This window comes from Anopheles moucheti, chromosome 2 (assembly GCF_943734755.1).
Source record: "Anopheles moucheti chromosome 2, idAnoMoucSN_F20_07, whole genome shotgun sequence".
Lineage (NCBI taxonomy): Eukaryota > Metazoa > Arthropoda > Insecta > Diptera > Culicidae > Anopheles > Anopheles moucheti.
The window spans coordinates 27,143,392-27,264,471 of record NC_069140.1 but is presented as its reverse complement, the minus strand read 5'-3'; the positions used below and the strand labels follow the sequence as shown (position 1 = coordinate 27,264,471).

At 46.4% G+C, this 121,080-nt stretch overlaps 1 protein-coding gene across 1 annotated transcript; it reads right to left on the bottom strand.

The window, feature by feature from the left end:
• Positions 1–13,793: 13,793 nt before the first annotated feature.
• Positions 13,794–98,177, bottom strand: LOC128303614 (collagen alpha chain CG42342-like). Its single transcript, XM_053040623.1, has 16 exons — positions 97,523–98,177; positions 60,200–60,279; positions 54,630–54,665; positions 54,114–54,149; positions 41,995–42,030; positions 41,561–41,632; positions 38,187–38,255; positions 33,742–33,921; positions 33,557–33,662; positions 33,355–33,443; positions 25,300–25,647; positions 25,019–25,225; positions 24,890–24,952; positions 16,332–16,412; positions 15,029–15,229; positions 13,794–14,914 (listed from the first exon to the last, which is right to left on the bottom strand). The coding sequence occupies exons 1-16, from the start codon at positions 98,175–98,177 to the stop codon at positions 14,756–14,758; spliced, it is 2,418 nt and encodes an 805-aa protein (XP_052896583.1). The 3' UTR covers positions 13,794–14,755.
• Positions 98,178–121,080: the final 22,903 nt, after the last annotated feature.

Here is a 121,080-nt window from a genome sequence, read left to right as displayed (position 1 = left end):
ACATATTGCTATTGGAATTAGCATTTAAATTCCATTACGAACTTGCAAAGCGCATCTCTTCTTTGGTTCAAAGTTGCATGATATAAACAATTCTTATAATAGTTCTCAATATTGAGCAATTGTCAACCTTAATATTACTGAGAACTTTCAGATTGCTTTGTGAAACTATTATATCCTCAGAAGTTACTGCCTACGAATATAACATGAGGATTGAAATGACATGTATTAAGATCCAGCGATTTTTTGTTTAAAATGATAAATATTTATAACTCATTCGAGAATTCTGAGGACTTCCGATAGTTGGACAAGTCGTCCAAGTAATTAATAAATAATATAATCGATAGTATTGTGACTTTTATGTTGCAATTGTTTAAGGAACATAAAAAGAGTATTTCAATTCGAAATAAAATAAATAGATTCAACTTAACAGCGCAGGAATATAGAAACCGTTTGAGAAATCGCAAATGTCTTTGTACAATAATGGTCCCTTCCAATGGGTGAGAGCTTTGCGAGCTGTTCATCTATCGACGCCATTCTTCAACCCATCGCCGAGCGGGGCTGCGAAAACGCTCATGTGCTCGTTTTGTGCGAGCTTGATCGCATCTTGGGCAGTCAAATCTTAGATCTACACGGTCGATAAGCCAAAGACCTAGGGAGAAAACGGAACAAACCGGCCCAGTTACCGGCCTCACAGTAAACAACCAAACTGGAGGATATAAAGTTTGATCTCATCTGCTTGTAACTGCTCCGTCATAAAACTCACCCGAAAAAACATGTACCTCTGACGAAAAACGAAAAACATGGCCAACCGTTGGATGGATGCAGAGACCGGAGAGCAACCGATGCAATGCGGTTGAAGCTGGGACGTCGCTTTGGAGGGTAGGGTCGGGTCGGGCCGGGAGGGCAGAAAACGCTCCAAATTAGTCTATTCCGCCGTTTAGAATAGAGACGAATGTGTACACACGTTGGCCCTTTTACGTTGCCCAACCTGGCATAAAGGTATGCGCCTTTAGATGATGCTGCCGCTGTAGATTTGGGTTTGTTGTTTGGGTGGGAATTCCGTTCTCCGTTAGTTGTGTTCTCCAGGTAGTCGCTGTGGGAAGGGGTGGGCTGGAAGGGAGTTGGACAAAAATTGAAACATCATTCCCGTTCCTGCCCTCGATGTAGACAGCGTGGAGCGGTGTCCACGAGCTTGCGTCGATGCATTGCGGTAGGAATTATGGACACGGGATGGAACGGAACCGCAAGTTGCTCCACTCCTAAATGAAGTCGTTTGTAGTTTTAACAAATAATTAAACAGAACAACCGGCGGTCCACCGATCCATCGCACCGCACGGTTGCGATTGGGATCGGGGGGTTTGGAAAATTCGTTGGACCTTGTGAGACATCAGTCATGTCTCGCCCCGTACGCCGGGCTGTGCCAACAAACCTGTACGTCATCGAGGTGGTGAAAAAAGTTATTTACACAGAACGTTTAGTGCTCATTATTTCGACAACTGCTGAAAGCGGACCGGACAACCGCGTCAAGAGGCTACCGACTTGAAGAGGGCGGGCGTTCTAGTGTCTTCGAGCGCGTGTGTACGGTGGTCCCGCACCACAGCATCCGATTCGGCGCGAGTGATTATTAGCTGCTGCCAGTGCCGGAGAGGTGATCATCAGCGCGATCTCGTACCCGCGGCCGTATCGGTAGTGTCATGGGAAAGTCAAACAATCTTGCTGCCAACCTGAACTCCGGCTCGGTGCTCGGGAAGGAGGGGAACATTCGCGGGTGTCGGTGTTGATTGATTTAATCATCTGGTAGCGAGTGCTGCTATGCTGCTACCACCCGAAGCGGAAGTGACCTCTCCGCCAAGGCACTTCACTTCGCGAAGATCGCAAAATTGCGCAATGAGCGCGCATTTCAGCAGCGAACGCAACGGCCGCCCGATGATGATGTTTAATGATAAAATTGTTTGCCTCTTGCCTAGCGTTTTATAGCTTCTCCTGCGTCCCGGCCCTTCGCACATCCCGTTTCGTTCCTGACAAGTAACCGATTTCCTCCATCTGGACGGTACGGTGGGTCCGGCACCTTTTGGGGGAGCCTTAATTTCTGGGCTTTTAGATGGGAATATTACGTGCTCGCCGGGTTTTTGGCACGATTAGAAGCGCACAGGAAGCGCATGGACCACGGTTCTATTGCGGGAGCGCTTGCCAGCGCAACCAAATTCCGGCGGGAGCGCTTGCCAGCTTACGCCTCCGCGGAATCGTTTTCCCTATTCGCGCCCACGATGAAAAAGCCACGAAAAGAAGCTGACGTGTGTTTCATTCACGTTCGAGAGGAAACGAATAATTTTGTGTATTGTTAGATGGGTGCTCATGTGGTGCTTTGAGTGCAGCATTTTTCTTGATTTTCATTTCAAACCATCCGAAATTGGCCATTGCTTACCCACACCCACGCCACACTTCGCGCTATTCGATCAGATTGGCGATCAGTTCAAGCGGGCAATGCTGGAGCTGGAAAATGGAAGGTGTTTTTAATCGTGCAAGGAAGTGGCAGTTTCCTATCGGGCATTCCTTTAACGCGCGCTTTCCTGCGTACCGTCCAAAGTGGCTTCGACAGAGCGTGGCAAACCGTTTTCCCATCGCCGAGAGGGGCAGTTCCGTTTCTTGAATTGTTTGTAGAATTGAATCCATCCGGGGAATTCAGAACTATGGACATGCCATTTGGGTTCGTTTGTGCCTTTGCCAACGGTGGAATGTCTTGAGGTCAAATGTGCACGGAATGAGGGCTTTCGGTCCCCTAATTTCTACGCCCCTACAGCTACCCGGGCGAACAAATGGGAAAAAATAGACAGATCCTTTAAGAGTTGCGTGCTAGCTGATGAAAGGACAATGGCATTGTGGCATCGGAATAATGGTTGCTAATTATACTACAATTTTGGGGCCATGTTTCGGGCGTACGCTCAATGATCGATTGCTGCCGCGGATCCTCGGGTGCGGATCGTACCAGGGGTGTGTTGTTATTTGTTTAGCCGACTTTCGGCCTCGGTATTATTTCAGTTTTTCTGATTGTTTGCTAAACACTCGTGGTACACGGCGAAACAAGGGGTTAAATTTGAATGCGTGCTCCTGCGGTGAAGTGTACCGCCGTTGTGGGTTTCTACGTTTGCCGGGCGAATAAGTGTCCTCCTGCTGCTGGTACACAGCTGCGAAATTTGTTTTACCAAATGGAGTGTTGAGTTATTGTACGTGAATTTGAATGATGATTTTATTCCGTCGGCATCCATTCCCTTCGGTGTGGAACAAATGGAACGGGCTTTTCTTTTTCAATGAACTGTTGAACAAAACGTGTCGTTATGAGTTTTGACGTTAGCGGCACGTTATCGGAGTGAATGCGTTGACAGCTTTAATTCAAAAGCATTTAGAATGTTATGATTGCATTATGTTCCTACAAGAACAATCAACGTTTAGATGGAAACGATAGCTTAAACTTAATTCGGTATGATGTACAGTTTAAGGCTGTAGATCAAACTCCTGGGAATTTATTCTTGTTCGAGACACACATACCTATAAATATGGAATATACGCCAACGGATAACTTGGGAAAGCGTTTTGAATGTCATTTAAAGGTATAGATTAGAATATTTCTTGCTCATAAATCATCATCCCCAATTAACATCGTAAGAATATTTCTGTAAGAATATCTTTGGGTAACTATCTTCCATTTTTTTTACATTTGTTCGATAATGAAATGAAAAATATTTGAGTATCTCTGAAAGTTCTTTGTATTAGGAGGACAATTTCAGTCACTGATTTTTTCAATAAATTACCTAGTAATGTGTTAATGTTTTTATTTTGCGCATTATGTCGTCATATCAATAACATCTTCACGCATGTCATTCCTTGATCTCTGGATTACCTTATACGCAGAATCGACTGTGATGTTGTGCTTTTGCAACGCTCGATAAGTGCTGCTAACAATTCTGGGCTGCGCAATTTCAAAGAAGAAATAAATTTGAAGTATATTTGCTTTATGAGATTCTTTGCATAAAAGGCAGCATGTTTGCTAAATTGATCTCTTTTACGCATCTTGTCCTCTAGAGACCCTACCGGAATAATTATCTTCCTGAGTGCGCTTATAACTCACTCCTTTAATGAGCTTCTTGTGTCAATATTCTTGTCCACCATCCTTGCGGGAAATACCCAATTATCCATTGAGGAGTTCTCATCGTCTTGAAGAAATTGATTAGTAGTTATGTTTATTTTTAAATTTCTTAATGATAATTCCCTAGTAAGTTGAAATTGTGTCCAGAACATTTTTTGTTTTGAAGTATGTTAAGGACTTTTTCAATAATACTCTGTCTTATCGGCTGAAGCAGAAATCGAATAAATCTTCTTTAATTTACCAATTCCCCCCAATTGCTAAGCAAATGTGTCTCTAGTACATCTTTACAATGTTCTGAAATGTCTCAAAAGCTGTAGACTAAATTTCACATTTTTTAGTTACTATGGCGTGTACAAATACTCCTGTATCTATGCAAAAGATGTTTTTACTAATGGTCTGGACGTGACTTTGTTGTTTGGGAGTAATGTTAGTGGATCTTGTTGAATTCCAACTGTCAAAATCGCTATGAACATTCTACCGATTGTTCGGAACGGGTCAAATATCCCAACCAATAATCAAATGAATTGCTTAAATTGATGGAGAGAGTTTGTGACACCAACTGTCTGTAGTTGTTCAATCATACGTAAGATTAAAAATGTTGCAAAATGCAAATCAGTTTCTCTGAATGGTAATTTTGGGCAGCAGTGTTTTTCTATAACGATACCATGTACGACATAATTGGCCGATTGCGAACAACATGCACCATAAATAAATGGTACAAGAAATATTCATATCCAGCCCCGCGACCGGCTGTTCGACTGTCAGGCCCATCGTTCCGCGCTGAGCTTAGACTTGGTTCGCATGCATTAGCATAGTAATATTTTCGATTAATCTCTTCCCGCTGGCGGGATCTCCGCCGTTCGCCCCACCACCACCGATGTCGATCGGTCGAGAGCATAATTTGTGGTGCGAAAATAATTAACATTCAACCGCAACGGATGTTGTCGGACGGACGGCCGACAACGGGGAAGTAGAAACAAATCGGCGTTTAATCGTTCGATAGCCAGTATGCCCGCAGGGGCGCTCCATCTTGAGCACCACCGAAAGTGGCCCGAATCCGGCCACGGTGGAAGCGCTTGCCATAATTTCATTTCGCACTGTCTCGTCCCGTCTCGTCCACCGTTAATGAAGCAAAATCAATTCTGCATCTGGTTTCATCGTTCGAGCACGCCGTGGGTAAGTGCGGGTGCGCGCGGGTTAGAGCGAGGCGTCTTCATAATTGGGCCGGCGCAATGGTCAAAAACGCCACACTAAGTAAGGCAAAAGGAAAGGGAACGCAAAACAACCCCACCGTCCGTTTCGGGGGTCCGGTGAAAACGTGGGCAATCGAATGTTGCAATTCCAGCCCCGAAGTTTTCGGGCGAATTTGATTGAATATCCATCCGAACGGTGTACATGGTTCGCGGCGTGTAGAAAATGTAGAAACTTATTAAATCCGGCCCATCCCCATTGTCAAATTTTGCTCCTAATTTATGTGCAGCCCGACCAACCGAACACGGCCGGTGGATTTTTTGTTTTCGCTTTCGGTATAATGTGTTGTTGGCGATAGTTTGTGTTTCTGTTTCTGTTGCCTGCTTCGCGTCTTGTTTGCCCTCGCCAAACCGGGTGCATCGTTGGCTGATGCAAGCTTTGGTTTTATGTGGTTTGTTTCGGTATCCACCTCAAAATCGGTTCGGTTGCACTGGGTGTTGCAACACAAAACACTGAAACTCTTTCGCTTGTGAGCAAGTGGTACGATCATGTGGACTAGCTCATCATTTCGGATGCCGTTGCCTAACGAGGCTAAATAGCCAAGCGAATCCTGCTGGAGCACCGAAAGCAATTATGTGGAGATGAGGAGAACAACAAACAAAAAAGGATGCAATAAACCATCATAAAAAACACAACTTTGGAGGAGATATAAAACAAATCTCAACGTCTTGAGATGTTCAATGTTTGAAATAAACACCGCATCTAATCGCTGTTTGGCTAGTGATTTAGAGAGCAACATGGAACTGGTACGATTTGCAATCAACTACTTTGGAAGCGTTGTTTTGTGTGAGGTTACGACTGCGACTGCTTGGGATTTTTGGGATTTGGACCGAAATATTAAATGGATGACTTAATGTTCGTTGCATTTATTAAAATTCTTACCATGAAAGTTTAAGGAGAACGTTTTAATTCAAACAAATAGTACTTATACAATGAAACACCATGTTCATGTCTTCAAAACTCTACAACGTAGACTATTCTCAGACCAAAGCATACAGAGGCACAACTTTTGAATGACAGCCAAACATAAATCTTGCCCCGTACATCTCATTCCACCATCACAAACGCAGACCGATTGCTAGCGACAGGAATCCCATTCCTCGGCGGCAGACAATCGAAACACCAAAACGAGTCAAAATAGTGCATCGAATGATTGCAAACGAGCAAACAACAAACGACAAACAGAACAACAAAAAAACTGGCAAAGAGATGGACAGAAACAAAAAAAAAACACTTCAGGACCAACAAGAAAAAATGCCCAAATCCCAAACACTCTGGCGACGCGCTGCTCCCCAATGCTCAACCGGAATGGGTCTCGACGTGCCAAAACAAAGCCAAAGCCTCGTCAGTATCCTCCACGTCCAACATCCTGGCACGTCAAATGGGAACCGGTGCAACCACGAAGCTTTCTTCCTACCCTGCGCTAATTCGCAAATCTTCACGATCAGCACGGACGATTCCAGTCGGCGAACGCTTGGTGGAGGGTTCACTCGTCCTGTGTTTCATTTTCGTGTGTGCCGTTGTTTTGTCGTCAGCCGGTAGGCGAAGAATAACCCCACCGTGCACCGGATGGACGGCAGCACATTCTCACCGAATGGTCTGCCGCGGTTCTGCTGCGGATGGTCGGTATCGATGCTCTGGTTGTGGGGAGCATAAAAATCCACATTTTATATCCCGGCTTCAAACGAATCGATTATAATTGGATTTCTTTGCTTTTGTGCGGATGTCTCGGTCGCCCGCCGGTCGTTCGGGGCTTTCGCGTGTTCCCGCGATAATCACGCTGCCGGTGTTCTTGGTCACAAGCCCAAAACAACAACCGAAACATGGTGAGAACGGATGCGGGCCCCTCCGATACGAGCCGTTAAGTGGCCGTGTAAAGTATACACTTTGAAGCGAAGGGTAATGGATTTGTTAGATAATGATGTTGTTATCGGGAGCTTATAGGGTACTATTGCACGCTTGGGCGTAATGAAACCACAATCAATTTAGGGCACACTACGGCGCTGGTGTGCATTTTATTATTAGAACTTTTGCTTAAACAACGACAACTGACGGAAGATCTTAAGTTGTTGCTCGCGATATTCAAATTAAAATAAAAGCCACGAGTTTGTCTCGATGCACCTTCAACGCATCATTAGCATAGATTGAGTCGATACTTCCAGACAAAAACAACAGCACAGTAGACATACATGCACACAATTCGCGACAGAAACTCGCACATAAAAAAAAACGACGATCGGTTCAAATCTGAAGACTGACGGAACAAGAGCATTCAAACCCCCAACGCGAATCTCTCGGAGAATGTCGGAAACCCGGCGAAAACGAAAATAAACCAAACAAAACTGGCAGAAATCACCACCTGCCCACCCCCAGTTTCCCGTACGAGCGAGATGAAAATCGCGAGCATATGTTTATATTATGCCGGGAAGGCAGCCAACGAATACCGGATCGGTTCGGTCGCTCGTCAAGCGGAAGCTGTCTGGTTGCTCGATCGCGATACATCGCGCTTTTACAATCTTGCCTTTTGATTTCGTACGCCAGGATCGAATCGGTTGATTCGCGGTGGGATCGCGGCGAACGGAAGGAAAGAATGCGAAAATTGAAAGGCGCAACACACACACACACAGGAGGGAGGGAGGGAGGGAGGGTGGGAGGAATTGCATCAATCCAATTGGCTGCAGCTGCAAGTGGCGGTTCGACCGGAGCCTTCCAGTGCGAACGCGTCATCGTCGTCGCTGATGTCGTCTTTTCGTCATCGGCATGATTATGTGGAGTGGTACAGGTCCGCGGTACACCGTACGGAGCAGGCTGACGTTGAAGTTGATCCTTTGACGATTACGGTGCATTTGATCGGCATCGATGGCAAACGAGCCACCCCGGTACGGAGGGAAACATAATGAAATGGATCTGCAAATTCACCAATCTTTCGGAACAAGCGCGGAGACTCAATTGCTGACTGTAGCATAATTTCGCGTCCACATAATGTTGGTGGTGGTGGTGGTGGTGTGCCTTCGCATTTTTTTCTCCTGAACATGGCGAATAAAATTACATTTGATGCATTTAATAAGGGAAAAAAAAGTTAAACCGACTACTCCAACAAAACTGAATTCCATTCTAATCGAGCACACAAAATGGGATTGGGTTTATTTTTCGATGGTTCGAAATTGGTTTGGTTTACGATAGCTTCGTCTACCTTTATCCATCTTTGAGTAGACTGGTATTGATTTTCCTGAAAAGAAAAAAAACTTTTCTATCTGTGCTGTGTTTTATCATTAGAATGAAATCTTTGATATTTCTTTGCTAAAGCTCGAAGATTTAGAGCGTTTCTGTTTGCCTTTGCACTGTTTGGAAACACATTACGCTCGGGAAACGGGGTATAAGACGTATCTACTCACAACACGCTACAATGTTGCACAAAAAACATAAAACTCTACCACTCGAAAAGGCGCTAAATAATGTTTGAATGGCAAAAGGGAATTCGAACGGTTACTTGCTATTCGCTAACAGAAAAATAAAGTACAAGGAAGGAAGGCACTCGAACGAATAGTACGTGGTGTGCAGAGTAAAGCTAGCAACAACAAAAAATTGGAAAAGTTTTTCACTAAACTGTTGGGCCAAAGTGTGTATGTGGCGTTGCTATTCATTCGATGCATCATAGGAATGCATTCGTTAGCCCTTTGGCACTGTGCACCGGATGCGAAGTCAATCCAGGACAGTTGCAAGGAGTAGAAAACATCTGGCATACTGTTATAAGGGTTTTGCCGTTCCGAGTGGCGTTGGAGTTGGTAGCGAGGAGATGTGAGAGTAGGTGTTGCAGAACAGTGCAGAAGAAAACTCCCCAAAAAACCTATCCGAAGTGAACCACTCGTCGGTCGATTAAAATATTGTGCTCGCGGGCACGAAAACGGAACCCGGCGCTGGTTGTACTTGTTGTACCACGACGCCACGTCCGGGCGATCCCCCCGGTAGAGTGTCGGATGCAGCCAAATTAAACCCAAACACGTGGGTCAGACGAGAGCGAACAGTTCCGACCGGGAGTACGAAACAAAAAAAACAAAACCCTTCAGGAATTTGTGAGCAAAAAAAAAACAAAGACAAGAAAAAGCGAACTCCGCTGATCCTGGAACCCTTTTTCGGTGGAGTTGAGTCGAGTGGTTTGGAGCAGCTGGAACGGTGAACCCTTCATTGACTGATGCAACAGCAAAACCCACACAGGAGATGCAGTTGCCTGTCGTTTCGTTTCGGCGCTCAAGATGCAGACCAAACCCACGGCCCAAACGTCTTTTCCCTTTCTTCCTTTCCCCCACTAGAACTCCACCTTATCGTCCTGAATCTTCACGGAGGCAAAGTTTCATTATTTATTTTCTTTGATTTTACTGTTTCGCGTACTTCGATGTTTTACTGAGCGCGTAAAGGGCGAAAGGATGGAGTCCGGGCGAAGTACGTTGCATTCGGAAGGTATAATTTTCGAGGTACCCGTGTGAGTGTGCACGGTGTTCCACCGTTGGAATCTACCCCGGGGGGACCGAAGGCTTGATTAAAACACCCCAAACAAAACAAAAAAAAGCGTCGACCGCTGGATAGCGAAAACGAATGGCAATTGAATGTTTTGGGGTCGTCTTCGAACTCCGTTTGATGTCGTCTGGCTTTCGCGCGATGGCGCAGTGCAAAGGATCCCCTTCGCTCGGGAACTCCGGTAGAAATGGCGATCCGCAGCTAAACGATACATTGTCCATCCGGATGCACATTCATCAAGAAGCTGACAGGTAAGATCAGGGGGAAGAAACCGGGTTCGCATTATAGCAGCCCAATCTTCGCTGCCCAATAGCACGGACAGGACCAAAGGACCGTTGTCGATCGTTTTGGGTCCAGATCGAAGAGGGCTTCTGATCGGTTGGAATTTTTCGGCAGAATATATCAACGCCGTGTCATAGCACCCGGACACCGGACAAACGGTCGGACCGACGATCCGCGGCATCCGCGGTGATGGATCAACGGTGGTGATGGATTAATGCGAACCGTCCGATGACATTTGAAAGTCAAATACGGCAAGGACAGTGCAAAATTTGTGGACGCAAAATGGCTCCGCCAAAATGCGGGTCGGTTTCGGTCAAAGGAATTGCAAACGAAGGTGGAGTTTTTAATTGACAATATTTTTCCCCGCGAGCAACATGCATGCATTGTTTTGGGTTGGGTTTGTCGGTTCACGCGTAGTGTAGCGGATTTGGATGGATGTTTGATCGTTTGCCGTCTGCCAACTGCCGGATGTCAATCAGTGTGATAATCCGGCCCCGGGACAAACGGTCGGCAAATATGTTTATTTAACGAAACCTCTATTGAATGCGAACGGAAACAATTGGAAATGGATTCGGAATACATTAGTGGGATGCATTTTCCCAAGGATGCTATAATAAGGGTTTGCATTAAATGCATCTGATAGCACCTTGCATCCTGTTTGCAAAGGAGCAGAATTCATATCAATTGTTCGAAACGAATGTTTGCGAAAGGAATATCGTTGTTTTACTATAGAAAATATTTAAAAGTACTATTTTACTATCAATTTATATCCGTACTAGTAGAAATATATTTGATCAGCGAATTTGTAAGACTATATCGTTGTGCTAATACACTCCCCTTCACCAGTGAATTCCAGATCTTGAAAATCTTGATGAAGCAACGTATTCTACAAGTGTCTTGAGATGAGCTAATAGCCATCCGAAATACCATCCGAATACCTGACATATGTTCGCTCGATCTCTTAGTTAAGTATATGATCTTGACCGTATCCTGTAAATTCTTTTTACAATGTTGCATGCTGGAGGTTGTTCCAGAAGAACATTGTCAGTAATTTTCAATTTTAGGCTGTGTCTGATACGAGCACTTTCTCAGTGGAGTTGTTTCCCAGGAAGTTTCTTATAAGTCTTACCTTCGAATGAGGGACGAAGTTGATAATATTTATTACAAATGGAATAGGCTACTGTTACAGATGTCTAGTTTAAACTCAACAGCTTTCAAGACACAATTTCCATTGCTGGTCCTTGAAGAGTATGTGTCTTTGATGGATCAGTATTAATAATTTCATGTTTTGAAATTATCACTGTCACAGTAACCTGAATGCTGTTGCTTTGTATTCAATGAGCTAAGGAATACAAAACCGTTTAAACATGCTATAGGCTTTTAAGTACTCCTCTTGTACAATATCGTTCAGCTAATAAAAAAGCTGCTCAACAACATCTGCTCACTTAGCAACAGCACTGTAGAGAAACTTGTACGAAACTAACCGTTTCCGGGATGACATCATGCACCGGAAATGTCTTCAGCGTGCTACAAAATTCTCTGACGTGTAGAGTGTCAAACTCATTCATCGCGCAAATGTGCATCCGCTTGTTGTTTCTAGCTGCTACCAGTAACAGTGCCATTGTTCGGCAGCAGCTTTTTTGTAGGATTTTTAAAACAATTTCTTAGGTAATTGATACATGCTTATTACATGGTGCATTTCACCGTCTCGAAAGCGTGAAGTTCGTTAGTGTTCCCATTCTTAGAACACGGTTGCTCATTATTCGCACGATAAACCGTGCCGGAAATAGCCGGTGCAATCATTTCAATTTGCATCTCTCTGCATCACGCTGCCTGTGTCCCGGGTGTGTCGTCGTGTCGCGCAGCATTTTGCAGAGTTCTGAGTAGCACAGGAAAAAAATGTACCGAGTAATAAATCGACAAGGGCATGATGGCGATGGTTACGAGAGCCTGTTTCTGCAGCCTGTGTCTTCGTTGCGATGGCACGGATGGAAATTTTGGTGGTTCGTCAAATGCGCTCGATTGAACAGGAGTTGTCGTGGAACGTGGTGGATGTTGACCGGAAATTGGGCCGCTTCGTTTCATCACCGGCCCAGGCGTCCTGGCATAATTGGCAGGTTTCGAAACGACATTCCTTCTTCGCGTCTCCGGCATTCTCGGTTGTTTTACTTTCGCTTAGGTTTTTATCTGTGCTCACGAGAGCGCGAGCCTGCTCGCAAAATCGTTGATGAGTCGTGCAGCAGCTTCTGAGCTTCTCCTGTTTTGCAGTGTGTTTTTTTTTGTTTTCGCCGAGTGCAGCCAAGGACCATAATTATAAGAAGCGTTTGGTGTACTGCCCGGTGCATTCCACCATTTGCTGTGGACGATTTGTGTAAGCAGCAGGATGAACCACAAGCTAAAAACGCGAATGCTGTAACCGGTCATAATTGCACAGGGCCACCACCAGTATAACAGAGTGGTTTGGAGGGCAATCAATTGCTTCTGTGACAAGTGAGTGTAACTGCTATTGGTTGAAACAAAAAGGGGATTTCGGAGGTTAAATGTTGTTATTTCAATAGAGTAAGTATTACATTGAAATAATTCTATGATAGCTTTACTATACAAAATTCGACGTGCGATAATGTTATATGGATTTATGTTTTTGTGTGTAAATGTTTCAAGAATTCTAGCATCAAAATAATTTTCTCTCTATTATTTCTTAAGATTAAAAAGCCGTTAAAATAGATCATCAACCATAATTCATCGTGTGAAAAATGCGTCCAGTGCATCTTATTCACGGATCTTTCATTTATTTACACGCAAATTGATGATGAAAGTTATTCTTCTATTAAATCCCAGCTTTATTTTAGTAGTTAAAACTTATTATATTTGTATTTAAAAAATCCAGGGTAGATCTAATAGATAGGAGCTTCTTATACATGGTAATTTACGATAGCAAAGTATGTATACGTACAGGTAAAGGTTTTTTAATTTTAGATACGTGTTCGGGAATAATTATGGTTGGTACATACACATTTATTGCTTCCACTAAAGGTACGAAAGTATTTTGGTGGACTGTAAAAAGTTTGAAACAAAAATGGACAAAATGAATGTGAAGCGATGATTGAACGATAGTTTCGAATCGATGTTTTTCGTATACGCCTAAGATGTATGCAATGCGCACTACAAATTCATGGAAAGTTGATCCCAAAAGTGAATAAAAAGAAAAATAATACAAAGAAAACGTTAAGATATCTATCTGGTACGTTCTAATTTTACGTTCACTTTTATCAACAGTGAAAATAGGATGATATTCATGTTTGCTATCACTAAATGGATTGAACGAAATTACTGTATTGAAATTGCATACCTCGCAGGCGTTTAAATAGGGTTTGGAAAAATTTCATCCCTTGGAAATAAATCGCTTTTCCATTTCCACGAAAGATTTCATAATTCGTGTTGCTGTGTTTAAAAAAGAATGCAAAAACCGTTTACATCGTTACATGTGATTGTTGATTTACATGTAAATTGATTAAGATAATAACGTTAACAATATAAATTTCAAGCTATAAAGAGAAACAATTCCAACTCATGCCACTAAAAAACGGTGTGAATATTGTAGCAATAGCATTAACCTGTTTTTTATTTTTATTTTTACATAATGTGTCTTCATAATTACATTACATTACTAGGAAAATCGCTTCTCACAACACAACCTTAACGTTTCGATTTGCTCGAACGCCAAATTGTGGATACGGACCGGCATCAACCGTTGCGTTTGCCGACGACTTAAGCGATAATCGAAATTGTACTGAGCAATACACGCAAATAAAACAAGCTTCGACAATTACCTTCCCAATCGCAGGGAAAGTGAAAAGCTGATTAAACTACCTCGTTCACTATTTATCACTGATGGGCGAATGTCAACCGTTGGCACGTTGCAATAATGTAGCGCACGTACGCAAATGAATCATACGCGCGAGCAATCACGGTACGCACCGGGGGAATGCACGGGCTCACGCTGTGTGCACATAAATTATGCCGTGAAAATAAAAATCTGATACGGATTGTTGTAGCTTAAATTAATTTACATCTATCATTTCGTGCACACGTTTCGCTCATGTTCGCGTTGGAGTGAAATAAGGTGATGGAATTCCATTACCATCCTTCTCATCGCTCATCGTTTTGCCGGTTTCATTTACATACATTGGCCTTTAGCAACATCGGTATCGGTTTTGTGCCTGAGCTCAGGCCACGCTTTGTGGAATGCTCGATCCCAAAACGGTCACACAGGGCAATGGGAATAAATTAATTACCGCAGTTCAAATAATGGCATTAAAGAGGAACCACATTAATTTGCGTGGAAAAAAGTGAACATTGGCAAATAAAACGACATGAAGCCATGGAAAGGACAATTGACAGAGAAATTTCGATTGTTTGTTGGTAAAATTAAACATTTTCAACACACTGGGATTCTTACGTCTACAGCAGCTGTCCTCATTTGAGTGATGCTTAAGGCACGTTTTAAACCGGGTTTGCTCTATTTTTCACCACGATTGGAAAAGTCACCCCATCTCCGTTAAATCAGTTTCCGTTTTCATTCTCAACGTACTCCTCCTCGTAGTCCTCAGCTTCCGGCGCGCCATCGTCCTCCTCCTCTACGTATTCACTTTCGTTCTCGGTGCCGGTCACATCCGGCAGATAGTCCTTGTGCGGTGGTGATGGTAAGATCGGTTCCTGGTACTATAGAGAGAGACATAGAATGAGCAAAATTATTAGAATGGAGAATTGTTTTACGCCCCAAAAAGGTGGACATTGTTTTGGTTACGGGCGCAGCAACCCCATCCCAACGCTTACCACTTTCGGTGCACGCCAACCACATCCTGGCAGTGGTAATCCATCGATCCCTAAGGGACACGGTGCATCCAGTCCCGGTACGCCCTGATCGCCCTTATCACCCCGATCTCCTTTGCGGCCACGCTTCCCAATCGGACCGGGATCTCCTTTGCCACCCTTCTCGCCGCGAGGACCCTCCTGCCCCGGAATGCCATCCGTACCCTGAGGAAAGAACAGGGTCACCAACGATCCTGCCTCGTTCGTGCAGTGTCGTGCCCGTTTGCATTACGCGATGCTCCCCACCGGATGATGTAGATGTATGTATGGTTTTAATAGAAGTCATCACGAATAAATGAAATTATTTCGCTCCATTCCTGATATCGCTCTTATGAGGATTGCGCAAAGACCAGGGGAATGATTCCTTCACTCTTCATGCTTGAAAATTAATCGAAATGCAGCAGGATGTTTGTAAACCGTACACAGAAATAAAAGGAATGCTTGAATGTTTGAACCAACCAAAACGTTACATTGCGTTGGAGTTGACAGTGTATCATAAAAACAACCTCGACATTCCATTCCCTCGCTCAAGACACAAGCAGTACATTAAGACATTAAATTCCAAACGAACTTTCAGGGAGACACATGACGACTTATCCGGGGACTGGCGGGATGGAATGTGATGGAGTGTGATTCCTTGTTTTGATGTTTCGTTTGTTGTTATTTTTGTGTTTATTCGCTCGGTATGTTGGTTGTTTTATGCGCGTTTATTTACAAAACTTTTATAATGAAACCTCCTTACAGGCACATACCCAAAAGGGTCGTAAAGAAACTCCGAACCAAAGAACGGCGACAGCAAGCCGGGAACCGTTTCGGTAAGGATGTGATCGGGAGCTTTAGCTTTCGGGAGGGGCTTTAGCATCGCCACCGGGGGGTACATGCAACAAGATGGCACAATTTCGGGATGGCTGCCAGCTGTTTTTCATTCCACTTGCCCATTCACTTTGGCTGATTTTGATGGACGAGTGGCAGAGCGAGCGAGATGAGCGCTGAATGTGTAATTATGCGTCCGGATGGCACTGATGAGATGGAGGTGAATTTATTTAATTTAAATTACTTTCCCCGTGCTGTGGTGCTAACGTGCCGAAAGAGAGATAGGTAAAATTCATGATGCATGATGCATGAAGCCTCCGGGTTGCAACTGTTGGATGCGGAACGACCGACTAAGTCGCACTACCAACAGTGCATGTGCAGATTATGACCGGTCGTGCTCGGTGGCGGGTATCATCCGTTCGCAAACGTCACTGAGACAGTTGAGCATATTTACGGGTAGTCCCGGGTCGCCTCGTTCACCCTTGTTGCCGGTTTCGCCCTGTGCGCCCTTCATACCGTCCAGCCCCGGCGGTCCCTAGAGTGGCGTGAGATGGCATGTAAATCAAAGGAAAAAAGGGGAAGAAAGTGTCGGAAAATAGAACAAAAAATAGTAATGAAGTATATTATAACTCAACCGGGCAGGTAGGTGAATGGTTAAAGTTAGTGAATTCTTCCTTATCACACACACACTGAACCAGTCGCACACACACACACATACATACTAGCGTACACACTACTCCACCACCTATATCCTGCGGAAGCTTGCAATCATTTAGTGTTTGACGGTCGTAAAGCTTTAGGTACGGTTTGTCTGATGAAGTCCTTGCGTACGGATGGAAGCGTCCAAACAGGGTGTGTCCTATTGTGTGTGAAACGTCTTGCACGTTTTGTTGAATGATTTCCTTTAATTATTTTCCATGATGAGTTTGATGATTGCAGTCGAATGGAAAGGATCTTCTAGATGCTGCCTGGAGTTCCATTTTCCTATGTAAACCTATCCCATCCACTTGCAGCACTCATGCAGCATCCCTTTTCCGTTCATTGTGTAACTATGCCACAGGGTGTCGAATAATCGAACCCGTAGATAAATACGATCCATTCAATCAAGCACCCGATTCGAAACAAACAGCCAACGAGAAGGAAGCTTCCAGGAAGCACAGGTAAAGATGAAGATGAGCTCGGGAGAAAAGTTTACACTTTTAATTACAACGTTTTTCCGCTGGTGTTGGCGTAGTTTCGGCAGGCAACAGGGGTAGTACATTCACACTTTACAAAGAAAAGGATATCCTCCGTGCTCGTCGGCAGTATTCACCAGAGCGTGTTCGTTTCCGTTCGGTTGATTAAACACAAAAACCTCGAATCGCCAACCGAACTTTGCGGGTGCGGAACTCGGGAAAAGCGGAAATGGAGATGAAATGTGAGGCAACAAAAAAAAAAATACCAAAAGGATCCAAACACACGAACACGAACGACTGAACTGGACCATTTCCAAAAGCCTAAAATCGAACGATATGCTTTCCGGCACGGGAACCACCCGGAGATGAAAGTGGATGGTGTTTCGGTATGTGTTTGGGGAAGCCATTTTTAGCATTGGCAACATTTTGTGTATAGGGTTGGATACTCGTGCCGTTGGCCGGGATGGGGTGGGGTGGCGCTGTGTGCTTTAAAATTCCATTTCATTTCATTAATTATATAATTTCAATTAAATGAGTTAGCAAAAAGCGAGCTTTTCGGTGAGCGTGAGTGGGATGGGGAAAATTAGTGGAATGAGCTCGGCACGCCACGAATGCACGCCGTGGGCATGGCGGGATGCAGGAACGATGAAGCCCAGAAGCCCGGAAAACCGTACTGCCTTGAATCGATTGCCTGCAGTCAGCAGGTCCCTCGACCAGTAGACAAGAGGATGCTACAGGTCCGCGTGCGATTCTAATTAAACGCGCTTTTCCGGGCACAACCAGACCACGTACTCGAGTACGTACAAATGGATGGAAATCGTTTCGGTTTCGTGTGTTTGGAGGGGGCAGGGGTGGATACTCGGAGTGCGGGTTGTAGTTGAACGGAACGGGTTTTTTCATTACACTGGTGTTGCCATTGTAGTATTTTTCACCATTTTAATGCACGATTTGGCGTTAGTCGCTGGGAGCACCTTGCTCACCTTACGGTGAGTTGAACTTTAAATGATTTTAAAAGCAGCATTCGGGATGCCACCAATCGATTTGTGGTTGTGAGTGTTTTTTTGTTTTGTGAAAAACTTTTAAACGGTTCTGTAACAGTGTTTTAATAAAACATCGTGAATTGAAATTTTCTATTGGGTCATGTTTTCATTTTCTATCCACGCTCTAGTTCATTACGGAGACCTTTTTTGGAAGCCAATGTATTACACGACGATGGCAAGCAGCCGAATAGCAGCCAGATAATAACGTTTCCGCGAAGTATTGGATTTTCATCTCAGCTTCCGTGTAAGATGGTACCAAAAAATGGAGGATTTACAAGGGATAATCACGGTACGGCACGCGGGACTGGAACCGGATGATTACCCAAAATAATTTCCATCCTTCTGAAAAACATCTAGCCACCACAGGGAAAAAAATGAAATGTTTCGATTGCTTGCGAGATTCTAAGCGCCTTTCAGCTGCTCTTACGGTACACGAGCATTTGATTAAATGTACAAAATGGATAAAGCTTTTTCTCCCAGCATTACGTCGATTTTACACGAACTCCACGAATGGGCCATAAAATGACGGGCTCATTGCGCTTCCGTTCCTTGATAGTAAAATGCATTCGATGGGAAATGAATCAAACGCACGCGAAGATCTGTGAAGTAGAGCGCAATATTGATGCAAATATTGTCAGGCATCCAGCGGAGAAAACTGTCTCCGTTTGATTTCAGCCATTATTCCCTTGCTTTCATTCCGCACTGGGAGCTTAACGCAGTGAGGGGTTTCCAATTTTCCTCAACAGCCGTTTGAGGACAGTGACTTCTTTAAAGTGAGTCGGTAAAGAACTCACATTAGGCGGTACACTTCAGGCCAAGGGTGGTGAAGAAGACAGCCAACCCAAAGATTTTCCAATCGTAAACGCAATCGAAGGACTATTGTGGTTGGTCTTGGTGTGTATTGGAGGATCGAAGTTGGGTGGTTGGCAGCTAGGAAAGGGTGAGGTACATTTAATTTGATTTTCAATTGATCTCTTACAAGTGATGATGGTTAGTGTTGGAGAAGGAACAAATAAAAAAGGATTCCATTGACAAAAGGATAACCCTTAAGGGGTAAAGAGAATTTCGTTACATTTGAAGTTGATTGGTAATTCGCTTTGCATCAAAGTTTGCACAGCACAGGGCGAAGCACCGTTTGACGCTGCCATGGGGTAACATGGTTGTAGAGGATGCACTTGTTTCATAGCACAATATCGTTTAGAACAACCGGTATGGGTGCAGGTGAGCATGTCGTTAAATATTTATAGTCTGTCGGAATTGGTTTCAAATGCATTATGCATGGGATGGAACGCTTTGGGATGGTTGTGTTGAATTAGAGGAAAGATGGATGATGCGGCACATGTTGGAGTGGACCACAGGTTAGGTAGAGGTCTTGTACCGTTGCCGTACTACATAATTTTCATGTCAAATTCGATGAATTTTCCCACACAGAAACTTGAAGCGTTTTTCGTGAAATGTAACATTGTCAGCAAAGGGTAATGTATGAGTGAGGAGTAATGTTGAGATATGCAGCAACACTCTGTTGTATAAGCGAACAAAACATCGATCGTAATAGGCTAAACTAAACGTAACGAAGAATGAACCGCGAGGAAAATTCGTAGTACTCGATGTTACAAGCAAGGTTTTCGTCGAAAAGTTTCATAACCCACGTGCACTTTATTCGTTTGCTTTAGTACAAAATACAGACGAAGGAAAACAAGTAGCCAACACACCAACATGCATGCATGGATGTTACATTTGCGTCCTCCCAGACCTGCTATCCATTGTTTATTTATTGTTTGTTAATTAACTTAATGTATAACCATGGTTTTGCTTCGTTTGTTTCCTTAAATTTTGCTCACCTATTTACTTGCGCGTTTCACTTAACTCGTTTGGCATCGGTTTGGACTTGTGGGTTTTTGTTATTGTTTTCACCACCTTTTGCATGCTGCACTTTGCACCTCTCCTTTTGTTGCACCTAAAGTAACTTGATTTTTGGAGTACCTTCCTATCTCTCTTATTAGCGCTCCTTCATACTTTCAGCTATTTACAGTGGGTTTTGTATACTATAAAAATTATTTCCATTTGCTCTTGACAGTTGAGTGTTTTGGGTTGCTTCCCCCATTCGTTAGCTACCTGTGTGGAAAACAGTGTGTCGTGTGTGTGTAAGTGTGTATGGAGTTGATGAAGTTCCTTTCTGACGGGGTTTTCTATTTTTACTGCCCTTTACAAACAAATACACCCGCCAAACCTGGTGTCGGTGGAGCAGCATTTCCAGGCGGGTTTTCCGACAGTCGCGGTGCATTTTTGTCGATCGATCTTATCGGCATCAGCAACACTATTTGCCCAACCCGATAAACTATCCACAGCTTAATTACTATTTTATACAATTCCACAATGACCGTACATTTTCCCGTTTACAACTGACCCATCGATACATATATGGTAGTGCTTTAGCAACACACAAAACTAGCTGTCCGGGGATGTGATTGGTTTCCGGGCTATGTTTCTTGCTGGGTGATTTTTATCCTTTCCATGCTCACGTTGGGCCACTCGAAAAATCAAACTCTTTCCAGCACCAATCTGCACGAAGGCTAGACTCCAGCGTCCCACAAACATGGCGTCCAATCCATGGTGGTGCCTAGGCTCGTCGGCACGCACCCAACCCACAGTACGGGCGCTTAGAATGAGCCATCGAATGCCCTGTCCCTGGGTAGCCAATTATTTACGACTGACCGGGATCGAAGCCAATTATTACCAACATATGTTTGCCAACTTTTCAACCGAAACCCCGCACGTTGGGGGTCGAACGTTCGGGAGTGTCATGGCGCGGGCCAAGGGCGTATCACCTTGCGACCGAACCGATTCAATCTGACATTTTCCCGGCCGCTCCCGTTATTGGAGTCTGGAATTGGCGATGAACCGGTTTTTTTGATGAGAAAAGGAAAAAAAAAATGCTATATAAAAAAGGGAAACTCCATGCTCCATTTAACGGAAGCGATGCTTTCGAGGAGAGGTTTGCAAGAATGCGGTAATCGAAGGAGAAAATTCGGTCACGGTATTATTGCAACCATCATCGAGCAATCTGTACGCTTGCACGGTATTGAAGATTAAGAGAATATATTCCATACAGACCATAAAACTCCCGAGACCTACGAGTTTTAGATGGATTGACAAATGAACTAAGAAATACATGACGCAGATTATGCAAGGAGCTGTTTTTTTTGCCTTCTTCAGCATGTCATTAGAAATTTTCCACTTCAAATCGCTAAGCACTCTGCCAGTCGATGACGGGCCAGAGAATGACCAGCGTATCCGCGGAAAGCATGCCGCTTTGCACCAACCGATGGCAGCGTTCGTTAAATATTAAACCTTCGCTCGTTTTGGTGCTTAGCAACTTCGCAACTAAAACCGTCCAAGTTCGTGCTTCACGGGCTCGCTCGCAGCACGTGAAACCTGGCAAAACGTTGCTTCAAATATTTATTAGTTTTCAACAAGATGCTTCCGCTTCCGAGAGACTCATCCTCCGTGTTCGGTTCCGTTCGCAGACTTTCTGCGCGCAGGATGAACCAGCCCGGGTGATGTCGACCATCAAATTCAGTTCACTGGCTCTAGGAGCCCTGATAGCAATTCCCGAAACACGGTGTGTGTGTGTGTGTGCCTGTTTTTCCGGAAGGGAGCGGAAATCGAAGCGATACCGGAGCCAGGAACGGATGGCGGAAAATTCAATGAAATCTGGCTGGGAAAGCTTTGGCATTCTGCATTGGCCCTTGATCGAAAAGTGGTTGGCCGCTTCTGGTGTATGTTTTTGTTTGTCGTTAAGAGACACACACACACACACTCAGATATTGAACGTATGTGTGGCGATTTTCCAATAAGAAACTTTAGCCGACTGCAGCTCGTTCCTTGGGAGTGCCTTCTTCCGGTCACCGGCGGGACGAAAAGCACGGTAGCCGTGCAGTAACGAACGAGTGCAGTAGCAGAAGCCCTTTAAACTTTAATCAAATGGTTTGCTGCAGACTTGCATAGAGCCCACACCCGGACACGGTTCGAGAGATCGGATCTTCCTTGGAGCGATGCGATGGTATTCTTTTACTATCCTTTCATCCGTTGGAAACACATCTTCCTGGGTTTCCAGTGCTTGGGCGATTGAGAGAAAGTGAATTTGAGGATGTTAGTCCCACCCTTCAGCTCAGATTCCTGCTGAAAGCCGAAATCTTACCACCGACTCACTGGTAGTGATAATAACACATCCACCACACATGTGCCATGGGGTGGCTGGGATGGAAGAAGGGTCACGGATAAGGGCACCGGATACGGATACTACCATTTGAACCGTGGCACAGGTGTAGCAAATGATCATGAGTCGAAGATGAAAATCAAATGCCAATCGATAACGAAATCGTGTCGGTTCGTTGATGACTGCTGTAACGTCTACCGCGTTCTTCGCTCGTCCTCGTTGGTGATGTGTGGAAAATAGGGAAAGACACACGCAAGGCGGCTCCATCTTAGCAGGTTAAAGCGAAGCACGACCCGGCACCATTCGATTGCTTCTGTTGGGGCTTTTTTTTCTTGAAAGGTACGATTTTTGACAGCTTTCAAAGCCTTAAGCTTTAAGCGCCAGTATTTCGTACGGGATGTCACTTTGTTAGCTGATTTCGGAACAGATTGATTGACGTAATGCCTCCCTTTCGAAAACGGAAGGTAACGGAACGAAGGGTCCCATAGGGTTGGTGGGAGACGTGAATGTGACACGGTCTAGCGTAGACGTCATTGGCAACGTCGTCCGGATGTCACACGGTACATTGATTATGTGCTGGATGAGTTTTTTTGTATTTCCAGTTTCTTACTTCTCAAATTCCTGCGCTTTTGATGGATGTCTGCCCTTTTCGGTACTACAATTTGATCCTATCTACTGAATTTCTACCCTTTTTTCTCACCCTCCAGACGGTTGTTTACTCAGCTGCCCCGAAAATGCGGCCGTACTATCGTATTTAAATGCAAATTAAAATAAAAACACACATATGGTGAGCTTTCTCAACATGCCGGACATGCCATGCCATTGCTGCAGGTCTCGCTATCTCTTTGTCTAAATTTGTTTCTTAGATCTTCCGCACACGCTTTTGCAATGTAATATTTAACAACGTTCTTGTTGCAGCTGTCCCATCCAAGAGGATATGCAATGATAAAGCGGGGATGTCACGCAGACACCGGCACCCGGGAGGGACCGTTTTGGGGGTGCCGGTGCCGGGGAATATGTTTTCGGAGGAGGTATTTCAGTGTTTGGATGGAATCTTGTGCACGAAATGTGAGGAAGTGTGTACGTGTGTGAGAGATAGAGTTGTGCTAGTTATGTTGCATTCGTAGGTTTTTAGAACATTAGTAAAGGTAAGTGTGAGAGTAAAAAGACAGACTAGTTGCTATGTATATCGTATAGTGTTAATTTTTTCTTCTTCGTTCGTTTCCGTTTTTCCGCTAAACTTTGAATGGGAGATATGTATGTTTTAAGTTCTGTTTCGCTCATGTGTGTTACGTGTGTGTATGTGGGTATGTCAAGAGAGGGACGAATTTGGTTGCTTCGCTTCAGAGGTGCGTGCACGTGCAGTTTGGTTTTGGAAGGCAATTTTTCAATTTAAACTGACATTTTCGGCAAACACGCCACGCCAGAAGTACGAGAGCACGGTTTTTTGAGAGCAACGGAAGATAGTACAAATCGTAAGCAAGAGGCTCGTTATTCACACACGGGATACGATACGGACGAAGCTTGGACAACTTAAATTTCATTTGCAATATACTACCAACAACATCGGCAACAATTCGTGTAGTAACTGGATCGGAGCAGCGCGAAAGGTGTATACGTAAACTAAATGCCTCTAAATGCTTCCGGTCCGTTCCGCCGGTGTGGACTTGATTCGTTGCCCTCCACGAGTCCACGCCATTTTGTTACCACATCCGACGTGTAGTGCTTCAACTTACACTGCAGTTCTTATGTAAACATTTATAAAAAATACTACAATGATTTTCTTAACCTTGACCACGTAACAGCCACGCGATGCAGTGCGTGCTGGTGCTTTCTTTTTTCTCCCTTGTGTTGTGGCTTTATGGCTTAACTTTGAGAGTTTTGTTTGTTAGAATTTTTTTTGGAGCATAGAGATGAATATCGCCTGACACAGGAGATGGTTCGAGAACTGAATAAAATGTACCTGCCTGAATTGAGACGGTGTTGCATTTAGGCGTTATAAGTTATATGAAGCTAATTGATATCCAACGATATGTATTTCGTTCGTTAGACAAGTATTGTTCTCAAAGCAATTAAACGGGAAGCTTTGCTAGAAATTATAGCGCTTAAAAAAGTTTCTGCTGCACTCATCCTCAATCTCATCGTTATGTACGTCAGCATTTGTCGTGTACGGTTAAATAATCCTGTTTAAGGGTATGATTAACACGGGAACATATTGTTTTTGCATTGTTAAACCAAGCTTCAAATGTAACATGTCAAACCGATTCCATTTTATGATAAGTCAGCGTATTAGAAAGCCTTATTAATACTCCCAGACCTGCAGGAAGAGACAGAGAAGTGAAAAAGGACCATGAAGGGATGTTCGAATTTGTGGCATGTATGGAACGGCTGTTATTAGTAGCGGACTCGGAAGAATGAAGAATTGTTCAAGAGATAATGAAGGAACAGAAAGAAATACAACTTAAGCTACGGTTAAACTCACACTTATTTGTAAATAAAAGCATTTACAAATGTGCTGCCTGCTATGTTAATATTGGATTACTGATATTTTTGTAGCTTAAAATTAAGAATCACTTACCGGATGTCCTGGTTTACCCACGGGACCCACTGGACCGGAATCACCTCGCATACCCATTGGACCCTGAGTGGAAAGAAGGCAAATCATTAGTTTGTTGGATGTTATCCCTCGAATCTGGATGTCACATACCGGTAAACCCATCGGTCCATATTCGCCCTTCTGTCCCTTCTCGCCCCGGTCACCCTTCTTGCCATCGTAACCACGCGGTCCTGGGGGTCCCGTATGACCGAGTGGGCCTGGAGGTCCCGGTGGTCCCGGCGGTCCATACACCACATCCCGGTAGGGTTCGTCGGCCATACCCTCGTGATCCTGTCGCCGCCGCATCTTCCGGAACTTCTGGGAAACATCGAGCTCGATTACAGCCTTGCCCCAGGCAATGGTTGGTTGGTACGGTTGGGATCGTTACTTACGGAATCTCCTCGATCACCTTTATCGCCCTTTACACCGGGATAGCCGGGTGGGCCCGGTAATCCAGGCGGACCCATAAGGCCCGGTGGTCCAATATCTCCAGGATCTCCCTTTTCGCCAGGAGGTCCCTGATAGCCGGGTAGTCCGGGTGGACCCTCAATGCCTGGCTCCCCGGGCATGCCGTCTAATCCGCGCGGTCCCAACGAACCCGGCGCTCCCACCTCGCCGGAATCACCTTTCAGGCCGGGCGTTCCATCGCGGCCCGGTGGTCCTGGTGGGCCCGGAGGTCCAACCGGACCACGGAACTGTGTCAGTGTCGCATCGTCGTAATCATCATCCTTTCCGGGGCCCTTCAGCGTAAGGCAAGTGGCAAGTGGTAGAGAAAGAATAGGGAAAGTAGGCGAAATTACTACGGGTGAATGACTTCGGGACAAGTTATTGCGCCACTGCTGGAGAAGCTCATTATGAATCGTTAAAACGCTACCGTCGGTGTGGATCGGTTGTCGGTGCTGAAAGCAAATATTAAAACCATCACCACACACCACACACCAAAGTCAAAAGTGCCACGCAACCTACACCGCTTCATCAAGTCAGCCTACGCCAACCGTCGTGTGAGCGATCTGTCACCACATTCGCAAAAATCAACAACACTACAAGCCAGGTTACAAAAAGGCGCACGCGAACAAAAACGGCAAACAACGGGGGTGACACCGAATCGTACACGAAACCACATCAGATGGTTCTACTAAAAGGCTTTTAGTACTGCACATTAAGGTAAACACTAATAACCATAAATAAAGCGTGGAAGGAAGTGAAAGATTAATTTAATCGCTTGTCAACCGACGGTTGGGCGAATGGGGTGCTGGGGAAAGGATGCGTGTGCTAAAGGATTTATACGTTTGCCACTTTTGTTCGGGACTGATTTGAAAACTTTGAGAGGGGATTGCTACATTTAAATTATATTTTTTATTCGTTTGCGCCAACATCAATTTTACGGTAATATTACACAACTCTACTTTAGATGGAAAAGAGATCTAAACGTTACTATTTATAAATAACAAACCATGTTGAGTTAAACTCCATTAAACAAAACAGCAACCAACAATTAAGACATAGAGCGTGTTGTTCATAAAGCAGGACAAAAACAAGCAATATAAGTTGATTGGAAATTAATCTACGCACGCACACAATCGCGCTTACTTTCGAATCGTACCAAAAAATCGCACGACTCACAACAGACTCGAACAGACCCAGAGGAGCGCGACCGGGAATCGGGATTTCGGGGCGAAAATAACTTTCAACAACATGCGCGACAACAGCCAAACAGCGCTGACATGGCGCTGACAAAATCGTGTATCGCGTACAGCTGCATGGAACATTGGAATGATTTCATGGCCTCCACCGCGTCGGCCCCCCTCGTCACGTCCCAGCGATGCTGTCAGCCGTTAATCGAATGTGTCTTTTTCCCGGCTGCAACCCGTGCGCGACTGGCGGGAGAATCATTCTGCGAAGACATCTCACCCGTCCGGTGCTAAAGTGCTGTTTGTTCTTTGGGTGACGTGAAATTGCTACCATCAACATTTATCTCTCTGTGGGGCGCGAGCTGGGCGAGTCATGTGCGTCGTGTCGGGTACACAAGGAAGGTGCCAGCGGAACACGAAATCATGTTCCTCTACGGTGGTGCTACACTTACCTTTTTTGCTGTTGTTTGGGAGGGGACGTACAAGACGAACGACTCTCGTGTGTCCCACGTGCGCGTCCCATGTTCATGTGCGATCCCGAACAGGGACATTCGGGTTGCTGTGTGCTGCTCGGTGTGTTAGAACAGGTGCGTGTAAGCGACGGTAAGGTGACGGGGGGAGGGGAAGCTAGTGGGATTGGGACTACACTACGGAGGTGCTACGGAAAGGAGTGTCCTAAAATAGGAAAACATTACACTACAAGCTACTAGCGATTAAAACACAATACAAGAAACACCCAACATCAGAAAAAGGAAGCAAAATCCCGAATTTAATCATTTTAGCTCAGTTGTGGGCAAGCTGAAAGCAAAGCTGTTATTAAGTCAATCGAAATGGCAATCAATAAAGTGTACACTTTCCTGCCCGTATCGCCATCGGCCGATTATATTGCACTGAAACCGGACAGATAATTCACGCTCGTTAGAGTCAATATTTGAACGTGAAAGGAAAGTGGATAACGCGTTCGTATGGCCAAAAATAAAATTGATTTCTGGTAAAGTTTAATGTTGATTTTTCAGTTTAATGAAGGGGGTTGTACACTCTGCACGATCGAATAAATTTGTCATTTAGGTTTACTTTATTTTATAGTGTTTTCTTGTTCTTCTTAAGTGGCACTTCTATTCGATCTTTAATTGAGAGTTGTTGAGTTGCAAAATAATGTTTTTAATTTCGGTTTTACGTTAATTATGCGACTTCTATTATGACCGTCTTTTATCACATTACAGTCAGATAAAACGACCAAAGAAATTGCCTAATGTAGTAAAATTATGAATAAGTATATTAAAAACATTTTTGTAATGTTATAGTTACCCTTATCCTAAGTTTATCGTTATTTATAGTGAACACCACAAATTTGTTCTAAAATTTCTTCCATCGGTCAGAGTGTACTACCCCCTTAAGGTGCAATTTTGCATTGAATTTTATTCCTGCAATTCAACATTGGAAAAGTATTGTTTTTCCTCTGAAGGGATAATGTAGGGGTTGAAAAAAAAATACCCCACACACAAATAAATTTCGACCATTTGCATAGTTGCATGTGCAATCACTCTTTTCGCTGCAAATCCGGATAAAATACGAGCGAAATTACACCGTGTATTCCTTGCTCGGGTGTAAGCGGATGGAGCCGCATCGATTTCGATTGCCGCTCGTTTTAATTATGATTGACTGATTCATGCAAAACGGATCGCATAAATTGCACAACTGTGCATGCACACAAACACACCCAGTTCGCGCGAAATGAAATGATATAAGTGACGATTTTCGGAAAATTTTGATCGATCGATCGCTCCGGCACGTACGCGAACGTAACGTCACGTGGGTACGCACTGAGGTAGCAATTGAATGCTTCACAACTTCACAAATTACGTGATTTCACGCCTAATGAGCGTTGTTTCGATGGTGGGAATCCTGGGCCACCGGAGTCGGAGGAGGAGGATGAGTTAAATTAAACCATCGTTTCTGTCCTACGCACGTAAAAACCACCATCACCGTCAACACTTTCACCCGGTTTTCGGAGAGTTCGTTCGGTTGCGCCGATGGATTGTTGTTGAAAATGTGGAGTGTTGTTATTCTATACCGTTCGCCAACCGACAGCAACCACCACGGCATACAGTAACAAATGGATAAATGCCTGTTTTTTTGCCAACAACCCATCGATGCTTCCGCGGCATATGGGATGTACACAGCGTTCTTCCCCGTGCTTGTCGGATGGGATGAATGGGAAAAATTGAATAAATCATAGCCGCAGGAAATTTATCGATGGCGTGCGAGCGAATCGATGACCGGTGCGTAAAAGTGCCTCGGGTCGGTGCGAACATGCTACTCCGCGCGGGTCGGACAATGCACCACACCCGACCATATTGTGCCAGTAATTTATGCTTTTGTATTTTGGGCCAAACTCGCATTCACTTAGCTTCGGCATCGAAGCGCCGCAGCGAAAATTGGTAAAACACTATTGATAACATAAATCCTCCAAATGGTGCGACATACGTGCCGTATGAATGTGTGGCAGCGGTGGCTCGCATGATGTTCCAGTAATAGATAGTATTTGGCGGTGCGGATTGAAGCACCGGGTTGTGACGCATCGAAAAGTGAGCCTGTCACTACGGCTATGGCCGATGCGGTTACCAATCGTTAGTGGTTTTGCGGATTTGTTCCGGCAGTATACTCTAGTGGGGGTGTGTATGTGGCCTTTTTGTGTTACTCTTTCACCATTCGGTGTGCGCCGTTATCTCCGGTGACATTCATTCGCGTACGCATCCATTCCTCACCCATCGGGTCGCCATTACAAAGCGCAACGGGTCATTTTATTAAATCCACATTGAAATAATGGCATCACTATCGTTAAGCCCCCACTACACGGCGAAACATCACACCCATAAGCCAATTCGTGCAGGTACTACTCTTTTGTGGTGTGATGAGCACAAAAAAAAGGCGCAACGAATCCATACAGCATGATGAATGCTGAATGCGCGACGTGTAACGTATTGTAGCCGCAAAATTAATAATGTTAAACAAACCAATAACTACTCGTCAATAAATAACCATAATCTCACACCTGTTTCCTTTTCCGTGTTCGATTGAATTGATTGGTGTGCAATTTTGATGGCAACAATACCATTGCGCGAAACAATGTGATTGCATAGAAATGTTTCCGAAGATATGTTTAAACAATTGTCTTGCAAACGCGCATAGTTTTACAATAGATTCCCACGGCCATTTTGGTTGATTGTTAAGCGTATGTGGATTTTTAATCATTACTTTGAAACAAGCCAGGCACAATACATTTTACCGTTCATAAACTCACCCAAGCGAACCTCCGTTTTCGACGTTCATTTGAATGGCAAATCCATCGAGCAGCATAATTGCACTCATTGCAGTGGCCGCACGATGCACTTTGTGCTTCATCAGGCGCATTGTTGCATGGGTGGTTAAATGTTGCACCCGATACGAACGGAGATTAAACGGTTGTGCATTATTCGATTGCTGGCATTGGTCGGGGCAGGGTGGCAAATGGGGAAGTACTAATTTCCCAAAACCAAAAAAAAAAAACACACACACACACACACACACCGCTGGCGGGAAATTGCAAGTGAAAACTTTCATACTATTGGTGTTTGACGCCCACAGCACGGGCCACGTACGAGCATGAAATTTGTTTTAACGAAACAAAACCGAAACTTTTCCACTTTCCCGGCAGTCAGACCACACCGCCGTTTAGGTAGTGCTAGGCACATTCCATTTCCGACACACAGCAAAACCGGTGTCGCGAACGAGTTTAATGGCTTTTGTTTTCCGATTCCGGCATTTGGTCTACTCGGTCAAGCCTGCATTTATGGTTCATCGAGCATAGTGAGCCGTGTGAACAGCTCGCCTGCCTGCCGTGGGTTGGATTTAGCGGTAGGACGAGAGATGTTTTGCGTTAGGAAGGAGCGGATTATGTGTAATATAGTGTAGAGAAATTTGACCGTTGTTATACATTCTGTTAAATTATAATCGTTAACAGCGATAATGAATCGAATGGAAATTGTTTGCTAATCGATTTCTTAGTGTAGCGGTTTAATTTAAATACTTATTTATGTTTAATTACATCACTGGTTGGTAATGGTAACGGTGTCCTTTAAAAAATATTACTTCGCCCACAAACAACAGACTACTGGTAGGATTGAATACTTTGAGTGAAATTAAAACATTAATAACAATAACAATTTCATCGACAATATTTTTGCAAACTAATCTATTAGAAAAAAAAAATCAATCGATGACTTTGAGTTTGATACAATATCCTATTACGAGGAGATACCCCCTAAGAAAAGGTTGTTTTGGTGATGTAGAGGACAACCATGTGAGTTATTTATTGAGCAAAATCTTCTTGAGAAATGAAGAATACAAAGAACACCATGTGAATGACACAAGCTTATACTTCAGGCCTTCTTCGAAATTTAACTCAAAATTCAAAAATAAAGTTTTCTTTTTACAAGAATTTGATTTTGAGAATTGTTTTGGGAATTTTATTGGGAATTGAATTTAACTGGAAATTGGAGTTATTTGTTTATAATTAACTGGTAGACAGCTAAAAACTCTTGACTGAAATTTTAAAGTCAAGTATCGAGTATCTGAGTATCGAGTCGGAGAACATTATTTTGGTGAAATACGTTCAGCCATTAAATGTATGCAGGGTTAGCAGGGAGATGAGTATTTCCCTTAATTGCCGGAATATTGTCTAGAAATTCACCAGATGTTCTTGAATTTTCGAATTCCGACGAAGTGCAACATCAAGATGTTAGAATTGTTTAAACATGCTGACTGGATATCCTTATTCATTGGCCTTTGCTTTAACGGTAGTAAAAAAAATTATATACATAAAAAAAAACTATATTCTTAATAGGTTCTACCATTGAAACATTTCGCATTTGCTACAGAAAAAGGATCCATTCTATAACGCTGGTTGTTCACCGTGGAACGACCACATCATTGATTACGATCGTTTACACGCGTTTCGTTGCGCTGATTTGGATGCATGAGCTTTTCTAATCTATCGAGCAAAACATCGGATAATGACATGTGGAAGACGGACACCATACATTCGCAATCAGACCGTCACCCATCGAAAGGAGCTAGCGCATTGATTAAACGCACAACCATCGATCGAGCGTGTGATGGTTATGCATTAATGATGTACCGTGCACTCCGATGTAATTTATGGTCGCGCCCCGGACGAAAGAAAATGGACAGTGGGTGGCAAGCATGTCGACGATGCTGTCGACGATGGATGGTGTTGATTGAAAGGTCCTTTGATGTTGTTACCAGGCGCGCAACAGGGAAAATCCGTTCGATTTCATTTTGATGAGCTGAGATTCTAATAAACATGGTAAAAAGAAGCACACACTCACGCACTCTCGCACAACGAAAGGAATGGAAAGGGTTTGATGAACGTTGAACCGCACAAGAGCGTATGTGAGACGATAGTGAATGAGGGTGATTTGTGGAATCTCGTTATTAGTGGATGCGCATAGAAACGACGAGGAACTCATGGATCAAAGCAAGGTGTCGGGTATCAGATGCTAGAGATGGAGCCCCGATAAACTCCAAAACATTTCAACTCCACGCAATGGTCCACCGAAAAACGCCAGAAGATGATATCTGTCACTCAAATCATTGGAGAAACAAGAAACGCACAAAACAAATGCGTGTTTGTGTTGAAAAATAAAATCGAAGATGTATATTGCTCCACCCATTTCAAACTCATCTGTACCAAGGAGGAAAAATAAAAACCCCATCAGCTACAAACATCCCCAAACAAAAGGCCCGAAACCATTGCTCGTCCGCACGGTTGATGGCGGAAGGAATCCAATTAAATTAAATACAATTTTTATTGCCCAACCTTACCACCACCGGACAAGGCAATATTTGTCAGCACGGGATGGTTCCACGGCACCGACCGGCCAACAATCTCGTGTGAAATCGCACCAACGACGTTCCACGGCACAGCCGCCCTGTTTGTTCTGCTGCCCGTGGCCGATCTCCGGGCCTCGTGATTATTTCGGCAGCGTTTGCGTTCGTTTCGCTTCATTTTTATTTTGCAACAAGCTTTTATGCTAGAGCATGCACCAAAAATCGTTCCGCATACGATTGCACGTGTTCGTGCTGGAGTCAGAAGCGTTCCATGCGATACATTTGTGGTCGGCTTATTTTTTCTTGTTTTCGTGCTCCAGGGGGGGTTTTTTATTCTGGGTTCCATTTTTTTGTTCACCACAAATGAGAACGGTTCAAAAACAAAAATTCTTTGCACCAAGCGAGCAAACCCTTTTTCGGGCGAAATTTATCTCTTTCATCGTGTTTTATGTGCGATTTGGAAAGATTTGGCGATAGCGCTGCGCTGGCGTGTGTTTCACTTTTCCGTTGTTTGTTTTCCCTGGGTGATGCGTTACGAATGATAGCTTTGACGCACGTCCGGAGCGTTCAGATTGGAAAGTTGGTTTTTATTTTGTTAGCCAAAGATATCGAATCGAATTATAAACGAGAGAGAAAGTAAAATTATGCAACAAACAAGCAAAAACTGACACAAACAAATGCGTTATTTTAACTATCAATCAATCTACTGTTAGTACCACGTGCTCAGGCTGTTTTACGCAAGCGATACATTGAAAGAATGCATATTAATTGTTTTTTAAAGAAAGCGGCATTAAAGTGACACATTGTGCTGTAGTGATCGCTATTTACATTCTTTCGGAGGTTTTTATGTTGTTTGGTCATTGTCAACGTCTTGATTGTGAAAGGATAGTTCAACTTATTGCATAAAACACGCTCGTTACTCACTCGTTTGCCTCGTTTGCCTCGTGGTCCTTTTTCGCCCTGCGGTCCTGGAGGTCCTTCCGGTCCCGGATCACCCTTATCGCCCGGTGGTCCTGATAATCAAATGTTTAAGTTTAAGTTTAAGTATGTTTGAAGATATTGTTGGTTAAAAATTCCATTAATAGATAGGAGATCGTTTTTCGTTTCTGCATGTACATTTACTTACCAGGAGGTCCTGGAGGTCCCGGTGGACCTTCAATGATGCCGGCTGGGAATTGATCACCCTTGAAGTGTGTCGTTAGGCCTCGATCACCCTTATCGCCCCGATCGCCCTGCCGAGATCACGTTAATGACGGAAAATTAATAAACATGCATCAAAAAAGTACCCGTATTATGCTAAGCGGCCATTACCTTTGCACCAGGCAGACCCGCTGTTCCAGGATTACCGACAGGACCCTTTTCGCCCGGTGGACCAGGATCTCCCTTCAGTCCCGGATCACCCGGCGGCCCTTGACGTCCGTCCAACCCAATCGTTCCGGACGTACCGGGGGGACCGGGAGGTCCCGGTGGTCCCGGCTCACCAGGTTCACCCTGGAACGAATCACGGAATCAAATTAGCGAACCAAAGCGAACCGTTTGGTAGCAGGGACAACGCCAACGTGTTGGCACTCGAGCTCATAAGCCCTCTTGACTGGTTCTAGTGGCGTGAGAGTACCATCCGTACGAGAAGATCTCAATGGCAACCACAAACCATCATCGCAACCGTACCGGTGGCTCACCGGTGGACGGGTTGATGGGTTTTGGATGGTAGGAGGGCGCATCTTTCATCACAGCGGCAGTGCAGGGTTGTGGCATGCCGGGCGTTCGTGCCGAGCAGAGCACACTTGGCACAGGACGGATGTACAATTTGTTCAAGATGACAAAATGTCAACGCAGTTACAACCTGGCCAAGTGGTAGCAGCAATGGGCAGTAGTGGCCTTCTACCCTTCTGAGAAGAGCGTCACCTGTCATTCGTCCACTCGACGGTGGATAGCGTGCGGGCACGTGTGCTTCAACCAAAAACCCATTTCTTGACTGTTCCCTTAGACGTTTCTTCTTTTTTTTTTGAGAGCCTGTGTGTGTGTTACTGGCACACTTGGGTTACGTTACCTTTTACCCGGTAGCTTATCCGTGTTTCTTCTGTTGCTCTCTCAAAATACGTCTCGCTGTCACCGTACGCTCGGTTTCGGTTCCGTACGCTTGCCCTTATCATGCATCGCGCTGGAAGTGATGCAAACCATCCATCTAACCCGTCCAACCATTCATCTCGGATGTCGCCGAGATTGGGTACGGCGCATGGCCTCCGGTACCACGCGCACCCCTTCACACCGGAGTAGTCGAGGACGAGCGACTCGAGTGCCATCGAGGTTGCGTGTCCACTTGAGCATGCAAGAACAACGCTACACTACTATCACACGGTTGCACTACTACTTATGTAAGATCGGTTCTACGAAGCAACATGCAGCATGCATGGAGTAGGTGTATTTTATTTTTCGCGATGGAGAATAGATGCAAAAAACCACCCTGATCACTAGCGGGCGAAAGGATACGGAGATTGGCGAGCACACCAGTACGGGCGGGATTAGAAAGCTGGTCAAATTTAACCCATCCCGGGCCCATCGGAGGTGGTACGATGCGAAGCTTTTGGTTCAACTTACTACACACATGCGAGAACGGAATCTTCTCCACGTATCTATTACACGCGACCATACTATGGCACCAGATGAAGGGTGGATGAAAAATGAATGTCGTTTGTAACAGTGGGTAGGATGCGCGGAGAACGCGGCATGGCAGCAGTGGACTATGTTTCATCTTGGGAGATATAATTTATGAAATTGAAAAGACAAATAACCCCCAACATACCGACACCCTACCACAATGGTCCCAGACGAAATGAAATTGAAAAGCAAATGATGGTGGAATGTTTAGATGTGATTGCCGGCGAAGTAACGCATTTAAGGCACATGGATGCACGGTCCAAAAGCAGCGGACAAATCGATGAGTTAGAGATGCATCTATGGGATGGATGGAAACCAAAAGAGATTTTTTTTTCTATCCCCCTTTGCATACCAATACATTGAGCTATGAATTCTGGCAGTCCCTTGCAAAGATGCCAGAAGTCCCGATGAAGGAAGGCCAAGCCGTACCGTAGCGTAAGTGTGCGGGAATGGCAAACCCTGATGAAGCACACATCTCGCCAGCAATATATGAACCCAAAACACCGAGCGCTGCAGGGCTGGAAGCGCCTAACTTACCTTCAGCTGGATGATGTTTGCCGCGGACACATTATGCCCGGCCGCTTGCAGATCCTGCCACACAGGTGCACGGGTAAGGTAGGAAGGGTAACGGGTTGTGCAAAAGTTGTGCCGAAGGATTTGGATTTGCAGGTGCACAGTGGCGCAGCACACGAATCATACACAGATATGCAAATAAAACAAAAATAGGAACGTAATGACCGAAAAGTGGATGGTAAATATTTCGCCACACTGTCGACTTTGTAACCTTGCGCGGGAAATTCGTTTAACGTGTAAGCCACCAATAAATGTCAACTAATTTCCAGCTGTTTAGCACAAATTGCATTCGAACCAACGGTCAACCCGTGTTACGAATGTCAAATTCAATACTTGTCAAATAATGCTTACGTTGTGGTTGAACAGAAAAGTGGGAACAAGTTCCCTAGCCCCATCCTAGGGCTGGCGCGTCAACGTCAGCACCGAAAGCAGAAAAATCCTGGGTAATGGCAGCTCAGCGCAAGTTCCTTGCATTCACCAAGTAAACTATTTTTACCCAAAAGACAAACATAACATTTTTGCCCAGGCAGTGATACAAAAAGTGTCCAGGACCTTTGGGAGAAAAACATATTTTCCACACAAACACACACACACACACAAAAGGGAAAACAAAGTGATGGAATGTGACCGGAGTGTAGAACATAAAGCGAAACCAGATGGAAGGACATGATGCTATGGATCGGTTCCAATAAATGTCCCCGAACCGGACCAGAACAGGACGAAGAACTTTGTGCCGCATCGGTACGGAGGTATGGGAGTGAAAGAAAAACTTAATAAAATATTGCTTTTAATTAAAAACGTACAATAAAACAACAGCACCACAGAGGCGCTCGCCATCCCGCAGACGGTGAACGCTGCGATATGCCTTGGGAAAATGGATGTAGTGTGTTTTCTTAGCCCTCGGGCCACTTCCATTCGGTCAGCGAATCTGTTACCGGACGTTTTGGTCGAAACTCGAGTGAACATGTGAACGCAAACATGTATTACGGTTATGGTACGAGAAGTTTATGCTACACGTGTGCGTCGTTCTGCGACATTCCGAGATTGGACCAGTGCTCCACCGTTGGCCGGTTGGTTCAAAATTTATCGATTCACCGCTTTACAGTCCGAGCCCGGAATGATTTTCACGTTATACCCAGCTGGGAAAGTTACACCCAAATGGGATGTTTTCCGCATTGGCCAGCGCCGATTTGCCGTGGTTTTGTATCATAAAGGAAAAATCCTAGATGCACCTTGAGTGGAAGTTACGATGTTTGGGCGAGAGCATCGGCGCTGTTTAACGAGCGTTACTTGTGGATGGAGCCCCAGAGATCGGTCGGACTGCTGCTTAATATTAAATCCGTACTTTATGCACTCTTTAATGTGGTGAGCTTTACGGCGTCCGTGAACAGTGGACAACAGGGCGCAGCTCTGGCGAAAACGCGAAAACCGTCGGAAGAAAGAGCTTTTGAAGATTGTGAAGAAATAATTTCTAACGAAGAATATTGCTACTCTGGCTGAGAACAAGAAATATACTTATAAGTCCTTTTATCTTTCATAATGTACTAAGCCCATCTGGAGCTACTTTTTTCGTCCAGCGTTGGCGTTTGATCCAATACACTGTGCAGGCCCCGCAGCATGGAAACATTGTTGACTTTTTGTACTGACTTTCTGGTTAACTTTGGCGCCGGATGTAGCCGGGGGAAGGCTCTCCTCTAAAGTTTCCACTCCCGGCTCGCAGATTTCCTCGCGTGCTATAGGCGAGGCAGGGGATTTTAATAATAGCAAACGACGACCAACATCCCAGATGAAAGCATGGCTCCAGCAAAGATAACGACTAGATAGAGCTTGTTGGGGTTGGGTCGCTTTTTTCTTTCTCAGTTTTTTTTTTTATTTTTACCGTCAGACCACGGGCAGGAAAACAGGAACTCACACCATGATGATGAAGCAGCGCAGAGGATAAAGCCACAGGAAGGCAAGTCGTTAAAGCTACCGCTAGTACTAACTAAGTTCCAACAGGAAAATACAGATCAACAGCTACCTCCCCCCACCACGCTCTGGAACAGTGGGCGAATTTCAATTCGCATCCTATTCTAAGTTGCGCCCGGAGGTGAACGGGAGGCATCGCAGGAGTGGTGTATATTTTTGATGGTTGGCCGATGGTCGCTACTCCGCTGCTAATCCGCTTTCGAACCCGATCAACCACCGTTCCGGGACCAACGGAACGTGCACTCGGACCGATCATCGACATTTAGTCGGGTGCGGGACATTCCACGAAAGTGTGTGTTCGTAACATGCAAATAAAAACCAACACCCCAGGCACTAGACTAAAACTACAGCAGCAGGAAAAAAAACCGGAACCAAAACAGCGAACTACGATGGATTAGCAGTGCTATAGGAAAAGGGTGACTCTGGGGCGGGAAAGTGCAATTCTGCGTGTATCGGTGTTGGGAAACAGGTGAGACACAAACGGCAAACTACACATCAACTAACAACACTACCAGCAACGCGGGAAGTAAGCAACAAAAACACCCAAAGCAATATACCTTCACGGCTACGATTTCTGCGTAGCCTAACGAGCCACCGCGCAGTGTCGTTACGGATCGCTTTAATCCCTGTTACCGGGTCCGGATGATGCGAAGGTCCAAGCGTCCAGCGCCACCGGTGATGTGGTGGATTGTTGCACATGTTCGCCACCATTCGATAAACAGTGCGTTCCGGGTGAAGCGAAACCGGTCGATTGTTAGCATAGAAGTATGGGATATGGGAAATGTTAGATACAGTAGAAGCAATGGATGTTCGCGGAAAATGTGAAATGCGTGAAAATAAAATATTAATCAAACAAAAAAACACGAATCACATGATCAACCACCGGTAGAATTCAAAGTAGAAGATGGGAGAGATGTACAAATGCGATGCCGAGCGTTTCAGGATTGTTGGCCAAATGCCCAACGAATAGTGCGTCGCCGTGGGAAACAATGGTGCAACATTGGTTCCGGCGAAAAAAAAAACACCCCGACAGTCAGAGGAAGGAAACAATTTTCAAATTAATTTTACACAAATGACCACACTCATGCATTCATGGGGTATGGTCCACAAGCTGCTCTTAACCTGCTGTTGGTTTGATGGTCGCGGTCATTCTTTCTCTGCAGTACCAACCCTAAAACGTTTTCAGGGTAGCAAATATTACGAGAGAGATGGAGTGAACAACACTCATGTACGATCACGTACGTGCTAGTGATGTGCGTTTTGGGCCGAAACAATGGCTTCGGAGTTATAATGGAACCAATGGCTCCGGAGACAGCTCCGAGTGCGAAGCCGGTTCCGATTCACCGACGGAACCAATGACTTCAAAGTCACGGCCTCGAACCTATGGTTCCGAAACCTATTCTAACCCGACGACTCTGGTTCGAAGAAAAGGTTCTAACTGCTCCGGAGCCGGTTGAAACCGACGGAATCGGAGCCGTTTTTCAGGGTCGCTAGTTTGAAGCTTTTAGCTAGAATCCATCTATGGAGCAGTAGGTTCGAATTCATGAGTTCGGAACCGGTTCCGGAACCATTGGTTTAAAGCTGTTGTTTTGGAGCCGTTGATTCGGACCTGTTGCCTTGAAGCTATGGTTTCAGAACCTGCTCCGAACCTGTTAGTTCGGAACCGGGTCCAGAGGCTACTCCAAAATTGTTTTGAATCCTGATTCTGGAACACGTTTTACCCATCTCTAGTACGTGCGGATGTGTTCATCCCCACCCCCCACTTGTTATCACACTAATCAGACAGGCGACTATTGCGCGCGTGAGGAAAGTGACCGTTTCACATTGGGATGAGAACGGTGTGCAGAGAAAGAGACCATACCACCGAGTGAAACACATGTTGGGCGGACCAAATGTCGCCGGACGATATGAAATTTAATTTGTTCCTTTTCGGACCATTTACCGACCATTGACTTTGCTCCGTCCGATTTGTAACCTCTGGTCAATTTATTTGACCCACTGCGGCTGCCAGGAGGAGGAATCACCGCAGGGGTGAACTGTACCGAGCGGAACAAACAAACCCTGCGTGTAGATCACACGCGAAAGATTCCACCGGGTGCCGGGTGCCGGGTGAACGAGTTTTCATCAGCATCTCCCCGCTGGGGATGTTTGAAAAATTAAATTACATTTTTCCTACGCTTGTGTATGGCGTTGGAGGTTTGGGACTTGTGGAAATCTTATAACGGTCCGCTCGTAGCATTATCCACCAGGCAAGGATGTCCGTGGTCAGAGTATCTGTTTAATGTAGTTCGAGCCGTCTGTTGTTGTGTGGGACGCTTCGCGTGCAAAGTGTACATTCGCCTAGGACTTAATTAATAAATTGATTCAGTGTTTCGCGATTCCTTGTTTACTTCAACCCGCTGAAAACAATGGTGCAGACCCGGGGATGGATTATATTATAGTGGCACGGATTTCCACTTAAGATGACTTTGAATCGCGTAACAGCAACAACAACACCAGCGACCTTTTCCTAAACCGGGGGGGAAACGTCTCACGAAGAATGCTCGGGTGAGTGAGTGCTTCATTTGTGTAAGTGGATCGCCCCAAACCGCCTGGCAGCCATTTTCCTATCGAATTAGTGCCGGTACCGAGCGCAGGACTCCGTTCGACGTTTATCTTTAAATTTGATCGTCCATTGTGTTGTGCACAAACTAGCACGCTAGTCTAACCGCAGACTGGAGCCAATAAAAAGCAACTGGGCGATCGATTAGCCAGCTCATAAGTCGTTTTCGACTGGCGAAAGAATTCAATGGGGTGCGCTTGGGTGTGCAGCACTGCGGTGTTGGGACTTGGAGGACTTCGGGAGGCTTTTAGCGTGCTCCAAGTTTCGGAAACCCCCGGCTAGAAAAGGGCTTTGAAGTGAGCTATCGAAGCGGGAGTTTGAAAATGCTGGGAATTGGCTAATTAATTAATCATAATTACATCGTCATCTGCGTACGCTTGCTTCACCGAGTTGGAAAGCCCCGTCCAACGATGAACTAAATCGCTCGTCTATTGTATCGTCACCGCAAGAAGGTGTGTATCAAATCACGGCACTCCATTCCCACTTAACATTCCAACGTGCCTGCCTCCGGTCCAGCTCCACACCATCGGATGGTTTGCCCGGAGACTATTATCGCTCGGTTATAATAAGTCATCGGATCGTGCCGTTCTGCCGTTCTCGAATGCAGCCGGCCAAGACATAGCCCGATTGCATCGCCAAAGACAGGTCATGACACTGGGCGGTAGACCCGACCGGTGCAAGAGACATTTCTCAAATTAACCCCAACTGTCTGCGTGCCGTACGCTTACGGGTACGGCTTGATCCGGCTCTCCGTAGGGCGCAGTACAGTGTTGACCACGGTAAAGGCCTTCCGGGGACGGAGCAATCAAACAGACGATTTGTCAAACGTTTCCCATTGAAGGATGCTTGAATAGGAATTGCATTCTGTCCGATCCACACTGTTGGATCTGTCCCGAGGCGAGGCAGTTTCCATGAGCTGTTCCGGAGCTCGTTACGTTTCATTACGGGGTTGCGTTATGCTGTGGCGATTCATGCATACCAAATGGTGTTCGCTCTAGGACGCGCCGTAACTGTGTGACTCTCGGCCAGACCAGGGCGCGTGGAGACGATAGGCAAAAATTTAAATCAAATTATTATCAGTAACATCTCGAGTGATGGATGCTTCGCTCGGGTTGTTCTGCTGCTTCACGTGACGTAGCATGCCTGGAAGATCGAACTGCTGGACTGCATCGGCGGAGTGCGGATGGGCAGTGAACCCAACGATCGAGGCGGAACGAGTAAAAAAAAAGAAGGGGAGAGAGAGAGGCTGCTGGAAGGAAATAAAAAAAACACACACCAATCCAGCATCCCAAAATGCTGGAATGAGCAATTGGTGCTTAGATAAATTACCTTCACCGTCTGGAACACGTCTATCGGGGGTGCGCCAACTTCACCTTTCGAGCCCTTGTCGCCCGGTCGTCCCTGGCAGGGTGGGTTTGTTTGTGCAGGAGAAATATGGGGAGAAAAAAGGAAGGAAAACCAACATTTTAATTGAATCGTCCTGTTCCCTGCACAGCGAATGGCTGTGTATGTATCTTTCGAAGTATGTTGAACGTGTGTACTCGGATGTCCCACCACACCGTATTGCGTTTCAGGCGAGTATCCGTGTACACGATAGTCCCGACTAGATTAGACAGAGCATAAATTGAGCGGAAAAATAACGAAATGCAAACAAATGAGTTTGTGGCCGTGTGGGAAGCTCGGTCGGTAAGGCAAATGCTGCTGCTGCAGAGCCAACACGCAACACGAGTGGTGGGTTCCGCTCGGACACACGAGATACTTACCGGTTCGCCTTTCGCTCCGTCTAATCCTATCGGACCCTGTTGTGGGGAATGTGTGTTTTTGCCACGTGCGCAGCGGTGTCGCATCCGGATAGAGTTGTTGTCAAAGGTGAGATGTAAAGAAAGGAAGAGAAGAAGAACAATTCGATTAGCCGGATAGTCATCTTCCCGTTAAGGAACTCCACATTCTCCCCCGCTATTTCTTGGAGTCTGATGTCTTATCGTAGGAAAGATAAACTTCCAAGTAATAAATAACGAAACGAGATCATGCTGGAAGATAGTTGCATTCGATGTGAGGGGTTGCATACTGTTCTTAAGCTCAGCATGGTAAATACGTACAGTTGACGAGACAGCCAATTTCCAGAACCGTTTAGCATTGCTCTACTCACTGCCTCTGCTGACAAGCTCTGGTGAAAGTTAATTTAAACACTTTTCAGGGTCCACACTCGTTTTATTGCGAGTTCCGGTAAGGATCATCATCCACATGGTGGGATTCCACCGATATCGAAGGCTATAAACCACGCAGACAGGGAGGAAGAGATAATATCAGGGACAGTAACTCTATAATAGAGTTATGTTTGTGATGGAACCGAGAGATTACTATCCTGAATGAACACCAACTGACATGCTAGTTAGTGGTAGTTGTATACAAAACACTCCATCCACTGACAGGTGCCATACCATTCTTGGCCATCGGTGTTGCAACCATCGGATGGGTTCGATAAATCGTAAACGTAATGTCCGCCCATCATGAGGTGCAAATTGACGTTCCATTTATTCGATTCGCTTTTCAAGTGGCAATGGGCAGTACCCGTGGCAAGAGGCAGTCCACGAGAGCGGACTTTGAATATAGAATTATTATAATGATAACCATAAAATGGAAATTTCGTGCCGTTTTCAACATCCTATGCAAAGCAGTCAGCTTATCGAAATGCACTGGTGTTTATAGCACCTGTTTCTCGACTCGGGAGTGTTACGGTTATGGGCTCGGAACTGGTGGCTAAACTCTAAGCACAGGGTGCGTTTGCTGTTTTGTGCCTTATTTACGAGCCGAACGAAAAAAAAACATAACATGGCACAGTGATCAAGTTTTATGGGAAACCATTCGCTGCTTCCAATAATGTTGATCCTTGGTATGGACTGTTTTACGATAAACATTCTCCAAAGATAGAGATGGCATGAAACTTACGCGATTGGCACGTGTTACCCACGAATAACAACGCAATATTCAAAAATTGTTCTTTATAGCACGGAGTACAGGCAGCGAGGACTCGCCGTTTCTGCAAACTCCACAGGGTGACGTGCATTACAAGCTTTACAAAAACGAAAGCGGACCGAAACAACCCAAAAGTAAATAGATCAGTCAAATTTAGCAAGTACACACGGTGTCGGATGCGGAATGCGTATCGTTTTATTATGGTACGCTCGACGGTTCCGCTAGGCTTGATGCCAGTGCAAACAGTAAACCATCAACGCCAGCTCGGCCCTGTGTAGACTTGATTGAGTAAAGCACCGTGCTGACCCGCTTCCAAGCCCGGGAGTCTGTTGGTGGTTTTGCGCTAGAACCCGACGGAAGCAGTCTTCGGTCCATCCCGCGGGGGTTTGAAAAGTACGCCGAAAGGAAACGTATTTATCTTCCCGGCTCGGTTCGGTAAATGAATTAACATGTGTTGAAATGTACAAGGAGCCATGTTTGTTTGCCGCAGCAGCAGATGTGGCTTAGCAGTTGGAGGGTGGAAAAATGAGGCACAAAGTTGCCCGATCGATGCGAGCTACCAAAAACACATGGTTTAAAGCCAGCCCTTCTGTATACAGCTCCCGGTGTCGTACGCCGAAGCTCCATCCATCCGTTTGGTCCATATTGACAGAAGCAATAGATCGGTGGCGTGGTTTGAGGTTGTGCTGATGCTCTAAAGCACCCGAAGGTAGCGAATTGTTGAGGGATTTCCAACCCAATAACTTCAGTTCGATGGAGTTTAATTTAACCGAACAAGCATACCGCATCCGGGTCCGGATCCCCACTCTTACCTGGGGCTTGGCTGATTCGGATAAAGTTTATCGGTAAAGTTACCGCCATCAATGATCTTACCGGCTGGCCCCGGGTTGCTCTGGGTGGAAAAGTTACCCTACCGGGGAAGTATTTTTTTTTTGTTCCTCAATGACTGTAGATAAACGTTATTCAAATAGCTTCGTCTAATTTATATTAATTTAATTCAATTTGTTCAACTCCTTCCACCTGTTCCGTTTGTTTTGCTTTGGATGAGCTTCCGGTAAGATGGCGTTGAGTCTTGGTTTGGAACAATGGGAGGATATTGGGAGTGTATATGTTTACATACTGCTGGAAGTTAATTTAGTGTCTACGTCAACATTTTTTAAATAGCAGTCATTTATTTAAACCCCATGCATCGAAGAACAATTAAATTTGCAGTAGCTTTTTAATACAAATCTCTTCTGTTAAAGCTTCAGCAATGTCTATTCGAACTTGATATGCTGTCTCCTTACCTAAACATTCTCAATATGGTAAATACCTTCTTGTTAGCATCTGTTAAATATCAAAATTCAAGATTTATTTTCATCCTTTGCACTGTTATCAGAAATATGAAACCCTTATAAAAACATGCTAAGACCACCCCCTAAAAGCTTTGCACAGCATGGATTAAACATTGATGAAAGGTCATATTTGGAGGAATTTCGTTGCCATACCGGTATGAGTTTCTGGAAGGAACCATTTTTGTTGGCTTCTTGTACTAGTTCGTATCATGGTTCCAAAGGGGCAACTGTTACTGGAGATCCTTAACAATCTCAGCTTTCATCCGTGCATAATAGCTATTGATAACGCTGCTGTTTACCTCCACTACTGTTGGTACCCGTGACGGTGATAGTCATCTATTGACATAGAAAAACTGGGACGTCAAAGTATCTACTGAGCTAATAGCTTATTGAAAAGTTTTCCCTTTGATAGCGTCCCACTTAACCTTGATAGTTAGGGGTGAGTCTCTACTCCGACAGGTATTCATTGAGGTTCGCCCTTCAAATGACTATTGCCCGGTTAATATACCATGTTTTTTTGTTGAGGAGGCAAGTTAAGAGTTGTTTTTTTGTTGTCTAAAAGGTATATCAGAAGGTTTTTCCAAAACTATCGTTGCCATTTATCCCCAAAACTTCCTCCCAGCTCTGTAGTGTTGGTTTTCCGGACCATAAGCTGTGCCAACCGTCTAAAGATAATGGTTGCCGGGTAGAGCTGTGTGCAGTGCAAGTCGGGTTCAAATGCATTTGGGCGATCTTACGGAATGGGCCCAACACAGGACGGTCTAAGGAAAACGAAGGTTATAATGTTTGCAGTTTTGGGTTAGTACCACAAAACGTACCTACGGCATCTCATAGACCCGGCGCATAGTTTTACACCCAACTGGGTAATTATGAAATGATATACTTCTTCATGAGTTTCTCGAGGCCCTTGGCTTTTTCTCGAGCTTACGGTGCCAGAGGTCGTACGAAACGTAGCAAAACAGCCATCCAGCATTATGTTGTTGTTGACTTCGGGGGAATACATAAATTTGGTCTTCTAGCCCAAGGTGTTTTCGCCCACCAGACAAATGCAGCTTATCCGTTGTTTTACCGCCATGCCAGCTAACCGTAACGCAAGGTAATGTGGCACGGTGGCATACGGTTTTTGCTAATTCCTGTCTCTTTGTCCTTGCGTTATGTTTTGAGGAATGTTGGTTTTTTTCCTTCGGTCGTATACTTTCTGCTGCCACCGTAGATGTTTATTCATAGTTTATCCGCTGGGCGTCATCACCATCGCACCAGCACACTCTGTACTGATAATCCACAATTTTATGTCCCCGGTTTCCGCCCGGTTCCGGCTCGCGGTACATTATGCGAAACAGTTTGCACCATGTCCTGCACATGCCTGAGGCGTTGTCTGTGTGCTTGGGTGTGGAAATTAAAACTCAACGCCAGGGCGAATGTACCGACGGTCCCCTCCCCGGGGGCCACCGGATGCTAGAAGTCACAGATCCGCGGGATGGTACAAGAATTTTGCACTTAATGCAGACAAACGGTTTCCACATATTTCGCACATTTAGCTATTCACTCCATCCTTTTACGTGGGTGTTTATGGAGGGATGGGGTCTTTTTTCTATGTTCGTCCATTTCTTAACTGCGGTCGGTTGTGTCTAGCGCAGCAGACACAGAGTAGCAAAAACGTTTACCAGCATTTCAACCTCCCGATGCAGCAAAAGTCCGGAAGGCATCGTTTGTGGACGCAGAATTGTGTACTTTGTGTACAAAAAAAAGTAAGGTCCTTTTTCCCCGGGTTATTCCGGGGAGGGTCCGTGTTTGGGTGTGCATACTTGTTGTACACATTTGTACTTATGGACGGAAGCGCTAGACAAGAAGTTAGAGGCAAGGATCAACGATGAATGCATGTAAATGGTACAGACAGCACAGATCCCTTCTGGGAGGAGTCTCAGGCACACGACCCGACACTCGTTACTGGTGGTACTTGTTTTCATTGTTGAAATTAAATTGTTGCATATGTTCACCTAACCGAATTTGCAGCGTGCACGTGTGTACTGTACCGGGTCTAGGCACATAGTGCGCCCAACGGGCGAGAATAATTTATCAGCAATTAAGTACAATGTCGGAAGCAGCACTCGTGACATGGTAATGCATGTGCAATCCGACCGAAGAGTGTCGCCGTAAGGATGGTAGACTCGCTTTTTTTGTTGTTGAAGGATTACAGCTTGAGCCGAAGGTGCCATCATCTTCTGGATCGCGACACGTTACGGCTCGTACCATCGTGACCGGAGAACGCTGTTTGTGTAGTTGCGCCCCGAGTTCGTCACAGTGACGGCAGCGAGTTCGCTGGATTCCGGAAAGGAGAAACCGTTTCGGATGGTAAGCTGTCAAGAGTGATCCTTCCCTTCCTTGCTGTAACGTGGATGGGCCTTGGGTGAGTGTACTTTAGGAAGAAAGTTTTCCAACGTCGAGTGATGCTTGTCGAGCTGCAACACAAGGAAAGCGAGAGCAACAACAAAAAAAAACGCATACATATACAAGCCCGCTCACGGTTAATGGACGTTTGAAGACGGGTCGCATTTATGCAATCTGACTTTTCATGCTTACGAGAATGCCTATTTGCCTCGTGGCATTCATCGAGGGCAATCCCACCACCCGAAAGGAGCTTTTCCTGTCCAGGGTACGGATGAAGTGTTGCCGTATGCCAAAAGCACTGTGGCCATGGTGCAGGTCAAGTGGTACGTCGCGGTAGAAATAATACCACACGGCACATGAAGGATGTCGGCTTTTAAGTGAGCGTATATGGAGTGACTGGATCCATTCACGTCCTTTTGCATTCCGGCACGGACCGGCACACAGCCGTCCTAGAAGAGAGCCACTGAGTAGGCGAGTCGACGAGGAAGGAGAAGGAAAAAAATGCGAGCACTTGTACTGTATCACACAGAAACAGGATCCATTCACTTCCATGTGGGCTGAAAGGCTTTTGAATTGGCCGATAGGGAAAACACCCACGGTAAAGGGCTAATTAGGATCAGTGGCAACACAGGGTAGCGCCGGTGTGATGTTTTGCTGCGCGCGTCACAACAAAACTCTTAATTGGGTCTCTCATGGGGGACGATTAAGTGAAAATAAGGATACATGTAACGTGTCGCTCTATACGCAATCTGCAAGGTGGGTGATTGTATGCTTGATTTTATTGTGTGTTCAACTTGACTGTTATACCTTTCGACAGTAAAATTGTGTTAGAACTTTTTTTAGATCTCATTATGCAATACATGCAATAAAGCTGGCATTGAGCAGGTGCCCACTTCACATCAAATAGCAAAGCGTGCGTTTTGTGAACATTACCATTGCAACGTGTTTTGTTCTTCAGCTGTTGCTGTTTGAAAACTATGTTTTCCTTCATGCAATCCTGGTTACAATACAACCTGCACCGACAAACAAATGCACCAGCGTTTGGAGCCGTGTAATTTGATTACAAAAAGGACCGATAAGCGACAAACGGTTGCAGGGTTTCGGGTGTGACGAATGAAAAACTATTATTTTATGTTGGAAAGTTTTTCTTTTCACCACTCGACATTTCGTTTCAGCCCGTCCTCAGACCGTCATAATTACACAAACGAAGCCACTCGGGAGGGGAATGCCCCCCGGGACCAAACAACCCGGTACTGTGGGTGGTAAGTTTTCCGTTTCTATTTTACCCGTGCAAACATTTCCTGCAAGTGCTAACGTTTGCTTAGCTGATGTATGTTTCATGTTGCCCTCTGGTTTCCTCGACGATCCGCCATTGCAGTCTGACCGATTTGTCTGAAAACACAGTCTGCCGGTGTCGTGTATTAATAATTTCTGTTTCAACTTTCTGCTGAGCGATGTGGGAGTCGTTCTGCTCGCTGGGTTGGTTGCCGGCGGAAGCAGGCGAAACATTCGTAGAACAAATTTTCTCCTTCCGCAAGCGTGCCCAACCAAAGAGCACCCGGTGTCTTCCTTGTTGGGGGAGTCTCCATATATCCTGCAAGAACGTGGTACGATCCGGCGAGCACCCTACTGTCGGATATCTATCGCAATCGTGCAGCATAAGCTGACGCCCAACTCCTAGAACTTTGATAATGGAGAACAAACGATGCAGCGACTGGAAAAGTGCCTCGTTGGAAAAACCCCGTACGCAAAAGTAAGTGTGTGACGATACATTACCAATGCACTTGCTGCAAAAACCCGAAACGTCCTCACGTACGATGAAAAACACCCACAAGCCGCAAAACAGAGCTCTACGCTCTATCTGCTAGTCGCTTCCTAATAAATTCCACCATGGCTATCGGACGGTCGGAAAGGAACCGAACCACCGGAAAAACCGTTCCTTTTCCTTCCGACAAACTGAGTTTTGGTCGAAGCGGGAAGGGAACTGTGGGGTTGAGAACGAGGAAAACTTTTCTTCCCCAAAAACATGGACACCTCCATTACCACAAAAACGGACACACACATACACATACACGCCTCTCATTCGATTGCATTTCGCTACGCCTTTCTACTGCATAATTGGCTATTAGAGATTAAGCGGAAACTATTTTTCTTCGCCTTTCCGTGAGCCTTTTGGACGATTTCTTTTCCCTTTCTTTTTTTTTTGGTTTGATCCATTCCCTCGTAGTCTATTCTGTCGGATGAATGCCGAGCAATGCATTCTTATCATTGCCTGTGGTTTGGCAGTCTGGAATTATCGCTTTGCCCGACACTGTCCGGACACTTGGCCACAGAAAGTCACACTTTACCGATTCCGGAAAACCCCAAGCTGGTGGATGCTGATCATTTTCTTCGCTTCTTGCCGTTCCCGGTTGGCAGCAAGATTCGACTGTGATGATAAATTATCGAGGCCGAAGAAAACTTACGCCTCAACGCTACTAAGCCGCTGTCGGAGTAGGATCATCATCTATCACACTGCGCGTCCGGGCTGGGGTGGCAAGACGCTAAAACCGATTACACCTTTTTCTTTTCTCTTGTTCCCCTTGCTCGCCAAATCGAGAGACAACAGTGGAGGATGATTTGCCGTGCGCTAAGTGAAGCGGGGGGAAAAAAAAGGGAATTAACATACCCCATTGTCAGCGCCTGTCAGCGGATCGTATTGTAGGCAATAATTTAGGCACAGTTAGGCGTGAATGCTGAGATGCGGTACCTTGGGTGTAAAATACCGGTGGGAAGAAATTTATGTCAACAGTGGCGGTGGCGACAACAAACACCCAAACACGACCAACACGCTAGGAAGCTAGTGCGTTCTGTGCCGGAGGCTGGAAAACGCGCCTTTTGCTACCGGGCGGGAGTGGAAAATTCGAAACGACACGATCTATTCCGAATCCTTCCTACAGATTAATCATCCGTCCGTTCCATCCAGCCGTCCGCGCTCTTGCTGTTTGTCCGGCTACACCCCGGCATCGGCTGTCACCACCGTAATCCCTGTCGTAAGCCGGGGTGACAAACCATTTCGTACCGGGTCGGCGGACACCTTCGACCAGCGCGGAGAGTCAAGATTTGCCGAACAGATTAACACCGACCGACCGAGGTTCAGTTAATTTATAGAGCTTGGCTTTGTTTGGAATACACTTTCACTCGCACACGCATCCATCCACTGCCATGTCTGCCGGAGGTGGGACTCAGCTGTGCACTCTGGAGGTAGTGTGCAAACAAATCAGCACTCCTCAGACAGCCAGACAGCGCACCCCGGAAACGTTGCCAGATCATTAGTATTCTTGGTGGCGTTGCAGCCGAATGTGCATGCGGCACAACATTCACGCACGGAACGCGGAACAAACGAAAAAGAAAAAACGTTTTGTAAAAGGACATCGCTTTTCCTATGCTTCGCAGGCGTCGTAACGTGTGGCAACTTGTTCTCTTGCTGCTGCTGCTGCTGCTGCCGCCAGTAACTCTGCGCTATTCGTTGTCGCCTTTGGCGCTATCGCGTGAATATTCTGGGCACACGTTCTCGGAAGATGTGAAGCAGCAACCGAACCACTAGAGAAAAATCTATTAAGCTGATACCGATCAAATGCGCGTGTCGTGCGAGACAGCATACCCGGGAGAACAATGTCTTTTTTTCGGCACCACCAGGCTGGATATGTATGAAAGGAAGGAAAGAAATTAAATCAGAATTTTCAACATGCTCCAAGCTGTCCGCTGATCATGCTACACGTCCAACAGACGCAAGTGTCTACGCTTTTGGCGCAGTCTTCGGTCCAATGACGTAGCGAAAAGAATGAAGCGCTAGAAAAGCGCCCGGTGTCTGGATGTTAGATTATTCCTGGAGCAGCAAAGTGGAATGAACAGTGTAACACGCGCTCGCAAGTGATTCATTCGTGGAATGCATTACAGGGCAAAGATGGTAGTGCAATTGATTTCCCTAATGCTTGGAAGCGTCATGGAAATTTCAAGAAAATACACGCTAAATCTTTACCTACGCTCGAAGCGGAAAAGTGTGTCATTAAAATGCCTGAAAAAAGTATTTTTTTGAAGATTCCTCATCTATGAAGGTGTTCTTCATCACACATAATTGAATAATTTCAGGCACGCGTAACGATGGCGGAAATGAGAAAGAGTAGTCATTTCTTCTTATCCTCACTTAACTTCATTAAATTCATTTCTCGCCCTCCCCGACGGTGGCAACCTTGAACGCTGTTCCAAAACAGAAACGAAAGAAAGGATTTTTGGAGCGGCCGTATCCTTCCCCACGAAAAGGAAAAACACTGTGGTGTGAGTAACACTGGGGCAGAAAATTAGTATTCATACCCTTACCGAAGGGTTTGTCGTTGGTTGCCACTACATCACGGCGTGGGACAGAATTAGGAAATCTGTAAAACTGATGGTAAACACAAGTGAATGTACAAGGAATGTTTAATGGTTGGTGCAGTACAACACAGCAACACAAAGGCTCAGTAAAAGGACACGCAAATTGTGGACGGATTTTGGAGCATCTTTCTTCAACCCGAGCAGTAATCCTTGAGCTTACAATATTGGATAAAATAATATTGCTTTGATGAAAACGGTAGCAAACTGATCAAAACTGAGGACAAGAAGGCTATTTTGATTAGATATTATCACCCAAATAGTATAAACAATCCACACGATTCTTGGGAAAATCTGTCTAGCTTATCGTATTTTTCTTGCCCATTAAATAAACCTCAATGGGATTTTGTTACAATGGAGATATGCATCAAGGTACATTGAGTTACTGGAAGGGAATCTTGGAGATCTTTCTTCTTTATTGGCACAACAACCTCAAGAGGCTTGCCATTTTTGGCTTTTTTGTCTTTATTTCCCCGTAGCTGGATAATCAGTCCTGCGTACGGACGATTGGTTCGTATGAGATTCTGAACCGGTCTCTGTCGTGTGAAGACCGGCGTCTCTAACAATACACCACCGGGCTCCTCCGTTTGAAGTTAAAAACACTGTTTGTGGATGAAAAATATTTACTTCCGGACGGAAATAACGATTTTGAAACCAAACGCACTGTGGTCTCGAGGTAGATTCAACAGCTAAACCCATGTTAACTTAACACAACCCTAGAAGGTGGATGATATCCAGCGTTTACGATAAATAACAGGTAACAAATAGCTGATGAGAAACCATTTCGGATGCAATATTTCATCAAATTCAGCATCCCAAAAAACGTATCAAATGACTTGAAATGGGTTTCGAGAAAGGGAAACTACGACTAATAGCCTTTGGGCTCCCAAAATGACCGCAAAACTAGCCGGTGCTAGTTTCGGGACGGAAATTTGCATCAAACTTGCCCCGGCTGCCCACCGAGGGCGCACCGTGCATCATAGCTCCTCTTTGCACCGTGCAAGAAACGACCGAAATAAATCTCGCTCGGGCACAGATTCAATTACTTGGATTCAGCTGCCACCGAGACATGGACTCAGGCTCAACGCTGTATGTATAGGGCTTCAGCGAGGCTAGGGGAAAAAGAAACCTGCATCAACCCACATGCAACTGACCATCCGTCAGGATCGCTTTTGAACCTTTGGCCCAGTGCGTGCATAGGTCGTCCGTCACTAGGTTCGTTGCAGAATGTACGATGAAGTTCAGGGCTCCAGCTGTGGCTTTTCACGCTACTGGTGCCGTTGGCGTTAGCCAAAACCGTACGGTTTCAGGCGCAGTGTGTTGCACCTAGCCAGTGAGCGGGTGATTGAAATTGAGACTGATTGCCCGATTCGATTGACTTCGTGGTGAGCGATTGATTGGGATGGTTTCGTCCTGGAAGGACATCGTTCACCTGCTCCAGCAAGTGCATCGTCCCAGTTGCAGTGCTTTGCCATCCACCAGCAGATATTGGAAGCGGGACGGAAAGAAGATTGCGCATTTGGTTTGTAACATGCCGGGTTTGTTTGACTTTTTCTCGCACCGTGCATATAATGGAGAGCGCCATCCCGGGTACTTTTGCGCGTGGGATCACCATCCCAGGATGCAAGTAATTTATGATTGCAGTAGCTGTAATTTTCCCGTTAGGCATGGGTTTCGTAATCTTGACCATAAAAAGCCGCGCACGTCTGCAAACTGGGAGCTTCCGAAGGCCGACCGTCAAATGGCCGCCAGCGATTGGACCGATATTGTAATAAATTGCTCTCCAACTGCCCTGCTCATGCATATCTTACGCAGCCGCGCGCCTGCCAGCCGCACGCTATAACAATTATTCCTTGTTTACGTATGCGTCGTTGAGGATCCGATCGATGCACTGTTGACTTTCGTGCGAGGGCAATCGAAACCGAGAGCAGTCAGTTCGGCGGCGGACATTGAAGCGATAGCGTCTCCGAGTTCAGGTTTGATGGCTCGTGGTATGTTTGAAAACCATCCATCCCGCATTTCTCCGCACAATGTCTGCTCTAGTTCCATACGCATTTAGTTACCACCACAACGCACCCCGGTTTTCGTACAGCTTTCCGAATTTTTCAAACACGATTCACACAGAGTTTTGTTGTTTTAAGCATTAGTTTCAACAAACGAAACCGAAGAATTGCGTTTGGTGCGATCGACCACGGCTGAGCGGCACGGACCGTCAAATCGGTGCGTGTGTACCGTCGTTGATCGATCGTTCGATCGATCGAGCGCGATCGGGATGGAGTGTGATTGTTTTGAAATCATTCACCATAACAATAAATAAACCATTCGAACCGCGGGCGCGTGAATCCGCTGCGAGGTAAACACCGTGTCGTGGGAACGCGGAACTAGAGCTCTGGCAAATTTAGGGCATACCTAGCTGGAGGCAACGATGTATCCGCACGTGTCAATCCAGAGCAATCCCAGTTTCGTTTTCTGTTTTCAAGTTTGAAAATGAACATTCACCAAACTAAAGCAGATGTATTGCGGCCAGCTTAGATTAGTTCTTTTGTGCTGAGTTCATGTATATAAATAAGCATGAATAACATAAACGTGGCAGTATCGTAGAATGGAAAAAAGTAGAACTCATTGCAATAATTCACCAAATAACATAAATATTAAAAATGACGTGAAAAGCAAATTTGCAACCTTAATCAACTAAATATTTACAGTATTCGAGCTTACGAGCAACGGAATGAAAAATTACTTCAATCAGTTAAATCAAATAATGAATGTCTTACCATAAGTCCTCGATCTCCTTTCGGTCCACGGATGCCCTGCAGTGCAGATGAAGGGGATGCATCGATATTGACGTGCATGCAATATGTTGGCCAATGGTGGAAAATTGCGTGCAAAGGATGGAAAAATAGAGTGGCAAAGATGAACAAAAATGAAATCATTTATAACTTTCCTTGTTGTGCATGAGCGGCTTTAGTATCTCCTAGTAGCAATGTTTTGCAAGATATGGAACTAATAATAGGGGAAAATTTAATAAAGTATCGTCGAAGACTAGCAAAATATAAAATCGTTGTTCGTGCTTTAGCTCACCGAATGTGAAGTACCGATTGAAGCTTAAGCGCTATCCTACATTTACCAGTAGTGCAAACAAAGGATAAATCATAATTTCGAAGCGCAGTGCTGCCTCGTGGAAGCTAAAAGGCGTTCAAGCAATTATAATATGCGAATCCGGTGAAATTAATTTGCCTGCATTTTCCTTTTACCCAAGGTTCCTGCATCAAATGTACGCGTGCACTTACCGGTAGTCCGTTTTTACCGGGAGGACCGGTGGGTCCCTGCAAAAGAAAGGGAAACAGTGGAGAGTGGAATTGATTAATTTGCTTGTTTAACATACAGCATTAAAGTGTTGCGCTTGTTATATGTAGACTTTCGGTAATAAAACACACACACACACAAAAAGGATACCACATGGGGCCAACATTGCTCACACGCGCAGCGGATGTTAATCGTTAAAGCGACGACCCACACTCAACACGTTACAGCGCTCTGACACTAATAAAGGTGATCAAACCGGACAATCCATCAGTGCAAGGAACGTCTAGCCGAAGGTGAAATAATTGGCTATAAAACAATAAATAACCGGGCAGCTTTTCGATGCTCTCTGGACGGTGCTCACGGGATTGATAGTTTAAACAATAACAAAGTGAAACGAGATATTTTTTGTTATGTTTGGTGAATGGCATGAATGTTTTTGATTTAAAATTGTTGTTTTATTTATTTACGAATGGCAGCTCGGTTGAATTGATATTGAAATGATTTTTATTGCAGTTTCTATTTTTTTGCGTTGCAAGGTTTTAAATATTTAACAATGACTAGCTACATCGGTCCGGTTCTTCATTATCGGCATATCAATGTTTCCTATTACTTCAACGTATTCATGTATTCGAATACTTCAAAAGGGTTTTTGACTTCAAGCTTTTGATATTTTTGTATATTTTTGTAAACTATCCTAGCTCTAGATGCAGCGGCGGATCAAACGGTAGGCGGAGTAGGCGGTCGCCTAGGGCCTCGCCGTGTTGGGGGCCCCAATAAATTTGTGCCTATTGTTTGATTTTTGAAAATTTTAAAACAAAGTAAAATTATAGCATAAAAACTACTTTACAAAGTAGAAAATTGATCAAAAATATCTTCCTTGGTTTTATAAAACATTTTTTTCTATGTGATAAATTAAATTCAGAGAAGAATATCGACTTTGTGACTTTAAAGTATAAACGAAATTGCACCAGGACCAGGACACTAATTTTCCCGTTGGACGAGAAAAATTTCTTCTAAAACTACCTGTTTCCGAATGTATAATACCAGGAGAGCATCCACGGAAGAGGTAGCACCTAGTACAGCAATTTTGGTCGAAAACCGCCGAAAGGTATGCAATGTTTAAACACTAACTTTCCCGTTGGTCGAGTAAAATTTTGCAGCAATTTTGCTCAAAAACCGCCGAAAGGTATGCAATTTTTAAACACTAACTTTCCCGTTGGTCGTGAAAAATTTCTTCGAAAACTACCAGTTTCCGAATGTATAATACCAGGAGAGCATGCACGGAAGAGGTAGCTCCTGGTACTGCGCCGTAAGGTATGCAATGTTTATACACTAACTTTGCAACCAACTTGCAACGCAATGCGCCGTAAGGTATGCAATGTTTATACACTAACCTTGCAACCAACTTGCAATGCAAGTTTGGTGCATGCAAGAAACTTGAAGCAAGATGGCGCCCAACTTCGTACTTGCATGCAACAAACTTGCATGCAACAAACTTGCATGCAAGTTCTTGCAAGTAAATTCTTGCATGCAAGTTTGTATGCAAGTTTGTTGCATGCAAGTTTGTTGCATGCAAGTTTGTTGCATGCAAGTTTGTTGCATGCAAGTTTCTTGCATGCAAGTACGAAGTTGGGCGCCATCTTGCGCGCCATCTTGCTGCAAGTTTCTTGCTTGCACCAAACTTGCATTGCAAGTTGGTTGCAAGGTTAGTGTATAAACATTGCATACCTTACGGCGCATTGCGTTGCAAGTTGGTTGCAAAGTTAGTGTATAAACATTGCATACCTTACGGCGCAGTACCAGGAGCTACCTCTTCCGTGCATGCTCTCCTGGTACTTTAAATTCGGAAACTGGTAGTTTTCGAAGAAATTTTTCACGACCAACGGGAAAGTTAGTGTTTAAACATTGCATACCTTTCGGCGGTTTTCGACCAAAATTGCTGTACTAGGTGCTACCTCTTCCGTGGATGCTTTCCTGGTATCGGCAATCTGAAAACAGCTGGTTTTGTATGGAATTTCGTACCAGCTATCGATCCAAGTAGTGGCGTTATCGTTCTCCTCAGCGCATACAAACGTTTTTAAATAGAGACTAGCTTACTAGGCCCGTTTACAGGGCAACGCAACAGAACTCTGAGATGTACGCAAGGGAGCTTTCTTTCCGAGACTTTGCTGGTGTTGTTAAATCATGTTTGAAGTACATCTCCCTAACACCGATAATGTCGTAACAAAATTATAGGCCCCCCTTTAAAAATTCCGCCCTGGGCCTCCAAGGGGATTGATCCTCCACTGTCTAGATGCTAGATGTTAGTATAGAATTTAGGCTTGTTTTCACTTCCGTAATATTCGCCAGCTATTGACATTGAGATACTCGTCGTTTGGTATGGTTTTCTCTCACCGATTGAACAGACTGAAATTGGTTTAAAATCCAAACGATTTAAAGAGATCGTCCCCGCGAATGCTCGAAAACCGCCGAAAGTCGTTTTGGGCAGCTGTCAGTTAAATTGACCGTTGGTTTATCAACAGTATGCAATGTTTTAACACTAATTTTCCCGTTGGTCGAGAAAAATTTCTTCGAAAACTACCAGTTTTCGCATGTATAGTACTAGGAGAGCATCCACGGAAGAGGTAGCACCTGGTACTGCGCCTAAAGGTATGGAATGCTTTAATACTTACTTTGCAACCAACTTGTACAACCCACGGGAAAGTTAGTGTTTAAACATTGCATACCTTTAGGCGGTTTTCGAGCAAAATTGCTTTACTAGGTGCTACCTCTTCCGTGGATGCTCTCCTGGTATCGAAAATCTGAAAACAACTGGTTTGTATGAAGCGCAGCTGAGCTGAGCGATTGAGGTCGCTGTTTCGTTCACAACCCAACACTATTTATAGAATTTTGCTATGTTTTGGTTGTTTTGAACTAGGGTTTGGTCAACTAGAGATGAAATATGAATAGCTTAAAAAAAATTAATGGTTCGATAACAATGGATAATGAAGAGCTTTCCTCTAGATATCAACAGGATGTCCTTGTACGAATTTCCAGGAAATCGTTTCCACCAAACAATAGAACCATCTATCAAAGTGCAAAGTAGTCGATACAATCCAATCTATCTTCCAACAATGCACAGCTCATACAAATGCAAATTGTATCTTTAGCACGAATTGTCGAATTGTCATTCCAGTGAGGTACGATGAGTTAGCCTCACTTCCTTCACCATTGAAGCTGTTTCGGGTTGACGTTGCGTTTTTCGTATCATCTACGTCGAACCGCAATTCAAACAAGCTGAGCTCAGGATTATTGCACGGCAGGCTGTTGCATGTTGCCGTTGCACTACACTCGCTCCATGCCAATGGCTGTTGCTTCTGTCGAGCAATTCAATCCCTAATCCCACTGACACCTTTCGACACACCAACTGGAAGAAAAGAATACGCCTCTACCCATTTCCCAAAATGCAATCATTTAGCTTTATGATTCATGCACACTGGCACCGGGACCGGCACCGGGATAATCGAGCTGGCTCAGCGGCACACTGCATGTTCAGATTCATGCCGACTTAGTGACGCACGGTTCACTGGCTGCCAGTAAATAGCTCCATGATGATGTGCCCACCCTCGCATACACGTGATTGTACCGCCAGCGGACGGCGAACGAGTGTGGTCACCGCCGCAAGGGAAGGTTCAGGTTGGGCAGGCGAGATCTGAATTTCCTCAGGCGCATCCCCGGATCGGGTTACGGTTGAGCTGGCTAATAAAAGTTTCAACATCCGCTTCCGGTTCTCCATCCTTCAACACTTCTTGTGCGCCGTTGCGGTTTGCGCTACGCTCAGCAGAAAGATGCTGCCCGGCCATAACCTTTTCATGAAGTTGAAATGTCTTGCCGGGTTCGTTGGTTCCAACGCCGCCATGGTTGCAGGAGCGAGCTGCCAGGACCGTCCAGGGCGGTACGATATGGTCAGAGCTCTCAACTATGACTAGAGTTTTCCATCGATGGCCAATGGATTTGCGGTGGGGCGAGTGGAGATAAAGAAGCCACAGTGCGCTGCTCAACACTCTTTTTCTCGCTCTATCTCTTACCCTGTATCAGCAAGATGGAACAATCCGGGCGGTGAAAGGTGCCTCTCAACGACAGTAGCTAGGATTGGAATAGCTTCCAAACACATTCAACCGATGCATATTACTTGTGAAGCAAAGTGCTCATCGCAACACTTTTGTGGCACCGAGCAACACCGCAAGACAGTACGGAATCTACCCTTTACGCCACTGGAACTGGTGATTTGATGAGTTTTTCCAGAGTGCATAATAAAAGCATCCCGCAAAACGAACACCTACCCAGCCGGTTGGTAACCGGGCAAACATCTTAAGCTCGGTGCAGTCGCTTATTCTAAGCTATCTTACTTGCGGGGGTTCCGTCCCGGCCAACTTGCTGGCCGCAGTCAGCAACACCAAAACACCGTCAGCGTGGTGCGTCACCAGCAGCAGGTACGGGAATGCAGAAAAGTTTTGCAACTTGTTTAACAGATGATAGAATTACAAAAGTTTTGTTTGGTTTTTGGGCGTAGGGTGTTGGGCGGTCAGAACAGGTGGAACGTATCCTTTTCGGGCAGACTGGAAGCATCTCAGCTTTTTGATTGTAATATTCACTATCGCCTCGAGCGTGTATGGGATGATGCAAAGAAAACACGAACGGATGCAAGTTTGCATAAATACCATTGCGCTGGAAATGTGCATCCACACCGATGCACGGAGTAGGAGGAGAAGTTTAATCAAATTCTGCAACGGATTATTTGTTGTAAGTTGATTTTAACAATAGTGCACAACAACTTTGGAGACATTTACACGAGTTTAAATCGAAAATTGGAAAGCTTCTCGAATATTTGGAAGTGGCACTTTATTCATTATATTCCAGTTTATCAACAAAAAAAGTCAACGAAATATGTGATAATATAACATTTGACTCCACGAGAGTTCCACAATAAATAATCAAACATAATGCCTGCTCCATTGTATCTTTCTGACATCTTGTGCGTAGGAAGCGATAGAAAGATATTTTTTATTGACTTTCCTTCGCCACGGTAACGTGCCCGCGAGGTCACTCTAATCGTGGCCGCACCACCAGTCGGTCACCAAGTTTGGAAAGTGTCCCGGGTGGAGGTTAAAATAACAAACGACCGTGTAATTTACTATAATTAATTACTCGAGGCGGTTCACATGCGCACCCGCAGGCGTAAAGAGATAAGACCAAGGCTGCTGCTGTTTCAGCTGCACCACAAAAAGACAAATTGTTCTTCGCTTCTTGCGTGATGTGCGGCGGGTTTGTGGAGCGAAACGTTCTGTCCCGCCGTGATCAGCCGCATCCGTCAGTCAACCTTCAGGGCTACTGGAAAATCTCGTTCCCCACCCCCCCAATCCAGCTGGACATGCTGTGAAAAGTGGTTTTTTGATCTTGACGAATGTCTGGACGACGGTCTACGGGTAATACGCCGAGGGCGAACAAAGCGAAGGATGTGGAGTTTGGGTAGGAGACATATGCCACCGGTGAGAGGAAACAAACGAGAACTTACCTCAACGCCCGAATCTCCGGGATCTCCCTTTTTGCCGCGCTTCCCTCTTTTGCCGGGCGGTCCTGGTGGTCCAGCAGGTCCTGAAATGAGACAACAGGGAAATGATCAGATGAATGAATGAAAGTGTAGTTTATATTTTTTCCCCCGCCCCTGTAACTTAGCTTAAGAAGCGATCATTTTATTCGGTGCGATAACTTTGAATTGATAGAGCACTCGAACCGAGGTTGCGTGCAAGGTTGACCCGAATCCGAAAGTTCCTGGGCGAACTTTTTCCGCGACTGTGCAAGATGAGAGCGAAGAAAAGTGCCTTAATTTGATTAAATTACCATCAACATCATCGTCGCCGGCGGTGTGCAAAGCTCTAGCTGACGTGGTGCGTTTTGCGCCTGGGTAGCAGGATAAAAGGGATAGGGGCCTTATTAAAAGCAGCAACTTGCCATTCCATCCACGCCCGCGAACACACACACACACACAACCATTTTGGGGGGTGGGGGTTGGTGGGCCTGCGTCGTCGAGTCGTGCGTCAATGAGGACGGAAGAAGATTTTAATTTAATTTCGCTAAATCACTAGAGACGGTTTCCGAAACAACACAGCTTGGGGCCGTAAATGCCTGCAGGAGTTTGGAGTTCCGAAGTGAAGAAGCGTTTTGGAGTTTCTGGGGCGGCCCTTTTTTGTGTGTTGGTTCACTAGCTCGCTGACTCTTTCTTTCTTGCTGTCTTAGCCATCCTTGGTTTACTGCTTATCCTTATCCTCTCGGATGTTTTAAATAAGAGTGGAGTTTATAAAGTGCGTTAGCTAAAGTTTAATTCCCGGCGCGGGAGTGTTGGAATCCTTGCAGGAAAGCGAACTTAGGACTCGCACCAAATGGTGCAATTTTTACCATCAAACTCATAACGTTGATGGAGTGTTACAACTGTTGATAGCCACTAGACACCATCGTCGTCTATGATTCGGCCCTTCAGCTGCAGTACACATTACAGCGCTATAGCGGTGCAGTATGCTTATTTACTTTCTTTGCTTCCATAGCGAGCGATCAGGAAAAAAAAGCCATCCGATTGCCTTTATTTCCCGACCGGTCCATATCGCGCATCTGCAGCACTGTGACTACACCCCCCCCCCAACAGCAGGGCGCGGCAAATTCGCTTGTTTTTGTTTGTGCAACCGTAAAAACTTTAACTCTCTTCCTTTTCTTTCCGTCGATTCTGCGCCTCCACCTTCCAAACCGGGGGGGTGCCCGGTAAGGGACACAAATAATGCCGCCCGTTGACGGGGTGGAAAAAAAGTTTTACCGTACACAATTTTTGTTTCGACGTGAACAAAGTACGGACCCCACACCCTGGATGCGGTTTGAGGATGAATTCATGGGTGATTGGAGCAAAAAACACGAAGAAACGCAAGAAGCAACTTTTCCTTCCAACACCTTTTGCACGGTACCTGTGCGCAGAACGGGAACGCACCACAGTGTCTGTGATGGAGCAGTAACACGCGCACACCGAAAGGGCCAAAACTTTCCCCACAGATGGCGACCGAATTTGTTGATTGTGCACCATTAGTGGAACGGTTTTTGCGATAAGCATTTTTCATCTGCCCGCATACCGGTACCGGTTTTGTGCGGGGTGCTGGGATGCCGATGTGGGATGTCAAACTGCAGCGGATGGATAAATTACGGCTAAGCGAACCCCAGCGCGACGATGACGACACCAAGGAATTGCGTGAGCCGGAACGCAACTTTTCACAAGTGGAGTGGCGCACAAACTTTACCACATTTGGACGCATTTGGTGCCGAAAATCGACATACTTTGGGTGGTGGTATTTAATCTGGCAGGCATTACAATCGCGCAGCAACCATAAAATCAGCGTGATGTGTTTGGTGGTTAACACATTTCTGTCATGATATTGCTAGCTCGGGACATCAATTCCCAACAATTCGCCAACATTCCGACGAAATGTAGATTGTATCTCAATCTAGATGGAAATTTATTGCACTGCTGTTGACCTTTGATCCTTGGAAAATTACATTTGCCTCCAGAAATACCATTTAGTCCGAACGAATTTTATCGGATCGTTAAAAATCAACTGACAGTCGCTAGAATTGCAAAGTACAAAATCCGCTCAAAATATCGTTTCCCCCTTATTTTCCATTCCCGTTCGGGTTGGTGCAAAAGGTGGGCATTTTCCGGCAGCTTAACAAGTTCCCTTTGCCCTTTTCCTGACCATTCCATTAGGCTCATAAATAATTTTGTAATAATTCTAGCAATTGCCCAACGAAAATCGACCAAAGGCCGAAACATCATTTACTGCGTGCGGTAAACGGTGAGCGCTGGCATTGCGAAGGAAAGAAAACACATTTTGCGTAACATCATTATTTCACCGACACACACAATGGCGCATTCCACCCGGTTCGCATCTGATCCGTTGCTGAGAATCTGTAGCTCGCCACGCCACGTTTTTGTTTCGCCTTTTTGCGCGGTAGCTTGATGTTGATGTTGTTGCCCGACCGAGCCTTCCGGGATTGGATAAGCGTAACAGCAGTTTTCGTACGACCATAAATTATCGTAAGGTTGGAATCGGGGCAGCCAAACACGCCGAAAAACTGTCGATAAAAATTCGCCCTATAAAGTATCGCCTCACGCGTCCTTGGCATCTTCTGCCCGGGAAGCGACGATGAATCTTGCTCTATATGGTGATGCCTTATACGAAGGTTGGGCGACGAAGTGAAAAAAAAACACACACAGCCTAAAGTTTGACCCCATCCGCACTAAACACGGAAGCTGCAGAAAAACGGGGAAAAAAGTTGGAGGAGAAAAAGAACATCCACATCCACGCGTACCATTTGCATTTGGGGGACAAAATCGTAAAGATTCCAATGGGAGACACAATCGCACGACCGGCAGAAAGATCTTTCTCGCGTCCATTGGTACGGAAATTGGTTCTCGCTTTTTTAGCATCCGATCGATAGCAGCGCTCCTGGATCCCGGCGTCCAGCAATATGATGCCTGAACGGGGCGTGCAATAAACGAACGGCTTTTTTTGCGATTTCTTTCCCCCCACAAATGGAAATGATGAAAAATCGTCCCACATCAATCTGCGCTCAGTTTTACGCCCAATTCTGGGTGGCCATCACGCCAAAGCAATATTTGGGTCTTTTGCTATTAGTTTTGTGTGCTTTTTTCTCTCTGCTGAATCACTCTGTTCGAGATAGGAAAAGCCCATGGACAGGTGAATGATTGGCGCACCGTTTGGTTGGGCTTACGGCGACGAGCACCATTTTCTGCTGGAAGTTCATAAACACTGAAAAATGAACCATCGTAGCACAACGATTGTACAGGGCTTTACGCAAGGATCACAAGGACGAACGATGTTAATGCCTACGCAACAAATGTCTTGTTTTGAGGTGAGCTTTTAAGAGCTTAAAAATAGACGGTTCGTCCACAGTGCGCCAAAGGTCCCGTTGAGGAAAAACATCAAAACCTCCGCTTTCCGCTTAGCTTGTACGACTAAAACACTTGCTCGTCCTAAGCAAACAGTGGCATGAGGCATGTGGCGATGTGTGTCAATGTTTGCGAAATCGTAAATCAAATACACATTTTTAAAGGAGGTAACAGGGATATTGTGCAAGCGACAGGAAGCAGACAGATGCATGCCAACATTCATTCAACATTTTATATTACTTCCTCAACTGTGCAGTTCACTTCCTTGGGGTCTGTGTAAATGCCGCCTTATGATCATAATTTAAATAAAAAGGCAATCATATTACGCTTCGGCTTTACCTTCTTTCTAACCGGAAGAAAACGTATCGCTAGATCCTGTTTTTTTCTGGTTGCCATTTTGCTGCTCGCTTACCGTGTCTTACACCCGTAAAAATAGCAATCTTATGTAGGCTACCATATTTCGCCGTGCACCTTGAAAGAATCTTCAAGATTCAATCAACCGCCTTCCAGCAACATCCTGAGGCTTTTTAGCTTGGCTTTTCATTTCCTTTTTTTTCAAATCCGTCCCCTGCTGGAAACAGTTTCACGGCGCAGTAAACAACCTTCACATACCGGACCGCTTAACAATACGAATTGCGTCAAATACGACCGCCGAGTGAGGTTCATCGGGTTTCGAAACGAAGTGTATTAAGTAAATCATTCCGCACAACGGATTCCATTCCTGCACGACGTCGGCTGGGAAATGAGGCGCAAAACAATCACACCCTCAGCAAGGCAACCAGAGGGCAGAAAAGGGCAGCAGAACGAAGCTCGCTACTCCACACATTGCCAGACGACAGTCGAAATGTAGATTTATTTGATTGAGATTATGCAGATGTCGAAAGATATATCCTACTCGAATGGTTTCACCATCGGCACACTCATATCGAGCGATCGCTCCTTGCCCGGTAGAAGCCATCGAGAATCAGAACCGAGGACAGAAAATTGGTTCCCATTCGGTACGCTCCATTGCCCGGTTTAAGTTATGCGGAGGCCAAGCGAAAAACACCAAAACCAAAGAAGTAGCTGGATGAACGAGGAACCACAGCATAACGAATGTCAGCGTTTGTGTTGTGTTGCGTTGTACTCACACCCTTGCGGATACTTAATCCCGGCCCATTGATCGTTACGATTTGATCAATCGGAAGCGTGTAATAACAGTTCACCGGAACGAAAGCGCACCCACTTTGTTTTGGTGGAATCGAAAGCTCATAAATATTGTGCTGTAATAATGATCAGACTTCCTTCCCGTTTGTGCACTGCAGATTCGGCGACGTGGGTTGGCTGATTCCATCTCCAGAAGGGCGAGTACTAAGTGTGCCCTGGCAACGACGACGACGGTGCTTGTGGTGTGCAATTGACACTTGAAACCAAACCACCACCACGGCGAACACTCCCGTGACCGTGACAGTTCACTTCCGCCCGACTGGCGTTCTGTTATAATTTCTAATGAGTCTCTTGTGCTGGCGGTTTTACGACCCGACCCATCAGTCAGCATGGCTTCAGCCAAAAAGGGCAGCGCAAATAAACAAGCGGTGCCGGGTGGAAAACCGACCGTAAAAACTGAAGCACTCCGACAGACAGACACTCCCCGTGCCAACCGTGGGCTGGCGTGCCGCTGCGTGGGATCGGTGGCAGTGCGGGGGGAGGGTGGCAGTTATATCTTCACCGAAAGCTGTTTTATTTTCTTTTGCCTCATTTCGGAGCGATTCGAAGGGTGCCTCGTCGTTAGCGGGAAAATGAGTGGGAAAATGGGAACACACTTGCGTGTCGGTAAGATAATCATTCAAAGGGTCCTTCCTTCCTGCAAGGATCGCTAAAGGACAATAGTGTGTATTGAAATGCGCCCTTCAGGGGTGTATGTGTGTTTGTGTGTGTGTGTGGGAAAACATTCCACCGTAAAGGCACAGTTAAGATAACTCAAGGACTAATGATGGTGCGCTATTGTTTTGCGGGTGTAAGGATGCTGTCGCAGGAGAAATGTGAGTATGAGCTCTTGAGCTCCCGTGAGTTCAAGAGGGCGTCCCATTTAAAGCTCATAAATCTGCCCCCTCGGTAGCACCACGATAATGGGTTTATATTTATCTTGAGAGCACACTTGTGATATGATAAGGTGGCTCCAGCTATTGGCCCCCATTTCGCCATCAACGGCAATCTCCGTGCGCGCCATAAAAGACAACTTCCCCAAAACTTCCGCCTACTACACACGCGAATTACGCGCGATAAAAGCCCTTACTATGTGTCCCAACTGTTAGAATCTTTCGGATAAAAATAAACTGTCGCTTTCGCAAAAAGACTCAGCAGCGACTCATATTCTCAAAAAAAAAAAAACCACCCCACCCAACGGTTGGGAAGTGGTGCTGTAGGGAAAGTTTTCACACTAAAACTCAGATGCCCGAATTGCCGGTTGCGGAATTGCCAGCAGAGCGTCCGCTATATTCGCGCACCGTTCTGGGGGTCTTTCGGGAGCGTTAGCCCTTTGGCATTATGGAATCCGAAGCATGTTTGTAATTATCTGCTAAGTAATAAAATATTTTTTCATTCAGCAGTTGTTCGGGCAGCGGCACGGGGGGAGGGGGGGGGGGGGGGTGGAGTGACAGTATCGACCGTAAGTAAGCAGACATCGGGCGACTGTTTGTCGCGACCGACCGATGTTGTCGCCGCTGTAATCGTTTGTCGTCACCGGTTGCGGCCGTTAAGATACACCGGTCTCCCGGCCAGCAGCAGCACGGGACGCGTCTTGCGCTCCACGGTGTACACACCCGGTACACGCGGTATTAATAAACACCAGACAGATCGGTATGCTTCGCACAGTTCGGCAAGTGTTGTCTCGATGTGTGCGCCGTTTTTGCAGCCGAACCAGCACCATTGCTGGTACACATCCTTTCACTGCTCCAAACAACCCGAAACACAGGGCATAAGGAATAATGCTCCGCTGCGTAATCTCTCCGGGGATCAATTAACGATTATCAGGACAATTAGATTTACAGCACATTTTGCTACGTTTTGCGCGTGGTCGGGGCTCGGGGTCAGGGCGACCAGCAACCGTTCAAACGTGCAGCAACGAGAACGCTCAAGGGCGATGATGGGCGGACGGGCGTGGAAAACTCTACCAAACACAGCAAAACCGCAACACTATAACAGTGCTCCATTCTGCTGTGGCCAAGGCGGGCGCTATTGCACAACACGGCCAAACACGGCGAAACTCGCAAAAGAGCGAACTAATTTAACCGCTTTATCCTCATCAGCGAAATATTGTTTGTTACTTTCGGTCTTGAAAGTTTCTTTTGCTTGCTGCTGCTGCTGCTGCTGCTGCTGCTATCGTTCCCCGGGGGCTTCAGACGCACTGTACACACGGCGATGAAGGGGAAAGTTGGACAAAAAATTACAACGAATTTAGAATTTTGATTAAAAGTTATGTAGTACGGAGCGTTACGAACTTTTTAAAATTTTGAACAATTACTTGCCCGGGATGTGAATAAATTTTTATCAAACATTGGTAATTGTGATAAAGAACAAGTTCTAACTATTTTGTCCCAAGCACAACCGACCCCACTGTGTGCACCGCTGAAGGAACTCAAGAACGGTAAAGAAAATTGCACAAACGCTTACCATTTCCCTTTTTACACTGAGGCTCAAGGGATCGGTCTTTTGCTGTAAATGGATCTTTCGAGAAGCAAAACCCAAAAAAAGAACAACGAACAAAAGTAAGTGAAATCCGTTGATCTGAATTGGTTAATTCAGTCGTTTTGCGCTGGTGGGTAAAACTTTTTCGCTCAACGAAATTTTTTGGGGGAGGGATGCGCATTGGAACGGGTGGGGCCACCGCCCATCATCGGATTACAGCTTGCGCGTTATACTTTTGTGCGAATCGTTTCGAAGGATTGTCTGATGGGGATTCGTAACCCATCCCTGCCCAACGCTGGGAATACAGGTTTGGGGGGGAAAAATTGCTGAAGTTCACTAGCAACTTTCCGGGGTCGGCGGGATTCCGCCCGATGGAAGGAAACGGCACGGAAAATACCGGGATGCCTACCACCGGCGAAGCAGGATCGAAAAAAAAACACATAAATCTCTTTCCAACCACAAAATTGAACCGAAGTTCTGACGGTGGTGAAGTGTTTGTCTTCAGCAACGGACGAACCACTCGAATTATATTCCGGCAGGCAGGCAAGAACTTCACCCTCGGCAAAGAAATGGCAACGACTTGTGCCACTGCAAGGGACTAGGAACGGGGGGCCTTTGCCTTTTCCCTCGTGGTGGTTTGACGCTGAAATAGCAGCAGCCCGGCAGCAGTGGGAATCGGGAATGTTTTTCCAATACAGTTTGATTTTATTATCGGAACCATGGTTCGAAGTTGACTTCCTGCCGATCATCTTCCCACCGTCCAAACCCCGGTGGGAGGTTTTATCCATCCTCTTCCTTGCGTTGCGAGTTTGGGAAAGGATATCGAAAAGGGAAAAAAGGGACACGGTACGCTTCTTGGTCACGACTTGAATGACACTGATTGGGGAGAGTTGGGGTTTGCCCTTTTGTCGAGGCACTGTCCCACCGGGGGAGTGGGTTGGAAGGAAATAATAAATTCCGAAATATTGTCACGTTCCGGCGAGTAGTTGTCAACGAGTGTTGTCGTGTCAAACTGGGTGACTGCCTTTTTTTTTGTTGTCGTTTCTTTTTCCACCAAATCTTGGGAATGTTAGAATTTGCTCCCTCAATATTGATTCCCCATGTTCGTCCGGGGAAGGTGACAAAGAATAACACGCTTGTCCCTGGTGAGATCACACAGATTAATCGTTATTGAATTCGCCTTCAAGGTGGATGCTGCTTTCCGGGGGGTTCGACCGATACACTAAAGGCACACAGGGAAGAAAAGTCGGTGCCTGTCGGTGGGATCGTAGCGTAGCAACATCAGCAACATTCCGATTCGTACCACGTACCACGCGTTTGGAGTATTAGACTAATAATTCTTTTTACGCGCTCTCGTGCGCTATTTGGAATTCATCCCGGCGTCGGCCCATTCACGCCGAAGATGTGTTAAATAGGCGCTGAAATCTCTCCATCGCTCGCAGCACGCAATAACTCCGGAACTCGCACCAGCCAGGGGGGGTGGCCCATGATGTTCTGGGCACTATTTTGGCAGCACCAATGGGTGCGCTACCCAGTACAATGTACGTGGAAGTAAATGGAAGCCTATGCCATTGCGGCAGTTCGGCCATTGCTGGAGCAGAACTCCCGCTGCATGGGAAAATGGAAGGAATTTCCCGATTTGCTCACACCCATTTGCAGAAGTTCAGCTCCCACTGGTGCACTGGCACCTCATCAACCTGCCCTACACGTCATGAATTGGTAATAAGTGTGACGAATCCAGCTACGTTGGTGCCACCTGCCTCTCCGTTACCTGCGGTGTAATATGGCGGCATAATTTATGCTTCAAGCGCATGAGTCATTAAACTTTTCCCTGACCCCATCACCTGTCGGGCCTGGCATAAGGGTAAATGGGAGCGAATGGGGGTGATCTAAACTTCCCCTTCCCCGCTGTGTCGGTGTCGTACAAATGAACCATTTCGACCCACACTGATAAGCCGCTATAGTTGTTGCCGGGCAGCAAACCCGCGATAGGACGCGGAACCCGGGTGAGTACGTGAATGAACTGTACAAAAATGGTTTTTACTATCCTTCCATTGAACCGACCCGTACGGTTCACGGGTTGTGTTTGTAAGTGGAGAAATTAGTTTTTCAAACCCCAAACGAAACTTTGCCGCTTCTGTTACCGGCAGCGCTACGAATGAGCCATTCGTTTGGTTTTATGCGGTGCGGTGCGATGGAAAAAGTTTCCGTATGCCAGTGCCATACGTAATAAGTGTGTCACCGGTAGCGTAACAGAACGTATGACGGAACGATCAATGTAATTTAATACATTCCAGCCGTTGGTTTGGGTGGAAATAGATCTGGAAACCGTCACCGGTTCAAAAACGGATCGCTCATTCTCACTTCGAGAGTTCTGAAAAGTGTTCTTGGTTACGACGCTCGTCTACATTCTCCAATATGCATACGATGCGGTGAACGGGTGATTCTTTATGATTCTGTTTCCCTGTCATAAGAATGGTTTATTTTGTATTCCATCTCACCCGTTGCATTGCTCTCGCTTTCGTAACGATTATCTGCCCGCTTGATCTCGAGCGAACCTCATCACCGGGATGAAGATATTCACCGTCGCGCACTAGCGGCACGGGACGAGATTGAAATTGGATACTTTCTCGCTGGAATTGGTGTCGATACCGCAAACCATGGTAAACGTATCCACGAAACCCACGGTGACCGCAAACGGGATACCTTGCCGCGGGACAAAATCTACTCCGAAAAATTGCCACAAGGTTGCGCCAGCAAGCATGCATAGACACCCACCCGTACCGAAACTCCGGATGGTGGTGCATCTGTTTCATATTCAACAACAAGAATTTCCCAACCATCCCCTCAACGCACGGTGACACTTACCAACATTCTTCACATTTTTCAACCCGTTCGGGGTGAGGGGTGAGTGAAGAAAACCAAAAAAAAAAAACAATGGTTTGGTGCGCAATAAAAACACGCTTCCAATCCTTTTTTTTTTCGGCTCGGAGAAGATAAGAGTTCGGAAGAAAGTTTGGGGATGGGTAGGGTGCGGAAATATGAATTAAGAATAACAGCGTTATTTACGAGGCAGATGCGATCACACCGACCGTTGGGTAATGGTGGAATGTGTGGATCTGTCCTACCGTGCCACCATCCGTAAAGTGTCTCAATCGAGGGGGCCGGGTATCAAAGGGCATTCCCAATAACCATAAAACATACCGAAAAACCATTCGCCCGGCTGAGTGCTGTTTTTATTAGTGTCTGTTATTTTTTTCTTTCCCCTTTTCTAGCGTAGTGTGTGTGTTTTTTTGGTCATATCGTCATCGTTTAACAACAGGCCATAGGCGGAACTGTGCACCAAACGGCGGGAACCGACCCAGTGCAGGCCGGGTCGTCGTGTGGAATCGGGGAAGCGAAAAATGAGCTTCACTTCCCTAAGGGCGACAGTGGCTCGGTTCCGTGCTGGAACCAAACGGGGACGGCTTGGTACGGGTTTCGTCCTTCGTTCGGTGCAGATATTTTTAGCTAGACGCAGATCACTTCTCACTCCATGCATACGATTTTCGCTGTTTTATTATTTATGGGCTGTCTTGTTGCTTGCACCCAACTCCCCAGCACCGGCAAAGAAGGTGAGCGAATGGATGTGTGTTTGTTTTTTTTAATGCTTCACCGTTGTAGCGCAATCTGGCAAGAACGGGGTATCAGCAGCTGTCTCTCACGCAGGACACCACCCGGTGGGGGGGAAGACAGGAACTCTCGCTGGTTTCAATCACGTTCCAGATGCAACCCGGATTGCACAGTGCATCTCGCCGGGGAGGCAACGTGGCAACTGGCAGCAGACATCCCATTAACGGGCCTAGATGTCGAGGATGCCCTCGGATTAGGTTTGCACCCCTGGATCTGGGTCTGGTTGGCGATATAAGGGGGGTATTGTATTTTTTTATTGCGTTCTTTACTTTGCAGAAATATTGATAAATTGCTGGCACTTAAATAGAGCGCCATGTGTGTGTATGTTTCCCAGCTCTGGTTTTTGTAGAACCGGGCGAGTGAAGCGTGTGGGCAGCAGAGGCAGCATATTAACATGATCTTGCGGCTAAACAAACTTCAAATCGGGCTTTGCGTGGCAAAAACCGGTACCCATTTTGAGTAAACAAGCTGACAGAAGATCAATTTCAAGGTGAAGCGAATAAAGCATTTTAGCGCGATCGGTTCCCTGGAAGGCTTGTGCATGTAGACACGGGTTAAAAACGGGTTCGAGGATTTAAGTTCTCCATTTCGAAGAAGAGTTATTTTATTTTTATGATTCATAGAACAGCCAGAGCAGATGCCTTCAAAAGCCTCTGGAGGTACATTATGCCTGTAGGCCAAACATAAAGATCATTTTAAGTACTTTGTGATAAGTATTCCCATTTCAATTAAGAATAAGGTTTTTGGTACACTAAAGTTTATTGCTGTTGAGTTTCTGATACTTGTATAGTATATTGCAGAGCTAGAACCCTTGCAGAATTTCATCCACGTGTGACTTTCACGGGCTGCAACAACGTTAAAACGCAAGCCAGTGACAGTGACCGAAGCGAATGCAAACAAAAACCGTAGCACCAGGAATCAGGTTATGTACCTACGCCGTCCCGGACATTCACAGCCAAGTGTACAGCTGATGGCCCCGGTGCACGAGAACTGACAGCAGAAAAGACAACGGGCAATGCGTTGCCTGAGTTGAGTTGTAAATAAACATGTTCGAACATTGCGAACACTGTATCGTCCAGCCGCGGTGCATCTTCCCGTGTGATTGCTTGTGTGCACGAGATACGATCGTTTCGCTTATTCAGCCCGGCATCGCTTTGATGTTCTGCGCTGTGTGTTTAAATATCGGTGAAACACTTTCCCAATGCGAAAGCAGGCGAATGGCAACCATGCGTGTGTGTGTGTGTGCGCGCCATCGAACATCAATCTTGAAACCCTCAGCGGCGGCTCACGTACCGAGACGGATACCCGGCAGCCTTTAATCCTGCTGCACACACCGGATTCCGCCAGGCTCGCACCGGGCGTAAGTGTGTCTTGAGCGTCGCGCTACTTGTCCTACAGCACGCGATGGGAGCAATGTTCCGGAACGCACACACACAAAGACCACCAGCGAAATGCCAACCGTTGAACCGTTTCGGGGAAGCTGGGTTTTGGACTGCGGCACTCGTGCCGGGTGGAACTCCGTCAAGGATATCATGAACCCCTGCCACTAAAAAGCCACCATCAGTCGACTGGGATGTGGTTTCTGCCGCCTGTAAAGCGTCCGTTTCCGATCGCAAGTCTACGACCACACTGCAGTCGGTGCAGTTCGCCCTGTTCTGTATCTCGCCCTTTCGGGATGTAAAGTTTTACACAAATATTGTGGCCGTCTGTGGTGTGCTGCAAGGGGCGAGACAAAAGCCCCCGGAAAGCCGTCGGACCACAACAGAGCTGCATTTGCAACGTTGCCTGAGCATCCCTACGGCAGTTGCTGGGGAGGTAAATGCGAAACTTTTATTGCTCAATCACATACCAACACCCAACGACCGCCACTTCGGCCCTTTTCTCTGGTAGTTTGACCGATCATGGACCGTGCCTTTTACAGTCCTTCTTTTTTAATTTTATTTCTCACTACAAATACAATGATAGCACCAACACACCCATCAGCATCCGAACGGGGCTTTTTGTACAATTACCGCCAGCATTACGAAACGCCTGTGTTTATGCAAGCGGAAAATGTTGCAAACCATGCGGAACAGTGGCGCACGGTCGTAGCGTGAAACGCTCATTAACGGGCAAAGGAATTAAAATTATTCTATAATCACAAGCTCACACACTCGAAACCTCCGCATCCGCGACACATGGTAATGCCTTACACGGTAAAGATGCCACCCCAGTGCTTGGGATGGTGTAAATGCCGTGGAATATCTCAACTGCTGTGCGTCTCGCTGAGCGTTGCTGAAATATTAAAAGCCGAACACATGTGGCAGGATGAAGTGTCGTATATACACTTACACATTACCTCCCAAAAAAAGATACAGCGCGAACGTTTGCCTGCAGCTGTGCGGAACTTGTGGAAGGATTAACTTTCCACTTCCACTAAGTGATAAAATGCCGATACGCGCGCATCAGCAATTCGCATTTCGCCCTACGCGGATGGTGGATGATGTTGCCCCTTCTTCTGCAGTTGGTTCGGACGGATCCGAAGACCAGCTGTGCATAGATTTAATAATAAACAAATTTTAAACCACCTCCGTACCGTACCGTGCCCCATCAGTTTCCGCTCAGGACGGCGTGGTAGATTTATGCTCCCGACGGGTTGGCATTCACACGCGCGATTTATTTATGCGACCGAGGCACACCAGATTCGCCGGGTTCGCCGAAGGATTTCCCCATTGGCCATGAATATTTAACGCTTCCAGCTGGGAAACCGACCGACCACACACACATATGTGCATATTCGCCGTAGTGTTGCCGTGCAGCTGTACCAGCCACAAAAACTGCTGCACAAAAGCAACCATCTTCGAGCCATTTACACGACATTCGATACCGAAAGTGAGCACATTGGACATTAGACGAGGAAACGAGCGTCATCTTCACAGCGCGAGCTCATTAATTGATGCCATCAATTACGCTTCGCAGCGAATTCGAAGCCTTGCGAGATCGAACGTAAAAACGCACCTTCCTGGAAGTGGAAGTTCCTCCTTGTCGCCTTCTACCGTGGGTAAGGAATGGGTGGGCATTTTATGGGTGCCCATTTTCCAAGCCCCTAAAATGCGATCAAATCAATCAAGCGACGTGCGTGTTGAAGGATGTTGCGGGATGCAGAAACCGAAGCCCCAGTACAAACAAGCACCACCCGTGGAGTTTTGATGAGTTTGGGGCCACAGGATAAGGAAAGGCGAGTCCAAGGGCTGGTAGTATTTATTGCAACCCGCTCGTTGTTTCAACACACTGTAAGTCGTGGGAGGTCCCGGACGCGTTAAAGGGGTTTGATTGGAAACTTTGAGCTCGTTTCATCTCGTTTTGGGTGGAAGAGTTTGTTTTGTTCCTTTTACTTTTTTAAATTGCTGCGTTAACTTTGTTCTCCCGCACAGCTTGTTCCATGAATGCCTCCAACTGGACGGATGTTTGCATTACGAATAGCGCTGATCAGCACGAGAGCACTCCAGCATTTTTTTTTTTTTTCGTACCGAAACGCGGTGCGTTGTAGCCAGCAGCAACTCGGGCAAACTCGCAATCCCCAAATATTTATGTGATTATTAGCCATGCCATGCCCGAATATCTGCGTGCTGCTGGGTGGCGTGTGGTGTGATTGGATGGATTTGTTTAGCGCATCAAAAGCATCTAGCACGAATCGTGTTTTTTTGCCGCTGATGTTGCATGATGAACGAGATTTCATCCACTGAGTAGATGGGTGAATTTTGGAAAATGATCTTGTGCGTTGTGTGATGAGCGTTCCATGAGGAGGGTTAATTTAGTTTTCCTTCTTTATTCTGTTTGCGGTGTGAGATGAATTCGTCAGTTTGAACGAAGATGTAAATAAAATCCTCGATCGTATCTCATTGCTCTATCGTTCATCAAAGAAATGTATTACCTACATTGAAGAAGATATGTGTAATTTATTAAAGTTATTTAAGAGATTTCACAGCTGTTTTAATCTTTTTAGACAAGAAGTTAAGCTTTCAAACATCAATTGTGATTTAATTTCTAGCATCCTCTAGCGTTAAAAAACTAAAACAAATGTAAACGGATCGTCTACTGGTAGTCGACTTCAGCTCGCTCGAATAACAAAAAATATTATAAAAGAAGCACAATTTCTTTTGTTTAGTTAGAAGATTTTGGCAGTTCTGCTGGATTCCTGGGCATTCAAAAATCGGCGGACACAAAAAAATAAACGGACTAAGCATCCAAGATAGATCACGACCTCCAGAATCCGATGATCCCATAGTACGCCACGACTTCATCCAATCCATCCGACCAAAACACAATAACGCAAAATGGAACATCACCTGGACAAACATCAATACCTTAAAACTCCGCCTCATCAAACACACCAGAACAGCATGGAATAACCGTAACCAAAGAATCCTTTAACGACTCCGCGTTGTCCACACCCGACCTACATACTCCTACAACTGCAACAACTCCAAAATACCACTTTGAAGCTTCTGTGGTGTCGATATCACCGTACTGCCCATCCTAACCGACTGCCACGGCTTCACCAACTACTATCCCGACTATCCTGCCTACTATTCACACACATCACAGCCATCCTCTTCGCAAACTAATCAAACTTCTCCGCATTAGTAACCTGTACAATGAACTATAACCATACAGACTACCATCATCTACAGTAAAGAGGCGAAAGAAGCTGACCACCTCAAAGTCTCTATAAAAATAACAAACAGCAACGGACATTTTGGATAATCAAACTGAAAGAAGTAACCCCCACTTCACATTTTTGCGTATTTGCTTAATACAAAATGGAGATTATTGAGTTAAAATCATTTAGAAAAGGCACTTTCCACAAGCGTAACGTTGAGTCCAGACTTGGATTTCCAAAATCCGCCCCAAAGTGTTATTGGAATTTATTTCTGGCGTTACTTGAATGTCATTTTCTCGTAACGCTAATAACGTAAACCGAACAGCATAAAAATGCTCCCACAAAATGGTTCCATCGCACCATTAAACAAACCGAAACATTAAACCAAGTGTTCCAACCTCTCCTAACTCAGGGCAATACACAAAAAAAAAACGCTTCAAACTCAATGCCACATGAATTCTAATGGGTTTCCATTGAAATCAACGACCCGATAGAGTCTTTGTGGCGACTTGGTAAGACGACAGCGCCAGCGTGTAGTAGTAGTATGCAATTTTTGTTTTGTAATGGTGGACCTGCACGCATTTCAATAAAATTCATAGAATGTATTGCAGATTTTACATTTCCAGCGTTACATTTTCATTGCCAGTAACGGCAAAGCGAACGCATTAAGCACGAGAATGTGTATCCTTTCCATTTCTGGCGCCCTAGGGGAGGGGATTCTTGGCGAGACAGAACCCACCATCATGCAACCAACTTTTCATTACACTGTACGAACACACAAAAAGCGAGTTCGCGCATGTACCTTAACGAGAAAATTATTTATTCAATTTCGTCGTCCCTCTGGGAGCTTCCACCGTAGCCAACTTATATGGTGAATAAGGTGAATTTCGAACGCATCGGTGCAACCACTCCGTGCAGTCTCGTGACATCTTCCCGAGTGCCCCATAGCGAGAAGGAACCGCTCTGTTGCATACTAGAGCACAATATAAGAAGTGGGGAAATTGTATATTTGCATAAATGAAAAACGAATGCTGCTGTGCCAGTGCGCGTATGCTCCGAGGGGTTGTTCATCTGTGTAACTGCAGCGGGATCGGAATAATTTTTCTTCCGTCGCTTACACGCTGTAAGGTGTGCACAATGTTGCGTTTGTTTAATGCAAACATCAGCAGTCCCGATTTGTTAAGATAGCAGCAGTTACAGCGCGTGTAAGCAGCGACGTCAAGAAAGCAAGGGTGCTAATTTGAATAAAAACAGTCGACCAGCGCCATTGAAGAACCATTTCCACAATCGGCGTTGATGGTAAACGCGCCGTTCCAATGCAATGCACCAAACATCCGGACCAGATGTTTTAATTAAAAATTTAAATTTTCTTACCGTTTCTTCCATTCTCAACCTGCCCGCTTCGTTTTGGGGGTGTAGAATTCTTAAAGTGCGTGACAGTTTCCAGCATCTCCTGCCCGGCAAACATAAATTACAAATAACGCAAAGAGTTGAGCGCGTTTGCATGTGCATTTATCCGACTGTTTCGCTTGCTTGTTTGCCGTTGCTGCTCGGCACGAAACGTTTAGCTAATGAGATCGAACATTTCATGTTCAATTGCCGTCCGGAAGGCGCGCAGCGAGGTAACAAAAAAAAAAAAAGGCGCTTTATTGTTAGGACATTGCCAGAGTATTTATTGCAGTATGAAATGGGTGGTATGCAACCATCACACCGTAGTGCTCCGTTTTCCCCACAACAGTATTATTATTTACGATGCTTTTAATACTGCTTGATGTTTACGATCAGTTTAACCGTAAAGAATGAATCATCAAGACGCTAAAGTTCTTCGAAACTTGCCCGCTGGTGCTTTGTGTTGTAAAATTCTTGGTACGAAAACAAAAAATAGTTGATATCCCCGCATTGCTTTCAACATTCGTAACGATCGTAAAAAGGTTGTAGCATAAAATAAATCACTAAAACTAAACAAATTAAAGAGGGCATACAAAAAAAAAAAACATGGAGAAACATTTCAGCTCACATAAAGAATATCCTCGGTAAGAAAATGCACAGAATCCCCATTTCCATTATGAACGAAATATGTCCCCATCATATCGTCGGTTGAAACGAACCCGAACGTTCGTCTCAGATGTGTGAAAACTGCCAAACGGTGGGAGGGCAAAAACGGAACATCGTCACCGAAACACTATGCGCGAGCGTGTCACGTTCGCGACCATAAAACTACGACACCCGCGAGACGAGGAAATGATAAATGTGCGCCCATGGACACAAAGTTTACGGCCCGTGGAAATGGAAAACCACGTTCTGGGTACGGTAGCAACGCTCTACAGTGTGCCAAAACACCTCACCACTAACAGAACCGCAGAACATCTTGGTGTTTTCGGTCGGTTTTTCTTCACCCACTAGTCGCCGTGTAGCAGAAAGATTTATTTATTAATTTGTAGCAAATCGACAAAACTCATTTGTCACCTTGCGTTCGGGAGGTGACATTTGGGCGATGTCAGCGCCAACCACAACTCAGGATTCCTTGGCTGGTTGGCCAAGTAAAAAGTAAAACTCCCCACCGCGTGCGAACACTGGATCGATCGTGCCAATGGAAGAATGGAACAAAAATCTTTGGTCCGGAAATTGAATCACGCCCAAAAGACGTGAAAAGGGTACACACGTCCCATGCACCGAGCGACCAATTTTATACAACCCCATTTTTATGGGCACATCAGTCCAAGCGTGAATGAACGAAGGGGGTGGAAGGATTGGGTGGCGTCCTGAAGCAACATCAGACTTAGAGAGCAACTCAACTGATCCACTCAACTGTCCGCAGATCGGAAAAGCATGACAGAGTGGTTGAGAAAACTGGTGAAGCAAACCCGGGGGGAGGGAAACAAAAAACACCTTTTGATAGTCAAACCTGCCATTTGCAGCATTGCGCTTGTGGAATATCCTGTTCCATTTCGGACCCGGATTCTTCCCCATTCTCGAAAGGCATCCGATTTTCCATCTCACACCCCGGATTTTCCACCGCTCACCGGGATGAGATTCTAGAAAGTGGTCTTCCGTGATGGAGTGCATGTATTTGCATTTTCATCGAAATTCGATTGCATTCAAGTGCTTCAAGCGATGGAGTGGGAATGCTTTCGACACTGAATGGTTTCCATTCCTAGAGCGCACACCCTGTTTATCCTCTACCCAGGCCGGTGATCCGGTGATGGTGTCCAACCCAGCACGACAATCTCAATCAAAATTCAAAAAACCAGAAAATTATCACCACCATCATCTCTGCCAACCCCGGGAAAGGATTGACTCCCTGGTTGCTGTGGAGCGAATCCCGACGATAGCGGATGACCGTGAGGATGACAGTGGACCCTTTGTGCACTTATACGGTGGTTTTATTACACTCTCTTCACACTGCATGACGCGATGCGCTCGGCGACCCGGATCGTGTAAGGATCGTTGCCGGAAGCAGCTAAAAATCCCCTCCCTATGGACCGTTCCCTGTGGGGGTTGTCCTGTGGCCGTGTGTGGTGGTTTTGTGTCGCCCATCAAGCGTGCAGAGCGTGCACGTTCCCGAGCAGAGTGGAGCGAAATGAGCGTAATAAATTGCAGGACACACGATATTTATAACCTTTACCGGAGCGACAAACGAAGGACAATCAACGTCAGCGCCACAATCTCGCGGCCCGGAACCCGGAACCGGGCGGAAATGTGAGCGCGCCAGATAAGCGCTACCCGAATCGAATCAAGAATTATGCCAAAGTTGGTCCCTTGTTAGCAATGGATGGAAAGCCAGAGATTCTGATAAAGTTTGTATTACCATCAAACCCACATTTGTCTTCGGGTTATAGTTCCGCACAAGATCGCACCACCGTCGCGTCGGTTCACTTCCCGCGTCGGGCTGCGACTGTCACTCATATCACACAACAGCACACACCCGCACACTGATCTGATTATGTGCATAGATATTTCATCATTACCATCCCATTAGGAATGCATTATTATCATAAATGTTTGTAATTCCCGCCTCTCGGGAAGCGAACCGTCCCGGCGTCCCTTATCCAACTCTATTCCCTGTTCTGTCAATTATGGGGTGGTTTGTTTGGGGGTAGAAGTGTGTTTTTCTCTCTCTGCAGAATGGAAAAGTGGCACAAAAGTTCGGGAAATCGAATTTCACACTGCATTTAATGAAGGGCATCTGGACGTCAGGAATAACTTCCCGGTGCTCGATGGCGGGTGGAATATTTGATCGCATGTCTGCACATCAGTGTCTATTTTGCAACAATAAGTATGCTGATTATTACTGGGAACTTCATTAAGCTGCCTATTTTTGTGCTGCATCCGTAGTGGTTGGAACCGCTAAATTTAATATTAAATTTGTAGCACTGTATGACGTTTGAAGCAATAACTAATGGCAAATTCAATTCGATACGTTCCTGTGAAAGTATCCAATTTGGTCATCAAATTGCGTTCAATTAGTCTCTCATTTCACAAAAAGCCACCCGAAGCAAAAGATCGCTCTGGTGTCTGGGCCACTGTTACGACGCATCCGTCCGGTCCGGTCGGGGTCCTCCCTAGTTCGCAATCATAATTACAGTATCGATGCAATTATTAGTTATCTATTCGCTTCTCGTACGCTGCGGCTAAAACCTTAGCAGGAAAATCTATTCGCCCTTCAACGTCCACCGGCAGCTAAATGCACGGATGTGTATTCCCCTTTTTAGCTACTAATGTGATGTGAAATTTGGCTCCACTTTCGTGTCATATTAACCTCCAAACGTGGGTTAGCGGTTAGCGAGAGTGAAATTGAAATTCGAATCCTCCAGATGTGTTTGAGCACGGTTTTGTGGCTCATGCTTATGAAACATACAGAGCTGTCAGGCGAACAGACATCCCACCGTGTGCTTTGCTTTAAGATGCAGATGTAGACACGAACGATCGTAATGGGGACCGGAGCGACGCTGATAATGATGATGACGTCGTTCGGGGCAGATTTTCGTGGGTGGACAATGCTAAACCGAACACGACCGATGGTCAAAACTGTCTAGCACGAGGACATTGATTTTCACAAAATTCAATTTTCCCGCACTCACAGAAGGGATGGTTTTTCTTTGCGTTTGGCACCTTCCGTAGCGGAGTTAGATCATTTCCCGGGCTGTACGTCACATGAGATGGACGGGGTTTTTATGTCTCTTTCTAATTTTTTGCCGATGCCTTTTGCCAACGCGATGATACCACATGCAACATGTTGCTCGAGGAAATCGTTTTTGTACATGAAAAATGACACCGCACACCGCACAGCGTCCGTTCGATCCCAGCACAGACGAACGATCGGCCCGCCTGTCTGGCTGTGTCTGGATCCGTCGTGTCACATTTAGCTTCTACACGGGTTTAAATGGGCCAGCTTAATACAATTAACAACGCCATGTGCAATACTAACAATTTCCATGCCAACCTCATTAGAAAGCAATTTTCTCTTCCTATTCTCGATGGAAATCTCCTCCCAAACACGGACCATGCAGCTTGACTGATCGATCGATCGATCGTTCGTACGTATTAGCCAAGCGAGTGACGTGAAGGAAAATTTATCCATTCGATTCGCAAGACGGACAAAAATCAGCCGACAAAAACAAACAAAACCCACCAACCGGCCAACCTTGCTCAAGGTTCAGGGAAGTATCAAGGCTCAACGACCGGACGGGAAAGGAATGGCTGATGGAAACGGTGAACACACAAATGTGATGCTGATTTCGAAAATAGAACACCGGACGGGAAAATTGAAATGTCGGTCCGATGTTTAATATGCTTCGTGATGGATTGTGCCGTGAACGGGGCGTTTGTGTTTGAGTGTAGATAGTTTTTTTTTGGGTGTGTGAAATAATCAGAGCAGAATGATAACATTCCGGTTAGCACAAAGATGCCGCTCACACTGGTTTAGATAGTTTACAGCTGGACAGACACAGAGAAAGAGTAGGGCGAATTGCATGCAGATTCATGAATCTGAATCAAGCTTTATTGCGAATGAATGACTCTAAATCTGTACGTCTCATTTTCATATGCAGATATTAAAGGGTGCAAGGATTCTATTTTTATGAAGTTTTGAGGTTTCTGTATATGTATAATGTTTACAGAATACAAAACATCCATGGTGATTTTTTTACAGGAATTTTGCTGAACTAATGCCTTGCACGATCATCGTTTGCCTCGCATCATTTCATCGAGTTTATTGTACAACTCATACGAAACTATACAAAATCACATTTGTATACAATTTCTTGTACTTCTTGATGACCGCAAAACATCATAAATCCTTACCGTGCAAATAGACATGCGGCGATTTTTCTCAGTGCGAAATTTCGCAAAGTAGCTCAATCTTGCAAAAATCCCATTTCTCATTGGAGACCATTCAGCGCCTACTGAGGCTGTCAAATAATTACATCGACAAGCCGTTTTTTATATATGAACTTATCATCGCATTTCATCGAATAGCATTGCGAAATGTCTCACTGAGAAAAATCGCTGCATGTCTATTTGCACGGTTAGAGGTTAAAAAATCTCCAAATAGTCATGAATCACTAAAGGGTCAGAAAATCATTTTTTTATTCAATAAGGACTGCTAGGCCGAATTGCTTACTTTTAAAAGTAACTTAATGTGAGATACAATTCATATTCGTTTCAAGACATTTCCTTCTGCAAATCGTGAATGGTCATCACGTTCTCCAATAATGTTCAGCAAGTCATGATTTATCAAAAATTTATAGATTGTTGAAGATTCTTAAAATATCAAGATATTCAGGAATGTCGAAAAAGTTACGAACTATTGATGATTCACGAACTTTTAATAATTCTTAAAGCTTCGACTCAAAGAGAATCGACTTATCGAATCGAAGAATCGACTCACGATACAAATGACTTTTTACTTAAGATTTATATTCTCATAAGATTCATCAAACACAAAACTATTTGGAAAATTATTTACTGAAATTAGAAATTTTAAAGTACCACATTGGAATGTTTTAAAAAGTGAATTTGTATAAAACTAAAAGAAAACTAATAATACCCCATAAAATACTTTCGTATTGATGATAAACGTGTTACATAATAATAAATTTTAGCCATTTTTCAAACTCCTATTTGATTACTTTATTCGTAATTTAAATTGCGATTCAAATACAATGCAAACGTTTCACTAAGCGATTCGTCACGTTATTACACTTTCCATTAGGTGCGTCGTTTAATAAATATTTATCGTCCTCTTTGTGGAACGTGCAATTTCCTAGCCTGCAATAATAATTGTTTACCGTACATAAATAATGCGCCTCATGCTGCATTTCCATTCCGTCTCATTCATAAACACATCAAAACATAATGCTATTTATACCGACTCTTAAAAAGGGACCTAAACGCAGCAAGGAAAATGTGCAACTGTGAATGGAGCTGTCGGCGTGTGAGTGTGTGCAAAAAAGGGGTACGAAAATGTATTATTAGCCACACATCGACACACAAGTCGTGTAAAGCTGTGCGGTGCATGCATTTGTGTGCGGTGCATATAAAAACCTTCGCGTACATCAAGCAATCAGCACCACATCAGGCAATCGGAAGCCACCTTTCGGTTGTGTCCTGTACCACACAGACACACACAAGAAAAAAACAAGGCTCCTGCTGGTCCTTGTTGCCGAAACCTGTTTTCAACCCCTTTGTTCCCTCACGCAATTCCAACCAAACAGGGGTAGAAACTTCGAATAATCAACGTATAATTGAGGCACAATCAACGAATTCTACCCATCCGATGCAGCGATTGCAGCCTGTCTCGTCGGGGACGTGCAGTTCATTTGAGTGCTTAGGGTCATGTAATTGTACCATCCGGGGCCCAGAGTTCTGCCAGCCTTTTGTCCAGTCCAGCCCACAACCTCCACCCCCCCAAATTGAAGGTGGTGGTTTGGATGGTGGTAGACCTCACCGCTTTACGCCTCGTTGGAGAAAATAAAGAAACACAACAGCTTCCTTTGTGGCAGTGGCGTTGCGTGTGTATTTTTGTGTTGTTCTGTTCGAAGAACATCGATATTTGCCCGCAGCGCCCTATACTTTGCGCAATGTAAATGAAACACCCCGCACGGGTACGGTTTGGGTAGAAGAAAGTGACCGAGGTCGTTACGTCATTTGCGTGGGCTAACCGTTGTTCGCCATTTGCTTCCCTTCCGGTTGATTATTTTTCTAACGAACGGTTTTCCAAAACTCCCCGATGAAACCCCGATGCGTTGGTAGGATGCGCGTCCATCGACCGATTGGCAAAACCGTTGGCGGTTCATTAATTTCTTTTAAAGTCTTCCGTGTCTGTTTTTTTTTTGCTCCAAAACCGACACGCCCGGCACGAAGGTTATGCAAATGGGGTCGAAAAAATAAGGAAGTTTTCCCCCGCAGCATCGGGAGCAACTTTTCCGCAAAAAGATACATCTCGAGAGTGGAAAAGTTTTAAGAGTTCCCGATCGATCGAACCCATTTCCGAAAATAGTCCCTTTAAGGCACTAACCACCGTTGACAAGGTACGGTCGGTTAGGCTCTGTGTCGGTTGTGAAAATTGTCCCACGCAGCCACGCAGCGTGTCGGATGGTCGGTATTTAAACACGCTCATTAGAGGACTCCGGGCGCACCGAGGCCATCGAATGCGTTATGAATTGCTCAATTAGTGCCACGGTGGTTTTCGGTGGTCAGGGCAAACCCCCAAAAAAACGCATCCTTTATATCGTTTCAAACACATTCTGTACCACAGTATGGCAAACTTTTGCGTTTGCAACGGTCAGCTACTGTTTTGGGGGCGAGAAACAGTTGGCAATCCAATTGATGGGAGCGCACCAGATGCAATAACTTCCAACGGTTAGGCGGTCTGCCGCTGGCACAACTAGGCACACTGCAACAAGCTCGCCAGCGAAGCAAACTTTGTCTCCAAACTCCAGCGTCTTCGGACATTTTCCTTCTGCGGACGCCCGTCGGGGACGGGTGGCGATTCTGTGAAAAGTTTTTCTCATCTCGGCACGAACGACAAAGTCTCGGTCGCAAGATTTAGCACACCCGAGCCACGAACGGTGGGAGAAAAAATATTGCCTCGTTTGTTGTTACCACGCGGCCGATCCCCGGTTGACCCGTTTGACGCCAACGACCCCGCAGCCAGCCACACTTGACATTTGCGTCCAGCCCCCACGCGCGAACGAAACTTCTCTGAATCACGCACACGACGAGGACGTTCAAAGGACATTCTTTATGTTGCCTTGTTCCGTTGGCGCTACCGATCGACGTGCCATCACCTCCAATACCCTCCGTTCGTCAACCCAACCAGCTGTTACGCAGATGACACTTTGCAAAGAATCATCATCGTGCGATGAAGGCTTGGTTGGCGGAGTGGGAAAAACAATCCGAAAAGCCAATGTTTCGCTTAAGATCCTAGTTTCGCTCCCGTTTCCCGTGTCCTCCGGTTTCCCCTTCGATTGACAGTGGCAGCGGACCAAACTCGGAAACTTTACCGCAGCGCGAACTGACGAAGTTCGGGGAGGTTTGGAAAAGCTGCTTTTCTTCTGGCCACAGTCCGACACTCGAAGCTCGATCTGCAACAGTGTGGCATCGCCTATCTCCATCGCCCGTTTGCATTTCCATATCGAACGTCACCCGAAAAGCACTCTAATGCAGTGACACACTCTCCGAAAGCGGCTTAGAATGTCAATCGGTTGCCGTCTGCAAATGATGGTTTGTTTGCCAGCGTTCCCCCCAGTTCACGCGGTGCACCGGCCGGGGCCGCATATTGAAGAAATTAATGCAAATGAGAAAATAATCGACAGACGGATGGAATGTGACGCCCGCGTCCTGCGACCGAACCGAACGTGGCGGATTATGATAGATAAGCTACTTGGACCAGCTTCTGGGCATCGGCCAGGCACAAAGTGCTCTGGGAGTCGACGACCCAATCTCGCCGAACTCGAGATAAAACATTCGAAACCCCATTTGACAGGGGGGTCTTAGTCTTTGTTCACGGGTCGAAGCGATACCGCGGCAGGACAGATCTTTCCTTAGCGTTGAGCTTTTGTCTGGTGTGGGGACAGGCTTTCTCAAGTGTCCGGGCTCGCCGGGGGGAAGAAAATGCCAGCGAATTGTCTCGGTACCGAAACGGCACGGCTTAGATTGGCCGTAGCTATTTTTTCGTTGTTGTATCAATAATGAAAACAGGTTGCCATAGGATCAAACGGACGCCAGACATTCCTACTTCTGTCGGAGCTCATTTCGCTGGGAAATTGAAATTCCATTATCGTGACGAAGGGCACAACGAGAGCAACAATGTTCCTAATTTCGGGTAGGGACATCAGTAAGCAGGGAATCGTGTCGGAGGGTCGGAAAATCAGACGCCAAAACAAGACACCCACCTCCAACGGGCCACCTTTGAATGGCTTTGCATTTCAATTCCACCCCATTGCCGGGCGGATTCGAATCGGAGGGAAAGGAAGATGAACGATAAGATGATACATCCTGGCATCTCTGGGAAAGCATTAGGTCTACAGCCGAGCAGCCGTAGCCGTTCGCCTCGAACGGGATAAACATCGTGTACCGTTGCATTGCCGAAACGAAACATCAAACATTGCGCACCAATTAGACACACAGCGAACCAAAGGTCCAATAAATGGGCAACGGTTGGCAAACGAATCGAACAAAACCCGGGCCGATTATCTACACAACATTCGAAAGATGCAAATATAGCGTCAAGGCAAGCTAAATTAGCTCTCGGGCTCGAGATGTCGCTACGTCTTTCACATCTTGTACATAAAAACGGAAAATTGCTGAAATCGGTCGGTTTGCGTTTAATTTGCGAAAAGCGAAACGAAATTATATGGCACTCCGGGGACCCATAGATTGTATTTTTACCTTGCAAAAGGTTATTTTTTTTTTGTTATCATCATGGAATGAGACAATTCGTTCTGATGTACCATTACCAGCGAAATGGATGTACAATTTCGTTGCGGAATTGCTTTTGGGGCCGTGAGGGCATAAAATCGACGCTAGCCGAGGTGAAGTTGAATGCTGTTATAGCGAACCTCATCCCTCACACATACAAAACCTGACCAAGTTAATGCCATAAACAGATGCATTGGCATTAAGTAGCATAATTTGATGAACAACAAAAAGAAATATCCGTTTGATCGAAACATAACTTTCATCCGTCACAGGCAAAAGCATTTTCCTTTCCCGTGTGTCTCATAAATGTTGCATGTAGGAAAAGTACGGACTGCCATGCCACATAGCAGAGTGCAAAAAAGACAGATCCTCTCCCACACATGGCCATGCGGTACGAAGTACAATCATTTGTATTCATCCTTTTTTTTCTGTTGCTGTTGTTGTCGTTTCTTTACATACATTCCTCGCCCACCGTGAACCTAATGCTTCTAGCTCGGTGTTTCACGATGCCACGCAATGTGCCTCGCACCGCTCCGGCACTATGCTTCGGGGCCCAAAACCTGTCGGTTTCGGTGCAGATGCTCCATTTATTAAATTTTTCCTTCCTTTTTGCCTGCCCACCCCAAACAGGCCCCAACAGGGGGTGGGCGAGTTGGACGGATGGGCATAACAACAGCACCGAAAGCCGATGCCCCCGCAGTCTACGTGGAGCCCACACGATCACAGTTTTTGCCAGTTTGCTGAAGGTTTCCCCCTTGTTTCCACCTTCTGGTCCCCATCACTTTCTTCTCCCCCCGGAACTACCAGCGGGCACGCACGGATCCGTAACAAATTGCCAGTAATGTGGCAGAAGAATATGAACTCTAACACTGGCTTATGCTTTTGTTCTATGACGTTTTTCCTAATGTGCCGTGTGTGGAGTTTTCGAAAGCGAGGCAAACGGAACGACCGTATTCGCAAGTGGCTTACGATCATGATATTGGGCCTGGGGTACACGGGCACGGTACACATGCACATGCACTTGCCACTGCATCCACCATCGAGACCACACAGGAAGGCGCTTTAGCATCGAGACGCGATAAAGAAAAAGTGATCGCAGAGCAAGAGCGCAACAGCGGCCCAGTGGTAGCGCATAGACGAGAATGCACACCGAGAAATGAGTCGGTGCACGTGTGTACGTGTGGAGTTGAAGCCCGGGCATCGGTACTTTTGCTATGCTCGGTAGCATAGCCCAACTCAACTTCACCTGCCTTCACCTGCAACGAATCACCAATGCCGTTTACTTCAACCCGTCCGAAAAAACTGAAACCAAAAGAAGGAAAAGATGGTGGCCATCCTGACCCGTACTCGAATGCACCCCGCTCCTATTTACATTCCTCATGTTTATAGATAAATTTATGTCAAATAAACGTGCCGCTTCCCTGCTGCATGTACGGGGAGTTGCGTGACTGTTTCCAGCATTGGGGGTCACCCTTCCGTTTGGGGAGGCACCTTCCAGGGGCAGTCAGCATCCCGAAGAAGTCACACACCGGTCACAGGGAAGCGGTGATCTTTTGTTTGGTGGCTTTGGGCGACGGAATTTTCGGGAACTCACCAAGGAACGTGGTACCACCGCAACCTTTTTGTGACATTGCCGTAAGGGTGGCCGTAGGTCGCTCTCATGTTACCGAACCCCTTGAGTTTGGTGTCACACATGGCATTCTAGGACGAAAAAGAAATAGAAGAAACGTACCCCCGAAAGCCGTAACTGAATAAACATATTACTTCCATTGTACCCGTGTCCGCCCACCATCCATCCCGAGGGGTCCACCGTAAACCACTCACAGAATCCGATGAAAATGGGAAGTCTGTCATATTTGTGAGTGGGTTTGGTTTTTCCTTTTCTTTTTTTGGTCGGTGGCATTTGAACGCAGCGCAGCTTTCGTTTCGTTTTTCGCACCGGAAAGAAATATTCAAAAGCCATTCTCGTTCGGGTCATTTTCGATGTATTTCCAAGCATATGTGTGTGTGTGTAGTTGTGACCATGCCAAGGCCAATGTTTATTTTAACCCTCGGACAAGTAGCCCTCAACCGTGACATGTTGGTTCGGTGCCACTTTGCGGTTTTCGTTTGCCCAATGGTGAAAGCTTTAGTAAAAAATGAAAAAAAAACCACACACATACACACGCAAGTTCAAAAAACCCCTTTGCAATTCTTACGGAAAACCATCAACCATCAGGACACGCGCTAGCGGTAGTAAATAGTGTGACACACAAACACGCACACACCGGTCGTAGCAGTTTCGAGTCGGAAAATTACGGTCGGTCAAAAGCGAGTGTTTCCACGCGCCGAGAAAATGTTCCCGGGTCCCTTCCTCGAACAGATCGTCAAGCTGTTTATCTTATCCACTCTCCCTCTCTCTCTCTTTCTCCGGTGAAAAGTCGGCCCACGTTTCGTTTGCTGCGGCAGGACCAAAGGTCCATTTGCTGTTGGGTTTGCTTGCGCTGGGGATTTCCAGGGCTCTGGTGAGGGATGGAAAAAAAAGCCGAACCGAGATAACCGACGAAGATGGTACAACCTATTTTGTGGGATATGTTTGAGCGATGATAAATGATGAGCGAGAAATCGATAACGCTTTACGGTTTCACATTTTGAGTCAATGCGGGCGAGAATTGTGCTATCGTGCCGCTATTTGGAGGCAAAAGAGTATTGAAAAAACAAAACGGCAATATACATCTGACCGGCTGATGCAAGAGATATCGTTTCTGCCGGAGATTATTTATCTTCAGTTCTTCAGTGGCCATTTTGAAAAGTTTCCATATGTGGCATAGCGAGCGTTTACTTGATCGTTCTAAAAATAAACCTTTGCTTTCCGTTACGGCAAGGATGCGTTTGAGTGTTATTTGTTTTCGTGCACATTATTTGAGATATTGCATAATATTGAGAGTTTACTACCATTTCATGAATAATGCATAAGGATTTCTTGAGGAGCTCGTGGAGTTGTGTAGGTGTGGCGACTTTACAAATAAAATACAAAGTTTAAAGCACGCTTAACTCCATTTATTCGGTTGCTTAATAAACATTCGTTATTCTTCACATTGACTAGGTAATGCAGTGATAAATAATCATTTGCCAACCTTATAAACGTCAATGCATGCGCACCGCGAATGTATGTCAAACGGAATCTCTGATGTCATCCCGGCAATACCAGACTCCATCGGCGAATACTGGAAGCGTAAGTACCGTCCAATAATGTCCACAATTTAGACACAAACGGGTGCACAAATTCGCCTGAACGCTCAGTTCCACCAAACCCGGCCAGGACGTTGTCACGCCAGCAACATCCCACACCTGACGCAGGAGTGATGCCGCCGTGGGTGTTCGTTGTTTCCCGGTACTGTCATCGCCTGCCCGGCTGACGTTGCACTGTAGCTGCGGGGAGATGGTGTGATCATTTACACGCGGCCACAGGGGACCGGTTCGCGCACAAAGGCGAAAGGACGAATGGTCCAATCTGAGGGTCATATCCAGCACACGTCAAAACAACACTTTTCGACGGCGATTACATTAACGCGCACGATGGTACGTGTGCGGACTTCCATCAACTTCCTTCGTCAGCACACTGCGGCCGACAACATCATCATCATCATCACCACCTTCATCAACACCGCCCGCCGTGCGTCTGCTTCATGTGCGCACCGCGGTGTCCTCCAGAACGAGAGCAACCGAGAGCAACGCAGGAACGCTATGAGGTTCCAGCTCGAAAACCTGCCGACCAAACAGAGCTGTGATGTGTGATTTCTTAATTCTTCGCACTCTCGGCGGCTCAGATTTGTTTTGACACCGAGTACACACACACACACACGGGAAGCAATTTTCTTCATCCCCCAATATTCTCCCCGCCCTACCGATCTGTCCTTGTCCTCGGGGGGTTCCATAAGGTTAAAACTGGTTCCACTGTGGAGATGTGAGATTGTGGTCGGCTGGAAGATGCGGCATCACACGGCGGAGACGTTCACGTGAGACGACACCAAGTGTAAGGTACGAAAGGCGCAAGAAACGATACCGAACTCATCAGCGTGCGGACGTTTGGATGGGAACTAGGGGGGGGGTTTGGCGGCAAACAAAATGGCCCCGCCATTTAACTCACATTTGCTGACTCGGGACCGACATTTTTGCGCAGCAATCAGCAGGATTTCTTTTGCGCGCTCAGCGTACGAACCGCTGGGAGTCTTGCGAGGAGACCTCCGAGTTCAATCCGCCGGGCGAAACACGCAACGCTTTCGATTCTCGTGCACTGAAAGAGCAAAGCACGAAAATAAAATAAACGTTTAATTACGGCTAATAACACATGCGACTGCTTCCAGTTCGGAATTGGAATCCGTGACAAGAAGATGTAGTTGTCACTCCTGTTGCAACGCCCTTGTGCGTACGGGGCCGCTCATATAAATAGCTTCATCGTGCACAGAAATACACTTCGAGGCGATAAAATACGTTATGACACTCATTAAACCGTCATAAATTATTCGCCGACGGTTTCGAGATGCTGTCGCACACCACCGGAATTCATGTGAAGTGCGGAGAGAAGCAACGGTTTGCGGATCATCCGGTGGAGTCGCAAAGTTGTAATGAATATATCAAGCAAAGCGGGGAGCCGATTGAAAACGGAGCATGGCAAAGCGAGGAGAGCAATTGTACAACCAATCGAGAAGGATCTGTTGAGCAGACAACCGTGGTTTATGTTTTCAAAATAAATCCTTTAATCGTTTTTCCTTCCAGACAGTGCCGTGCAGCTGTATGCACACAGAAGATGTGCACACAAGTGTGCACGCCGTAACGTTGAAAGTGTTTTTGACATTTTCAACATGGAAATTGTCATGCCGTTGTCTCGGGGCGGATAGTAAATTCAAGTGGTGTCAAATGCCGAAAGAAGCCATCTCGGGCAATCTTTTTCGCCAATGAATAAGTGCACTCAGCACCATTCGCGAATGGTCCGGGTGGTGCAGTCAGATAAGGCATCATGTGAAAACAAAAAAAACATTCCACCAGTTCAATGCACCATGCATTGGTTTCACAATTTTCCCAAACCGTTCCATCGAACGCGACATTCGCACGGGGTCGGGAGATGTTATCTTGGGTTTCCTTTTTGCATTCGAAGAAAACCAAAACCGAGCTGATGCGATGTTGGTGGGCTTTTGTTTTTCCAACTATGTACACCCGCTGGGCTTAGATCGTCATCCTTTTTTGTTGCCCCCACTCCACTCGTCCGCAGCCTAACTCGTTTTTCCCCCTGACCCTGCTGTGTGTCGTTTGCCGAGGTTTTCCACCGAATCCTCTGAAGAACCCTCGGGGAGAAATGGCATTGTTTTTGCGGCAAACATCACGAAACCAAGATAGATGAGCTTGTACTGTGCTGGACAGACAAAACAGCAAGGGCGAATGAAAAAAAAAGGTACACCCGTACAAAGCTACTCCTAAAAATCGTCCATGGCTCTGGGAGCCCCCGCACCTTGGCGGAGAACGTTGGACCACTGTTCAATTATACGGCCACAGGAAATCCTTCCGCATGTACCACGATAACCTGGTTTGACAGTCGTTCATAAAGTATGCGATTTTTGCTGTCCCGTGGTTGTTGTTGTTGTTGATGTTGTCGCCCGTTAATAAACTCCCAGCCGCGCTTCCTTTTTACCCAGGCGCAGCGCACTTTTTGCACAGTTGGAATGCCGATTTTGCCGCGTGATCGTTTACATCATTGAGCCGAGCTCCGTCGACTTTGCGTTCGGGTGGACAAAACGTCAGGCGGGGAGCTCAGGATGGCGAAAAAAAAACCCGACTACCCTCGAGCTCGGTGTACGCAAATTGAATTGTTCACTTCGGCTTAGCTGCGCAGCAGGACCCTGCCCTGGGACGGATACTAAAATAGAAGCTAATAAAAACAAACGGGCAAATTCGCTTTGCCGACTTCACGGAACACCCATCTCCAGTGCTGCCAGCGCACTACACGGGGTTAGTACCAACAAACCAGCGCCGCATGTAAAGCAGCAAATCCGGTCGAATAAAAAAAAACATTCTCATACACACACACACACACCCACGGTATATATTGGTGGCCAGGCACCACCCATGGATATGATTTGCCGCACAGACAGCATTCACTTCCGAAACCCCCGGTACCTTTGTGCCGCATCGGCGATGAGCGGTGGTGATGGTGCAGCATGGCAGTCGGTATTTGCGATTTGTACTGCAAATGGGACGCGAACGTACACAGTGTTGACTGAGCATTGGGCGAGCAAAAATTTATGCACGGCAGTAGCGCGTAATTCATATTAAATATGGTTTAGCAACAAAGTTACTGTTGGCGTGGAAAAAATCCGCCAGGAAAATAAAGCTTAAAGGATGTTCTGTGGGTATGTATACTGAGAGGTCAATTTATTAGTAGCAGCGGTAGTAATTCTCTACGTCGAGGTACTCATGTCAAACTCTAAGCTTGTAGAGCTTACCCGAAAGAGTGATTTTAAACATACATTTTGAGTAGTGGACCGCTCAATGCATTATACACATGGATTTAATTTAAACCAATCCAGTTAATCGCTGCCTGTGTAACGCACTGCCTGGCCGTACGCAAACGGAATGTTATTGTTCAACGTGATTTGGTAACGAACGATGTAAAAGCTATCCCGCTGGCGTGCTCGGATGTCCATAATTAAAATGGTGATAATAATTAAATGGAGCCAATGACAGGCCAATATAGCCTTGTCTGCACCCTTACCCTTCGTGATGCTATCTATGTTTTATTCAGGTTGCGATATCCCCACAGCGGAAAGATAACCAAAGTCTGCGGGGCAACAATTTCGGTACAGCAGCGTTTGCTGAGACTACCACCACTGCCAGCCAATTGGTGAACTTTCGTCTCGTAAAGTGTATTTGTTTTGGGGTTCCTCCGTTCCAATCACCCTTATCGCCAGTGCTGAGCTGTTCAACAGTTTTTCGTCACCGTCATAACCGATCTACCGGTCAATGGTGAAAATGCTGTACCGCTTTTCGCTGATGCTTTGGTTGCGTTTTACGACTTCTGTTTTTGTTTTTGCAGTTTTCCTGCTTGCCAGTTGGTCCGGCTTCGACAGGACCTTCCGATGCCGGGAATGCCTCCATTCCAATCGTTGCGGGTAACGGTTCGTCCATTCATGGCATTTGCTCGATCTCCCGTGGGTTAACGCTCGTTGGTGTCGTAAAGGGGCCAACGGTGTACTCGATCACAACAACAAACAGCAAAGCAGACGAAAAAAAAAACCCATCTCACACCACCTTTTGCCTAAACCATCCCTAGCACACATCCGCACACGGGCACGGGTTTCGCAAACGGAAGTGCTACCCTTTTTCGAGCACATGGCACCGGCACGAACGTGTGGACCGTGTTTCGATCGGAAGTTCGTCGTCGAATAGCTGCCGGCGTGTTGCGGTTCAATCCATTCCCTGACCGCTCCACGAGAAATAAAAGGTCCCGAAATGGACCGACAAAAAGACGTAAAAGTTAACAATCAGGTGTGGAGTGGCAGGAAAAATCCGAAAAGCAAAAACAAAACAAAAAAAGCGGATCCCTGCCAGCTCGTTTGATTCATCGTTTGGTAGGTTCTGCCCCAAAAAAAAATCGGAAGCTCGTCCGGAAGCATAGAGACTCCTAGGAGATGAATTACGAACGTGTGCGAAAAAAAAACCCACGGTAAAACAAACTCAATCACCAACACCTAGGCACAATCCCAATGGACCACCGGACTTCACAGGTGCACCGTTTGGTTTGGCATAGCAAAACGAACCAATAGACCCGTTGCCCGCAGCACGAAATAGACGAAAGACGTCCAGAAGAAAAAAACAAACTCAACAACTCGCATTTGAAAAAAAAAAGCACGCAAGCCAAATTATCCGGTCCTTCGGTGCAGAAATCTAAGCGTAAACACGCATCTCGTCCGGGCAAAAAGGGCTCGCGACCGCGACGTGATGCTGGTGTTTAGATAAAGTTGTGCGGCGGCAAACTCGCTGCGCTATCGTTGATTAATTGCTTGTGATTTATCTGGGTCCCGCCTCGGACGCACGCACGGAGCGCTGATGGCTATTCGTTTCTCCTGATGGCTGTTTCAGCTTTTGCACTGCAGCACAGCAATGAATCGATAAAGTTGTCGATGTCAAAATTGGTGATCTAATCGGTAAGAGTGCTTCGGGATTGGTTGCCATTTTTAACGTCAGAAACTCCAAGACTTTGTAATTATTCTTCAGCGAATTTTTATAGAAAATTAAATATGAAGGAAATAAAATTAAATATTCGCAAAATCATTTGTTATCTGAACAACAATAATTGTTATAAAAACAGTATCAAACATTCTAATGTATTTAGTAACAAATGATAATTATGATAATGATAAAGATGAAGATTTTTTACAGAATTTATATTCCTTGCTCTACAAGCAAGAAAAAGTATAAAGAAGCTATTACTTTACACTTATTTGAAAGACCCAATCTTGTCTAAAGCGGTTTCGTAAAGCGGTATAATCTTGCAAAAATGAATATTGAGAAGAACACAAACCCAATTTCAGAAACTTCTTTTTAAGAGTCTTTCACTTGTACACAATCTCTTTACCACGGTCAAAATATACCCAGAATACTTTCCTATGTCCAATAATTTTCTTTTAAATATTATCATCTCTGAAAATTTGCATACGATTAAACTTTATGCTAAGTATACAATTTGTTGTAATATAAATAACACTTGATTAAGTTAAGTTTTAGTATTGTTCTTCCCTTATTCTTCAATTTTGTCTTCGTCATGAGTTCTGTTTTCTAAAAGGTATATCAGCCACAAGTTGTAAAATCTAAACCCAGTTATAAAACAAACAAACAGACTTATCAGCTAACTATAGGTCCTCTCAATATTTCATTAAATTCACTCGGAATATATGATCATAACATACCGATTACCACAGTGGATAGTTTTGCAATACTTTCAAATTAATTTCAACACAAAAGTTAAGATTGAAACATAATTTATCAGCTGCGGCAACATCCGTCTACCATAACCATAACCGCTTTTTGACCGTACGATCATGCACAGGAAACACTTGTCTCACGAACCCATTTCCCCATTTCGTAGCCGCTCGTCAAATTATCCGCTGATCGACTTTCTTATTCTTTTGCGCTTTCCGCATGCACACACCAAATTGCCAATCGTTTAATCGTTCATTACAACTTCCGTTGCTGTTTCTCCGTTGGCGCTGTATCACGTTCGTGTTAATGTTTCGCCCTACGACTGCTGCGTTTGTAATTCACGTCTTATGACCTCTAATGTTTGACAACGCACGGCAACAAAAATCCACCTCCGCAAACACCCCGAAAGGTGTTCCAACCGTACGGGCACTGTGTTTTTCTCGGTTCTCTGAACCACCTCCGTAACGCTGGTGCCATCATGCCTCAGTCTGTCGTCGGTTTTATTGGATTAGAAGATTGAGTGCTTATTTTGCACGAATCCTGCCCCCGATAGGTTGGGGATGAATTTTGTCCGCTTCGGCACACAAAGCGGCATGTCTCCGGACGTGCACTACAGTTCGAGCAACAGCCCAGACTTGCCCTTGCCAGCATCGGGCAGATTTCTTCCAAGCAGGGTGAACGTGGCTGTTGCGTCCACCACCGAGCCCATCCCATCCCTTCGCCGGATATCCTGACACCCTCCCCAAAACTTCGAAGGGAAAGAAATTTATGTGTTGTTGTGAGTGTGGGTGACAATGTGTGTTTATTTGTCCGACAGGGCAGGCTGGGCGAAACGGAAACGGAAGGACATTGTTGGACGCATGTTGCCCTTTGTGTTGTGTCGGCACCCAGCGCTACCATTCCGATCGTTTCCGGATAATTTGATTTATTAGAATTGTAACACTCGATTGTAAGCATGTTCCTTTCGAAAGATGGCTCTGACACGGCGGGACCCAACGGTGGCGAGTGGGCCCCGCCGTGGAAGCGATGAAACACGAGACGAAAGAAACAAAAGTAGATAAACCCGGCTTGTGATGGCGTTCGGTAGCTGGTGGATGCTTCTTTGTTTGAGGAAAAATCAATTTTCCACCTCTCTCCATTCATCCGGCCGGGAATGGGCACTCCGTAGCAAACCGAAACGAACAACGGCTGTCGATGACAGTCGTGTCCGATGGCAAAATGGACACTTTTCTTCTCTATTCTCCCACCGCCCACATCCCGCTCCAGCACTTCACACACATTCACACGATAATCGGTTTGGTTTCAGTTCGATTGGCCAGTCCTTGCCGCTTTCCCGTTTCGGTGCGCTAATAAGTGTGATTAATTCTAATAGTCCGATACTGTCCACTCCGTCCTTGGTGCTCGGTGCTATTTCTTGCACGTGCATTGCTTCCCGTTTGTCCGAGACACGGATACGATAAACAAGCAATGGCCGCTCGGGTCTGTGGCACCGGACATGGTGTCTTTTGTTTGGAATCGTTTCGACTCCGTTCCGTGTCGCATGTCCGGTGTTTCTTTAACCGGTTATCAGAAGATAAAATCACTTCAAACAAGCCAGGAATCAGGATAACATTCCCATGCCACCACTTCCTTTCGGTGCCATTGATGAAGATACAAAGCAAATGGATTAGAGCATCTTCTGCTCTGCCTCCAACGGCTCCAACCGAACCCCCTTCCATCCGGTTCAAGTCGTCCGAAACAGAGTACGCTATCAGCTCGCTGGATTTGTGCCGGCAATTGGTTTCATTTGGCTCGTCGGCCATTGGACACAATCCTTTTGTTCTCGGAAGAACGTTCGTGAGACCGAATGAACACAACCAGTTCCTTCCGGTCAGCGCACTTAATTTCTCGCAATAGATCTAATTTGGTAGAGGATTTACTTTATCTCACCGGGTCTTGGTAAAGAGATTAAGGATTGTTTGCCTTTCCATTTTAAATATTTACATCGTAGTAGGAACTGATTGAAGAAACTGAGTAAGATTAGGGGCACCTACCTGGTGGACACATGCACTCATTGCCGATCTGCTGGATGGCGGCCTGTCGATCCTTTCGCGATACTTTGAGCGCGGACAGGTCGCGCCGCATTCGCGGCAACTCGGCGATCTGGTGCGAAATCTTCCGCACCACGTCCGACATGCTTTCCTCCTCCACCTCCTCCACCATGCCGGCCGCGACTGCTGCCGCCGCCGCCGCACCATCCATCTTGCGCAGCGTGATCCTCCTATATACATCGCTCACCTGTGCCTCGAGCAGGCTGAGCCGGTCTTCGATACTAACTAAACTACTTAATTTATCCTCTACGTATGTTTGGCGCAGATTGGAGTACACGGTAGCTCCGAGCGCGGTGATGCACATGAGATAGAACAGGTAGTTGATCAGCGAGTGGGCCGACGGTGCGTGGGCCGACCCGGACGGTTTGGCACTGCGGCCCCCCTCGAGCCCACTGCCACTGCCTTTTCTTCGGCCGAACGCACCGCTCACTTTGGCATTGCACTTTTTGGCGTTTCCTCCCTCGGACAACCCGGGCCCCACCCCAACCACCAGCGGTTCCATCCCACCCACCACTTCACCCGGCGGAACCGTACGCTGCTGCGGTGCCGATTCGCGTACCGGACTGCGCTTCAATACGTTTGCTGCGATTGTTGCCATCTTGCATTAGGGAGCACTCCACATACACACGCACGCACACAAACACACACGCCCACAACACTAAACGGCGGGAAAATGGAAAGCCACCGGGAATGCGGCGGGCACGGCCGGAACGCACGACACTGAGCGACACACCACTGAATCACCGGCAACGCACAGAACCATTTCCATTATCGGGCCTTCATTGGCTTGCGCGCCGGTTCCCGCGTCACTTTTCCGACGCTGCACGTGCTGTTGCAATCTTGTATTGTTGGGAACACACAATTCTACGCACTGGGCACTTTGTTAGCACTGCAATTGAAGTTAGCACGCGACAGGACAACCCATCGATGGAACAAACATCTAACACACCGTCAAACACGCAGGTCGCACACGACAGGTTCGCGCGAACCGCGACAATGTTTCGTGGGCGCGAAATCACTACGCTGAAAGGTTTCCCGAACGCACAGCACGCGCGCACCCTTCTCGGTCGAAGTTTTGAATGAAACTTGTGTTCGAACGGGAATTTCACGCACGCACCCTGGCTGGGTGTTGAAAATGGAACTCACCTCACCCGACACGAACTTCGCCCGATCGGTAAAATAAGCGAGAAGGCATGGGTGAGTGCCAGCTTGTCTGCGTTCCATTCACTCACATGCGGGCAGCGGGGCACTCACCGTCAACGCAGAATGGGAAAATTGTTCGCACCGCTTCGTTTGGGTATGGTTTTCGGTGTTGTTTTACGAACTATAGCCGTGGCGCAATGGCCATGGCCATGATTTATGCCTATGAAAGCAGATCAACAATTTACTTTGTTTCAAGCGGTTGACAGGATCGGGACAGATTGTATAATGGAAGCTAAAGATATTAAATTCATGAACAAAAATTGTACCAAAAACATACTCAAAATTCGATCTTCGATTCGCGGGAATATTCATAAATATGTACAACTTTTGTTTTTTAAATTTATTTATCTAAAAAATGTTTTATGAATTTACAATCCTGTAAAATAAAACTTCAACTGCTTCATTATCAATCTAACTCATGTCATTGGAAGATCTCCTCAAGATCACTGTGCTACCGATCGAGCCAAAACATCATCTTAATTGATACTCCATCGACAGCGTGATCGTATTCGCCGTGTCCTTGCCGTCAGAGGACGGAAAGCAATCATCGATGGTGTTCCTCTCTCCTGGTAGTTTGTGCCCAAAACTATGCCTTCCCATTTGCCGCTTCCGCTCCTTTGCAACGGGAAACTCATTTCTTCTTTATTTGTTTCTCCAATCGTTTTAGCCTCATCGCTTGCTGCTACCTCATCGCCCCTGGCAATTGCCGGAACGTTTCGTAACGTTTCACGTTGCAGGCAGCCGAAAGGTAATATTTTAATTTCCACACACCGATTTTTACTCCCATCCCAGTGCATCGAGATATCGGCCAGGATCAGTGAGCACCATGGATTGTCGCGATTCTCCATGGGTTGGGGTCGGTTTGGTTTTCCCACTTTGATTTTATGTTTTGAAATTGTCTTCCGTACCTTTCGTACACCACGCTCGATCGTTCGATCGCCTGCCCGAAAGGTGAGTACGCGGTGCAAAGATGCATGTAATTTGATAATTTTTCAAGCCCTTCCCATTCCACTGCATTCTCGACCGGCCGGTGGCACACAAAAAGGGTTTCTTCCTGCGCGTCACGGATCTCCGTATAGCGATGCACGCTTTTGCTCTGTCAGGCCCCTGCCGAACGTACCGCGCGGTATAGCGCGCATCGGTCGAACGTCGGCCGCGTGTTCCCGCAGCATTCAATTTGCATTTTTTGCATTTTTTTATTGTCCGTTCTTTGCGCGTTCGTTCCTTCCGCAAACGGCAGCCTTATCTCGGTGGGAAGCAGTAAGCTAAATCTCGCACGAGTTCGAGGGCATCCTGCCTGCAAAAAGGGGATGGTGCATGCTTTCCAGAAAGGAAAAATTCAAACATAAAAGTCAATCGTTTTGAATTATCTTCACCCATCGTTGTGCGGAAGCTGCACTCACCACGACGAGGGAACTCGCGCGTGAGTGCAGCCCGAACGATTGTGAGTGCAGTGTCGCAGTGCTGCCAGTTCCATGCATTTTAGATGTCTTCACTTCGTCAAAAACATTATGTTATTAAAAATTGATGTAAACATTAAAACAGTGAAACTATGATTAATGTCGATTTGGACTAATTTATTTGGTAGATAAATTCAAGTTTAAAAACAATATATTCTAATATATTTGCAGGACAGATTTGTATCCTTACATATTATTTTATTTGTTTAGTTTAGAGTTAATATCCTTCAATCTTGGACACAGTTCCCAAGCTGCCATGCGTTGTAACATTTGCAGTGCTTGCTGTGTTGATTAAGTTGTATAGAATGATCCGGTAGCAGTCCGGACCATTGCCATGCATCGAGCTGCCACCGATCTGCTGCCACACGCGGGCGAAGATGCAACTGAGGCGCATAATTATCGCAGCATCTCTCCAGCACCGGACGAAAGATGCAACAAGCGCCAGGTTTTAATCGCTCGGAACGGTAAGGCGATGCGGAGAATCTCGACATCGTATCGTACGATTCATTGACTTTTTGATGCAATTTCTTCCCTATGGTTCGGCACGGGAGGAGGTACGTCTTAATGCTTTGAAAGGAAGTGATTGTTTGGAGATGAAAATCGAAAGAATGGAGTTGGGCTATCGTGCGTGGCTGCAGGTTGGCAGTGTGTGGACGCTTATCAACGTTATATCTGACAGCAGTCTATTGAATTGGATCGTTTACGCTTAATTATGCACCCATAAGTAAGCCCTAATGCGCCACCCAGTGATGGGTTGTCGTCGTCAGTTGGAATGATGCTACTGCACAGCTTCTGGTAACGAGCGTATCTGCCGCTGCACATGCAAGAGCCCTGATTAAACAAATATTTGAGATACATTCGCACAGGCAGGCGCGCTTAGATGGTATGATAAACATTTGCGATGCCTTCATTATTTCATTAATAAGATTAATTTTTAAGCTAAAATACTTGCATAGAGTGAAGAGTTAATGGCGAGATATTCATATATTAATAGAAATTTTAAAGAAAGCGAACCCGGTTGACAAGCTGTAAGTTAATTGTAAAATCATGAAGCACAGAGATATTATAGTACAATGGATACATTTCCTGACTAAAGTAGAAACAAAATCTGTTTTATATTTAGGATTACAGCTTAGCTCTTTCAATTCATTTACGACTGACTGATTAGCATGGATGATTTAATTTTGCACTCCTTCGCACAGCACCGGGGACCGTAAAAAACCCGGAACGAGGGCAAAATTGCGTCCCCTAGCTCGGCAAGCAGGCCAAAAAGTGGCGGTCTTATTTCGCTTCAATTTCCTGACTTACGCAAATCAACCGGTTTTCGTGGATGGAGTGGGAAATTTGAGCATGTCACCAGCAGGCCGTGCCAGCGTTTCGTCGCGCGGGCTTACCGGGGGATACCGCCAAAGTTCAAGGTTTATGCGAAAATTTATAGCGCACACCAATCCACCAATTTCGGCGGGCGCGATGAGGAAAGCGCTGATGAGACATTTTCAATAGCTGCCAATCAGGGAGGAAGTGGGTGTGAATTTAATGATCAGTCATTGGTCAAAAGTGCTGAAGGCCGCCGTCATGTTTGTGTTTCGTGCTGTTGCTGGTTGGTGCGGCTGGTGAACTCCGTTCTAACGACGCTATCAACCGGGGAACAATCATGGCGCGGTGGGGGATGAAATTATGTGGCCAAAAACGTTTCAACGTGCAGCAGCAGCAGCAGCAGCGAAAATCAAGGATAAAAAGTGTTTTACCATCCCCCATCACCTGCACCGAAATGACGGGCGGTGACCGAGCGAAAATGGGGATTTTTGTGGCTTAACGATGAATGGCCGCCCTTCGGAGCAGGGGATTGATGAATAGAAAATGCTGTAGAAGGAAAAAAAAATGCTCGAAGTGAATAAAAGCAATAGTGGAACGGTATTGAAAATGTATTTTTTTTTTATGGATTGATGGATTTTGGGGATCACGTCGTTGTACGCAAATAGTGTGAGTATTGTTTACATTGATAATGTATATTTTAGTGACATAAGATAACAACAGAATGATCTACCCAGAGTAACGGAAAGAAAAATCTTAGGTTGTATCTTAGGTTTTTTAGGAAAATCTGACCTCCAATATTCCAAAAAACCTAACATACATTGTGTAATCTCCTGTAACAGAGTGTTTTTTTGATAGAGTCGTTTGTTGCTAAACCAGAACCCGATCCCGACTTGAATCTGTTCCGAGAAGTAGGCCTAAGTACCAACAACAAAGTCTATTTGGATTAATTTGTAAAAGGGAAATTGTTCCATGTCAGATAGCCATCAAAAAAGGCGTGTTTCATGTCTTGCTTAGTATAATTTTACATACGGACCGCATCAGTCCTCTTGGTCACCTCCGTACTCTTTCACACGGTGCTTATCGCGTTCTGTCCCACCGCTCCAGATCAAAAGTTCCCAAAACACATTGCTGCTTACACATCTTCCTGTGTGCCTGTACGGTGTCGCATCTGTTTTGATCAGCTGCGCGATCGCCGCGATCTCGAGGGGTTGTGCGTACGATTGAGCGCGTTTGAAGAAGCGTTCTTCGGGGGCCCTCGGTTTGAATCACGGAACCGTGCACCGTGTTCTCTCGGTACCGTCAAGTGGTTACTTCCCTCTCAATTGATGCCATCGTACGGACTAAATTAACGGCGACAACGCAGCGCACTAAGAGATGGCTTGACGTTTCGCTGGCCGAATGACTTCCCGTCACCTCCGTCGGGTCTCTTGGGTTTTCGTGCTGTTGACCAGCTGGCTTTCATGGGCCGGGAGAGATTCGTAGCTGATTTTATCTGTCTGTTCCCTGCTGCCCAAAACATAGTGCTCGGACCGTGGGTTTCGCTTGGAATACGGGGTAAACGGTGATACGAGTAATGCCACCAAGTATGCTGCACAGCACTAGCACTGCTGTGTTCTCCGTCGGGTGGCATTACACACGCATCCTGCTTTCCCATCGACCAATTGTGTGTGCGGTGCGGCCAACAAGCCGCTCAATTATAGCCGCACATATTCGGCACGGTCACTTCAGCCTGCGACGCAGAACGAAAGAATCCCAACATCGTAAATAGCCTACCCGCATAATTAGACTCTATTCAATGGTTTGCCTCGATCGCCACCGCCGCTTCCGTTCTTTGTCCCTTTTCTCGCTGTTCGAAAGGTGGAAGGATATCTACCACCAAGCACCAAACAACGTTCTCAATCGGGTATGGCACAAAGATCAAATGCGGATATATGCGCAATCAGCCAGAGGGGGTCGATTCTCCATCTCGCCCCCGAGTCACTCATCATAATTCATTTGACCCGACCCGCTCACAGCCTTCTCTGCCGAGCTGCGTATATAAACGCATAAGGTACCACCCTCGTGCGTCTTTGTTTGGGAGTGACGACCAACGAAACCCGCTGGGCACGTGGACCAAAGAAGGAGTAAATTCACGCGATACGGTAAACAACATCATTCGAACCGTTGTTCCGTTTTTCTTGCCTTCCTGGCACCGAGGACACGCGGCAGAGTTTTGCAATTGGTACGCGGGTGGTGACTGTAGAAGGCAAGGTGTAGGCCGCGTTTGTGCGTACGGTGTTCGTGTGTACGGTTTTCATCTTCCAAGTCTGCTTCCGATTGCACGGTTGTTTATACGCAGTTTTATTTTCACCAAACTGTTCGCCCGCAGCATGTTCCGGACTGTATTAGAACAGTTGGAAATTATCCAAGGACTTGAGTTGACTTCCTTCGTTTGCGCTTGGTTGGTGCTTTCTTAGCTATCGCTCGCAATTCACTCGTTGGATTAGAATCATCACCATAATTCATCGTTTCATCGTCCTACACCAGAGCGCTATGGGAAGCGCCAAGAAACACCAAAGTACCAGTAAAATGATGAGAGAACAATTGGCAATAGGAGTCAATTGCTTCGGTCAAAATAAAATTATCTGTAATTCAAAGATTTATTTCTGCTGCTTTTACAGTACTGTACGTGCTGGATCGTTCAGTATCATTCTATTGACATGATCAGCTCACCGGAGTCGCAGTGATTGCACATCTCATACAGTTCAAAATTCAAGCAACTCCAAAAATCCTTCTGAGCTACTAAGCACATCTTCTGAACATTTTAAGAAGGGCCAGGAATACAGCTCGATTCGGTCCATTTCCGGATAATAATAATTGACACTCAAAAAGAATTGGGGTTCTTTTTAAAAGTTGGTTAAACGTTTAAATCCGTTATCATATTCATTTCACAATCTACTACCAATTTCTGACCAATTTTTGCGCATCCATTTACAAATGTTCTAGCGATGTTTCTGACGAGAGAAAAAGAAACCGTACACACGCACCGCAGCACCAGCTAATCCAAAACAGTTGTACCATAACTCTTCGTTACCGGTGCGCCTATAATTGTGTTCATCTCCGGCAAAAGAAAGTGACACACGACGCCCCGGGGGCACTGGCATTAGCTTAGCGCCCGTGCAACGTATCCACCAAGGTAAAGGTCGTGATAATTTTTATTTTAAGCGGCTCATTTCCCACACTGCCGATCCCGTGTCGGCACTGCTTTGTCCCGTCTGCTCTTCCCGTCGAAGATAGAGCACATGTATGCTAATTAAATTTTAAACTTTCTTAAACACTTTCTTATCGGCAGCGCCAAAAAAAGTATCGTTGGTGCGGGAAAGTGTTTCCCTTCGGGTTTCTGCTCTTGCCGCACCCACGCTAACCCTCTGTGCAATAGCGAAACAGCGAACCGACCGGTTGAGGTTCGCCCTGGTGCGTTTATCAACTTATACGTCTGGCGTTGGTTTTTGAAGTGTCTTCTAAGTTAAGGTGGTACAAATTTCTCCTCCATTAAAATAGCGAACGGGAGCGGTTTGTTATTTCCCGTCGCAAGTCGCACACAGTCCCGACGGCAACAAAGGATCTGGACTGGATGCTGGGAACAACTTAGATCGACCTCATTTGCATTCAGACGACAATGCAATTAATTCGTCTTACAGGGAAGGATAAGACCCGGGGTCGGGTTCTGTTGGCTGGTAGCTTTGAAGTCCATTAAAGAAATATTCAACTGACACCCGGAACGATGCTGCAAACGCGAAAGGACACAGGATTGCAGCAGAAGTTCAGCGGGTTTTTCCAGATCTTTAGCAAACCCCCAGAGAAGACGCATCCCAGAAGTAAAGGGGTTCTAGAAAGCTGTCGATTTATTTCCGCTCTCTCCTGCGACTACACCAAACCGACCGAACGGAAGCACTCAAACAACTGCAACGAAATGGCAGTGAAAATGGAAAGTAATTATAGTTATTCTACGCGGTATGACAATCGGCACGACAGTCGCAAGACACTGAAGACAAGAAAAGTACTGGAATGAAGCAGCGATTCTGTTCTGTTCTGTTCTATTAGCGATTCAGCGTTGATCATTCCAATGTTCAAACGAGGCAGTAAAGACGGCGACTGAAAGATTCCTCTTGCTGGTGGAAGTAAACACAATTAGAGCAGTTAAATTTGTTAAACCCATTAATATGTCTTCAGACATTAACTATGGCTCAAGATTTGCGTAAAAGCGTTCGAATTATGTTTAATTATTCTGTTTGCTGAAAAGTTTTCCAATCCAGAATCCAATTTAGTAGAAAATGAAAAAAAAATGAAACAGGTCACTTTAGTTACTAAAGTGCAGTTAATTGCATTTAATATAAACGTTCAAACTGGGGCAAAAGAAACGTCTTTTTGTGTAATGATATGTAAACAATGTCACACTTCATGAATGACATTTATTAACCTGATATATAAAGTGAAATTCTGAAGAAATTCCAAACCGAACAATTTTTAGTTCAGTAATTTAAAATAAAAGACTGAGGTGTTTTCCTTTACAGATAAGTTTTCAGTATGCATAACCGTGAAACTGGAATTTGATGAAACAATTTGGATTCTAAGTAAACTGTATTCACAATAGAACGACAAAGTCGTACTGAGTTGTTTTGTAATATTAGATCTCAAGAGGGAGGATATCCTTTATATTATAAGGATATCCCGTGACAATGCTCATATGAGCTAACCGTCAGAAGCTTCATTTCGCAGATCTAAACTTACAAACACCCCCAGTGGTCTCAGCTATTCAAGCCCTGCCATTCGGTGGATATTCGGTCATACGATCCTAGAGATCGTTGTTGCGGCCGGTGGCCGTTACGCCAAGAAGCAAAAAAATCTACATGCTAAATTCCTGTTGCAAGGGACTATGCCAAGATTATACTGATGCTTGACTTCTGTACTGATATTCATCTCTGAGACATTTACGATCGCCAAGTCAGTAGAAAATGACTGATATGTGCAGTGGCGGATCAAACAGTAGGCGGAGTAGGCGGTCGCCTAGGGCCTCGCCGTGTTGGGGCCCCAAAAAATTTGTGCCGATTATGCATTTTTTTTTTATTTTACAGCAGCGTTAATTTATAGCAAAAAAAATAATTTAAAATGTAAAAATTGTTCAAAAATATCTTCCTTGGTTGTATAAAACATTTGTTTCTATGTGATAAATTAAATGAAGAGAAGAATATCGACTTTGTAACTTTAAAGTATAAACGAAATTGCACCAGGATATCCGAATATATAGTACCAGGAGAGCATCCACGGAAGAAGTAGCACCTAGTACAGCAATTTTGCACAAAAACCGCCTAAAGGTATGCAATGTTTAAACACTAACTTTTCCGTTGGTCGAGAAAAATTTCTTCGAAAACTACCAGTTTCCGAATGTATAGTACCAGGAGAGCATCCAGGGAAGAGGTAGCACCTGGTACTGCGCCGTAAGGTATGCAATGTTTATACACTAACTTTGCAACCAACATGCAATGCAAGTTTGGTGCATGCAAGAATTTTGCATGTACCAGCCGAGCAAGATGGCGCTCAAGATGACTGTCGACAGAGTTTTCCGGCTCGATCGACACGGAAAAAGCATGCTCCTTCGCTGGATGCTCTCCTGTTATCAGAGCTTGAAAAACTGGTCATTTTTGGCGCGTTTTCTGGCTCGATCGACACGGAAAAAGCATCCTCCTGCATTGGATGCTCTCCTGGTATCAGAGCTTGAAAAACTGGTCAGTTTTGGCTTAGTTTCTGTCTCAATCAACACGGAAAAAGCATCCTGCTGCATTAAATGCTCTCCTGGTATCAGAGCTTGAAAAACTGGTCATTTTTGGCGCGTTTTCTGGCTCGATCGACACGGAAAAAGCATGCTCCTGCATTGGATGCTCTCCTGGTATCAGAGCTTGAAAAACTGGTCATTTTTGGCGCGTTTTCTGGCTCGATTGACACGGAAAAAGCATCCTCCTGCGTTGGATGCTCTCCTGGTATCAGGAACTTGAAAAACTAGTCTTTTTTGGCAAGTTTTCTGGCTCGATTGACACGGAAAAAGCATCCTCCTGCATTGAATGCTCTCCTGGTATCATTGTTTAAAAAACTGGTCATTTTTGGCGCGTTTTCTGGCTCGATTGACATGGAAAAAGCATCCTCCTGCATTGGATGCTCTCCTGGTATCATTGTTTAAAAAACTGGTCATTTTTGGCGTGTTTTCTGGCTTGATCGACACGGATAAAGCATTCTCCTACGTTGGATGCTCTCCTGGTATCAGGTGCTTGAAAAACTGGTCATTTTTGGCGAGTTTTCTGGCTCGATCGACACGGAAAAAGCATTCTCCTACGTTGGATGCTCTCCTGGTATCAGAGCTTGAAAAACTGGTCATTTTTGGCTTAGTTTCTGTCTCAATCAACACGGAAAAAGCATCCTGCTGCATTAAATGCTCTCCTGGTATCAGAGCTTGAAAAACTGGTCATTTTTGACGCGTTTTCTGGCTCAATCGACACGGAAAAAGCATCCTCCTTCATTGGATACTATCCTGGTATCAGAGCTTGAAAAACTGGTCACTTTTGGCTCGTTTTCTGGCTCGATTGACACGGAAAAAGCATCCTCCTGCGTTGGATGCTCTCCTGGTATCAGAGCTTGAAAAACTGGTCTTTTTTGGCGCGTTTTCTGGCTCGATTGATACGGAAAAAGCATCCTCCTGCATTGGATGCTCTCCTGGTATCAGAGCTTGAAAAACTGATCATTTTTGGCGCGTTTTCTGGCTCGATCGACACGGAAAAAGCATCTTACTGCGTTGGATGCTCTCCTGGTATCAGAGCTTGAAAAACTGGTCTTTTTTGGCGCGTTTTCTGGCTCGATTGACACGGAAAAAGCATCCTCCTGCATTGGATGCTTTCCTGGTATCAGAGCTTGAAAAACTGGTCATTTTTGGCGCGTCTTCTGGCTCGATTGACACGGAAAAAGCATCCTCCTGCGTTGGATGCTCTCCTGGTATCAGAGCTTGAAAAACTGGTCAGTTTTGGCGCGTTTTCTGGTTTGATTGACACGGAAAAAGCATCCTCCTGCATTGGATGCTCTCCTGGTATCAGAGCTTGAAAAACTGGTCATTTTTGGCGCGTTTTCTGGCTCGATCGACACGGAAAAAGCATCCTCCTACGTTGGATGCTCTCCTGGTATCAGAGCTTGAAAAACTGGTCAGTTTTGGCGTGTTTTCTATCTCGATTGACACGGAAAAAGCATCCTCCTGCGTTGGATGCTCTCCTGGTATCAGAGCTTGTAAAACTGGTCATTTTTGGCGAGTTTTCTGGCTCGATCGACACGGAAAAAGCATCCTCCTGCATTGGATGCTCTCCTGGTATCAGAGCTTGAAAAATTGGTCAGTTTTGACGCGTTTTCTGGCTCAATCGACACGGAAAAAGCATCCTCCTGCATTGGATGCTCTCCTGGTATCAGAGCTTAAAAAACTGGTCATTTTTGGCGCGTTTTCTGGCTCGATCGACACGGAAAAAGCATCTTACTGCATTGGATACTCTCCTGGTATCAGGAGCTTGAAAAACTGGTCAGTTTTGGCGCGTTTTCTGGCTCGATCGACACGGAAAAAGCATGCTCCTGCATTGGATGCTCTCCTGGTATCAGGAGCTTGAAAAACTGGTCATTTTTGGCACGTTTTCTGGCTCGATCGACACGGAAAAAGCATCCTCCTGCATTGGATGCTCCCCTGGTACCAGGACTTGAAAAACTGGTCATTTTTGGCGCGTTTCTTGGCTCGGTTGAGACGAAAAAAGCATCCTCCTACGTTGGATGCTCTCCTGGTTTCAGAGCTTGAAAAACTGGTCATTTTTGGCGCGTTTTCTGGCTCGATTGACACGGAAAAAGCATCCTCCTACGTTGGATGCTCTCCTGGTATCAGAGCTTGAAAAACTGGTCTTTTTTGGCGTGTTGTCTTTCTCGATTGACACGGAAGAAGCATCCTCCTGCATTGGATGCTTTCCTGGTATCAGAGCTTGAAAAACTGGTCATTTTTGGCGCGTCTTCTGGCTCGATTGACACGGAAAAAGCATCCTCCTGCGTTGGATGCTCTCCTGGTATCAGAGCTTGAAAAACTGGTCAGTTTTGGCGCGTTTTCTGGCTCGATTGACACGGAAAAAGCATCCTCCTGCATTGGATGCTCTCCTGGTATCAGAGCTTGAAAAACTGGTCATTTTAGGCGAGTTTTCTGGCTCGATCGACACGGAAAAAGCATCCTCCTGCATTGGATGCTCTCCTGGTATCAGAGCTTGAAAAACTGGTCTTTTTTGGCGTGTTGTCTTTCTCGATTGACACGGAAAAAGCATCCTCCTGCGTTGGATGCTCTCCTGGTATCAGAGCTTGTAAAACTGGTCATTTTTGGCGAGTTTTCTGGCTCGATCGACACGGAAAAAGCATCCTCCTGCATTGGATGCTCTCCTGGTATCAGAGCTTGTAAAACTGGTCATTTTTGGCGAGTTTTCTGGCTCGATCGACACGGAAAAAGCATCCTCCTGCATTGGATGCTCTCCTGGTATCAGAGCTTGAAAAATTGGTCATTTTTGGCGCGTTTTCTGGCTCGATCGACACGGAAAAAGCATCCTCCTGCATTGGATGCTCCCCTGGTACCAGGACTTGAAAAACTGGTCATTTTTGGCGCGTTTCTTGGCTCGGTTGAGACGGAAAAAGCATCCTCCTACGTTGGATGCTCTCCTGGTTTCAGAGCTTGAAAAACTGGTCATTTTTAACGCGTTTTCTGGCTCGATTGACACGGAAAAAGCATCCTGCTGCGTTGGATGCTCTCCTGGTATCAGAGCTTGAAAAACTGGTCTTTTTTGGCGCGTTTTCTGGCTCGATTGACACGGAAAAAGCATCCTCCTGCATTGGATGCTTTCCTGGTATCAGAGCTTGAAAAACTGGTCATTTTTGGCGCGTCTTCTGGCTCGATTGACACGGAAAAAGCATCCTCCTGCGTTGGATGCTCTCCTGGTATCAGAGCTTGAAAAACTGGTCATTTTTGGCGCGTTTTCTGGCTCGATTGACACGGAAAAAGCATCCTCCTGCATTGGATGCTCTCCTGGTATCAGAGCTTGAAAAACTGGTCATTTTTGGCGAGTTTTCTGGCTCGATCGACACGGAAAAAGCATCCTCCTGCATTGGATGCTCTCCTGGTATCAGAGCTTGAAAAACTGGTCATTTTTGGCGCGTTTTCTGGTTCGATCGACACGGAAAAAGCATCCTCCTACGTTGGATGCTCTCCTGGTATCAGAGCTTGAAAAACTGGTCAGTTTTGGCGTGTTTTCTATCTCGATTGACACGGAAAAAGCATGCTCCTGCGTTGGATGCTCTCCTGGTATCAGAGCTTGTAAAACTGGTCATTTTTGGCGAGTTTTCTGGCTCGATCGACACGGAAAAAGCATCCTCCTGCATTGGATGCTCTCCTGGTATCAGAGCTTGAAAAATTGGTCAGTTTTGACGCGTTTTCTGGCTCAATCGACACGGAAAAAGCATCCTCCTGCATTGGATGCTCTCCTGGTATCAGAGCTTGAAAAACTGGTCATTTTTGGCGCGTTTTCTGGCTCGATCGACACGGAAAAAGCATCTTACTGCATTGGATACTCTCCTGGTATCAGAGCTTGAAAAACTGGTCAGTTTTGGCGCGTTTTCTGGCTCGATCGACACGGAAAAAGCATGCTCCTGCATTGGATGCTCTCCTGGTATCAGGAGCTTGAAAAACTGGTCATTTTTGGCGCGTTTTCTGGCTCGATCGACACGGAAGAAGCATCCTCCTGCATTGAATGCTCCCCTGGTACCAGGACTTGAAAAACTGGTCATTTTTGGCGCGTTTCCTGGCTCGGTTGAGACGGAAAAAGCATCCTCCTACGTTGGATGCTCTCCTGGTTTCAGAGCTTGAAAATCTGGTCATTTTTGGCGCGTTTTCTGGCTCGATTGACACGGAAAAAGCATCCTGCTGCGTTGGATGCTCTCCTGGTATCAGAGCTTGACAAACTGGTCATTTTTGGCGCGTTTTCTGGTTTGAATGACACGGAAAAAGCATCCTCCTGCATTGGATGCTCTCCTGGTATCAGAGCTTGAAAAACTGGTCATTTTTGGCGCGTTTTCTGGTTCGATCGACACGGAAAAAGCATCCTCCTGCGTTGGATGCTCTCCTGGTATCAGAGCTTGAAAAACTGGTCATTTTTGGCGCGTTTTCTGGCTCGATCGACACGGAAAAAGCATCCTCCTGCATTGGATGCTCTCCTGGTATCAGAGCTTGAAAAACTGGTCATTTTTGGCACGTTTTCTGGCTCGATTGACACGGAAAAAGCATCCTCCTGCGTTGGATGCTCTCCTGGTATCAGAGCTTGAAAAACTGGTCATTTTTGGCGCGTTTTCTGGCTCGATTGACACGGAAAAAGCATCCTCCTGCATTGGATGCTCTCCTGGTATCAGAGCTTGAAAAACTGGTCATTTTTGGCGCGTCTCCTGGCTCGATCGACACGGAAAAAGCATCCTCCTGCGTTGGATGCTCCCCTGGTACCAGGACTTGAAAAACTGGTCATTTTTGGCGCGTTTCCTGGCTTGGTTGAGACTGAAAAAGCATCCTCCTACGTTGGATGCTCTCCTGGTTTCAGAGCTTGAAAAACTGGTCATTTTTGGCGCGTTTTCTGGCTCGATTGACACGGAAAAAGCATCCTCCTACGTTGGATGCTCTCCTGGTATCAGAGCTTGAAAAACTGGTCTTTTTTGGCGTGTTGTCTTTCTCGATTGACACGGAAGAAGCATCCTCCTGCATTGGATGCTTTCCTGGTATCAGAGCTTGAAAAACTGGTCATTTTTGGCGCGTCTTCTGGCTCGATTGACACGGAAAAAGCATCCTCCTGCGTTGGATGCTCTCCTGGTATCAGAGCTTGAAAAACTGGTCATTTTTGGCGCGTTTTCTGGCTCGATTGACACGGAAAAAGCATCCTCCTGCATTGGATGCTCTCCTGGTATCAGAGCTTGAAAAACTGGTCATTTTAGGCGAGTTTTCTGGCTCGATCGACACGGAAAAAGCATCCTCCTGCATTGGATGCTCTCCTGGTATCAGAGCTTGAAAAACTGGTCTTTTTTGGCGTGTTGTCTTTCTCGATTGACACGGAAAAAGCATCCTCCTGCGTTGGATGCTCTCCTGGTATCAGAGCTTGTAAAACTGGTCATTTTTGGCGAGTTTTCTGGCTCGATCGACACGGAAAAAGCATCCTCCTGCATTGGATGCTCTCCTGGTATCAGAGCTTGTAAAACTGGTCATTTTTGGCGAGTTTTCTGGCTCGATCGACACGGAAAAAGCATCCTCCTGCATTGGATGCTCTCCTGGTATCAGAGCTTGAAAAATTGGTCATTTTTGGCGCGTTTTCTGGCTCGATCGACACGGAAAAAGCATCCTCCTGCATTGGATGCTCCCCTGGTACCAGGACTTGAAAAACTGGTCATTTTTGGCGCGTTTCTTGGCTCGGTTGAGACGGAAAAAGCATCCTCCTACGTTGGATGCTCTCCTGGTTTCAGAGCTTGAAAAACTGGTCATTTTTAACGCGTTTTCTGGCTCGATTGACACGGAAAAAGCATCCTGCTGCGTTGGATGCTCTCCTGGTATCAGAGCTTGAAAAACTGGTCTTTTTTGGCGCGTTTTCTGGCTCGATTGACACGGAAAAAGCATCCTCCTGCATTGGATGCTTTCCTGGTATCAGAGCTTGAAAAACTGGTCATTTTTGGCGCGTCTTCTGGCTCGATTGACACGGAAAAAGCATCCTCCTGCGTTGGATGCTCTCCTGGTATCAGAGCTTGAAAAACTGGTCATTTTTGGCGCGTTTTCTGGCTCGATTGACACGGAAAAAGCATCCTCCTGCATTGGATGCTCTCCTGGTATCAGAGCTTGAAAAACTGGTCATTTTTGGCGAGTTTTCTGGCTCGATCGACACGGAAAAAGCATCCTCCTGCATTGGATGCTCTCCTGGTATCAGAGCTTGAAAAACTGGTCATTTTTGGCGCGTTTTCTGGTTCGATCGACACGGAAAAAGCATCCTCCTACGTTGGATGCTCTCCTGGTATCAGAGCTTGAAAAACTGGTCAGTTTTGGCGTGTTTTCTATCTCGATTGACACGGAAAAAGCATGCTCCTGCGTTGGATGCTCTCCTGGTATCAGAGCTTGTAAAACTGGTCATTTTTGGCGAGTTTTCTGGCTCGATCGACACGGAAAAAGCATCCTCCTGCATTGGATGCTCTCCTGGTATCAGAGCTTGAAAAATTGGTCAGTTTTGACGCGTTTTCTGGCTCAATCGACACGGAAAAAGCATCCTCCTGCATTGGATGCTCTCCTGGTATCAGAGCTTGAAAAACTGGTCATTTTTGGCGCGTTTTCTGGCTCGATCGACACGGAAAAAGCATCTTACTGCATTGGATACTCTCCTGGTATCAGAGCTTGAAAAACTGGTCAGTTTTGGCGCGTTTTCTGGCTCGATCGACACGGAAAAAGCATGCTCCTGCATTGGATGCTCTCCTGGTATCAGGAGCTTGAAAAACTGGTCATTTTTGGCGCGTTTTCTGGCTCGATCGACACGGAAGAAGCATCCTCCTGCATTGAATGCTCCCCTGGTACCAGGACTTGAAAAACTGGTCATTTTTGGCGCGTTTCCTGGCTCGGTTGAGACGGAAAAAGCATCCTCCTACGTTGGATGCTCTCCTGGTTTCAGAGCTTGAAAATCTGGTCATTTTTGGCGCGTTTTCTGGCTCGATTGACACGGAAAAAGCATCCTGCTGCGTTGGATGCTCTCCTGGTATCAGAGCTTGACAAACTGGTCATTTTTGGCGCGTTTTCTGGTTTGAATGACACGGAAAAAGCATCCTCCTGCATTGGATGCTCTCCTGGTATCAGAGCTTAAAAAACTGGTCATTTTTGGCGCGTTTTCTGGTTCGATCGACACGGAAAAAGCATCCTCCTGCGTTGGATGCTCTCCTGGTATCAGAGCTTGAAAAACTGGTCATTTTTGGCGCGTTTTCTGGCTCGATCGACACGGAAAAAGCATCCTCCTGCATTGGATGCTCTCCTGGTATCAGAGCTTGAAAAACTGGTCATTTTTGGCACGTTTTCTGGCTCGATTGACACGGAAAAAGCATCCTCCTGCGTTGGATGCTCTCCTGGTATCAGAGCTTGAAAAACTGGTCATTTTTGGCGCGTTTTCTGGCTCGATTGACACGGAAAAAGCATCCTCCTGCATTGGATGCTCTCCTGGTATCAGAGCTTGAAAAACTGGTCATTTTTGGCGCGTCTCCTGGCTCGATCGACACGGAAAAAGCATCCTCCTGCGTTGGATGCTCCCCTGGTACCAGGACTTGAAAAACTGGTCATTTTTGGCGCGTTTCCTGGCTCGGTTGAGACTGAAAAAGCATCCTCCTACGTTGGATGCTCTCCTGGTTTCAGAGCTTGAAAAAACTGGTCATTTTTGGCGCGTTTCCTGGCTCGATCGACACGGAAAAAGCATCCTCCTGCGTTGGATGCTCCCCTGGTACCAGGACTTGAAAAACTGGTCATTTTTGGCGCGTTTCTTGGCTCGGTTGAGACTGAAAAAGCATCCTCCTACGTTGGATGCTCTCCTGGTTTCAGAGCTTGAAAAACTGGTCATTTTTGGCGCGTTTCCTGGCTCGATCGACACGGAAAAAGCATCTTACTGCGTTGGATGCTCTCCTGGTATCAGAGCTTGAAAAACTGGTCATTTTTGGCGCGTTTTCTGGCTCGATTGACACGGAAGAAGCATCCTCCTGCATTGGATGCTCTCCTGGTATCAGAGCTTGAAAAACTGGTCATTTTTGGCGCGTTTTCTGGTTCGATCGACACGGAAAAAGCATCCTCCTGCATTGGATGCTCTCCTGGTATCAGAGCTTGAAAAACTGGTCTTTTTTGGCGTGTTGTCTTTCTCGATTGACACGGAAAAAGCATCCTCCTGCGTTGGATGCTCTCCTGGTATCAGAGCTTGTAAAACTGGTCATTTTTGGCGAGTTTTCTGGCTCGATCGACACGGAAAAAGCATCCTCCTGCATTGGATGCTCTCCTGGTATCAGAGCTTGAAAAACTGGTCATTTTTGGCGCGTTTTCTGTCGTATGGCGTTTTCCGAATGTATAGTACCAGGAGAGCATCCACGGAAGATGTAGTACCTTATACAGCATTTTTTGTCGAAAACCGCCGAAAGGTATGCAATATTTAAGCATTAACTTTCCCGTTGGTCGTGAAAAATTTCTTCGAAAACTACCAGTTTTTGAATTTATAATACCAGGAGAGCATCCACGGAAGAGGTAGCTCCTGGTACTGCGCCGGAAGGTATGCAATCAACTTGCAATGCAATGCGCCGTAAGGTATGCAATGTTTATACATTATCTTTTCATACAAACCAGCTGTTTTCAAATTTACGATACCAGGAAAGCATGTACTTCAAGAGGTGACATCTTCCTTCCCCCTCCCCCCATTTCCCTTCACAAAAAATAGCGGCCAAGATGGCGGCCAAGATGGCGGCCAAGATGGCGGACAAGATGGCGGCCAAGACGGCGGACAAGATGGCGGGCACAAGATGGCGGACAAGATGGCGGCCAAGATGGCGGCCAAGATGGCGGCCAAGATGGCGGCCAAGATGGCGGCCAAGATGGCGGCCAAGATGGCGGCCAAGATGGCGGCCAAGATGGCGGCCAAGATGGCGGGCAAGATGGCGTGCAAGATGGCGGCCAAGATGGCGGACAAGATGGCGGACACAAGATGGCGGACAAGATGGCGGCCAAGATGGCGGCCAAGATGGCGGCCAAGATGGCGGACAAGATGGCGGCCAAGATGACGGACAAGATGGCGGAAACAAGATGGCGGACAAGATGACGGACAAGATGGCGGCCAAGATGGCGGACAAGATGGCGGCCAAGATGGTGGACAAGATGGCGGACAAGATGGCGGCCAAGATGGCGGACAAGATGGCGGCCAAGATGGCGGCTAAGATGGCGGCCAAGATGGCGGACAAGATGGCGGCCAAGATGGCGGACAAGATGGCGGCCAATATGGCGGCCAATATGACGGCCAATATGACGGCCAATATGGCGGCCAAGATGGCGGACAAGATGGCGGACACAAGATGGCGGCCAAGATGGCGGCCAAGATGGCGGCCAAGATGGCGGACAAGATGGCGGCCAAGATGGCGGACAAGATGGCGGACAAGATGGCGGCCAAGATGGCGGCCAAGATGGCGGACAAGATGGCGGACAAGATGGTGGACAAGATGGCGGCCAAGATGGCGGACAAGATGGCGGCCAAGATGGTGGACACAAGATGGCGGACAAGATGGCGGAAAAAATGGCGGACAAGATGGCGGACCGGATGGCAGACAAGATGGCGGCCAAGATGGCGGACAAGATGGCGGCCAAGATGGCGGACAAGATGGCGGACAAGATGGCGGCCAAGATGGCGGCCAAGATGGCGGCCAAGATGGCGGCCAAGATGGCGGACAAGATGGCGGCCATGATGGCGGCCAAGATGGCGGCCAAGATGGTGGACAAGATGGCGGACAAGGTGGCGGACACAAGATGGCGGCCAAGATGGCGGACAAGATGGCGGCCAAGATGGCGGACAAGATGGCGGACACAAGATGGCGGACAAGATGGCGGACAAGATGGCGGACAAGATGGCGGCCAAGATGGCGGACACAAGATGGCGGCCAATATGGCGGACAAGATTGCGGACAAGATGGCGGACACAAGATGGCGGACAAGATGGCGGACAAGATGGCGGACGCAAGATGGCGGCCAATATGGCGGACAAGATGGCGGACAAGATGGCGGACACAAGATGGCGGACAAGATGGCGGACACAAGATGGCGGCCAAGATGGCGGCCAAGATGGCGGACAAGATGGCGGCCAAGATCGCGGACAAGATGGCGGACAAGATGGCGGACAAGATGGCGGCCAAGTTGGCGGACAAGATGGCGGACACAAGATGGCGGACAAGATGGCGGACAAGATGGCGGCCAAGATTGCGGACAAGATGGCGGAAAAAATGGCGGACAAGATGGCCGACAAGATGGCGAACAAGATCCGCCAGCTTGGACGCCATCTTGTGCGCCAGTTTGGCTGCCATCTTGTCCACCATCTTGGCCGCCATCTTGTCCGCCATCTTGGCCGCCATCTTGTCCGCCATCTTGTCCGCCATCTTGTCCGCCATCTTGTCCGCAATCTTGTCCGCCATATTGGCCGCCATCTTGTGTCCGCCATCTTGGCCGCCATCTTGTCCGCCATCTTGTCCGCCATCTTGTCCGCCATCTTGTGTCCGCCATCTTGTCCGCCATCTTGGCCGCCATCTTGGCCACCATCTTGTCCGCTATATTGGCCGTCATCTTGTGTACGCCATCTTGTGTCCGCCATCTTGTCCGTCATCTTGTCCGCCATCTTGTCCGCCATCTTGTCCGCCATCTTGTCCGCCATCTTGTCCGCCATCTTGGCCGCCATATTGTCCGCCATCTTGTCCACCATCTTGGCCGCCATCTTGTCCGCCATCTTGTCCGCCATCTTGGCCGCCATCTTGGCCGCCTTCTTGGCCGCCATCTTGGCCGCCATCTTGTCCGCCATCTTGGCCGCCATCTTGGCCGCCATCTTGTCCACCATCTTGTCCGCCATCTTGTGTACGCCATCTTGTGTCCGCCATCTTGGCCGCCATCTTGTCCGCCATCTTGTGTCCGCCATCTTGTCCGCCATCTTGTCCGCCATTTTGGCCGCCATCTTGGCCGCCATCTTGCCCGCCATCTTGTCCGCCATAATGGCCGCCATCTTGTGTCCGCCATCTTGGCCGCCATCTTGTGTACGCCATCTTGTGTCCGCCATCTTGTGTCCGCCATCTTGTTCGCCATCTTGGCCACAATCTTGGCCGCCATCTTGGCCGCCATCTTGTCCGCCATCTTGTGTCCGCCATCTTGTCCGCCATCTTGGCCGCCATCTTGTCCGCCATCTTGGCCGCCATCTTGTGTCTGCCATCTTGTGTCTGCCATCTTGTCCGCCATCTTGTCCGCCATCTTGTCCGCCATCTTGGCCGCCATCTTGTCCGCCATCTTGGCCGCCATCTTGGCCGCCATCTTGTCCGCAATCTTGGCCGAAATATTGTCCGTCATCTTGTCCGCCATTTTGGCCGCCATCTTGTCCGCCATCTTGGCCGCCATCTTGGCCGCCATCTTGGCCGCCATCTTGGCCGCCATCTTGGCCGCCATCTTGGCCGCCATTTTGGCCGCCATCTTGTCCGCCATCTTGGCCGCCATCAGGGCCGCCATCTTGTGTCCGCCATCTTGTCCGCCATCTTTGCCGCCATCTTGTCCGCCATCTTGTTCGCCATCTTGTCCGCCATCTTGTGTACGCCATCTTGTGTCCGCCATCTTGGCCGCCATCTTGTCCGCCATCTTGTGTCCGCCATCTTGTCCGCCATCTTGGCCGCCATCTTGGCCACCATCTTGCCCGCCATCTTGTCCGCCATATTGGCCGCCATCTTGTGTCCGCCATCTTGGCCGCCATCTTGTGTACGCCATCTTGTGTCCGCCATCTTGTGTCCGCCATCTTGTTCGCCATCTTGGCCACAATCTTGGCCGCCATCTTGGCCGCCATCTTGGCCGCCATCTTGGCCGCCATCTTGTCCGCCATCTTGTCCGCCATCTTGTGTCCGCCATCTTGTCCGCCATCTTGGCCGCCATCTTGTCCGCCATCTTGGCCGCCATCTTGTGTCTGCCATCTTGTGTCTGCCATCTTGTCCGCCATCTTGTCCGCCATCTTGGCCGTCATCTTGTCCGCCATCTTGTCTGCCATCTTGGCCGCCATCTTGGCCGCCATCTTGGCCGCCATCGTGTCCGCCATCGTGTCCGCCATCTTGGCCGTCATCTTGTCCGCCATCTTGGCCGCCATCGTGTCCGCCATCTTGGCCGCCATCTTGTCCGCCTTCTTGGCCACCATTTTGGCCGCCATCTTGTCCGCCATCTTGGCCGCCATCTTGGCTGCCATCTTGTCCGCCATCTTGTCCGTCATCTTGTCCGCCATCTTGGCCGCCATCTTGTCCGCCATCTTGTTCGCCATCTTGTCCGCCATCTTGTCCGCCATCTTGTCCGCCATCCGGAACGCCATCTTGGCCGCCATCTTGTCCGCCATCTTGGCCGCCATCTTGTTCGCCATCTTGTCCGCCATCTTGTCCGCCATCCGGTTCGCCATCTTGGCCGCCATCTTGTCCGCCATCTTGGCCGCCATCTTGGCCGCCATCTTATCCGCCATCTTGTGTCCGCCGTCTTGTCCGCCATCTTGGGCGCCATCTTGGCCGCCATCTTGTGTACGCCATCTTGTCCGCCATCCGGATCGCCATCTTGTCCGCCATCTTGGCCGCCATCTTGGCCACCATCTTATCCGCCATCTTGTGTCCGCCGTCTTGTCCGCCATCTTGTTCGCCATCTTGGCCACAATCTTGGCCGCCATCTTGGCCGCCATCTTGGCCGCCATCTTGTCCGCCATCTTGTCCGCCATCTTGTGTCCGCCATCTTGGCCGCCATCTTGGCCGCCATCTTGGCCGCCATCTTGTCCGCCATCTTGGCCGCCATCTTGTGTCTGCCATCTTGTGTCTGCCATCTTGTCCGCCATCTTGTCCGCCATCTTGTCCGCCATCTTGTCCGTCATATTGGCCGTCATATTGGCCGCCATCTTGTGTCCGCCATCTTGTCCGCCATCTTGTTCGCCATCTTGTGTCCGCCATCTTGGCCGCCATCTTGTCCGCCATTTTGGCCGCCATCTTGGCCGCCATCTTGTGTCCGCCATCTTGTGTCCGCCATCTTATCCGCCATCATGTCCGCCATCTTGGCCACCATCTTGACCGCCATCTTGTCCGCCATCTTGTGTCCGCCATCTTGCCCGCCATCTTGTCCGCCATATTGGCCGCCATCTTGTGTCCGCCATCTTGTCCGCCATCTTGCCCGCCATCTTGTCCGCCATATTGGCCGCCATCTTGTGTCCGCCATCTTGTCCGCCATCTTGGCCGTCATGTTGGCCGCCATGTTGGCCGCCATGTTGGTCGCCATTTTGGCCGCCATCTTGGCCGCCATTTTGGCCGCCATCTTGTCCGCCATCTTGTCCGCCATCTTGGCCGCCATCTTGTCCGCCATATTGGCCACCATGTTGTCCGCCATCTTGTCCGCCATCTTGTCCACCATCTTGGCCGCCATCTTGGCCGCCATCTTGGCCGCCATCTTGGCCGCCATCTTGTGTCCGCCATCTTGTGTCTACCATCTTGCCCGCCATCTTGTCCGCCATATTGGCCGCCATCTTGTGTCCGCCATCTTGGCCGCCATCTTGTCCGCCATCTTGGCCGCCATCTTGTCCGCCATCTTGGCAGCCATTTTGGCCGCCATCTTGTCCGCCATATTGGCCGCCATCTTGTGTCCGCCATATTGTCCGCCATCTTGTC

What these genes read in the sequence shown, in the direction of transcription:
- LOC128303614 (XM_053040623.1), bottom strand. Translation starts at nt 98,177, where the DNA reads ATGGCAACAATCGCAGCAAACGTATTGAAGCGCAGTCCGGTACGCGAA. An exon ending in TGAGTGCATGTGTCCACCAG is followed by an intron (nt 60,280 to 97,522) that starts GTAGGTGCCCCT and finishes GTCTCATTTCAG; the next exon opens with GACCTGCTGGACCACCAGGA. An exon ending in AAGGAGATCGAGGACTTATG is followed by an intron (nt 42,031 to 54,113) that starts GTAAGACATTCA and finishes TCCCCACAACAG; the next exon opens with GGTCCGATAGGATTAGACGG.